Source organism: Nilaparvata lugens, chromosome 12, assembly GCF_014356525.2.
Source record: "Nilaparvata lugens isolate BPH chromosome 12, ASM1435652v1, whole genome shotgun sequence".
NCBI classification, from domain to species: domain Eukaryota; kingdom Metazoa; phylum Arthropoda; class Insecta; order Hemiptera; family Delphacidae; genus Nilaparvata; species Nilaparvata lugens.
The window spans coordinates 27,863,083-28,007,261 of NC_052515.1; the positions used below are offsets into that span (position 1 = coordinate 27,863,083).

The 144,179-nt window shown below is 34.7% G+C and overlaps 2 protein-coding genes across 2 annotated transcripts in view; both read left to right on the plus strand.

Moving 5' to 3' along the window:
• Positions 1-1,564, plus strand: part of LOC111046277 — a 43,470-nt gene extending 41,906 nt beyond the window's left edge. Inside the window, exon 7 of the mRNA XM_039439500.1 lies at positions 1-1,564. This exon is cut by the window's left edge and continues 2,998 nt beyond it. The gene's annotated coding sequence lies outside the window, so the exon portion shown is untranslated.
• A 3,917-nt stretch (positions 1,565-5,481) lies between these two features.
• On the plus strand, positions 5,482-109,339 carry LOC111046285 (transmembrane protein 131). The gene is given in 33 exon segments (XM_039439291.1): positions 5,482-5,615; positions 5,802-5,866; positions 8,880-8,905; positions 13,570-13,674; positions 20,195-20,318; positions 23,063-23,176; positions 30,154-30,276; positions 31,344-31,507; positions 35,873-36,053; positions 37,653-37,761; positions 42,788-43,053; positions 44,649-44,825; positions 47,451-47,657; positions 52,285-52,506; positions 54,117-54,372; positions 59,386-59,531; positions 64,176-64,390; positions 66,942-67,124; positions 70,221-70,360; positions 73,491-73,598; positions 73,601-73,674; positions 75,556-75,902; positions 80,374-80,509; positions 81,468-81,673; positions 83,796-83,974; positions 85,939-86,210; positions 89,639-89,851; positions 91,338-91,491; positions 95,560-95,817; positions 99,970-100,130; positions 102,011-102,191; positions 103,409-103,704; positions 105,311-109,339. Coding segments are annotated over 33 exon segments (5,619 nt in total). The 5' UTR covers positions 5,482-5,509; the 3' UTR covers positions 105,416-109,339.
• The last annotated feature ends 34,840 nt before the right edge of the window (positions 109,340-144,179 follow it).

The window sequence follows — 144,179 nt, forward strand, 5'->3', positions numbered from 1 at the left end:
AATAATAATGTCCACATTTATTGGGTGCACACATTTAAATTGTCCAATTTTATTGGTTGAGCCTCATAATAAATTTGAAATACAGTGTGAAACTTGGAGGAAGGAAAATAACCTTGGGTATGCATGGCTACATTAAATTTGACAAACCATTGCATAGACACGACACAGTATTGTAATTCTTGGAAATTATTTAAAAGTAGTTGAGTATGTCCAACGAATGTATCTTCCATAAATATTTCAGTTTTATCATGCCTTAAACTTGAGAGAAAATATAAATTGGAACTGGAATCTTCCTGGCCATAATCTCTTCTAAAGTCTTTAAAAGTTTCCAAAGTCTCCTAAATCTTAACCACTTCTCTGATCTAAAAGTGCTTTCATTAATACCAGAAAGAAATAGTTACTGAATGGGATATCTTAGCTTTAAAATAAAAAATTGTGGTACTAAAATAATGTAGGTAGATACAGTTTTCCATCTCAGTTTCTGTTTTCAAATCTAGATGTAATTTGGAAGACTGTGAGTAAAGATGTTACTTGATAGAATACATTAAGAAATGAATCTGTGTGACTCCAAATTTTTGTGTTATGTAATGACAAAATGAATCAAACTTATCCAGTACTCTCATCATTGTTTTTAGCTTTTAATAATAAAAAATTATAATGGACAATTGAAGTGATATCATTGTTTCTATGATTATAATGTACCAGAATGTTTTGTATGTTGGTGAAAGTTTTTGTACTATTAGAATATCAATTATAATACTTTTGAAGGAATCAATTTGAAAACTTATAAATGTAACGACATTACAGACTAAATTTCAAGTATATAATATCCAAAACTATCTCTCCACTTCACAAGAATTGAAAAAATGAATTGATTCATGCACTGGCTTCGAATACAAGAGAAATTGTACTAACTACCAACTGGAAAATTCGAGTTTCTCTGTTTCTATCTTTAAACTCTCTTCATTTTCTTGAAAACCCAATCTGATTCTGAGGGCTGAAGAAAGTCATCATATTTGTACGATATTTTAGTGAGAAAACCCGGAAAGTCAGAAATTTCTATAATTACTAGCGTCATTATAAAATGTGTCATTGTTCTTCGAATTTCTATTATGGGGAACATTATACTCTGATATTGAAACAAATAAGTGATAATGTAATGCTTATGATATAAGAAAATACAGCTACTATTTCTTAATTATTTTCGTATATTTGTAAGTTTTAGCACATTTTGAGTGCTTAGTAGTTTTTAATACTAAAAATGATAATTTTCTAATATTATTGCACACGCTCTAATGTTGTATTATTTTATAGTTCTATGAACAGTTGTAGGAAAGATTTGGTAAAATTTTTGTAGTGTCTTAGTATTTTTAATCAAATCTTGTCTAGACTAGAAACACAATTTTAAGAGTATGGATAACATTGCTTATGAATGTAGTAAGAGAATAACATCAATGTATATGGTAACAAGTCATTTTTTGTTGAATTTCTTTTTATGAAATTTGTTACAAATCGAATTTAGATTTTTATAATGTTTATTTCAAATTAAAACTCGATGAAAAAACCCCATGTCTTCATTTTTATAATTACTCAGTACTTTATTGATATTATATTAGTTATTAATTTTATTGTTGATGTTAATTATGGAACGTATGAATATTATAATGGTTTTTGACCCCACAGGAGCAGGCCATAGATAGATGATGTGGCTGTGAAACAGTGAATGATAAGCCATGATAAGACTGTCTTTATCTCTTTATTCATTTATACAATTAGTACAATATCGAAATGATAGGGAGAGGAAAAATAGGGTAACCTTGTGCTATTATTCCTCTCCCAAATTTAGATAACATAACACATAGTCCCAAATAGGTTAAGTCTTGCAGTTCTTCAATTCACAAAATTTTATATAGGAGGTATGATGTATATACCTCATATACATCAACCATATATCTCAGTTTTCTGTGGAGTTATGAATTTGAATTGAATTTATGTATTGCTTCATACAGTGTATGATTGAAAAGTTTTTGAAAATGTTTCACAAAAATGAACAGAAACAGTTTTTCACACAACAAAACTAATATAGAGCTCTATATTATTTTTTCTACTCATAATAAAAAAGTCCAAGGTATCATTGCTGGCATGTCAACAGTCCATGATGATATTATTCTGATAGCACAAAATATCTTAGTCTTAGCATTTGACACATTAAACTGAAGATGTCGTTCATTTGTGGACCATCACTTATATTTAAAATGTCGTTTAGGCAATTCAGAGAGTATTTCCTCAGATATTTTTGTCAGAAACCGCTATATAAATCACAATGTAGAAAGATGTGCTCCAGCGTTTCGTCTACTTCGAAGTCACCACACAGTAGACAAGGCACTTGAGGGCTGATTGTATACTTGACACCTTTCAAGTGGAGAGCGATGGCTTCAGTATGCATGGAAATCCTTATCTGGCTAAACAATCTAACTTTATAATGTGGTAAGTTGGATTTAAGATCTGGAGTGATTTCGTAGGTTGTGAACTGATGGTAGGCCTCACGAAGAGGGGAATTGATTGCCGCAGCCAAATTGTACAATTTCTGACGAAAAGACTTGAATATTTCTGCTGTATGAACCTTTGCCTTTTGCGCATCTTGTTGTGCCCATATGTGACCGTAGCCTAAGTCCTCGAAGAATTCAATTCCTTCATCTGTGAAGCCCAATTGTACTTTTTATTCTCATTTGAATCAGTTGCAATTAGTCTTCTGAAGCACATTTTTGGTGCTCTGTTGTCGCACATATTCAGGATTTTAAGCCACCAGTTGAATGCTGATTTGAAAATATTGAAGACGAGATGATGACGTCCTGTTTCCAGTCTTACAACATAGCCTGGTGTTCTGATTGGCCAATAGAAAGTGGAGCTATAACACTCTAGACAGTTCCAGCAGATTTGGTGCTTATGGTGATTCTATTTTAATCCCTCATTCATTCAGAATCCCAACTGTTTCACTGGATCTGATGCAACTGGTTGTCTTTTCAACTAGCAAACTAGGATACTATTTTCTTCATTTAGTTTCAGCTTGTTAAAATACACCTGTCATAACGTTTCTTCATGAGGTACCTCTAAATTACGTAGCAAAGTTTAAATGAAAAATAATATCAAATGTGGAGAGCATACAGCAACCAAATTGGGCTGAAAAGGATTTTGCAAATGGGAAAGATCTTTGATTTAGCCAAGCACCCTGTAAGGCTCAATTCACACTTACGCGACTCAGGTCGAGAAGAGAATCGGCTCAAGTCGAGAGCATGTATTTCCAAATGGTGACACTCGATTCTAGTCTCTGCAACATACTGTCACCATTTGAAAACACATGCTCTCGACTATAGTGCGGTCCACGTTATAATGACAGTATTTGATCAACTTTGGTTTTGCTATCCTAGTTTATCATTCGACAAAGCCGGTGGTACTATCCCTTTTCTAGGTCCACAACGATGCCAATTATGTTTTTGACAGTGTAGAAATATAATTAATTAATGCAGAGAATCGGTATCGCTATTCTTCTATCTTTATCCACTGTCATTATAACGTGGACCTCACTATAGAGTCGAGTCTCGTCTCGATGTGAGTCGCGTAAGTGTGAGTTGAGCCTAAGAGTTCTCATGTTTCTACCATAATAAAAGCAAACTGAGGAGTCTCAAGAAGAGGTATTCATCAATAATAGGCCACAATGGCCTTTTTGTGAATTATTTTTCATGGATAGCTGTTCTTGATACTCCTCAGGTTGATTTTCTTATGGTAGAGACATGAAAATTCTTAAGGTGCGGTTTCGTTTGTGCGTAAACTTCCGCAGTCGACGACGACAAGCATTGTTGACATTCATATTGTCCAAATTTCAAGTGTGCTAAAACAGCTGTTCGAATAACTTTTCATAATTTGTGTTTATTATTCAAGAATGAAAACATTTCAAAAATAATATCAACTTATTACCATTTGAAAGTATGAACTCAACCTCCCCCATTAAAGTAAGGTTCTTACTCATTTGCAATATTTTTTCTGTCCAGTGTTATAATTTGGTTACCCTATTCACTCCACATTTGATATTATTTTACATTCAAAACTTAGCTTATTTAGAGGTACCTCATGAATAAAGAATACATGTTAACATTATAAAAAAATCCCAACTACTACCACATTTTTCTTCCCCAGCGACTGACTACCAACTCCCACAACTCAGCTACTTCTGCCATGAGGAAAGCTTGTTGATGAAATTAGCTAGGTAGTTGAAGAAACTACAACTTAGCTAGGTACCTATTATCTACCTCTGTGAGTCTGGCAGTACTGGCAGACTCTTCCCTTGCTTGTTCCACAATGACACATGACACCACTGGGAATCAAGGTGGTATAGTGAGGTCCACGCTATAATGGCAGTGAAGAAAGATATTTATAGCATCTGCAAAGAGCACTACCCTCTGTCTGCTTGAGAAGACATTCATAAGCATTAGGAACAACAGGGGACCAAAAACAAAGCCACTGTGGTACACCCTGCTCTACACCTTTCAGTTTTGAGATGGCACCTTTCACTTGGACCACTTATATTTTTATTTTCCAGATAGGGATGTCCCTATGTCCTCATGACCATGCCAACTGAATAGAGCTATAGTTTTTCATGGCTTCCGAACCACTGGGAAATATTTAATAAGCTATGATAGACTTAGTATTCATATTTCAATTATGAATCCTTTTATACAAATGGATACGGTAGGCTATTTATAAGCCTATAGTGAGGTCCACGTTATAATGACAGTGGATAAAGATAGAAGAATAGCGATGCCGATTCTCTGCATTAATTAATCATATTTCTACACTGTCAAAAACATAATTGGCACCGTTGTGGACCTAGAAAAGGATACTACCACCGGCTTTGTCGAATGATAGGCAAGGATAGCAAAACCAAAGTTGATCAAATACTGTAATTATAACGTGGACCTCACTATAGGTACTTTTTTTCTAACCCTTCTTCACTGTATTGAAATTCAGTTACATGAAAATAATCTTGGCAATCCAAAAGTACACAAACTGCTTCTATCTTAAAACAGATTACTGTTTTATAATATTAAATTTATAATCATTCCAGAAGACTATAGGCTATTGATATATAATAATTATATGTCTAAATTGCATTCTCACTTCAGTGGGCCTACCTATACTTTTCTCTCTCTCTCTTTTTTCCACAAATCATTAAAAACTACCTATGTAACGAGCTAAATTATAAGTAATTTCAATCTTCATTGTGATATTAATCTGATATTCCTCTGAAATCAATGTAGGTTTCATTAGATAAAAATTATAGTTTAAGCATTACCACTGGATTAAATCATTCAAGTAAACGCGCCGCAAAATGGCCGGTTCAATATCGATAACTCAACATCGATACTGAAAAGTATCGATGATGCAAAAATCGATAGAGGCAGCTTGCTGCAGATTGCAGAAGAGAAGTCTAGCTACAGATGGGTGAAGGAACATGAAAGTGAAAATGCAATTTTATTCAGTGTCATGTTATCTTTTTGTTTTTACTATTTTAGAAGTTGCTGTGAAATCGCAAATGTCGTCAAATTCAAACAGTCATTGTAAGTAAACTTCAATACTCAATTAGAATTATTGTAAACAGTAGTTTATTTTGAACCAAGGACGACTTGTCCTTCCATGCTGACTAGTTGAGATATGGCGGGATTGTTGTGGATTATTAGTATCGTGCTTGTTTTCATCGTTTCCTGGTAAAATTCGGCTTTTTAATGGTGTTTTTTATTTTTCAGCTTTCATATCAGATAATAGCGATGTGCGATATTTGGTGGATAACATTCCAGTCACAGTGCACAAGGTAAGTGAAACGATTCTGTTGCTCGATAGAAAATAATGCCATGGGCTATTCTATTCCTGTAAAATTTACAATCTGACAAGTATTTCCATTTTTATTTTTATTTATTTTTAATAATTCAGTATCTGTAAACATTATTTTGATTCTAAACAACTCAAAAATTGAATCAATACTTAGCGATCTCCCGCGAAGCGAACAGAAGGGGTCTCGTGATGATCATTTGTCTTTTTAATTTTCAACTCAAAAAAATAATTTACTCTTATTAGAAAACTTTTATCTAATATGCTAATAAAAAGGAATTTTCAATAATTTCCTATAATCTGAAATCAGAGTTGATCAGCTTGTTTTGAAAGTTAGCTTTACGAGTCACCCCATTGTATTATTTTTAAAAAGGTTGTATACTTTTCAAGGGTCATTTCCAAGAGTATATTATTCATGAGAGGATTATAAAACAAAATGTGATCAGTTTATTTATTTTCTTTGTATACTACTTGAAAATTACAAACCAATTGGGAATTTAGGTTAGCTTAGTGGATGATGTTTTTACAATGAATATGAAATGACAAATTCTTAATTCTTTTCTTTATTTCAATACGAGGCTAATAATGATTACCGTACTCATTCTTCTAGAAATAATTTTTCATTTCTTGAACTAGGTATCATGTAAAATAATATTGTTATAAAATATCTGCTAGAAGATTTAATAACTTATGATAGGTCTTGGCAATTTAAAAAGGGTTTTTACATAAATCAAGTTATTATAAAATTATTGACATTTTCGAACATTGTTCTCCAAATAAATTTATCTTCGAATACTTTTACTTGAGCATGCATTCTACAAAATCAAATGTCTGAGGTCAGTTTATTGACTTGAGCCGTTTTCTCTCGTCGCTCAGCCAAGCGTATCATTTGCCAATTTTTATAAATAACGACTTTGCTTTGATTGGCTGAGTAGTAGTAACTACTGTGAAAACAAACTTTCAATTATATTTCATTCCTTATCCAAATTTTGAATTAGTACAGTACTGTTTTTATAGTCATTAAAATAGATTTTTGTGGATGAAAGTTGTAGAAGTGGGCTATAAATAGGTCTCAGTAGTTCTGCAGTAGGCCTACTTTAAAATGAAAACTTTAAATTTCCAAAATAAACTCCTATTCATACATTTTTGCGTTTCTCTCAATTACAATTGAAGTTTTAAAAGGAGTAGAATAGTTTACTCTATTCTTTTTGACTTTTGAATAATTGTTTTAATAATACCTAAAGCATATTTCTGCATACTTATTGAACTTGTTGATTTTTCATTCATTTGTTGGAAGCTATCTTGACAACTGTGGCCTTCAATGCGTTGAATAGTTTGTGTTTTAGCATCAATTTTTAAAAAAGGTGACAATTTTTGACAAGTGTGCAAAGTTTGTTACTTTTACATATTCACTGCTTTGTTTTCATTTAATGCCATGGATTGCTTCTTTCTTTGTTTTGATAATTGCCTGACATAGAATAAATGTAGGCGATTAACTCTGTTTTAATAATTGTTGAATATTTTACAAGTTTATAAAGCCTAGTGTAGTTCTCTATTCCCAGGTTGTTGGAAGTATTCTCGTATTTTTTATTAAACAATATTTCTATCCAACAATACATCAATATTAAGTATAGTGAGGTCCACGTTGTAATGGCTGTGAAGGAAAATAGGATAACAGAGTTGCCTTTTTACTGCTTTCTATAGAGGGTACTGGTATATCTGATGAAAACTATCTATAAACGTTGCGGAGCTAGAAAAGGACAGCACTATCTGCTTTGTCGAATGATAGACAAGGATAGCAGCACTAATGTTAATAAAATAATGCTATTATAACGTGGACCTCACTATATCTTCTTGGACTGCTTCTATTCAAAAAAGCAACAACTAAATTCTTTGTGATTGAGGGAAACATAATCATGTTCTACAAAAATAGCTGTGTAGGGTTTGTTTTGAAAAATAATGCAATAGGCTACTTGATAAATTGAAATTATCTTTATTCTTCTTCTTAGAAAGTACATACAATATACATATACAAAACTTGAAGAAGGTTCCTCACATGGGCAAAGCCTGTGTGAGAGGAAAATAGAACATTTTCATTTGAAATAGATTTTACTCACCAGAGTTTTAGTATAACTTGGCTAAAGCATGCTCAGATTGCATCATCGTAAACATCCACATGAGATGATTTAACTTTTCCTCATGATATATTTGTTATCTGTAAAATTATTTAGGAATGTATTGGAAAAACGACATCAGTAAGTTTTCCACAATCAATAGATCAAATGACAACTGTATGTTTTTTGTCATGTTATACTGTATTTCTCATCGGTAAAATGTTGAAAATAGATTTATCCAGTTTCCCCAATCAAAAGATAAAAAACAATGAACTTTGGTAGAATAATTTTTTCACATAATGTGATCTAATTTGTGTCATACATTTAGACCCAAAGAAAGTCCCATACTTTTAAGATTCCTTATCATTGATAAATTAATTGTATCAATTATCTCCATTGTAACAATGAATTCATTATATGCCAAGTTTTTCTAATCTTCAATTGAAAAAATAAGAGATTATTTTTTAATGATTGATTCCTTAGCCCCCCTGCCTTTCAATGAACTTTCTAGTTTGCTGAGCAGAAAAAGAATACCATTAGTTCTTATGAGAGGGCTCACAATTAGTGTGAACACTCTCATAAGAACTAATGGTATTATTTTTCTATGCCCACTCTATGGTATTATTTTTCTAGGGCTCACAATTAGTGTGAACACTCTCATAAGAACTAATGGTATTATTTTTCTATGCCCACTCTATGGTATTATTTTTCTAGGGCTCACAATTAGTGTGAACACTCTCATAAGAACTAATGGTATTATTTTTCTGTCCAGCCAACCAGTAATCTATTGATAAGCCGGACTCGACGTATCGTTGATTTCTTTGATACAGTATAATATTTATATTTCAGTTCCATGACTAATTTGAATTCTATTTTTTACAGGAGTTTACCAGCAATCCCGGTGTTCGGTGAGTTCCTTTGAATATTTGAATTTGAAAAAAATATATTCAAGCTATTAAAGTAAGTTGAATAGCTTCGTTTTCAACGAGCTATTCAACTTACTTTAAAGTAGTTGAAAATTCAAGTAAAGACATAAGAGCCACATATATATTTAGTGATATATTTTCCACTGTGTTAAGGCGGATTCCCACATATCAGTATCAGACTCCGTATACAGTCAATTGGAAATATTCTTCCCACGATTTGTTATGGGACTCTTCATACACGCGCGGCCGGGCTGAGTGGAAATAAGACTTAATCCCATTAGAACTCATGGGAATGTATTTCCACGGTACCGTACAAGTACACTTATGGGAATCCAAGATTATTTAATAAAAAAATGTTCACTATTCCAGCCCTGTAAATGCATTTTTTCTATCGCATATTATATTATAGTATTTTCAAAACATTTAAATCTATTTGGGAGTGTTTTGTTTGATACCGTTAATTTTAAAACATTGCAAGAAAAATTCGGGTTTTTTGTAAGCCACCTAGTAACCGTTATTACTAAGGTGCGTACGAGCCGCAAACATGAGCAATTCACTTTTAATCAGCTGATGCCAAGCTTTTTATATATGTATCTTACCGTTTCTGTAAAAATACAGATATGATATAGGCCTAGTCAGCTGATTAAAAGTGAATTGCTCATGTTCGCGTCGCGTATATTTGTACGCACCTCTAGGTACTCAAAACATTTCTATTGATAGAATGGCTGGTTTTATTTCGTTAATAACACTTATTTTGTGAAATAAATTGAACTATCTTAATTTTTTCAATCAATTTGAATTGAAAATCCTCTGAGACATCATTGCTAAAATGGGTAGTGTTGAAGCTATTTATAATGAATGGTGAAACTTATCTATACTATACCATAGAGAAACAATAGCGTAAGTAGATATCCCATGGTATAGGGAATTTATGTCGCAAATTTTACTGTTATCTCAAGCCAATTACTGTCGATTATTGTCAATTTTTACTGTTTTGTTTGGGTGAGAGTGTATGAACGGCACAATTTGAGAGACTACCAGCGTCACACAGCTGCATGGGAAAGAACTAAGTGGATTATCGGCTTGAGATAACAGTAAAAGTTGCGACATAAACGCCCTATACCATCGGATATCTACTTATGCTATCGTTTCTCTATGACTATACTTACGGCGGTGGCCACTCGTACCCCAGTCGGTACTTGGCCTCATCAACTAAGCCTCTCCAAAAGTTTCGGTCACCCGCGTCCTCCTCTTTTAGGCCCATCCACCTCATATCTTTCCGGTCCTGGTCCCACCATCTAGTTTTTGGCATTGCAGCTGGTCTCCTTCCTATAGGATTATTCCTCAGTACACTGCTTGTCAGAGCGCTTTCTTATTTCCTCAAAATGTGTCCCGTCCACCGTAACCTCCTGCTTTTAATTATTATTTAACGAAAATCCTAAATAAATGCTGTAAATCACCCCGAAGACTTCTGCTACTGCAGACATTGACAACAGGGTTAACAGCTAGATGGAAATTCGATGAGAACTACTATCCAAAAATTAGTTGCCAGCCCGGGAATCGAACTGGTCAATGACTTAGGGCGAGTTTCGCCAAATTCACGTTAACGCTTCGCTTAGTAATCTACAATTAACACTAACTGATGACTTTAACGAAAGATTAAGAAATTTGATTTCAGCAACGAAAGGACAGATTAGAGTGAATCAGGGTGGCAGTGCGCCGCCATGACACTTGTTTCACATTGTTAGCATCTTGGACCAGTTATAGATTAGACACGCTGGGAAGCCTAGCCTCTGAAGCCAACATCTACTGCCATTTCGCCAAATCGTGACGTCATCATCGGATACAAAACTTTCAGATTGTGTCTATTTTAGAGGGATGTAAATTATTATTCATTAAAATGGTAAACTCCCGCTGGAATAGACACAATCTGCTATGGAAAACAATGTAAACAAACTCTGCAGAAATTTTTTCTTATGCATTTGGAAATTACTGAGCAAATTACTGAGCTATTGCAATTATTCAAATACTAATGAAATAATTATTATTTAACGAAAATCCTAAATAAATGCAGTAAATCACCCCGAAGAATTCTGCTACTGTAGACATTGACAACAGGGTTAACAGCTAGATGGAAATTCGATGAGAACTACTATCCAAAAATTAGTTGCCAGCCCGGGAATCGAACCCGGTACCTCCCAATTGCCAGTCAGGAATGCTTACCCTTACACCAAACTGACAATCTCTGGATAGCAGCGCACTGGATAGCAGGGTAAGCATTCCTGACTGGCAATTGGGAGGTACCGGGTTCGATTCCCGGGCTGGCAACTAATTTTTGGATAGTAGTTCTCATCGAATTTCCATCTAGCTGTTAACCCTGTTGTCAATGTCTACAGTAGCAGAATTCTTCGGGGTGATTTACAGCATTTATTTAGGATTTTCGTTAAATAATAATTATATATTAATTAGCATTTGAATTAATGCATTCTCTATTTAATTCCATCTTTTCTGCTTTTAATGTCACCCACTATGTCTGTCTGCTTCATTGAATAATTGGCGTATTTCATAGTTGTGCTTGATTTTCCAAACTCCGTTATCTAGTGTTGAGCCATTCGAAGAATCTTGTTTTCAGAAACAATGGTATTTTTTCTTCTTTTTTATTCAGTATCCATGTTTCTGAAGTATATAGATGGTCTTATGATGGTTTTGTATAGTCTTAGTTTTGATGTATGTGAGAGGAGTCTTGTACTAAGCAGTTTATTGCATGCGTAAAAGCTTTATTTGCCGATCTTATTCTGTTGGTTACTTCCAGTTCTTCTAAGTTGTTGTGCGTGAATGTCACTCCCAAGTACGTGAAAGTTTCTGTCTTTTTAAAATTATAGTCTCTTACTTTCAGAAATTGTTCATTGTGTCCGTTTATATTTTAAACTCTACTTATCTGTATGATCTTGGTTTTATTTTCATTTATTTTTACTTTCCTTGCCCTATTACCATAGGTAAGGAAAGTATTGCATTCCGAAAAAAATTAAGTCAATTAACCCAATTTCTATATTTCTATACGTTTCAAGGTCCCCTGAGTCCAAAAAAGTGTTTTTTGTGTGTGTGTGTGTGTGTGTGTGTGTGTGTGTGTGTGTGTGTGTGTGTGCACGATATCTCATCTCCCAATGAACGGAATGACTTGAAATTTGGTACTTAAGGTCCTTCCCCTATAAGGATCCGACACAAACAATTTCGAACAAATCCAATTCAAGATGGCGGCTAAAATGGCGAAAATGTTGTCAAAAACAGGGGTTTTCGCGATTTTCTCAAAAACGGCTCCAACGATTTTGATCAAATTTATACCTAGAATAGTCATTGATAAGTTCTATCAACTGCCACAAGTCCCATATCTGTAAAAATTTCAGGAGCTCCGCCCATCAATGCAAAGTGTGATTTTAGATTTCCAATTATCAGGCTTCAGATACAATTTGAACAAAAAATTTTAAGTGGAAAAGTTTACGCATAAAAATCTCTACAATTAATGTTCAGTGACATTTCCACCTAAAATTGAAAATAAGCTCGAAATTCGAGAAAATGTGTTTATTCAATAATGCAAACTGTTGGCAACTGTTCATTCTATTAAATCACTATGAAGAGATAGCAGACTCCGTGTGTCTCCAGCGTTATTGTCCTGTCACCAGCTGGCAGATCTTTGAATAGTAGACGTGAGATGCGCGTGTACACTAGCGTCAGGTGATACATTTTCATAACGGCAAGGAAAGTTGTGTGAGTGCGCCACATCAGATTTTTATTCCTACATATTCAGTTTCTTCAATCAAAATATTTGTCAGGTATACCAAGTCTTCTTCTTTCTCAGCAATTACAACAATGTCGTCTTCAAAAGCCAGGATATTTATATTTACTCCAATCTTAATTCCTTCATTTGTACTTTTGACTCTTTCCAGTGCTTCTTCTATGGCTATGTTAAATAATGTTGGCGACAATCCATCTCCTTGTTGTACTCCAGTATTAACTTCAAAACTGCTTGTGGTTCTTCCATTTACTTTTACTTTTACTATCTATACTATACCTGTTGTAATTGTAATTTATTTATTGATTTGCAAAAGAAAATTAGTTACAAACATCATGAATGAAACAAATTGTATAAATTGTATACATTAATTGAAATGCAGCTGTAACTTACTGATAGTGAGTAGGTTTGTGATTTTGTATTCAAATTTTTCAAGTAAGTGTAATATTTCTGAAGTTTTTTACTCACTGTAATACATTCTGTGATTCATTTAAAGTATTATGTCGACCTTCAAAATTTAAAATCTTTTAATATTATTCCTGGATCAAAAATCAAGTGAAGAAGCAGTGTGTGATATCATAACCTCAAACTTTAGACAACATTTTTATCAAAATTTTTGGAGAGAAATAGAACAGGCTCAGCCTATTTTTCCTCCAATGTCATAATTATATTATGATTGTAGTATTTTGCACAAAAAAAAAAATTAACACATTATACAAAACTGTACTGCAAGTTAAATTTCCTTCTGCACTGCCAACAAAAGAGTAACCTTGAGTTTTGGCAATGATTTACTATGAAGTATATTTTCAAAACTTTGTTCATTTTGTGCCTTATTTCATTTTTGAATTTTTTGCAGGGTACAATCTGCCAAAGAAACAGCCCCGGGCTCCAATACAATAATGTGCGCCAGTAGCAATTCTCGTCTAAAATTCGTACCACCAGCGTTGGATTTCAAGCAGAGGTGAGTCTAATTTCACAATGAATTGACATTATTATCTAGTTGTAGATAAGATGCGGTCAGCTCTGTGGTAACCGTTATCTAGAGTGATTCCTTTTTCCTATGATGATATCCACTTGAAACTGTCAGTATTAAATGAATGGGAAGCATTGATGTTATTTATATGGAATGCTGACAGTTTGAAGAGGATCTCACTGCAGTCATTTGAACTGTGTTATCATTCATAGCTTCCTCACTGTTCTAATAAATGAATAAATACAAATAGTTATTTGTGCAACTAGTGCGCAAAGTGACAGTTTGCTGCACCGAAAGAAACGTTTACGCCCGAGCCGTAGGCGAGGGCGGAATGGTTTCTTGAGTGCAGCAGAGGAACTTTGCGCACGTATTTCACATTAAGTTTTTCCTACAGTTACCATTGAATATGAAAAGTGGGTAATTATGGGTAAAATTGCCTGAAATGCATCAAATGTTTTTCTGTGTAATTTTATTATTGATAAAAGCCTTAATTTATTGTCAAATTGAATAAAAATGTTGTCCTTGGTTATAATATCTAATACTAATAATTAGCGCGTTGTGCTTGGTTGCACCTCTGCTCACTATAGCAGCCCAGTCACTGTTACCAACTTCATTTTGATTTTGCTGCACTGTTGCTCCATATAACCTACTAAGTATTTAGCGTTGCCATGTTGCAAATCTGGAGTGCAGAAAAATTTTTCCCGCACTAGAGCGGAAAAGTGATTCTTTGCGTTCTGTAATCAGTGCAGCAATGGCCACTTTTCAACGTAACTGTAGGAAAAATATATTACAGATCTTCACATAAAAATATCGGGGCACCGAGCTTCGCTCGTTATTTTTATTTATTAATAAACAGAACACAATTCTCTAAAATGATCGGGTTCATATTTCAAAGCTGGCTATACGTCAGCTTATGAATTACGAGGATACGATATTTTGATTTTCCACAGAATCACTCGCTCACTTTTTACTATCCACAGACGAAAGTGTCAGCTGTTTCAGCCAGGGATGAATTATCCTTTTAATTTCGTTCAGCGAGTTTTCCCAAGGATGAGACCTAGTGCAATCGAATTTTTATATCATAAACCTACTATGTTCCAAATTTCGTGAAAATCGTTAGAGCCGTTTTCGAGATCCGTTGAACATGAATAACCAGTTATAAAAATATAAACAGATATACAGAAATTGCTCGCTTAATATAACAGGATATTATTATATTATAATATTAATATATTAACGCTCTTTTTTACGTATGAACACTTCCTTAAAATCCTCTGGTAATCATTTCTGTCCAGTTGAGCACAATTTCATATTTGAAATGAGGCCTTAGACAAATATCGTAAATTTTCTTTTCAACTATAGTGAGGTCCACGTTATAATGGCAGTGGAGAAGGATAGGAGAACAACGTTACCGATCCTCAGTCTTGCCAATGCCTTCTATAGGCGGCAGCTGATACAGGCTTATTGATGTAATATCAACTGTTCATTCTCGTTTAAAATAAGCTGATAAAGGTTTACTGATGTAATATTAACTGTTCATTCTCGTTTTAAATTATCAATTATATTTTATTAAGCAAGAAATAATATATTTCAATAATTTTATAATAAATTTTCATAACTAAGATGAAATATTATGTTAATTAATTATTAATTCTACATTGTTAAAAGACGATCTGACAACAGAGCAAAGCGAGAAAGAGATAGCGCTATCCGCTTTGTTGAATGGTAGACAAGGATAGCAATATCATTGTTAATCAAACACTGCCATTATAACGTGGACTTCACTATAGAGTAGGGGCCTCAAAATACTATCAATCACCTTTTTACTGATTTGATATAAGGTGGGGGGGAAATAATGCAGATATTTGCTAACCTCTATCATCAATTATTGTAAGAATAAATATTGTTGAATAAAAAGAAGTTGTTAGTTGTTATATTATGCAACTATTGATTTATTATAATACAGTAGGTATAGTGAAGTCCATGTTATAATGGCAGTGTTTGATTGGCAATGGTATTGTTATCCTTGTCTACCATTCAACAAAGCGGATATCGCTATCTCTTTCTTGCTTTACTCTGTTGCCAGATCGTCTTTCAACAATGTAGAATTAACAAAATATTAAGTTATGTAAATTCATTATAAAATTATTGAAAAATATAATTTCTTGCTTAATAAAATATGATTGCTTATTATAAACGAGAATGAACAGTTGATATTACATCAATAAGCCTGTATCAGCTGCCGCCTATAGAAGGCATTGGCAAGACTGAGGATCGGTAACGTTGTTCTCCTATCCTTCTCTACTGCCATTATAACGTGGACCTCACTATAGTTAAAAAGAAAATTTACGATATTTGTCTAAGGCCTCATTTCAAATATGAAATTGTGCTCTGCTGGACAAAAATGAATACCAGAGGTTTTTATGGAAGTGTTCATACGTTATCGGTCTACCAATGTGTGAAGACTCCCATAACAACTAATAGCATTATTTTTCTGTCCAGTAGAGTATCTTTCTACAATGTAGAATTAACAAAATATTTCATGTCAATTTTGAAAATTCAGTATGAAATAACTGAAAAATATAATTTCTTGCTTAATAAAATATAATTGATTATTTTAAACGAAAATGAACAGTTAATATTACATCAATAAACCTGTATCTATATAAGGCATTGTCAAGAAAGAGGATCGGCAACGTTGTTCTGCTATCTCTCTTCTCTGTCATTATAACGTGGACCTCTCTATAGTAAGAAAATATACAGTAGTGGACATAGAGATTTATTGTGGTGTGACAAAAGTTTGTGATTTTCAACAATCTCACATTATTCAGAATTGAATGATCAAATTCACTTATTAATTGAATAGTTCGTATAATGAATGATGAAAAAAAGTACAGAGGGAAATTATTTGGTAAAATATGTAAGGAACAATATTGTATTTTTTTGTTCTTATCAACTTTAATAATATTGACCAAAATTTAGCTTCATTCTGTGCGTTGTTGTGACTGTAACGTTTGTTTTTCAAACAACATTGTAATTCTCTTATTGCTAATATTGTTTTTGTAAAATTATATATCGAACTGGACACTACCATGATGTAGTCTGTAGAGTAGCATATTATTTGCTTTGACTGGAATAATACGAACTTATTCACACATTCCATAATTTTCAGAATCCTGCTTTCATGATTTCACTCAATGAAATCACTCAATTTCACTCATTTAATGTTGTTCTCAGCTTTTGAATCCGCAAAAGATCAACAAATACTTGTTACTCGATTCAATCACATTTCATTAGGGAGATAAATTTTCAAATAATAATCTCAAGCTGTATTGCATTGTAAATTCTGTTATGTAAAGTAGACAAGATGCTATGAGGCAGACAGGTAGTATCTCTAGCCTCAGTATTAATTTAATAATAATTTATTCATTTATCGATACAATGATGCACAATAATTATTCATTTGAATAATTTAAGTGTTATCGTACTAATTCAAGGCTAATAACGCAGAACTCAGAACACTTGACACTCTTAAGCTAGTGTATCGTATATTATTGTAAATTGTATTGTTCGACGGAGATGCAAAACCTGCAATTTTCTTCGTAAAATTATTGACCGAGCGAAGTGAGGTCTAAGATTCAAGTCGACGGTTTGGCATTTCTCTTAATGTTTAAAAGTTTGAATTTTTAAATGTTTATATGTTGCGCATTTACGGCGAAACGCGGTAATAGATTTTCATGAAATTTGACAGGTCCTTTTTTAATTGCGCGTCGACGGTCGACGTAGCCTATATACAAGGTTTTTGGAAATTTTGCATTTCAAGGATAATATAAAAGGAAAAAGGAGCCTCCTTCATACGCCAATATTAGAGTAAAAATCAGACTATAGAATTATTCATCATAAATCAGCTGACAAGTGATTACACAGATGTGTGGAGAAGCCAGTCTTTTGCTGTATTTCCATAAGGTCTATAGTTTAAATCAGGTACTTGTGGATGAGAATACTGCGTGAGGTCTACTGTTCACAGAACTACTAGTTTATTCATTCGAGTTATCTGATAATTTGCTGTCTTTGTAGGCATTTATTGGTTCCTTTTATTGAATTATACATACTATACTATTAAACGATCAATTTCTGTTTATATGTTTAGATGTTTGGATGTTTATATGTTTGTATTTCACCGGATCTCGAAAACGGCTCTAACGATTCTCATGAAATTCAGAACGTAGTAGGGTTATAATATAAAAATTCGATTGCACTAGGTCTCATCCCTGGGAAAACTCGCTGAATGACATTAAAAGGATTATTATTCATACTTGGAAAACAGCTGATAATAATTATTTCGTCGTCTGTTGATGATGGAAGTGAGTGAGCGAGTTCTTGTGTGTGGGACTGTGTCGAAATTATGACTCAGCTACTTGCTATCACAGTTTTGTTAAAAATGTAAGTCACTAAATAAATTTGGTGGTTCTGTATTGGGGGATCAAAAACATCATATATTGCTTTTGTTTTCTATTTTTTATCAGACTCCATCGTATTGGATTGAATTGACTTACAGCAAATGAGTATATTCGCTCATTCAGAATAAATTGACTAATAGCATATAAGCATATAAGACAGGTTTCTACCTTTGGGCTTTATTGTTTTGAAGGATATTTATATATTTTTGTTTTGTAAAATTGTATTGACAATAAAGAAGTTTCAAATCATCAAAAAAGTATCCTATACTATTAAACGAGCAACTTCTGTTTATATTTTTGTATTCACCGGAACTCGAAAACGGCTCTAACGATTCTCAGGAAATTCAGAATAAACCTACTATTATAATACAAAGATTCGTTTGCACTAGGTCTCATCCCTGGGAAAACTCGCTGAAGGATATTAAAAGGATTATTATTATTATTCATCCTTGGAAAACAGCTGATAATAATTATTTCGTCGTCTGTTGATGATGGAAGTGAGTGAGCGAGTTCATGTGTGTGGGACTGTGTCAAAATTATGACTCAGCTGTTGAACTTTTGTAATCATTCAATCAGGTACTTAGTGTCGGTTGCAAAAAAGCCGGCTTATTTTCAATCCTGATTAATTCCAGTAGATCCATCTTTTTGAAATGGTCTTCTCTGATTTGGTTCACGTGAAATAATTAGGATTAAAATTTAACCGGCTTTTGTGCAACCGGGCCTTTGTGAGGGAAATTTTTGCATCCCTCTGGGAATTAATCTCAATTTACTGTGATTAGATAGAACATTTCTGTATGAACTATGAATGTTATTGTAATTTCTTCTTTCGTAATTAATTTTTTATGCTTTTTGTACTCTCCAGAGCGAAGCTCGGTCTCCGATATTTTTTATTAAGTATTTATTAATGTATTTTGTGTGATGTTTTTGTTGGCATTTAGGAGTGCCTCACAATGATAAATTTGCTCATTTTGCCGCATTTGTTCTTTGGTGATTTTGTAGGCATGTTTACTTACTCCTTGGCGCCACAGCTCATTCAGAGCCTTGACCTCCTTCAAAAAGCCTCTCCACTCGTCTCTATCGGCAACCTTACGTCTCCATCCCCATAACATACATGAATCTAATCTAATCATACATGAATCTAATCTAATCCCCTGAAACCCATCTTCCTAATTTATGTATGTGTTATAAATTTTGACTTTTCCTATAGTCTGATAAGAGTCTCTAGGAAGCTATTGAAAACAAACAAACAAATATCGTCCTCCACATCCTTTAGCCAACGCTTTCGCGGAGGTCCTCTCAGCCTTCTCCCTCCTGTCGGTCGTGTGTTAATGGGAAGGATATTTTATATCCTTCTAAAAGAATCGACAATTATTTGTTGAAACACCGCCGATTTATGATGTTACATCACATTATGATATTATCGTTATTCTAATTGCATTCTATATTTATTCTCATTGATTAATTATTTATACTTTGTGAAATTCGTTGAATAACTAGCATTATTGTCATTTAATGTAAATTAGTGTATAAGCCAGTAAATATTATAACATACATAAATAAAGAAATCTAATCCTGGGTTGTTTCTGAACACTTTTTTACAACTCTCGAGTCACTCATCCTCTCAACGTGTTCCAACCAACTCAAACTCGCCTCGCTTTTATTTCGTCAATGATGTAGGCATGTATAGTCTTCTGTTATTGAAGTATTTATTTGTGTAAATATAATTAGAAATAAAAATCTCAGTACCTTTTTTTGAATTATTTTCATGTTGTGATTGAATAATTGAAAAAAGGGTACTGAGATTTTCATTTCGATTTATATTACAAGTAACCCTAAACAGAAAAGAGACAATATCTATTTGTGTTATGAATTTATTAATTTTTTGTGTGCTTTTGTAGACATGTAGGAAGGTGAAGCCTCACCATGATTAATTTGCTAATTTTGTCGCATTTGTTTTTTTGGTGTTTTTGTAGGCATGTTTAGGTTCCTTTTATTGAATGATATATTTGTATTATGTATTTATTAATTTATTTTGTGTGTTTTCGCAGGCATTTAGGAATGCCACATCATGAGAGGGTGACCGTGATAAACCTAGATGGCAACAAGACGGTACACATGTCATCAATCTCAGGCAACACCGTACATTTCCACAGCTCATTCTTCGACGACAAGGTAATACATCTGGCAATAATTATTCAATTAAAATTGAAATTATCTTTATTTTTCTTCTTAGAAAGTACAAAAAATATACTAATAGTTCTGTGAACAGTAGACCTCACACAGTATTCTCATCCACAAGTACCTGATTGAAACTATAGACCTTATGGAAATACAGCAATAGACTGGCTTCTCCACACATCTGTGTAATCACTTGTCAGCTGATTTATGATTAATAATTCTATAGTCTGATTTTACTCTAAGATTGGCGTATGAAGGAGGCTCCTTTCTCCTGTTATATTATCCTTGAAATGCAAAATTTCCAAAAACCTTATATATACGTCGACGCGCAATTAAAAAAGGAACATACCTGTCAAATTTCATGAAAATCTATAACCGCGTTTCGCCGTAAATGCGCAACATTTAAACATTAAGAGAAATGCCAAACTGTCGACTTGAATCTTAGACCTCACTTCGCTCGGTCAACAATATACATATACAAAACTTGAAGAATGTTCCTCACATAGGCAAAGCCTGTGTGCGAGGAAACTCCAAAGTTAAATCATCGCAAATACTTCTGCAACTGCAAATATTGACAACAGGACTGAAACAGCTAGATGAAAACTCTATGAGAGCAACTAACCTAAAATTGTTTGTCAGTCCAGGATTTGAACCTGGTACCACCTAATTGCTAGTCAGGTATTCTCACTCTCACACCAAACTGTCTGTCAATCTCTTCAATAGTTGACAGGAACAATAATTTTTTGACACATGTTATTCTTTATTGAAATTTGGGAGAATAGTTTCTGGCCAAGCCTGTTCTATCATAATCGTATTAATATTATATGTTATTGTATTCACAGATAAAATAAAGAATAAAATATTGGATTGTAGCTGAATTGAAAAGGAATATACTGCTCACTTTTTACGATCAAAATATAGTTGAGCCGTCAACTTCTGCAATTGCAAATATTGACAGCAGGATTAACAGCTAGCTAATAACTCTATGAGAGCAACTATTATTTGCCAGCCCGGGAATTGAATCAGGTACCTCCTAATTGCTAGTCAGGTATTCTCACTCTTACACCAAACTGTCAATCTCTGTCAATAGTTGACAAGAACAATAATCTTCTGCTCTACCTTTGCCGCTCCACTATGCTCTGATAGTGTATAAAATAATGCAGTTATCTAAATTTATCAGCTTTCTTCTATCTTATACCCTCTTCTCGTTGCTCCATTCAAATGATATTCTTACACATTTGAATACATGCATTACTTTTCAACATTCTCAGATACCTTCTCTGGTACCTTTACCTCGCTGCTCTACTATGTTTTAGCTCTAAAAAGGGAACAGTGTATTCCTTTTCAATTCAGCTACAATTCATTATTTAATTATTTATTTATTTCATTGGCAATTACAGATCATAATTATAATATGATTGGGAGAAGACAACAGGCATAGCCCAAAACTGTCTTCTCCCAAATTTTTACAAATAAAAGTTTCAAAAAAGAATAAGGTTAAGATTTCACTTTCACTTTAAAAAGTCCAATTTCCACTTCAAAACTAATGACTAAACTAAAAATTTTGAATTTTGATATTTGAAAACTGATTAAAACAAAAATATTTCACTCAAATCTCTATAAATTGGAAATTTCTGAGTAATTTTGCAAAATTTTGAGGCAAAAAGAAAAACAACTTCAATATTAGCAGAGGAGGTATTACAGAGGTATTATTACAGAGGTGGTTCTAAGTGTTTTGTAACATGAAGCGTGTATAGTGATAACAAATTCTTCAAATTGTTCCAATCCAGTATAGCTTTAGTTTTAGCAAATAAAAATACACTACAATGAATACCATGAATCATAAAAATAATAGACAAGCGAGAAATACATAATAAAATTCCAATAACACGTAAACTCTTAAATTGAAAATAACTTGTTATCTATCTGACAAAGCCAGCAAAACCTAGGTTTGTGCGCTGGCATAGGTACATAGTACCATAGAGAAACAATAGCGTAAGTAGATATCCCATGGTATAGGGCGTTTATGTCGCAACTTTTACTGTTATCTCAAGCTGATAGTCCACGTAGTTCTTTCCTGTGAAGCTTTATGACGCTGGTAGTCTCTGATATTGTGCCGTTCATACACTCTTACACGGTCAAAACAGTAAAAATCGACAATAATCGACAGTAATCGGCTTGAAATAACAGTAAAAGTTGCGACATAAACGCCCTATACCATGGGATATCTACTTACGCTATTGTTTCTCTATGATAGTACTAAACTGATAGAGTTTGTAAGGGAAAATGTAAAACACTTTTATGTTCACAAAAATGTTAGATAAATGTTAGAGAGTGAGAGAAGAAGAAGAAGAAAAAAGAGAAGGAAGAGAAAGACGGATGAAAGGCGAAAGAAGAAAGTAAGGAGAAAGAGAAAGAAGAAAGTAAGGAGAAAGAGAAGGAAGAAAGTAAGGAGAAAGAGAAAGAAGAAAGTAAGGAGAAAGAGAAGGAAGAAAGTAAGGAGAAAGAGAAAGAAGAAAGTAAGGAGAAAGAGAAAGAAAAGAAAAATTGAAAAGTATATATAGGTACAGAAGTTCTCAGTTTCTACAAGATATTATTGAATTCACCCTGCAATTTTATCCAATCATCTATTGCTTGCAAAGTTGACTTTGAGATCCTGTTCATGAGGAAATTTTCCGGTATACTGATTAATTTATAATTGATTAATAAATAATCTCTATTAATGTTTATTGTTGCAGATCATTCCTCCATTGGGAAACACATCGTTCAATGTTGTTTTCCTGGGTCGAGAGCATGGCGGGGTGGAACATTTTCTGTTCATTCACACATCCGAGGGAACATTCAAATATGATGTAAGTAGATCATATAACTATTTGAGAACAGCAGAGTTTAATCGATTTAAAAATTATAATAAAAGCCTTTGGCCCGGTCGCACAAAAGCCTGTTAAATTTCAACCGTAATAAAATGAGACGAAAACGAATCAGTTCTTATCAAGGAAGGCTTCTCTGATTGGTTCTCATGGCATTTAATCATGATTAAAATTCAACAGGCTTTTTTGCAACCAGGCCTTCAACGGTCTTTTCAAAACCTTTGTTTTGTTGTAAACCTGGTGCCTTTAGGTTGCACTAACTTAGAATATGCCGTTAGGTTGCCCCAACTGTAATATTTTACTGAATTAATTTTCAATTATTTTTTTCAAGAAATTAAATATGTAAGAAGGATATGTTATGGCGCATCTCAAAAAACAGGATATACTGACTTATTGTCCTAAATTTTGCAGAAGTCGGTAAGGACTAATTTTGCAGTTATATAAATAAGGATTCATCACCAGTACTACGAGTACTATTTCATATATAAAGTATATACTTGGGCAACAAAACATGTTAAAATACTGATATAGAAGGTTTTAAATATTTTGGTAATATGAAAACTAGTAGTAATTATGTTAAAATTAAAAATATCAAAGCACCCTTTTTTCAAAACTTTATTTATTATTCTCGACATGTTTCGTCATATTAATGCCATTTTCAAGTGAGTCACTCTCTTTGGTAGAGAGTTAGTGGGGAGGATATTTTTAATATTCTTTCCGAAGAATGGACATTGATATGTCCAAAGCTCCGCCAATTTATGTAGATGCATAACTATATAATTATTATCTATAGTTATTATATTACAAATTGCTTTTTCATATCATATACAGTTCAATAATTATTTTCTTAGTCTATATTATGTAAATTCATCTATAATTTTGCTGTATTGTAAGCTATTGTATATAAGTGTATAAGCCAGTATATATTGTAATCTACATAAATAAAATACTCAATCAATCTCACTTTTCGCAGAATTTAGTGAGTAATAAAATGAAGTTTAAAAGAAGGGGTACTTTGATTTTTATTTTTTACATAGATATAAATGGTGTATGTGGTTCAAATTCAAGTAGTTGAATGGAATAATTCAAAAAGTTATATTGGAATAGTTATATATTTTCAAATCTTCTAAACTCTGTTTTCCAATGATTCTTTTCACTGCTGAGTAGAAAGAAAATATCATTGTTTTTATGGGAGTGTTCACACATAAGCAGAATTAAAATGTGTGAAAACTCCCATAAGAATTGTATCATTTTAATTTCTAGTAGAGCAGAAATCCATTGAAACGCTCATATAAAAAAATAATAAGTTTATTTCAATATTATTGAAACTTTCGAATTGTTTAGTGTTATTTCCGGCTCTTATCAACCCTTCGAAATTCAAAATTCATCAGTCATATCTCGAATACGTATTCTCTGAATGTTAATCTTTGGTGAAAACAGAAATTTTAAACTTAACCTCACTTTGGACTATTCATGTGCCAAAATCAAGGAATTGAAGAAGTTTTGGGCAATTGCCTGTTTCTCTTTCCAAATATCGTGTTTGTGACTGTTCTCATAAATAAATGAATAAATAAATTACCATAGCCACCTCCATATTAGAGGTGGCTATGACATTATTCATTACAAACTTATTGAATTATTCTATTGCTCAGTAGAACAGATATACATTGATCTCTAGTTATTATTCTTTATAGTCGCAATCTCAATTCAAACGATTTTCCATCAAGATAATATCCATCGTTGCTTGATTCTATCATAATTTGTGTGTTATCTTTCTTGAAACCATGAATAAATTACTAATGACGACTATTATTGAAGTCAGTGCTATTATTTAAGATGTAATTAGAATGAGTAATCGGTTCGAATATAGATGACTTAATGTAATGAGGTTATTCAAGTTTGTTTTTATCCATAAGCACGTACATACTTTATGGGTTTTCTGTGATGATGACGTATGTGTCAGTAATTGCGTATGATATGAGTTTGTTGCTTAAAGTTAGTTGGCAAAAAATAGAACAATGCTTTTCTATTTTATTCTGTTCTATTTGTACACCTTAATAATTTGAAACATAATAATCTGAAACAAATTTAAAACAATCACTAGCCGAGCCGTTTTATAGGGATTGTTCAATACAATACAAAACAAAGGACTAATAAATAAAAAATATCGGGGGATAGAGCTTCGCTCTGGAGTACAAAAGCATAAAAAATTATTACGAAAGAAGAAATTATAATATATTTATAGTTCATACAGAAAGGTTCTATCCAATCACAGTGGATTGAGATCAATTCCCAGAGGAATGCAAAAATTTCTCTCACAAAGGCCCGGTTACACAAAAGCCGGTTAAATTTTAATCCTGATTAATTTCACGTGAACCAAATCAGAGAAGGCCATTCAAAAAGATGGCTTCTCTGATTGGGTGTACTGGAAAAAATAAGGATTAAAATTTAACCGGCTTTTGTGCAACCGGCACTAAGTATCTGATTGAATGATTACAAAAGTTCAACAGCTGAGTCATAATTTTGTCTCAGTTCCACACACATGCACTCGCTCTCTTACTTCCATCAACAGACGACGAAATTTCCAGCTGTTTTTCCAAGGACGTATTTATCCTTTCAATGTCCTTCAGCGAGTTATCCCAGGGTTGAGACCTAGTGCAATCGAATTTTCATATCATAAACCTACTTTGTTCCAAATTTCGTGATAATCTTTAGAGCCGTTTTCGAGATCCGGTCAAAAACATAATATATAAACATATAAACAGAAATTGCTCGCTTAATAGTAATGGATATTGTAAAATGTTCAATGGTTTAGAATTTGAATTGTCACCACCATTTTTATTAACTTTCTGACTGGTTGTAAAGGTGATGTTGTGGTAAATACTTGGACCATGTTTGGAAAAACTAGTTTCTGTTGTTACACCATTGTTAGTCTCTAGTAAACTGAAGGATTGAAAATAGTACAGCAGAATGTAAATATCTATTTTTAGCATTTTGAATCCATTTCCCTCTATCTGCAAGTGAAACTATGTACTTTCCTTGCTACTATTACTTCCCTTGTCCTACTATCTAACGTAGATAGAAAAATATTGTTTTCCAAAAAAACTAAGGTATTAGTATTTGTATTTCTATGTATTTGTATTGTATTATTGTATTGTTTATTTGTGTATTATTTGTATTGTATTTGTATTGTTATTTCTATTGTATTTCTTTGTATTTCTATGATTGGAAAGCCTCATGATATTACCATAAAATTTAAGCCTTCTTTTTCCCAAGTCTGCTATTATATTTGGATATTCTTCAACGTTGAATTTCTTTCACACTATAGTATTATCATTAGATAAAAAAAGCATGTGAAGATATGCCATGGTATAGAGCGTTCATGTTCCAAATTTCACAGTTAACTCAAGCTGATAGTCTTTAGTAGTTCTTTTTCGTGAAGCTATATGACGCTAGTAGTCTCATACTGTAGTACTCTTACGCTAGTACTCTCTCATACTCTCATGCAAGGATATTTTAAATATTCTTTCCGAAGAATGGACATTAATATGTCCAAAGCTTCGCCAATTTATGTAGTTGCATAACAATATTATCTATAGTTATTACAAATTCCTTTTTTCATATCATATACAGTTCAATAATTTATTTTCTCAGTCTATATGATGTAAATTCATCTATAATTTTGCTGTATTGTAAGCTATTTTTGTATATAAGTGTACAAGCCAGTATATACTGTAATATACATAGATAAAGTACTCAATCAATACTGTGCCGTCTTACACTCTTACCCGTCCAAAACAGTAAAAATTGACAGTAATCGGCAGTCGGCTTGAGTTAACAACAAATCGGCTTGAAATTTGGAACATAAACGACCCATACCATGGGATATCTTCTTATGCTCTGTCTTTTCTCTATGGTCTTTATGTATATTATTTGTTAGTAATATAAATCAAAACAGAAGACACACGACATAGATAGATTAAAAACACTTGAAAACTTACATTATAATCAGTAATTTTCAAATTCAAATCCAATTTTATTAAGCCAAAACACTTTACAACTGGTCATGTCAACAGGTATTGAAAAATACATGAAATAAATAAATAGAATAACAGAAGCTTACAAAAATATTGCACGTCACATAAATTTTCGAGGAACTGAGTCCCCTTTCGCGACCGTGCAGAGATTGGACCACTCTCTGCTCTGTCGAGAAAGGGGACACAGTTCCTCAAAAATGTCCGATTATTATGTAAGTTTTCAAGTGTTTTTAATCTATCTATGTCGTGTGTCTCCTGTTTTAATTTATATTATAAAACATTGAAGTGTTTTCTGTTATTTGTTAGTAAAATATGGAAGATATGTCTATGATGTGACCTTTGAATTTGAGGCGTCCTTTTCTTATGTCTGTTCCTTTAATTTATTGGATATTCTTCAACTTTGAATTTTTTCCACTTCATAGTGTTAGGCGTAGTCTACATGTTGGTCCAGTAAGCTGGCCCAGCCTCGTAATGCCTAGTCCACATCTAGGCCAGCGCTGGCAAACCTCCCATCCACACACTGACGCTGGTCGTCATTGGCCCTCATTGGACCAAAATGTGGATGCGGCATTCGGTATATTTGCATGCATTTGTATTTTTTTCTTTTGAATATAAATCTGAGAACCCATTTTACTTTCCTTGCCCTATTACCATAGGTAAGGAAAGTATTGCTTTCCGAAAAAAATTAAGGTAACCTGATTTCAAGTTTTCTATACGTCCAAAAACATGATTTTTGGGTGTTGGTCTGTGTGGTGTATGTCTGTGAACACGATAACTCCATTACCAACTAGTAGTTCTGTGAACAGTAGACCTCACGCAGTATTCTGATCCTCAAGTACCTGATTGAAACTAAAGACCTTATGGAAATACAGCAATAGACTGGCTTCTCCACACATCTGTGTAATCACTTGTCAGCTGATTTATGATGAATAATTCTATAGTCTGATTAATTTTACTCTAATATTGGCGTATGAAGGAGGCTCCCTTTTCCTTTTATATTATCCTTGAAATGCAAAATTTCCAAAAACCTTGTATATACGTCGACGCGCAATTTAAAAAGGAACATACCTGTCAAATTTCATGAAAATATATTACCGCGTTTCGCCGTAAATGCGCAACATATAAACATTTTAACATTGAAACATTTAGAGAAATGCCAAACTGTCGACTTGAATATTAGACCTTACTTCGCTCGGTCAATTAACCGATTGACTTGAAATTTTAAACTTAAGGTCCTTATACCATGAGGATCCGACATCAAGAAATTCAATAAAATTAAATTCAAGATGGCGGAAAAAATGGCAAAAAATGACTGAAAACCCATGTTTTTTACGGTTTTCTCGAAAACTGCTCTAACGATATTCTTCAAATTTATACCTGGATAGCTATTTATAAACCCTATCAACTGACATAAGTCTCATCTCTGGGAAAATTGCAGGAGCTCCATAATATTCTTGAGAAAAATGGATTTTGTTAAATTTCTTTCTATCAAAATTTTCTCGAAATGACTAGACCGATTTTTTCAAATTCATACCCTGTATAGTTATTTATCAGCTCTATCAACTGGCATGAGTCTCCTTCTTGGGTAACTAACAGGAGGTCCACCCCATCCTTGAGAAATGGACTTTGTAACCTCTTCTCGTGCATGAGGCAGGTAGGTAGAGCAGTTTATTCAAAAGTACACTGTCATGTTCGAGATCTTTTACCTGTAGAGCAGCTTTTTTTACTACTTTTTAAAAATCATCAAATTTCACAATTTATATCAAGGAAAATGTACTCTGGAAACAATATAATATACAATAGTTTGATCATATAGTTTTAAATGTGTAGCCGCCAATCGTCATTAATTCCCCTAAATTATCCAAATTCAAATTCATTTATTTGCCATAAAATAATAACGATTGATAAAATAAATATTCTAACTTACAAAATAGCACTACCGGCAAAGAAAACTTGTGCGCCGGCAGTGAGCTCGGACAACTAAGTACAGCAAACATGTCAATAGAAAGAAAAAGAGCTTATTCAAACCACTAGATAAATAAAATTATGGAAACCAGGTTACATCTCAATACTTACAAACGATAAGACAAAGTAACAAAATCACAAGCAAATGACAAACTCAAAAAGACCAATTCAAGGAAGCCATGAATATTTTTTAAAATTATAACACAAGAATGAAACACTACATAATGGATATAGATAATTTAAAATAAACATTTATCCTTATCCAATCCAGTATAAGATTCATTATGGATTTTGTAATTCTATTAATGATGAATTCAGTTGGGACTTTATTTATAAACAAGAAACACTGATATTCAAACTGACGTCTACATACACTTAAGCTTGTAAAGCCAATATCAAATTGTAATGGATTGGAGGGACGCAAATTATATGGATTATTCCTTAAGTTGAATGTATCACTATTCTTATTAATGAATAAATTATGATTCTTTTAACATATGTTTGCCTCACTGTAAGCACCTGGAATTCTTGAAAAAGAAGTCTACTAGGGTACAATCTTGGCCTGCATAATGCAGCTCTGATAAGGTGTTTCTGTAATGTGAATAATTTGTTCATATGGATATGTTCATATTCTCGTTAAAGAATGAGGCTTACAGTTCAATGAGCAAGGAAAGTTGTGTGAGTGTACCACACCAGATTTTAAAATTATTTCAAGACTTGATTATGGCATTATATAGCCGAACATGTCGTGACAACATAATTTAAAAAGGGTTCTCAGATTCATATTTTTATGTATATTTGCATGTATTTATATGTTAATTATTTATTTGTTCACATCTAGGCCAGCGCTGGCAAACCACCCATTCACACACTGACGCTGGTCGTCATTGGGTCAAAATGTGGATGCGGCATTGGTATATTTGCATGTATTTATATGTTGATAATTTGTTTGTTTAGGTGAAAGGATCATCGATAGGGAGCCCATATCGCCTGAGACCTCTGTCTGGAGTGAGACTGCCTCTCAACGCAACCTATTCGCCCGTCATACTAATGCACAATCCTCACGACACGCCCTTACAAGTAAGAAATACTCGTAATTCATTGCATTTTAGTCTAGAAAAATATTGGTTACACTCTGGAAAAGTAGATTAATCTTGTAATATTGAAGTATTTCAACTCATAATTAGAGCAATACATAATCATAACAGTTGAATTTCTTTTTCCAATTAGTGACAAATCTCTCTAAACATCAGACTCAAACATCAACATGTATTTACATTCAATACTATTTTAAATTATTGAATTATCTGTTTGGCTTACATTCACAGGCTTACATCATAATCATATGTTTAATTACATTTTCCACTTAGTGACAAATCTCTCTAAACTTCAAACTCCAGAGGATAATTTTTAATATACTTTCAACTTAATAATTTGATTGTATGGTATGAGATGTTGTGGTATTTCTCCATAATTGAAAGGATAAGACGTTGATGTTGTCAATATATTTATTCAAAAATTAATTCATCTTACAGTACCAGGTTTCATGGTAACACCTACCTCATCTTCAACTGAACTGATGTGTTTGTTATTGTTGAAGGAACAGGAAATTCAACAATACAACCCCAGCACATAACCTAAAATTGAATTTCCTGTTCCTTCAACAATAACAAACAACATTAGTTCAGCTGAAGATGTGGTAGGTGTTACCATGAAACCTGGTTCTGTAAGATGAATTGATTTTTGAATAAATTTATTGACAATATCAACGTCTTATTCTTCCAATTACTTTCAACTTATTTGTAAAATCTCTGTCGAATTTCAAATTATAATTAAATGAACAGTCATACTTGTCATTTTCGTTCCCACAGTTACATATTTGGTGAAGGCTCCTCCTCGCCATTACAAAGTGTATTGTGTGATTGTCAAGCATTGGCAAAAGCATTCAGATTAATGCAGTTTAATAATTGTGATGAACAATATATATTGAAAGAAGTAGTATTGAAAGAAGCCTTATATTGAAAGAAGTTGTAAGTATGATATCCGGATCTTTTTGAAGAGATCACTATCAATCAGTATTGAATTTAAAAAAAAATATCAAAAGTAAGTAAGTAAAGATGTTTGACTCAAATTTTCTTGTTTTGCAGTTGGTTGAGGTGTACAGTAGCGGCGGGGAGTTCCACCTGGAGCTGCCGGGGGGAGAGATGGAGGGAGCCAAACAGCTGTGGGAGATTCCGGCCTTCCTCACCAAACCAGTCATCAGGGTGCACTTTGATGCACTCGCGCACAGGAATCACACCGCCTATATTAGGTCAGTAGGCTCGAACCTTTTATTAGGCTTTTTGCTGCATCAAAACAGTTGTCAAGTCATTTCAAAAGCCCAAGAATCGCCAAGAGAAGTCATCTCAACTGACCTGAAAACTTGAGGCAGCTAGTCTGAGCCCGGAGTCAGATCTGACTCTGGTACCACCATGGTGTTCTACAAGGCTGGCCACTATCGACAGGACATGCATGATGGACGGAGTCCGATCTGACTCTAGTACCACCATGGTGTTCTACAAGGCTGGCCACTAACGACAGGACATGCATGATGGACGGAGTCAGATCTGACTCTAGTACCACCATGCTGTTCTACAAGGCTGGCCACTAACGACAGGACATGCATGATGGACGGAGTCAGATCTGACTCTAGGACCACCATGGTGTTCTACAAGGCTGGTCACTAACGACAGGACATGCATGATGGACGGAGTCCGATCTGACTCTAGTACCACCATGATGCTCTACAAGGCTGGCCACTAACGACAGGACATGCATGATGGACGGAGTCCGATCTGACTCTAGTACCACCATGGTGTTCTACAAGGCTGGCCACTAACGACAGGACATGCATGATGGACGGAGTCCGATCTGACTCTAGTACCACCATGGTGTTCTACAAGGCTGGCCACCAACGACAGGACATGCATGATGGACATATTTGTGTGTGTGTTGTAACGGCTTTAATATTATGTCCCTGTTTTAGGGAACATGTGCAACGGATTTTACTGAAACTTGATGCTCCGGATAGCCATAAGTTAACGGGTTTTTATTTTTATCGAAAATAATAATTTGCAAACCTTTTTAAAAAGAGGGTTTGAGAGGAAATTTGATATTATTCAGGATGATCATGGATGAAAAATAATGTACTAGGAGATGTTTAAATATAATTTGTAACCGGCAGATAATGACAATGATAAATGTGATTGTTTTACTCACCACTGTTAATAATCATTTGCTTACGCGCACGCGTTTCTCTCAGCCCAATCTCACATATTTCGACAAACGTGGTCTTTACGGCACGAGACACGATACGGGACACGACACGGGATGCTAGACACGATACGGGACACGACACGGGATGCTAGACACGATACGGGACACGACACGGGATGCTAGACACGATACGGGACACGACACGGGATGTTAGAAACGATACGGGACACGACACGGGATGCTAGACACGATACGGGACACGACACGGGTTGCTAGACACGATACGGGACACGACACGGGATGCTAGACACGATACGGGACACGACACGGGATGTTAGAAACGATACGGGACACGACACGGGATGTTAGAAACGATACGGGACACGACACGGGATGTTAGAAACGATACGGGACACGACACGGGATGTTAGAAACGATACGGGACACGACACGGGATGCTAGACACGATACGGGACACGACACGGGATGCTAGACACGATACGGGACACGACACGGGATGCTAGACACGATACGGGACACGACACGGGATGCTAGACACGATACGGCAACTTCCGGGACTGCACTGTACTTTTTCGTCACTGCCGATTTGTTTCTCGTACTTTCCTGTTATCATTTGCCAGTAAGGAATGGGGAAGAGGATAGAGGTGCCTAAGTTGTTTTGAACTATTATCTGTTAGAGCTCGGCTAGAGCTGCCTTATCTGTTAGTGGGCAGATAGCAGGGTTGGAATGTTGATTTGTTTTGAAATTTGACTGTCACTGAAACTACTCTTATATTCTACGAAAATGGATCGTTACAGTGTACACACATATTCTCATTGAGGGTGATAGTCTGTACGAGTGTACAGACTGGCAGCAATGGTGCTGAGGCATTAAAAAATTGGTTTTCCTCCACCTACTGGCTAAAGTACTTACTTTACTCCCTGAAACATAATACTAAAGTGTCACTTTTTCGCTCTCGGTATTAAAAAACAGAAAAACTCCCTAGGGAGTAAAAGTGACTCCATTTAAATAACATGGGAAGCATCTCTATTTTAAAAACTTACATTATAATAGGTTAGAAGGTCTAAGCTCAGATGAGAAAGCATAAAGAGGTGTCTGTCATTGAGTCAGCTGAATTCAATACCACAACCAGAAATTTGATCAACTCATGAAATATATGTTTGTATGATATTATATTCTTAATATTAGTAGACGATGAAAATTTATACAATTTTTAAAATATCTTATTCTATTCAAAATACCAGCCAACAAATATTTTTGATCTGCAATTAAAATCTGAACCGCGTGATCTGGAGTCAGCCATTTTTGGTAGACACCCAGCTGATATAATTATTACAACTTTTGCTAGATAGCGCAATCGGCAGTACCAATCAGACGGCCGGTTTTAGATTTTAGGTTATGTTGTTTGGAAACATTGTCACCAATACGTAAGTTATTAAAATGATTTTATTTACAGTTTCTATAAAAAAATGTAGATGGAGGAAAAATGTTGTGTACATCACGAGTGAAAAATACTTTTTCTCCCTCAGGAAGATTGTTGCCCTCGGCTTCGCCTCGGGCTTCAAACTTTTCCCTCAGGGAGAAAAAGTCGTACTTTTCACTCTAGATATACAAATAACTATTGATGCTAATATTCTCAGCATTAGTTCATTTCATTCATTTATTAGTAGACAATAGATGCGATGCAGGTAAAATCAACAGGCATTCTTTGTAGCGTTGCTATACCCTGTGTATGTATTATATTTTAATATCGGGGCACCGAGCTTCGCTCGTTATTTATTTATTGACTTTTCATAAACCGAACACAATTCTTTAAAATGATTGGGGAAGTACTAACAGGCACAGCCCAAAACTGATTTTTCCTGAATATTGATTTATATACACTATAAATAGTCCAGAAAGTAGGTTATGTTCCATACACTTGAATTCAGGCTCAATTTTCTGTTCAAACATTTGAAAACCAAAAAAATATAATTTAGATTATATACAAACCAAATTGAATAACAAAATAACACTCACTAATCACTTGAAATTATCAAATAATGATCTACTTTGAAAATTATGATATATTCTAGTTTAGGAGGATTATCATGTCATGTCAACAAATCAGATTATGTTGATCAAATCGATTAAAAATTGTCTAGCTAGATAAAATTTCTCGCTGATTGATTATGATTACACAGCTGGAAATAATTTTGTCTCTCTCCCACACAGGCACACGCATCTTCTGTTATCGAGAGACGACGAAATTATCATCTGTTTTCCAAGGATGAATTATCCTTTTAATGTCGTTCAGCGAGTTTTCCAAAGAATGAGACCAAGTGCAATCGAATCTTATATCTTATCTTTATATCATAAACCTACTATGTTCCAAATTTCGTGAAAATCGTTAGAGCAGTTTTCGAGATCCGTAAAACATAAATAACCAGATATAAAAATAGCCAGATATAAAAATAACCAGATATATACAGAAATTGCTCGCTTAATATAATAGGATAATATGTTGTATTATTCTATGGAAATAAAATTCAATTCTCATGGCAGATCCCCAGACCTCATAACGAGCTGCTATTTTGGCTCGTTCTTCCACAGTCAAGAGAGGGGGCATTTCTAAACTGAAACAAATGAAAATTGGTGTTAAACACAACCTCAAGGTGTGCTGTATCTATCAAATGTAGCTCTAACCAAATTGGTTCTTGAATAAAGAAATTATAGCTGTATAAAAGTAGGGAGTGACTTATCAGACACCCTGTATTTTTTGAACAAAGTATTATGTTGATACATTGTTCATATGGATAACGGATACTATGTAAACTATTAGTAATCATGAAAACTGCTCTAAATCAAGTTGAGAATATTATTAAATTGTTACGTTTACTCATTGGTACTAATTTTGTTATCATTGTTACTAATTTTGCTTGAAGCCTTTAGCATTTATGAAGACATCTGTATCATGCATGTCCAACACTTAGTGGCTAGTCTTATAAATTCTATTAGATTAAACAAAACTTGGCAAACAGATGATGTGTTCATGTGTTTGTCAAGCTCCGTTCAATCTGATAGATTTCATAAGGACGGAAAAATATCGAACGCCCAAAAATCTATGTGTTTGTATAACTGGCTTAAGGATACCTTGTACTATTTCTATTCCAAATTTAGATAACATTAAAAAAGTCCGCTTCAGCTGACGGCTTAAAAGCCAAGCTTGTGATTTTGTTTGATAATTTATGCTTGTATTCAATTTTTGGCAATAAATCATTATTCTATTCTATTCTTGAAAAAGTCCGAAATAGGGTTTATATTGTAATACCTATTGGGTTTGTATGGTATTTGCTGTTTTCTTTGTTGAATATTTATAAGTGTATGAGTAATAATTAGTGATAATTTGTGTGCTGTTAGGCTGAAGATAAACGCGAGCGAGGAAGTGCTGGTGGTTCCGGTGGATGTGGAGGTGGGGGCAGCGGCGGGGTTGTACAGTGCCAGCGACCTCATTGACTTTGGCATCGGAGGCCTCCAAGATCCGCCCACTCAGCTGCCACTCATGCTCAGCAACTCCGGCAAGAAACCCATTCGCATTCAGGTATGTCAACCAATCAATCCATCAATCATTCTGTTCCGAGTTGAACATATAGCCATGTCTATCGCTCTGTAAAGAAACCCATTCGCATTCAGGTATGTCAACCAATCAATCCATCATTTCATTACCGAAGATGATGTCATAAGCATAGGAACACTTTTTCTCGTGAAAATGAAACATTAAGTAGAAAGACATCATACTCTCCGGTTACACAAAAGTCTGTTAGCTTCTAATCCCGATTAAATGGCAGGCGAATTAATCAGAGAAGCCTTCTTTTCGAAAAACCCCCTTCTGTGATTGATTCACATGGAATTTAATCGGGATTAGAAGTTAACAGACTTCTGTGTAACCGGGCCATTGTGTTCCTATTTAATCATGAAAAATTCTACACGATCTGTAAATAAGGTGTTCATCTTATTACAATTTCAACGTTATTCTCTATTACCGTATTGGCCGTTTTTACACTCACCGATTTCTCCTCGCCGATACATCACACAAAATGTCCTCTGATTGGCCAATTCTCACAATCAGCTGATTCTCAGCCAATCTGAGGATTCGGCGAGGAGAAATCGGTGTGAGTGTAAACGACCATTCAATGTGAGCACTCTAGTGGAAAGGGGCTTTACATTTTTAATGAATATTCGTATGTATTTGTATAATTCTGAAAATGATGCCACAACCACTGTCAAGACAAAGTAGTTGTAAGAAATTTCCATTTCAGTTATCAATGAACCTTTTTCTAATGCGCCTTATTGTTTTACTTACTGAACTTTATCAATTATCATTATTTAACATTTCCTGGAGCATTCAATCAAAGACCACTACTGCTAATTATCAAGGCATTTCAAAATGCCTTACAACTCTTTTGTGATTACAACACCTTTCTTTAAAAATATTCCAATTGTTTGCACCAACCAAGGAAAGTAACAATTTAGAATCAGCTCTGTTTAGGCTAAGAACTGACTTGAGATGGTGGTGCAACCCGGAATTGAAAATTTGTAAAATCTCTGCTTAATTGGGATTAATTTTAAGCAAATAGATAATGTGCCGGTTGCACAAAAACCGGTCAAGTTTTAACCGTGATTAATTCCACGAGAACCAATCAGATAAGGTTTTATTGAAAAGACGGCTTCTCTGATTGGTTCTCAAGAAATTAATCACGGTTAAAATTTAACCGGTTTTTGTGCAACCGGGCCATTGTATTCTACAAGGAAGAACCCAAATTCTGATTCATAAGGTTGATTTACGAACAATTCACTTTTAATCAGCTGATGCCACCTTTTTATATCTGTATCGTATCGTTTCTGTACAAATATAGATGTAATCAGCTGATGAAAAGTGAATTGCTCGTGTTTGCGGCGTGTTAATGTGTACGCACCTTTAGATTAAATTAAGAGAAGTAGGCCTGTTTTTCCGTTTTCGTTTTTCAGTTGTTTTGTCATGGTTGTTAAATAAATGAATACTCGTTGCAATTTTTTATTGTAACTGTGGACCTTGTGCTTGTATAAATAGGAAAAAACTGTTTTGGGCTCAAGTCTGTAGTTTTCTCCTGTATTTGATGTATAAATAAACACTTTCTATAAATTTTATCTATGTTTGCAGAACATAATCAGCACTCCAGTGTCGAAATCGCTGAAAATCGACTTTGAACCGACCAAAGTGCCGCCAGATACGAAAAAGCCCATTCAAGTCGCGAAGCTTACTTATGACTGTGAGTACCATTATCCCGTTCCGCTTTCATTTGCGTCTATCAAATTTAACCGTGGTTGAGTGACGTCATCTGGCCGATCCAATAAACGAATCGATCGACAATGCGTTGGTGTCATTAATCCGCGGATAACCATGGTTAAATTCGATTAGTCTTGGTTATTGTTTACATTTCTAACATAATTTTGAGGAAAATTATCGACAAAAGCCGGGGCCACACTTGTCATGCAGTCTCCCGATCTGATCACAGATGACACACTAACTCCGTAAAGAAAGCCGTAGTGCATGTGTGACGTCAGCATAGGTAGGGCTCCTTCACCAATAAAAACACTAGCTGAAATAGATCAGCTGAAATCAACGAATTTTTATTGGTGTAGGACACTACCTATGCTGACGACACCAGAATGCACTATGGCTTTGTTTACGGAGGTAGTGTATAGGAGCCCTACCTATGCTGACGTCACCAGAATGCACTACGGCTTTGTTGTTTACGGAGGTAGACAACGGCCTAGAATGATGCATGTTACACATGTCCGTCATGTGATCTGTTCTACTATAGTGAGGTCCACGTTATAATGGCAGTGTTTGATTAGCAATGGTATTGCTATCCTTGTCTGAAATTCAACAAAGCGGATATCGCTATCTCTTTCTCGCTTTGCTCTGTTGCCAGATCGTCTTATAACAATATAGACTTAATAATTAACAAAATATTTCATCTTAATTGTGAAAATTCATTATGAAATTATTGAAACATATAATTTCTTGCTTAATAAATTAATATAGGCCTAATTGATTATTTTAAACGAGAATGAACAGTTAATATTACAATATCGGGGACCAAACTTCGCTCTGGAGTACAAAAGCATATAAAATTTATTACGAAAGAAGAAATTATAATATATTTATAGTTCATACAGAAAGGTTCTAATCTAATCACAGTGGATTGAGATTAATTCCCAATGCAAATTAATGCAAAAATTTCTCTCACAAAAGCATGTTAAATTTTATTCCTGATTAATTTCACGTGAATCAAATCAGAGAAGACCATTTCAAAAAGATAGCTTATCTGATTGGTTCTACAGGAATTAATCAGGATTAAAATTTAACCGGCTTTTGTACAACCGGCACTAAGTACCTGATTGAATGATTGAATCCCACACTCATGCACTCGCTCACTCACTGCCATCATCAACAGACGATGAAATTATCAGCTGTTTTTCCAAGGATGAATAAATCCTTTTAATGTCCTTCAGCGAGTTTTCCCAGGGATGAGCCTAGTGCAATCCAATTTTTATATTATAAACCTACTATGTTCTGAATTTCGCGAGAATCGTTAAAGCCGTTTTCGAGATCCGGTGAAATACAAACATCTAAACATATAAACAGAAATTGCTCGTTTAATAGTATAGGATCAATAAACCTGTATCAGCTACCGTCTATAGAAGGCATTGACAAGACAACGACATAAATAGAAGGAACGATATTAAATGCATTGATCGACAACGTTTTTCTCCTATCTTCCTCCACTGCCATTATAACGTGGACCTCACTATACCAACCCTTCATTCTGCAACCCTAGGACTGGATCGCTGAATGAAAGGTGTGGTCCCGGCTGAAAGATGTCTTGAACATTGTATGAATCCGCTTACAACTCTTCACAGCTGTTGGACTGGTATATTCAGGGTTTTAATAATATTTTACCAGTTTCACGTTTGGCCTAATCCTGCCATATGGTCTAAACATTATGGAGCGGCGAAGGTAGAGTCTTAGACCAGTTATAGAATAGACACGCTGGGAAGTCTAGCCTCTGAAGCCAACATCTACTGCCAAATCCACCTATCTTGACGTCACAACCAAGCTAACAACAATGCATTGTTCAACAACAATGTAAGTTAAACACCACAAACACTTACACAAAAACTCAAAATAGTTTTCTATAATTTCTTTACGATGCGTGACGTCATTGCTGTGACGTCAAGATGGGCGGATTTATCAGAGAAGTTAGCTGCGAGTATTGAAAATAATGTAATGTATTAAAATGTAACAAAGCAGATTGGAGCGGTGAAGGTAGGGTAGAAGGTAGAAGGAGAAGACATTTAGATACATGCATTACTTGTCAACACTCTACCTACTCCGCTCCACTGAAGGTTAAGTGTAAGAGAGGGCCGACTGCGCCCTAACTTCGACCTCCTAGGTCAAAAATAAAGGCAGTCATTCTATTCTATTCTCCACTATGTTTTGACCCTTGGAATAATGTTGAAGTGGTGAAGGTAGAGTAGAAGGTAGATGAAAGAGAGGACATTTAGATACATGCATTACTTGTCAACACTCTATCTTCTCTGATACACTCTATCTACTCTGCTCCACTATGTTTTGATCCTTGGGAATTGAAGTGGCGAAGGTAGAGTAGAAGGTAGATGAAAGAGAGGACATTTAGATATATGCATTACTTTTTAACACTGCTTGCTACCTTCTCTGTCACACTCCACATTCGCCGCTCCAATATGTTTTGAGCCTTATACATCCTCTCTCATTTTCTCTTTCACCCTAACTTCCTCTGTTTATTCATCTAGCTTTTCTTTATAAATACTTCTCAATTCCTTTTTATCTTTTAAGCTAAAAAAACACCATATAAAATGAGTATTGAATAAATGTAATATGTTTTGATCCTTAGGCTAGCTTCACACACATTCGGTTCGGTTTGCTTTCTGTTCGTTTTCGGCTAATCCGATAAATGTGAAACGGTAATTCGGTACCGAATAGAAACCGCTTAGAACCTAACGCCCACTTTCTCAATAATAAATTCCATTAGGTTCAAATTCGTTTCTAGCGAGGGGCTACTTTCACACACACTCGGTTCGGTTTGCTTTCTGTTCGTTTTCGGCCAATTCTGATAAGTGTGAAACGGTTATTCGGCTTGAATTCGGTTCCGAATATCAACCGCATAGCACCGAACGCCCCCTCGACATGTATAGGCTTTATCATACTTGTTATAATTAAACAGTAAACAAAAACAAAGTTTTACGCACACGCTCGGGTTTTTGTTTTTATTTTAACCTGATATCGTGATTATCTGTTACAAAATCTTCTATGTCAAACAATTCATTTCAGTTCGTTCACTGAAACATTTTTTTCTTAATGAATTGTTTGCTAAAATATATTAAGATAAATTGAAACGAGAATTTTTATTTTTCCTTGAAAATTACATGATGTCATGAATGCAGAGAAGAGATTATGGAGATTATCATGTGTCAAAACAAGAAACAAATTTTCAATTGAAAAAAATCACTCTGAATGTCCAAAATTAACATAATTAAAAAGAAACTATTCAAAGGGTTAACAATTTTGAATTAACTTGGAAATTTTGTAGTTCAAGAAATCACATCTCACTATTTGAACATCAGCTTTTATATTTCAATACCAGCATGAAGTGTGAAAATCCAAACACAGCTGTGTTTGAGAAGAAAATACCGAATTAGAATCGTACGAATTAAAACCCGATATATATGAAAGTCTCATTCGTTATCGGCAACGAACCGAACCGAATGAAACCGAATGTGTGTGAAGCTAGCCTTACACATCCTCTCTCAATTTTTCTTACATCCTAACTTCCTCTCTTTATACCTATTGTTTTTCTCTACTTATACTTCTTAGTTCCCCTTCACCTACCTATTCTACCAAACAACACCATATAAAATAAGTCTTGAATAAATGACCATTTGAAAATAGATATGTCACATATCACACCAATATTGAACGTTCAAGGAAACAGTTGATCTATATAAGCACTAAAATAATAACTTATTCCGGACTACTTCCTCATAGACTTGAGTAGAAAAACTAAACTAGAAATATAAACCTGGACCTACAGTAACTTTTTTTTCCATATCGTCGTAATAATCTCGAGATTTCTGCTCTAACTACTGTTTGCAAGGCAATTTCTTTTAGATACATTTGTTGAAAGTGGACTCGCTTACAATTTTTGCTCTTTTCTTTTCTCTCTTTTTCCAACCTTTTTCTCCAATAATTCCTTTTCTACTCCTCTCCATCCTTCACTCATTACTTTTCCTCTACCTACTGTCTAAAGTACTTACTTTACTCCCTGAAACATAATACTAAAGTGTCACTTTTTCGCTCTCGGTAGTAAAAAACAGAGAAACTTCCTAGGGAGGAAAAGTGGCTCCATTTAAATAACATGGGAAGCATCTCTATTTCAAAAACTCACATTGTAATAGGTTGGAAGGTCTAAGCTCAGATGAGAAAGCGTAATAGAGGTGTATGTCATTGAGTCAACTGAATTCAATACCACAACAAGAAATTTGATCAACTCATGAAATATATGTTTGTATGATATTATATTCTTAATATTAGACGATAAAAATTTATACATTTTTTCAAATATTTTATTCTATTCAAAATACCAGCCAACAAATATTTTTGATCTGCAATTCAAATCTGAAACGCGTTATCTGGAGTCAGCCATTTTTGGTAGCCGCTCAGCTGATATGATTGTTACAACTTTAGCCGATAGATAGCGCAATCGGCAGTGCCAATCAGCCGACCGGTTTTTAGGTTTTAGATTTTAGGTTATGTTGTTAGGAAACATTGTCACCAATACGTAAGTTATTAAAATGATTTTATTTGCAGTTTCTATAAAAAAATGTAGATGGAGGAAAAATGTTGTGTACATCACGAGCGAAAAATACTTTTTCTCCCTCAGGAAAATTGTTGCCCTCGGCTTTGCCTCGGGCTTCAAACTTTTCCCCACAGGGAGAAAAAGTCGAACTTTTCACTCTAGATATACAAATAACTATTTATACCCTCTACCTACCTATTACATGGGAAACCATAGTTGGCTAGGTATTTTTCCTCCTTTCTTTACAGCACACCCCACCATGAAGCCTGTTTTGTATTTTATTAGAAATTTATTCTTGATTGTGATTTTTTGTATTTTGATTTATTCTATGTATATTGTGTTGAATTGAATAAAATTATTGATTATTGATGTAATGAATGTGTAATTGTTGCAGGGCGCCTAGGGCAGCAGCCGGGCGTGATGTCGGGTCGAGTTGTGGTGAAAGTGAAGGGAGGGGGTAGCGGTCAGAAGCTAGTCATTCCGTACACTGCGACAGTGTTGGCGGGTGGCCTCCAGTTCGACCCACAGGCCACCAGCTTCCGGTCAGACCTGGCAAGTGGGCCTCAGCCGTCGAGGTCCATAGTGCTCACTAACAACTATCAGCGACCGCTCGCCATCACTAATGTCACGCTAAGGCCGGACGCCAACAAACACTTTCAGGTTGGTCAACAGATTTATCAGGCTCAATTTGTTTATTTGCCATGAGAAACTCAGTTACTTTAGTGAGATCCACGTTATAATAATAATGAAATAGTGATATAATGTGAAATATCTGTGCTATTTTTGGTTTCAAAGCATCTAATTCAAAAATCTACATCGTGAACATATTCAATGACTGAAAAAAGACTTAGCCTAACCTATTTCGGATTATGTTCAACCCTATCTAGATTTGGGAGAGGAATAGTACAAGACTACCTTATTTTTTCTCTCCCTATCATTTTCATGATGTACTTATTCTATGAATGAATAAAGAATAATGGCAGAATCTGATTGACATCGGTGATTCTGTCCTTGCCTATCATTCGACAAAGCAAATAGCGCTACCTTTTTCTAGCTCTGCAAGGTTGCCAAATCGGGTTTCAACTATGTAGAAATATGATTAACTAGTAGTTCTGTGAACAGTAGACCTCGCGCTCAGTAAGTTACATTGACCTGTTGTTTTTTTTCTCAAAAATTAATAAGTAATTTATCAATTTAAAAAGTCTAGAAAAAATCCTAAATAAACATAGAGCTTTCTGTCCTATCGTACCGTGATGTGTCGTCCTGGAATGTGAGTGTGAGTGCTGTTATCAGGTCTGGCTGCAACTGTCTACAACGTTGATGGAAAGATACATTTTAAAGATGTTCGATGTTTTTGAACGGATAGTATTATAATCAACTGTCTACTAACGTTGATGGAAAGATACATTTTCAAGATGTTGGATGTTTTTGAACGAGTAGTATTATAGTCCACTAAACAGATGAATAATTCTATAGTCTGATTTTTACTCTAATAATGGCGTATGAAGGAGGCTGCTTTTTCCTTTTATATTATCCTTGAAATGCAAAATTTCCAAAAACCTTGTATATACGTCGACGCGCAATTTAAAAAGGAACATACCTGTCAAATTTCATGAAAATCTATTACCGCGTTTCGCCGTAAATGCGCAACATATAAATGTTTAAACATTCAAACATTTAAACATTAAGAGAAATGCCAAACCGTCGATTTGAATCTTAGACCTCACTTCGCTCGTCAATAATCAATTCTACAAAACAAGAGATTCTTTTATTAGATAGACTAAACATCCATTTCCGAATATTTTTATACAGGATGTTTACCAACTCCCTATCAATAATCTAGGACATTGTTCCTGGGTAAAAGCATACCTAAATGTCATATTTAAATTGTCCGGAAGTCTTCAGTTACTCACACAGCGGCCATTTTGCTTCTTTCACTTATTATTTTTTTCTAAATAATGGTTAAACATACGAAATTGAATCTTTGCACAACCATTTATAACTTCTAGACAAATATACAAATAATTATGATAACTTTTCAAATACATAAAACAAAATGGCGGCCATGTAAAATTTTGTTTCTTAAATAACTCAGAAACCATTGATTTTACAAAAAAATTTACTAGAATAACTTTTTTTAGTAAATTCAATTGCCTATCGATTGGTTTTTTAAGATTGGACCAATATTAACTGAGAAAACTTGTCTTGGTGTTTTCAAAATCGCTCAATTTATTTTAATTTGTTTTTGATTGCAGTTATCGGGCTTCAGACCAGTGATCCTAGCGGCGGGCGAAAAAAGAGAGGTGGTGGTGCTGGGTGTCAGATCACTCTCTCTACCTGACGACTCGGCCATCGACTCGGCGCTACTTGTGCACAGCAACGTGTCCACGCTCACCATTCCGCTTCTATCCTACAACGGACGGCTAAATGTGGTCAGTATGCAATCAGTCAATCAATATCAATCAAGTCAAATCAATCATTCAGAGGCCCGGTTGAAGAAAAGCTGGTTGAAGTTTAATCTTTTTTTTTTGTTATTTCTATTAAAACTAGTCACTAGACTAACCATTAATTTTGTTCTGTTATTTCTTATCCTAAATTAATTTTTATTGCTAAAGTCTTCCAGTGAAGCCTACAGTTCCAATCTATAATTGCACTACTTTAAATTATTTCACTACACTTTTATTCAATATACTTTTTTCACTCCACTAGCACTACACCAACTCGAAGGGCTTTGTTCTCTTCAACCTCCTAGTGAGTTCAGTGTTGTCTAGTAGTTGGATGACTTCGGTGTTGTCGTGTTGATGGAGACGTGACTCATGATGGGCTGCCAATCGTCTTATCTCACAGGTCGACAGGTCACATAGGGGATGTGCAGATCTCGGTGCAAATCGCTGTTCCTAATGTACCAGGGCGCATTCACCATGTTCCGCAGTACTTTGTTTTGGAATGTTTGAATCTGACTGATGTTAGAAGTTCTAGAGCAGCCCAAAAGCTGAATTCCATACGTCCAGACAGGTTTTAGAATTTGTTTGTAAATCAATAACTTGTTGTCCAATGAGAGTTGTGATTGACGGCCCAACAGCCAATAGATTTTACTGTATTTGAGTCCTAGCTCGCTCCTTTTCATCTTGATATGCTCTTTCCATTTCAACTTGGCGTCAAGAGTCATTCCAAGGTATTTTGCTGTGTTGAAGTTTAATCATGACGAGAACCAATCAGAGAAGGCGCTTCGGATTCTCTGATTCGAAGGCTTCTTAATTCTTTATTGATTCATACAACAAGTACATCATCAAAAATGATAGGGAGAGAAAAAATAAGGTAACCTTGTGCTATTCCTCTCCCAAATTTAGATAAGGTTACACATAGTCCGAAATAGGTTAAGTCTTGTAGTTTTTCACTTTACAACATTTTCAGTTCTTCATTATTTACATAAAGTAGATTCTCTGATTGGTTTTCGTGGAATTAATCACGATTATAATTTAACCGGGTTTTGTGAACCAATCCCAAGAGGGACGCGCTCAAGGTCCATTTTCCGCAGACGCTGTCACACAACGGTCTATGCCTTCAATAGTGGGCTACGCATTTTTCTCAAGATATGAGCGTGTAAGCAAAACATTGAAAAATGGTACTTTTGAACCACCCCCACCCCCTTAGCAGAGGGTGTTGTAAGGGTGGGGACTTTTGATATGTTTACCTCCTCACTACCCTAAACAGAACTGCGGGATCAAAAATTGTCTTCCAAACTTTTCCCTCTATACCCTATTTTGATCATTCATTGCCTGGACTTTTAGCATTTGAATAATTGCAAAATCTCAGTAATTTCCATCTGTAGTATTAATAATAATAATAATAATAATAATAATAATACAGAAAGGGTATCTTGAGCATTCATTGTCTGGACTATAGCTTTTTTCTGCATAGTCTATTTGTGTGCTTCATCTAATAAATTAATTTGATTTTGATGAATAAATTATTTTGCTGGCAATTCCAATATTATATATTGGGCCATATGAATAAAGTTGAGCATTTGCTTATACTTTTAAAATATGGAGCATTTGCTTCATTTTGTATGAATAAACGTGAGCAAAACCTTTTGCTCATGCTCATCAAAAAAATAGTTTGAGCATATGCTCAAAAGTAAAAGCTTTTGCTCAAAATTGTATGAATAAACTAGAGCATTTGCTCAACTTTTGAAGCAAATGCTTCAAAAAAGGTGAGTCTAGTCTAGAGCAGCTTATCACCTTTTGCTCATAGTAAAATGGCTCAACTAATTCGTATGAGGAAGAGGAAACTGTACCAGATACGATCACAACCAATAGTTGAGAACTATAAAACTCTTTTTAGATTCAACCATGATACATATCACCATTATCCCTACAAAAGAATAAAAATACAAAAGATAGCTACCTGTTATAAAGATAGCCATCACATAATAGGAAATAGTTATTTAAGAAGATGAAAGTGTAGACGATTATAAGAAGGCTATTGATATTACAAGAATATGCTGAAGATTATTATAGATTATTATTACATTTTTTCTCGCTATTATTTCAAAATTCTAAACTCAACTAACCTAAAACTCTATTCATAAAATTTAATAGAAAACAGACACAGAGCAGACGACGCAAACACAAGTGGTGCACCCTATTTGCATATTTAGCGCTTCCGTGAGCTATAAATACAAACTAAGGCTACAAAAGCGAATCAGCTGATGAAAAATCTCTAAAATACGTGAGCATTTGCTCCAGAGTTCAGGAGCATAAGGTAAGAGTAAAAGGTAAAGCTTATTAATATAAAAATGAGCAAATGCTTTTGCTTCTACCTTTTGCTCATGAGCAAAACCTTATGCTCCATGCTCTTGCTCATGAACATTTGCTCTGGTTTTATTCATATGGGCCATTATATTATCATTTTGTTTCAATGAAAGCTTTTCTAATTTTTTTAATAACTTACCAATGTGTGAAAGTGAATATATTAGTGAACTTAGGCTATATTAATTTGGCAATAAACTTGATTTGATTTCTTGAATTAACATGAATGATGAACTGTTTTTAAAGGTGACGGAATTATCAAACGAAGGTGGTCCTCGTCCACGTATAAACCTGGGCCTGGTGGGCATAGGCGGTCGCAAGGAGGTGACGTTCGGACTCGAGAACCGCAACCCGGTTCCTGTGCTAATCACATCGTGGGGAATCTCCGACAGGCTTCCTTCCGCCGTCCTCGAACTAGTCAATGTGCTGCCGGCTAACAGCTCAACGTCCAAGGTCAGTTTACAATTATTTATTAATGTAGGATATCTTAAGGTACAACCACACTGAAAGCGAAGCGTGGCGTGGCGTTGAGGAGCATCGTGTACAATACCATGTTAAGGCTGTGCAAAGGCTAAAAATGAACTTACTACTGGTGATATTTTTTAAAGTAATTCGATTTGTATATCATCAAGCTATCAAAATGAAAAAGTTTTTCTCAGGAAATAGTATATTTCGCACCTAGAGCAGAAAATGAGATTTTTCCGGCTCGAAATCGGGTTTCAAGTCCGAGGCTGAAGGCCGAGGACTAGAAAAGATTGAGAGCCGAAAAAACATTTTTGCCCGTGGTGCGAACGATATTTTTCGCCACACTACAGGTATTGCTGACAAAATAAATAAAGAATACAAAATAAAGAATACTTGTTATCGTACCTATCTCTTGATTTTAGTGGTAGAAGATTTGCAGTCAGGATTTCAGATTCTTTTAAAATTTCACTTGGAATATCACGGGCGTCGTAATCTTCAAGCATTTTTGAAAATTTGGAATGCGCTAATCAACAATAAATAATTGAATGAAACTGGTTGCAAAGCGAATGCTCAATTAGTTTGATTTGAAACTCGAACTGAAATCATGGCGACTTCAGCTGATGCAGAAAGTGGACACTCGCCCGATCTAGCGGATGACTTATCAACTACGGACTTCCATAACCGGCTGGAAAGAGACCACTTTCTGGCCTAGACCGGAAAAGAAACCCTTTTCTGACGTCAGATGAGAGTCGTCTGCAAACAAGGTCTTTTAGATCTACGTAGGGACTGGAAAACAGCTGCTTTCTGTGCAGTGTGGCGAAAACATTTTTTTCCGATCATTACTTTTTGAGATATGAGCACCTAAAGTTCAAATTTTGGGATATACTAGGCGGAGGTCATTCCGTTTCTTTACAGTCGAGTATGTTTCCTAGTTCCGAATTAGGAACAGCAAAACTGGTACAAAAACCGCCTTTTAGCGCTCCAGTTGGAAGTTTTGTCAACTACAATCAAGAAATTCGTGATACGAAACTTGTAAACAAGGTTATGTTTATAGAATACATGTAGTAATGTCAGGACAAGCAGGTAATGTTTTCTGTTTCTCAATTATTTTTTCCTCCACCTACTGTCTAAAGTACTTACTTTACTCTCTGAAACCTAATACTAAAGTGTCACTTTTTCGCTCTCGGTAGTAAAAAACAGAAAAACTCCCTAGGGAGTAAAAGTGACTCCATTTAAATAACATGGGGAGCATCTCTATTTTGAAACTTACATTGTAATAGGTTAGAAGGTCTAAGCTCAGATGAAAAAGCATAATAGAGGTGTCTGTCATTGAGTCAACTGAATTCAATACCACAACCAGAAATTTGATCAACTCATGAAATATATGTTTGTATGATAATTATTATATTCTTAATATTAGTAGACAATAAAAATTTATACAATTTTTAAAATATTTTATTCTATTCAAAATTCCAGCCAACAAATATTTTTGATCTGCAATTCAAATCTGAACCGCGTGATCTGGAGTCAGCCATTTTTGGTAGCCGCTCAGCTGATATAATTGTTACAACTGTAGCCGATAGATAGCGCAATCGGCAGTGCCAGTCAGCCGACCGGTTTTTAGGTTTTAGATTTTAGATTATGTTGTTAGGAAACATTGTCACCAATACGTAAGTTATAAAAATGATTTTATTTGCAGTTTCTATAAAAAAATGTAGATGGAGGAAAAATGTTGTGTACATCACGAGCGAATAATACTTTTTCTCCTTCAGGAAAATTGTTGCCCTCGGCTTTGCCTCGGGCTTCAAACTTTTTCCCACAGGAAGAAAAAGTCGTACTTTTCCCTCTAGATATACAAATAACTATTCTACTGGTGATATTTTTTAAAGTAATCCGATTTGTATATCATCAAGCTATCAAAATGAAAAAGTTTTTCTCAGGAAAACATTTTTTCCGATCATTACATTTTGAGATATGAGCACCTAAAGTTCAAATTTTTGGGACATACTAGGCGGAGGTCATTCCGTTTCTTTACAGTCGAGTATGTTTCCTAGTTCCGAATTAGGAACAGCAAAACTGGTACAAAAACCGCCTTTTAGCGCTCCAGTTGGAAGTTTTGTCAACTACAATCAAGAAATTCGTGATACGAAACTTGTAAACAAGGTTATGTTTATAGAATACATGTAGTAATGTCAGGACAAGCAGGTAATGTTTTCTGTTTCTCAATTATTTTTTCTAGATTATTATGACAAAAAATAGTGTACATCACTTTGACGTGAATGTCTTTTGTAGTGCCTCGACTTGAAACATCATTCTCGCCTGCAAAAGGCCCCTTCCCGTCCTTGTGACTTGAGATACTATTACATGATAATTTTGTATCATTGAATCAATAAATAATAATAATAGTATGCAGACACCTTTATGGAGCTTCAACATGCAACATATTCTACAATTCAGTAACTTTATATTTGCTTGTGTGTTGCAGTTGATCGCTGCATATCCGTCTAATTGGCTACTGTCGCCGGGTAGCCAAGCGATTTTCCGTATGGAGGTGTTCGCCGAGGAGAGTACGACTGTGGGCGAGATCGTGGGCTTCGTGATGGTGAATACTGAGTTTGAAGCGGTGCAGATCGACACAATACTCAACGTGCAGCCCGGGTCTCTGCAAGTGATGCCGCAGCCCATACTGTTCGATGACTGTTTTCCGTTAGTTGCTCACTGACAATAGTTATCTGTAATAGAATAAACGGAGTAATCCGTGGTCTAGTGGATAGAGTGCTTGCTTAGCAGCCTAGAGATCCCCGGTTCAAACCCGCTCAGTACCAAAAGTTTTTTGAACAGGTAACTCCCATGTCTCCCAGACTCCCTTGTCCCTGTGACAAATAGTCCTTCTTGACGATTCCATACTCTTTTAAGAGTCTCCAGGAAAAAAATTAAAACAAAATCAAATCAAAATCCCGTGTTATCGGATGGGTACGTTAAACTATAGGTCCCAGCTGAAGTATGACAGTCGTAAGGCGGTCCATTAACGGCTTAAATGATATACAGTGTGTTTACGAACTAAACCAATATTCTAGGGCATTGTTCCTGGGTGAAAAACATATCTAAATATCATATTTGAATTGTCCGGAAGTCTTCAGTTACTCACACAGCGGCCATTTTGCTTTCTTCTATTATTTATTTCTAAAAAATGTCAAACATATGAAATTGAAACTTTGCACGGTCATTCATAACAACTACACAAAGCTACAAAAATTGTATAATTTTCAAATTCATAAAACAAAATGGCGCCCATTTAAATTTTGTTCTTAACTCAGAAGACCATATTAAGCGTTTTTACAAGTCGCTTTTTACAAACACTTAGGACCGGTTTCCGAGCTCTGGATTTAGCTAAGTCGACTTTAACAGGGAGTCAGAAAATTGGTTTTTCCAAAACGGGGCGTAGTCGCAGTCATGTCATAGTCACGTTGAATTAAATTTCGAACAACCAGAAATTTGATCAACTCATGAAATATATGTTTGTATGATAATTATTATATTCTTAATATTAGTAGACAATAAAAATTTATACAATTTTTAAAATATTTATTCTATTCAAAATACCAGCCAACAAATATTTTTGATCTGCAATTCAAATCTGAACCGCGTGATCTGGAGTCAGCCATTTTTGGTAGCCGCTCAGCTGATATAATTGTTACAACTGTAGCCGATAGATAGCGCAATCGGCAGTGCCAGTCAGCCGACCGGTTTTTAGGTTTTAGATTTTAGATTATGTTGTTAGGAAAACATTGTCACCAATACGTAAGTTATTAAAATGATTTTATTTGCAGTTTCTATAAAAAAATGTAGATGGAGGAAAAATGTTGTGTACATCACGAGCGAAAAATCTTTTTCTCTTCAGGAAAATTGTTGCCCTCGGCTTTGCCTCGGGCTTCAAAGTTTTTCCCACAGGGAGAAAAAGTCGTACTTTTCCCTCTAGATATACAAATAACTATTCTACTGGTGATATTTTTAAAGTAATCCGATTTGTATATCATCAAGCTATCAAATTGAAAAAGTTTTTCTCAGGAAAACATTTTTTTTCCGATCATTACATTTTGAGATATGAGCACCTAAAGTTCAAATTTTTGGGACATACTAGGCGGAGGTCATTCCGTTTCTTTACAGTCGAGTATGTTTCCTAGTTCCGAATTAGGAACAGCAAAACTGGTACAAAAACCGCCTTTTAGCGCTCCAGTTGGAAGTTTTGTCAACTACAATCAAGAAATTCGTGATACGAAACTTGTAAACAAGGTTATGTTTATAGAATACATGTAGTAATGTCAGGACAAGCAGGTAATGTTTTCTGTTTCTCAATTATTTTTTCTAGATTATTATGACAAAAAATAGAGTAAGTTACTTGGACGTGAATGTCTTTTGTAGTGCCTCGACTTGAAACATCATTCTCGCCTGCAAAAGGCCCCTTCCCGTCCTTGTGACTTGAGATACTATTACATGATAATTTTGTATCATTGAATCAATAAATAATAATAATAGTATGCAGACACCTTTATGGAGCTTCAACATGCAACATATTCTACAATTCAGTAACTTTATATTTGCTTGTGTGTTGCAGTTGATCGCTGCATATCCGTCTAATTGGCTACTGTCGCCGGGTAGCCAAGCGATTTTCCGTATGGAGGTGTTCGCCGAGGAGAGTACGACTGTGGGCGAGATCGTGGGCTTCGTGATGGTGAATACTGAGTTTGAAGCGGTGCAGATCGACACAATACTCAACGTGCAGCCCGGGTCTCTGCAAGTGATGCCGCAGCCCATACTGTTCGATGACTGTTTTCCGGTTAGTTGCTCACTTGACAATAGTTATCTGTAATAGAATAAACGGAGTAATCCGTGGTCTAGTGGATAGAGTGCTTGCTTAGCAGCCTAGAGATCCCCGGTTCAAACCCGCACAGTACCAACATTTTTTGAACAGGTAACTCCCGTGTTATCGGATGGGCACGTTAAACTATAGGCCCCGGCGAAGTATGACAGTCGTAAGGCCCCATTGACGGTTAAAATTATTTTAACTAACATCTGTGCCTAGTGGAAAGTTGTGTGTATTTTTTGGCTTCAAAATTTTCTGAAATAACTTGATTTATTCAAAGTGCGGTAATATTAAGTGCAATATTTGACTACAATTTGGTATTTTAATCATTCTAAATTCAAAATTTCTAGCTCATATATGTTTTTGGACAGAAATTGAACTTTAAATTTATTCAGTAAGAACATAACCTATTTTTTGGACACTTTATTATTTATCAAAATTTGGGAACAGAATAGTTTTTGGCTATGCCTGTTGTTCTATCCCGAACATATGCATATGATTTGTAATTCTATCAACAAATAAATAAATAAAATTATATATAGGGTGTTTACGACGCATCAGTAGACAGTCATAAGCCTTCACACAATCAGATCTGCAAACTTGGTATAAACTTGATGAAATGTTCGAGGAATTGAATTGTTGAATATTATAATTGTATAATTATGTACTATAGTGAGGTCCTCGTTATAATGGCAGTGTTTGTTTAGCAATGGTATTGTTATCCTTGTCTATCATTCAACAAAGTGGATAGCGCTATCTCTTTCTCGCTTTGCTCTGTTGCCAGATCGTCTTTTAACAATGTAGAATTGATAATTAATTAACAAAATATTTCATCTTAATTATGAAATTATTGAAAAATATAATATTTTGCTTAATAAAATATAATTGATTATTTTAAACAAGAATGAACAGTTAGTATTACATCAATAAACCTGTATCATCTACCATCTATAGAAGGCATTGACATGACAGAGGATCGGCAACGTTGATCTCGTATCTTTCTCCACTGCCATTATAACGTGGACCTCACTATAGACACAAGTGAGCGAGCGTAGCGAGATGAAATGAGAACTCGACAAACTGAAAACTTGAAGAACTAAAAACTTTATGGACTAAAAACCTGACAAATTTAAAACTTGACGCAATGAAAGCTTGATGTACTGAATACTTGACAAGCTGGATCCTGCATTCACAAGACAGAGGATTGGCAACGTTGTTCTTAAACAACTGAGATATTTACATACTAGTGTATGTACTCCGGGCTAGAGAACTCGCTCATGAATTATTCTACTGATTTTGAAATTCGCTACTTCTGTCTTTCTCTACTGCCATTATAACGTGGACCTCACTATATTTTATCAAAATTTTTGGAGAGAAATAGTACAGGCTCAGCCTAGTTTTTCCTCCAATGTCATAATTGTATTATGATTATAGTATTTTATACAATAATTAAATAAAATTCAATTTTCTTGTGAATTGTCTAACATAATATTGTTTTTTTTCTATTGTTCAACATTGTATAACATATTGTACGTTTTTTTGCATTGTATTGTGTTTGTGAGAAGTATATTTCATTTTTGTAGGGCAAAGTATGCGTCCAACCACTAACGATCCAATCACGGTTTGGCATGAGCATGCGCGTGGAGAGATTGACAGGGGGCGCAGTTGCAACGTGCATTGACAGAGCGAACATGGCATCAGATGATAGGCTGACTTTTGTGCCCTCTTCTGATGCACGTATCTTGGCGCACTCAGTCAGCAATATTGGCCATCTGCACTGGGACCTTTTGGCTACTGATTTGGCTACCTCCTATCTGGGATTGGCTACTGATTCGTCTGGTAAGTAAAGCTACGTTTACACTATGTAGCTGGAGAGCTATATATATATATATATATATATTAAAACAGGAGACGCCATATAAATAGATTGAAAACACTTAAAATTTTCGGAGACTGAGTCTCCTTTCTCAACCGAGCAGACTGCAGTTAGTTTTGAATCCAACGGTCGTGTGACCACAGAGTACGCACGGAGACTCAATTGTAGCAGCAGAGACCACAGATTACGCGGTGCAGACGGATGGAGAGAAAAAGGGTACAGATTCAGGGGACATTATGGGGTATTTAGGGGGCGGTTATATATATATATATGTTATATATTATAAAATTTGAGCTACATATAGCTCTGCTAGCTGTAGCTCTGCTATAAGTAGATTTAACGCTAATTTTATGTAGCAGAGCTAGATGTACCTCTGCAACGTAGCTCTGCTACATGTCAAGTTTTGTTTATAGCAGAGCTAGATGCTGCTGCTCTATCATTCAACAAAGTGGATAGCGCTATCTCTTTCTCGCTTTGCTCTGTTGCCAGATCGTCTTTTAACAATGTAGAATTGATAATTAATTAACAAAATATTTCATCTTAATTATGCAATTATTGAAAAATATAATATTTTGCTTAATAAAATATAATTGATTATTTTAAACAAGAATGAACAGTTAGTATTACATCAATAAACCTGTATCATCTACCATCTATAGAAGGCATTGACATGACAGAGGATCGGCAACGTTGATCTCGTATCTTTCTCCACTGCCATTATAACGTGGACCTCACTATAGACACAAGTGAGTGAGCGTAGCGAGACGAAATGAGAACTCGACAAACTGAAAACTTGAACTAAAAACTTTATGGACTAAAAACCTGACAAATTTAAAACTTGACGCAATGAAAGCTTGATGTACTGAATACTTGACAAGCTGGATCCTGCATTCACAAGACAGAGGATTGGCAACGTTGTTCTTAAACAACTGAGATATTTACATACTAGTGTATGTACTCCGGGCTAGAGAACTCGCTCATGAATTATTCTACTGATTTTGAAATTCGCTACTTCTGTCTTTCTTTACTGCCATTATAACGTGGACCTCACTATATTTTATCAACATTTTTGGAGAGAAATAGTACAGGCTCAGCCTAGTTTTTCCTCCAATGTCATAATTGTATTATGATTATAGTATTTTATACAATAAATAAATAAAATTCAATTTTCTTGTGAATTGTATAACATAATATTGTTTTTTTTCTATTGTTCAACATTGTATAACATATTGTACGGTTTTTTGCATTGTATTGTGTTTGTGAGAAGTATATTTAATTTTTGTAGGGCAAAGTATGCGTCCAACCACTAACGATCCAATCACGGTTTGGCATGAGTATGCGCGTGGAGAGATTGACAGGGGGCGCAGTTGCAACGTGCATTGACAGAGCGAACATGGCATCAGATGATAGGCTGACTTTTGTGCCCTCTTCTGATGCACGTATCTTGGCGCACTCAGTCAGCAATATTGGCCATCTGCACTGGGACCTTTTGGCTACTGATTTGGCTACCTCCTATCTGGGATTGACTACTGATTCGTCTGGTAAGTAAAGCTACGTTTACACTATGTAGATGGAGAGCTATATATATATATATATATATATTAAAACAGGAGACGCCATATAAATAGATTGAAAACACTTAAAATTTTCGGAGACTGAGTCTCCTTTCTCAACCGAGCAGACTGCAGTTAGTTTTGAATCCAACGGTCGTGTGACCACAGAGTACGCACGGAGACTCAATTGTAGCAGCAGAGACCACAGATTACGCGGTGCAGACGGATGGAGAGAAAAAGGGTACAGATTCAGGGGACATTATGGGGTATTTAGGGGGCGGTTATATATATATATATGTTATATATTATAAAATTTGAGCTACATATAGCTCTGCTAGCTGTAGCTCTGCTATAAGTAGATTTAACACTAATTTTATGTAGCAGAGCTAGATGTACCTCTGCAACGTAGCTCTGCTACATGTCAAGTTTTGTTTATAGCAGAGCTAGATGCTGCTGCTCTGTCCTTGAAAGAAGGCTGCCGCAGCTGTTTACTGCTGTTTGCAGCTGTTTAGTGCCTGCTGGGTTTACACCAGATATACTGTACTCATTTGTTGTCAGAGTGCTAGTAGGTTACTCCCCATTGCGAACATTTCTTTTCCTACAGCTACGTTGAAAAGTGGCCATTGCTGCACTGATTACAGAACGCAAAGAATCACTTTTCCGCTCTAGTGCGGGAAAAATTTTTCTGCACTCCAGATTTGCAACATGGCAACGCAAAATACTTAGTAGGTTATATGGAGCAACAGTGCAGCAAAATCAAAATGAAGTTGGTAACAGTGACTGGGCTGCTATAGTGAGCAGAGGTGCAACGAAGCACAACGAGCAAATTATTACTATTATATATTATAACCAAGGACAACATTTTTATTCAATTTGAGAATAAATTAAGGTTTTTATCAATAATAAAATTACACAGAAAAACATTTGATGCATTTCAGGCAATTTTACCCATAATTACCCACTTTTCATATTCAATGGTAACTGTAGGAAAAACTTAATGTGAAATACGTGCGCAAAGTTCCTCTGCTGCACTCAAGAAACCATTCCGCCCTCGCCTACGTTTCTTCCGGTGCAGCAAACTGTCACTTTGCGCACTAGTGTAAAACTAGCTTAACTTGTTATTTCCATACGCATGAGAATATCATTCACGGCCGAAAATAAATGTATAATCATTGAAATAATAATCTTACTGGTAAGTAGAGGCTCAAGTATGTGTCTGTCTGTGGGTATGTATGTTCGACGATAACTTTCGATTGCTTTCATCATTTAACTCGAAATACAACATTCACAGGCGATGATTTACAGGTTGACACTTCTATGCCCAGTTTCTCAATCGTTCCATAAACCGTTTATCCATTCAATAACTTAATTGCATCGATAAACATGAGAAATGCGTTCCTAGAACGCTCCATAAACTTATTAAATCTATAAATCTCTCGATAAACTATAGTGCCAAAATCCAGCCTATAAATATTTATGGAATGGATAAATGTGTTAAAATTTTCGAAATGGAACGGAATTGATCAAATTTTCGGTTGCAATCGAAAAATTGAGTGTAGATCACCAGTATTTTAAAAATGAAACAAACTCAAAGTTGCACTATATTTTTAGCATTTCTAGCCCTTATCTGGTGTCAGCCATCTTGTTTTGGAGACTTTAGCCAAAAGATGTCATTACCGTAGGAAATAACCTACCTCACTACAAGCAGCATGGAATAAACAATTAAGATTTGGTTGCTTACCATGGTTACCATAACATCAATTCCCGGTTGCACAAAAGCCGGTTAAATTTTAACCGTGATTAATTTCACGAGAACCAATCAGAGAAGGCCTTTTTGATAAGATGGCTTCTCTGATTGGTTCTCGTGGGATTAATCAGTCGTTCTCACAGTCCGTTTTCGTTTTTAAAGCAGACGACTTATTCTTAAAATACTTTACCCACAACAAGATCGTATTCCTACTGGGAACGGGCGCTTTAAATTATTGAAATGTCTGAGAAATAAACGCTGTGTTAATTAAAATAACTGTGTCATAATTTTTAAATAAGCTTCAATATCACACATGTTCGATGTTCACTCGACCACGACATACTGGCTACTGAAATACCAAGAATAGACCTGAGGATGTACAACATCCTCGCCTTTTCAATGACAGTGGTGCCAACATAACAATTACTACAAAATCGTCAGATTAATATGCCGGTCCCTGTATAATAAGCATTCTCACCCCGACACATATTATTATAGTGGGGTATCATAAGTTTAGTATTAGCAACTTTTGTATGTATAATATAATAATTATGTATATGTTGTTTTTTTTCAATAAACTCCTCTGGTTGCAATTCATTGACAATCAAAGAAATTATTATTATTATTGCGCTGGAGTTGAGTGTTTTAATTTGCATTCTAGAGAAAATCAGGCTGTGTGGGAGCTATAGAATGGTTCTATGGCATCAGCTGATGAAAAGCGAAATTCGCGTGTTTGAGGCACACAAGTCTGTACACACCTTTAGATTTCCCATTGACGATTGTCTCAACATTTTAATGTTTTACGACCATTGATTGATTAATATTAAATATCGGGGCACCGAGCTTCGCTCGTCATTTTTGTTTTATTGATAAACAGAACACAATTCTTTAAAATGATCGTGTTTATATTTTACAGCTGGCTATACGTCAGCCTTTGAATTTCGGGGATGAGATATTTTGATTTTTCACAGACGCACTTTTTTATTATCCACAGACGACGAAAGTCTCAGCTGTTTTTTCAAGGATGAATTATCCTTTTAATGTCGTTCAGCGAGTTTTCCCAGGAATGAGACATAGTGCAATCAAATTTTTTTATCATAAACCAACTATGTTCTAAATTTCGTGAAAATCGTTAGAGCCGTTTTCGAGATCAGTTGGACATAAATAACCATAAATAAATATGTAAAAATATATACAGAAACTGCTCCCTTAATATAATCAAATCAAATCATTCTTTATTGTTGTAAAACATAACAATAATGTTAAAAACAAACGTCATATTATAAGTTATACAAAAGTCCAGAATAATACAAAATAAATAAAGACGTCGAATTCCTAATAGCCTAGCTAGTCAAAACAATCTTAAAATATAAGATAACATTCAAGAACATCAGATTTGTCAATAGTGATAACAATCTCAAGCAGGTACCTCATTGAATTATGAAACATTTTTCATTGAATTTCATTGACTCCAATCTATTTCGAAATATTCATCAACAGAATACAATCATTTCTTTATTAATATTTCTTATATCACGCTCTTCAATTTATTCGGAGGCAGCAATTTGAAATTATCTGGTATCTTGATAGTTTATAATGCATCATCAGCCTGTTTTTCTTTTCCGACTATTGTATTGTTTGCTTTATCAAATAAATAAATAATTTTAATTGTTCAGTAGGTGGAATCAGATGGGCGGACACAATGTCTTTGCCTGTGCATACGCGTGAAACGGACATCAGTCTGCTGACAGAGCTGTATGGACGGTACATCAACGCCTCTGCTCGGTCGGTACACTTGGCTCTCAAGCTTGACACCACGGAGGTAAGGCTCAAGGCTGCTTTCATTCCGTTGCTGCCGTTCATTCAACAATTGGGTAACTTTATTCTCATTAGAGAAAGTTAATTTCAAATGATGATTTTGAATTCATCAGCTAGGAGTGCTGATACTCGTGGTGAGATACATGGCTATAGTCTTAGACCAGTTATAGAATAGACACGCTGGGAAGTCTAGCCTCTGAAGCCAACATCTACTGAGAAATTCACCCACCTTGACGTCACAACAGTGACGTCACGCATCGTATTGAAAACTTTCAGATTGTGTCTATTTCAGATTCATGGTGTTTTTAGGTTATTTCTAGCGACGGGCATAAACGATATCTGTTAATTTATGATGTGTTATGTGATATCGGCTTCAAAGTTATAATGTGTTTTGAAAATAATAAGGTACGGTAGCCTACAAAACTAATTTATTGTCATGCTGCAATGAGTTCACTTACATCATAACCAAGGATAATATATAACAGTTACAACTTACAATATTTATGTGTATAAATTTCAACTTACACATGAAAAGATATTTTACTGTTTTTCCTAAAAATTTCAGTGCAATTATATGCTGCGCAGGAGATTACCATTTTCATAAATAATAATTACATAAATAAATGATAATCTCCTATGGAAAACAAGCTATGTTTAACAACAATGCATTGTTTAACAAAAATGTCTATACGATGCGTGACGTCTCTGTTGTGACGTCAAGATGGGTGGAATTGGCAGTAGATGTTGGCTTCATCGACTTTTAGAATGAATATACAATTGGCCGTGTCTATTCTATAACTGGTCTAAGGCTATAGTGAGGTCCACGTTTTAATGACAGTGTAGAATTGACAATACTGTTGCTGTCCTTTTCTATCATACAACAAAACAGATAACGCTATCTCTCTCTAGCTTTGCAATGTTGTCAGTTTGCCAGAATATGTTATGTGAACAATTCATTATATCAGTCGTCATTTTTTTTCTTCATTCTATCGAAATACTTGAGTACACAAGTCGTATAATTGATTTAAAATGTGTTTTTGAAACAATGAAATAATTTTCAGACATTACCGTATGAGAAATACAAATTAAAATACTTAAAATGACATTTTAAAAGTTGATATCTAACCATCCTAGACTTCATCCATGCTTCAGTTAGCCTACCCGTATAGGTTAGACCTACTCGTACCGGTATAAATAATATTGAAAAGTTATTTAAGAATTAATCCATTGAAATTACTCATTTTTGAACAGGATTTCTATTTTTCTATTATTTTTAAAAGAAATTGGAGTAGAATATCTACCAAATAACTCAATTTCTGTTGTTTTGAAATTCAGATTGTTGTGTCACAGCTTTTTAAATTAGCCGCCATTTCAGGTTTGTATAAAAATAAAAATTTGATCTCAGTTATGAAAGCAAATTATGAAAAAATATATTTCCTTAATCAATTTGACATAAAATTAATTATTTTATCAAGGAAATGATAATTATCATTAGATTAAATTTAATGGGATAAATTGAGTAACAGCTGTGTACAGTCAGTGGCAAATTGGAGAGACTTGGCAACGTTTTTCTCCTATCTTTCTTCACTGCAATTATAACGTGGACCTCATTATAGGAGTGCTGATACTCATGGTGAGATGTCATTGGCTATGGAACCCGTCAGACTCACCTTATCAACATGCCAAGATGCCGTTTAGCAAGGACTCAGAGGAGTTATCCTTTCAAAATGTTCAATAAGCTGCCAGGGTGGATCAAAGATAGTGGAAGTGATAGACAATTTGAAATATTTCTTGGTGGAGCATCCCGATTATAGCCTGAGTGAATTTCTTGATAGTGAGATGACATTTTGAAACTTTCTTGTGCCATGATTCATAAACCCTTGACATATTCTATCCAGCAGCGCTGGTCAATGACTTAATGCGAGTTTCACCAAATTCACGTTAACGCTTCGCTTAGTAATCTCCAATTAACACTAACTGATGACTTTAACGAAAGATTAAGAAATTTGATTTCACCAACGAAACGACAGATTAGAGTGGATCAGAGTGGCAGTGCGCTGCCATGACACAGAATAAGTACAGAATGGAAACTTGTAATCAATCGCCTATCTAACCAATGCTTTTTACATGACGCCAATACTAAACACGTCACGTGACCTTGGGAAGTTCCAATCCTGGTCTTCTGATTGGCTCGTGGCAGTGAATGAGATCAATTGATCCGGATCATTAACGTGATCCGAACCTACCATCAATATCATTACAATGCGGCGCTTCCTAACAAGATGGCGGATTTTAGCGTCAGGGTACTAGCCAAGTTTCCCTACTGTATGTATACTGTGGCCATGCCACTTGTTTAACATTGTTAGCATGTTATACCAGTTATAGAATACACACGCTGGGAAGCCTAGCCTCTGAAGCCAACATCTACTGCCATTTCGCCAAATCGTGACGTCATCGGATACAAAACTTTCAGATTATGTCTATTTTAGAGGGATGTAAATTATTATTCATTAAAATGGTAAACTCCCGCTGGAATAGACACAATCTGCTATGGAAAACAATGTAAACAAACTCTGCAGAAAATTTTTCTATTCGATGCTGACGTCACGATTTGGCGATATGACAGCAGATGTTGGCTTCATCGACTTTCAGTATGAATATACAATGGGCCGTGTCTATTCTATAACTGGTCTAAGGTTAGCATGTAAAACCTAACCTAGAAAATCCAACTAGATTCCGAAACCACAAGTATTGTTTACCAAATTGAGTGGAGATTAGCCTAAAAATTTTAGTAATTAATAATAATTATATTGTAGTTTTTTAGTTGTATGATTTATTAAATTTAATTTAGGCTGTTGTGTTTTAATAATTGTTCTATAGATTGTTTTTTTTTTAAATAAGTAAAATTTCAAATTTCACAGGATGTTTTCTAGCCATTCTGTCAATGTTGTGTTGCCTAAAGCTACCAAAAGAAGAAGGGACAAAACATTTACGAACATTGAATGAACGCATCTTGGCAATCTTATTAGACTTTGAAGATGTGATTATATGTCGTTTTTCGAGGAACGATTACACTAGAATAAGATAGTTATATATTATGCAACACCATTAAAAAAATAACTTATATACAATATTTAAGATGCAAAAGAAAGCTGTTCATGTTTTGGAGGGCTTGCGGCCAATTCATGTATGCCCATTTTTAGAAAATACAGGTTTCTCACGGTCCCAGCATTGCACTTACTTGAGACTGTAAATTTTGTCTTCAGAAATTCAGAGAGATTTGAAGGAAATGTAGTTTGCCATGACTATAGCACAAGAGCAAAGAGTTCAGCTGTATATCAGTACCCCGCTCACAGACTGACACTTTTGGAAAAAGGACCATATTATTCGGGACTCAAGCTCTTCAATTGTCTACCTGAAAGAATAAGGCTATGTGGTAGTCATAGGCTTTTCTTGTCTTCAATTACTAATGTACTTGTGGAAGCGTGTCCCTATACAATGGAGGAATGTTGTGGTGCCTTCACACTTTGAGTTGATACAGATGCATACACTTTGCATAGAAAAATGTTCATGACATGTTACATGCCACTTGAGCTCTGCTCAGATTTGTGGCTTCACGTAACAAATGACAATAATAATAATTATCTCAAATCATCCATACCTCCCTGCCAAACCCTATATTTGGCTTTTATTGGCAGAGATTATGTTTCTTTCGGATGTTCTGCCTCGTCTTATTAACCAATGTCACTTGTATATACGGTACACGGAAGTTGAAAAAAGTGATAATTATTTCCAAGTTATTATGCATTTGGAAATTACTGAGATATTGCAATTATTCAAATGCTAATGAAATAATTATTATTAAACGAAAATCCAAATTGAATGCTGTAATTCACCCCGAAGACTTCTGCTACTGCAAATATTGATAACAGGGTAAACAGCTAGATGGAAATTCGATGAGCGCTACTATTCAAAAATTATTTGTCAGTCCGGGAATCGAACCCAGTACCTCCTAATTGCCGGTCAGGAATGCTTACCCTTACACCAAACTGCCAATCTCTGGATAGCAGCGCCCATTTTATACGAAGCCATAGCGGCCAGCCAGTCTACAGATGGAAATTACTGAGATATTGCAATTATTCAAATGCTAATGAATTCAATCATACACTGGCTGGCCGCTATGGATTCGTATAAAATGGGCGCTGCTATCCAGAGATTGGTAGTTTGGTGTAAGGGTAAGCAATCCTGAACGGCAATTAGGAGGTACTGGGTTCGATTCCCGGGCTGACAAATAATTTTTGAATAGTAGCGCTCATCGAATTTCCATCTAGCTGTTTACCCTGTTGTCAATATTTGCAGTAGCAGAAGTCTTCGGGGTGAATTACAGCATTCAATTTGGATTTTCGTTTAATAATAATAATTAATTCATTAGCATTTGAATAATTATTGTAATATCACAGTAATTTCCATCTGTAGACTTATTATGCATTTATAAGTTTTTACTGGAACAAATGAAATTAATTTTTTCTTCATATGATTGATAAAATAACTCTGATTGCACTCTATGATCAAATTTGTTCATATTTTGTTCAAGTTCGTCAATTTGTTTAGGATTTGTTTGATAAGTTGACTTTGTGTGATTTGGTAGGTTCTGGGCCTCCCAGTGGCAGCACGAGTTCGCCTGTCATGGCCGCGACTGGTGAACGCCTCTGTGGTGCAGATACCCCTCACCCAGGTGGGCAACACCACCTATGTGGAGCTGCGCCTGGCAAACCCGGCCACCCAGCATGCCACCATGGTGCAGCTGGTGCTTGAGACCGCCTACCCGATGGTGGCCGGCATTGTCACCAATATGCCCAAGCCGTGAGTAGCCATAACACCTCATTACACAGTTCTATGTAGTCATTTATAATCAACTCAATTAGAAATTATAATCAAATTATAAGCATCACGCTTATTTCAATATTATTAAGTAGCTAGACAGACAAATATTTGACTATAGTGAGGTCCACGTTATAATGGCAGTGGAGAAAGATAGGAGAAAAACGTTGCCGATCCTCTGTCTTGTAAATGCCTTCTATAGACGATAGCTGATACAGGTTTATTAATGTAATATTAACGGTTCATTCTCGTTTAAAATAATCAATTATATTTTATTAAGCAAGAAATTATATATTTCAATAATTGTATAATTAATTTTCATAATTAGGATGAAATATTTTGTTAATTAACTAGTAGTTCTGTGAACAGTAGACCTCACGCAGTATTCTCATCCACAAGTACCTGATTGAAACTATAGACCTTATGGAAATACAGCAATAGACTGGCTTCTCCTCACATCTGTGTAATCACTTGTCAGCTGATCTATGATGAATAATTCTATAGTCTGATTTTTACTCTAATATTGGCGTATGAAGGAGGCTCCTTTTTCCTTCTATATTATCCTTGAAATGCAAAATTTCCAAAAACCTTGTATATAAGTCGACGTGCAATTAAAAAAGGAACATACCTGTCAAATTTCATGAAAATCTATTATCGCGTTACGCCGTAAATGCGCAACATATAAAAATATAAACATTTAAACATTAAGAAAAATGCCATACCGTCGACTTGAATCTTAGACCTCACTTCGCTCGGTCAATTAAGTAGCTAGACAGACAAATATTTGACTATAGTGAGGTCCACGTTACAATGGCAGTGCTTGATTTACAATGGTATTGCTATCCTTGTCTATCATTCAACAAAATGGATGGCGCTATCTCTTTCTCGCTTTGCTCTGTTGCCAGATCGTCTTTCAACAATGTAGAATTAATAATTAATCAACAAAATATTTCATCCTTATTATGAAAATTCATTATGAAATTATTGAAAATATAATTTCTTGCTTAATAAAATATAATTTATTATTTTAAACGAGAATGAACAGTTAATATTACATCAATAAACCTGTATCAGCTACCGTCTGAAGGCATTGGCAAGACGGAGGATCGGAAACATTGTTTTCCTATCTTCCTCCACTGACATTATAACGTAGACCTCACTATAGACCCTAATGGTTTGTCTCTGAATAAAGTTCCGTATCTTGAGACTGATAGTCTTCTAATAGTAATAGTAATAATAGAATGACTTTTATTTGATGACGTGGCGATGTTTGGACAGTAATGTCCACTCCACCACTTAACCACGGCGAAGACGTAATGGTGCGTACAGACTGTCGCTCTGCTCCGCAACCGAACGTCACTCCAGCAGAGCGATTGATGATCGACCGGCGAGCAACAGTGGTTCGACCGGGGAACGCGAGAAGATCTAACATCTTCCGTAACGTTCATGATGGGTGCGTTGGCGGTGCGACTGTGGTTCGATGGTGGTACGAGGGCGGTACGAGGGAGGAGCGTGCTCGGTGCGGGTTGGAAGCGCGAGTATATGTACGCAGCTTAATGGAGTAGTAAATGCTTGTTATTCTGGGTTTTAGTAACAATGAGATGGTTTATCACTGAATTAAGTTTGTAAATAGTAATTATAACACGCAACAAGCAACTAATAACTTATACCCCAACACAAATCATTTATAGTGGCGTGTATATTTATTCATTGAATTATATATGCCTATTGAGAAATTATTCAATGCTTAAACTTCATTGTTTTAATTGTATTAAAGCAGCCTTGGGCAAACCAAGGATCTATCCTAGTAGGGACGTTTTCCAAGAAATGAATGTTCTCACCATAAGACAGCAATATATAAAAAACTTAATCCTTTCTATTAATAAAACTAAACATCTACCAACAATCCGTGCTCTCAATTACAACACTCGTCCATCGATTACAATGAAATTCATGGTCAGATTCTCCAGACTTTCAGTAAATAGAAGACAGTATGAACACAACTGCAATATGCTGATTAATATGATTCCCTTAAACTTATTCACCCATAAAATAAACAAGAAACTTACAAAAGATATTGATGAATGGGTAAAAACTAGAATATTTTTCAAAATAGACTTTTAATCATAAAATTACACACAATAGATTGATTTGGTGAATACCTAAGATAAAATTGTGATTTTGTGAATTTCAACATTTTTTTTTGTGTTTCAGTCAAAAAAAAAAAAATCTTTCAATGATTTGAACTGAACTCATTGCTAGCGATCAGACACGTGTCTCTGCTAGCAATTATTGCCGGTAAAATGAGTACAACCGGGATTTCAGTTACTTATATCTAATTTATTTCATTATTTCTAGAATAGAGTATATTCTGAATTTCTGTATGATGTACCCAATTATTATGTGAATTTGTAATTGTATAAATCTTGTATATATGGCAAATAAATTGAATTGAATTGTATTAAATGTTATAGTATTCAAATTTTCATTGAAATTGTTTTTGATGAATAAACTTTTATTTTATTTGTTTCAGGCTGCGGCCGGATTGCATAGGCGAATGCGTTGATCTGACGACGGCGAAAGAGCTGTTTGTGCTCTCGGACGGCCAACGCAGTCAGGTGGCCTCGTATCTGCTGCCTCCCGCGCACAACATCACCGTCAAGATTGGCTTCTCGCCCACATCCACTCAGCCCAGCTCCTCGCTGCTTCTAGTCAGGTTAGTGGCTGCTAACATATACTAAAACAAGATTAATTCAATATTCGTATGAATGAAGGTAATCTTATAAGATGCGTACAGACTTACGCTCTGTTCCACAATCGAACGTCACTCGAGCAGATCGATAGCTGATCGATCGCAGGTCGATCACGCTACTGGTGGAACATGTCTATTTCTAAATAATTTCTAAATTTCTAAATAATAGGAATCTTCTTTTAAACGCCAGCAAGTCCATTGTAGTTCCTTTTTCAACAAGGCAAAGAATTAATTATTGGTCCCCAAATGTTGAATTAAATGGCGAAACCTTAGAACTAGTGGATGGCACTAAATTTTTAGGCCTTGATATTGATAGCAGCGTATCATGGGATAAACATGTTTCTCAGGTTGTAAAAAAGATATCCCCCGGCTTTTTGCTTTGCGGCAAATGACAGATATCTGCAGTATACAGACAATGAAATCCCTGTACCACTCTTTAATAAATTCTCATCTGGCATACGGACTTGCTATTATGGAGTACAACCAAGAGTAACCTTGATAAGATACTATTACAACAAAAAAGAGCTCTCAGAATAATAATGAAGTTAAAAAGATTAGACTCAGTAAAACTCGTTTTTCCACAGTTTGGAATCTTAACAATCTATGGGCAATATATTTTTGACGTAGTCATGTACTTTAAAAAATACTCGTCAACAGGATCACGAAACGAAACACATGGCTACAACACCAGATTTGGTAGGATCGAGGAGAGGCATAGATTGGATTTCTTTAAGAAAAAAACATTTTTTTTTAAGGGGGGAGAAAATTTTTTAATATACTTCCTAGAGAGTTGAAAGAAATAGACGATATTAATAATTCTTGTTGTAATTGACACTGTTCAGATGTATTTTGTGCATTTTTATGAATAAAGAAATTTTCAATTCAATTCATGTGAGGGTGAGTCATTGCACCCTAACTCGGCAGTGTCTTGCGCTATGGAGCTCTATGACTGCTCAAAGTAATAACAGTGCTGAAGTTGGGGGTTCCTGATATATAAGACCTTTAGTAGAGCTTGGCAATTTTATCTTTTTTATTTATTCATTTATTTATTATTCTCTGATTTTTCTTTTTCTAATTCATTAGAAATTAATATCTGATATTCTAATTCTAGTTTAATTCCATTTAATTTTCAAAAAATTTAAAGTAAAAATATGTATTAAATAGACGTTTAGATAGATAAGGGAACCAGACTGGGGCGGCATAGGTCAGGTATGCCCTGATGATGGCTGTGAATATGAGCAGCCGAAATTTCAGGGGGAGTGAAGGGGTGACAAGGAGGGGGAATAGATGTACAAACAGCACACGACAGTGTTGAATTTTCACTTTAATGTGTTGTTTGAAGGTGAGTGTTCTGTCCAGAGTTACACCTAGGTACTTGACGGTATGGGACCATGGCAGTGCGTGGACATGGATTTTGCGAGTGGGAGGAAGTTTATGTTTTCGGGAAAAGGCGACAGCCACACATTTAGTTGGATTAATCTCTACCTTCCAGGATAAACACCAGGATGTAAGCAGGTTTAATTGCTCTTGAACATTCCTGGCCGCCCTATTCAGATTCATGCTGCTCGAGTGGAATGTGGTGTCATCAGCAAATAGACTTGTTTGAACTGAAGGTCGATCAAGAGCGGAACGCGAACAGAGCGTGTAACAGAGCTCGAGCTTGGCAAGCTCCTAGGGCGAACTAACCAATAGTTGTGCATGTGCGGTTAACGTTTTTGTTGCATCAGTTACGATCACTGTGTTAGCATATAAAATTATCAAAATTAAATAGGTTAATATAAAATTATATAAAAAAAATAATAGCATAGAGAAACGATAGCACAAGTAGATATCCCATGGTATAGGGCGTTTATGTCGCAACTTTACTGTTATCTCAAGCCGATAGTTCACGTAGTTCTTTCCCATGCAGCTATGTGACGCTGGTAGTCTCTCAAATTGTGCCGTTCATACACTCTCACCCCAACAAAACAGTAAAAAATGACAATAATCGACAGTAATAGGCTTGAGATAACAGTAGAAGTTGCGACATAGACGCAACTATACCATGGGATATCTACTTACGCTATTGTTTCTCTATGATAATAGGTACTAGCATATTAGAATTTAGAAGAAAGAAGCCGAACTCCCAACCAAGCCTTTCACCTTTCAAAACATTTATAAAACATCAACGTAAATGCAATAAACATAATATTTATCGTCAATTTATTATATAAACATAATGTATTATTAGGCTACCCAGCAATCCCCTGGGGCCTGTTTCATAAAAACTTAGAAGTCCTGTAATATAGGAACAGCTGATTTTATCGGCTATATTGAGCATGTAATTGGAATGGTGATTCTCCTGTATTACAGGACTTGTAACTTTTATGAAACAGGGGCCTGGGGCCTGTTTCATAAAAATTTAGAAGTCCTGTAATACAGGAACAGCTGATTTTATCGGCTATATTGAGCATGCAATTGAAATGGTGATTCTCCTGTATTACAAGACTTGTAACTTTTATGAAACAGGCCCCTGGTCATAATATTTTATTTAGTTTTGTCACCCGATCAGCTGGATTGAACGTTTCACATTTGTGAGGTTAGGTTATAGCGAAGTCAACAATACAACAAGCGCGCGATCATCCTTCGAACCTCTGGCGATCCCTTGCGTAACATTTTCAAAATCTTAATTAGGTTAGTAAATCTATAATTCAATATATCAAATCTTAGTTTTCATGATTAACTTCTCTGAATCTCTTCCCCGTCTTTTCTCCTATGAATTTCATTTAGGCTCAACTCACACTTACGCGACTCAGGTTGAGAAGAGACTCGACTCTAGTCGAGAGCATGTGTTTTTAAATTATGACGTCGCGGAGACTAGAATCGACTGGTCTGAGTGTCACCATTTGGAAACACATGCTCTCGATTAGAGTCGAGTCTCTTCTCGACCTGAGTCGCTTAAGTGTGAGTTGAGCCTTACAGTTTATTAATCTTTTCCACTGTTGTCAATATACCTTGTACTCCGTTCTCCAGTTGCATTGCCATTGTATTTATGTTGATATTGTATTGTTTGTTTTGCAGAAACAACTTAACAGCGTTGGAGGCGATACACATAAGTGCGCAAGGGGCGTATGCACAGTTCAAGTTTGGAAACCGCAAGCCAGGCTCCAACACGCCGCTACTTTTCGAACTCGCCGAAAAACATCTCAAAGATTGCGAACGTAAGTCAATAAACTTCATTCATTAGTATTATTCATTCAGTATTGCCTTACGACAATATAAGGGCTTGATTGACATTGAAGTGACATGGCACTGACTTTTTACCACTTCCACGCTACCTCCATGGAATAAATATATGGTTCAATGCACACCGGAGTGACGACATGCCAGTTGCATACAAAACCGGGTACTCCGCTTCCTCCCCATCCACAAAAACAACCTGTTGAATAGAATAAAAGAAAAATTTGAATAAAATAGAAGAAATTTTCCTTACAACCTAATCTATCAGTTTTGTACTATGTAGCATAGTACCTATGCCAGCACACAAACCTAGATTTTGCTGGCTTTGTCAGATTGAAAACAAGTTATTTTTAATTTAAGAGTTTATGTGTTATTGGAATCTTATTATGTATTTCTTGTTTGTCTATTATTTTTATGATTCATAGTCTACATTGTATTGTTTTCAATTTGACTAAATAAATTTGATTTTTTGATTCAATAGAAGAAACTATTTCTTGTTGAATAGAATAGAAGAAAGCTTGAATACAGTAAATTAGAATAGTCCAGGAAAGGAATGCTCAAAGAAAAGGTATGGAGGGAAAGGTTAGGAACACAATTTCTGACCTTGTAGGAAGAATAGTTAGGGAGCAATACTTATTGTTAGAAATATTACCAAACTGGAAAAATTATTTTTCATGATTTTGAAAAAATCATGCATTGTAGGGTTAACATGTTAAAATTCCTCATCCCTACCACTTTTACCTACTACCATTTTTCTGCTGACTAGAAACTAGAATAAACTGATTAAGTTTCTGATTTTGTGTCCTGCACAGCAGAAATTCAAGCGGATTCGTTGTCAGTTCAAAGATCTGGCATCACTTCTTAAATGGCGACAAAATTCATTTTTCCTCCACCTACTGTCAAAAGTACTTACTTTACTCCCTGAAACATGATACTAAAGTGTCACTTTTTCGCTCTCGGTACTAAAAAACAGAAAACTCCTAGGGAGTAAAAGTGACTCCATTTAAATAACATGGGAAGCATCTCTATTTTAAAAAAGTACATTTGGAATAGGTCAGAAGGTCTAAGCTCAGATGAGGAAGCATATAGAGTAGTCATTAAACCAACTAAATTCAATACCTCAACCAGACATTTGATCGATATATAAAATTTATGTTTGTATGCTGAAATTATTATTACAAACTTCATATCACTATACTAAAAAAAAATGTATATATATTTTTCTTTTATTCCATGTTATTCAAAATATCAGCCAAGGAATATTACTTATTAACTAATCAAATTTGAAACGGGAACTTCATCATAGCTGTAGTTTTGGCTGTCATTGTTGTTACAACTTTAGCCGACAGATAGTGCTGTCGGAGGAGAACTGTGATTACAAGCCAGCTGTTTCTGTTTACTTTTTAGATTATGTTGTAACACATTGTTTGGTCACATACGTTTTTAAAAATTATTTTATTAGCAGTTTTTATAAAAATGTAGGTGGAGGAAAATGTTGTGTATATCACGAGTGAAAAATGTTTTTTCTCCCTCAGGAAAATTGTTGCCCTCGGCTTCGCCTCGGCTTCAAACTTTTCCCTCAGGGAAAAAACAGCACTTTTCACTCTAGATAAATACAAATAACTATTTCTCTATTCTTATTCTATGCTTGTATGAACTTATTTATCTGACTTCTGATAGAATATTTTAATAAGACTACTTGTACTGTTTAATTATTGTAGTAATCACTAGTACCCTTTATACCTAGTACCCTTCTTCATATAAACACAACTAAATATATAAATCTGAGTACCCTTTTTAAAATTATTTAGTCACGACATGTTCCGGCTATATCAAGTCCATTAAAAAGTAGCCTTAAAGAAAAAAGACAAACACATTTAGTTTCAGCACTCTTGATTTTGACACTTGAAAATGGCTTGATTGATAAAACAGTTGTCTTCTTCTCCTTCTTTGTCCTCTCCCCACTGTGCTTTTACAGCGTTGGGGTAGCCTCGACCCAGTTCTTCCATACCCGTCTGCCCATCGCCATTCTTCTCATCTCCGGAACAGTCTTCCCTCTTCTCCTTCCAATCTCCTCAATTCTGTCCTCATATGAGGGCCTCGGTCGTCCTACAGTTCTCCTTCCTTGCACTCTCACATTCACAAACTGTTACGCTTTTCTGCTGTCATCCATCCGCTGTACATGTCCATACCATTTTTAAGCTGCCTCATTTCAATCATCTCACTTACATCTCTCATGCCAACTTCCTCTCTTATTCTGGTGTTTCGTATTCTATCCCTTATTGTCTTCCCCAATGTTTTTCTATGACATTTCATTTCCACCGTTCTTATTTTATTTTCATGGCATGATCTCATGGGCCAGCTTTCACTCCCGTACAGTAAGATTGGCTCAATTATTGATCTGTATACCTGGTTCTTTATCCTCTTACTGATCTCTTTTTTACCAAATATACAGTCTTTGACGGAATAGTAATCCAGTGAACCTTTCCTTACCCTGTTCAGCACCTCAACATCTATTTTTCCATCCTCAGAGAACTACGCACCCAAATACTCATACTTCGCCCCCCGGTCAAGCACCTCTCCGTCAACCCTAATCTCCACATTCTCTCCTCCAACCTTTGAGACCACCATCACGTTGCTCTTTCTTACATTGAGAACCATTAAAACAGTTGTGTCTACATATAACAGTATAAAGAGTGTGCTATTAATAATACAAACAAAGGTATACAGCTGTGCTGAATAATAAGTTCTATTTTTCCGGCTCTAAATTTTGTAAATTACGTGAAAATGTTTCAATTATCAGTGATTTGAGTGTAATATTTTGGTTTCCTATCCAGTTTCTCAACCTTCAAAATTCAAAATTCTTAGTTTTAGTTGTTTTTGAGTGAAAAAGAACTAAATTTCAGAAAAGTGGAATCATAACCTCATTTCGGACTTTTAAATTATTATCTACATTTGGGAGAGAAATAGTACAAGGAGTATCCTTAGTTTTTCTCTCCCATTCAGTGCTTCTTGTAAAAATTATAATAAATAAATAAAATAAATTATATGTATTTCCCTTTTGTTCTAATAGTCAGATGGATTTAAAAACGAGTTTTGGTTTGTTATTAGGAGAGAGACATCGCAAATCGCCAGCACCGAATTTGACAGTGAAGCGTTCGTTCACAGCACGCAACACGGGGGCCCTTCCGCTGTCCGTTTATGGCTTCTACATCAGTGGTTGCCCTGCGAAGGGTATGGCTTCAAGGTGCTCAACTGTCAGCCCTTTCAGCTGGCGCCTAACTCTACTAGAAAGGTTCGTAGCTAAATAAATAGAAAGCATTTCATTGACAAGAAACAAACAAAACATATACATATCAACAGTTAACAGTGAGTATAAAAACACACCATAAAATATACAATATATGGATAGGATGAATTGGATCACAATATATTTTAGCTGAAGGTGGATAATCTCCACGACCAGAACAGACCGACAGAGCTTACTCACGAACAGACCGACAGGTCCATGTGAGTACAGTTTCAATTATTTTGTGAAATAGTTTTTAAACACAGATATAATCTTCTTCAAATTAGTACATGTACTGATGTTTTTTTATAAGTATTTTTTTTGTGAAACAATAAATCAATTCAATAATATCTACATGTTTGAAACATAGTGGAACGGCGAAGCTGAGTGTATCAGAGGAGGTAGATAAGAGTGTTTCAAATGTTTAATTGGTAAGAGAACGTTTCAGACAATACTTTTTTTGACGAGAAAGCTTTTTGATTGGTTCTCGTAGCTTTCAAATATGATTAAAGTTTAGCAGGCTTCTATGCAACTGGGCCTGTATATTCAACTTGTTTAATAATTAATGTAGATGTATTTTGTTATTCCATTAACTTGATCATAATACTCATCTATTTCCATGACGAACTGCAAGCTAATTTGAACTGTAAATACTGAGAGCTCAGTTGAAGACATAACTGGAAGAGTAATGTTTTTATTCGATTAAGGAGTTTTTCAGTTGCTTTAGTTCCCGTGATTTTTCGTAGACCTTCGAGAGTATTCATTTAGCAATTTGTTTTATAAATGCACAATCTCAATTAAATTGAAATTGAAATTATCTTTATTCTTCTTCTTAGAAAGTACAAACAACATACAATATACATATTCAAAATTCAAAATGTTTTTATTGCCGTTAACAAAGATGTATTGACAAAGTCATCAGGTAAACATGTACATCATACATACATTTCACATAGGTACTCAAAACAGAGAAATACTATCACAGCCAACAGTCCCGCGTACTTAGTATCTTCACAGTTATATACAGTCATATTTTTAATTGGCAATAACAATATTATAATAGAGGTCAAATATTAACATGAAATATTAGCTGCCAACATCTCCTCAATCGAATAAAAAGCCCTATTTTTGAATAGTTTGGAAATTGCGTACCTGAACGATCTAGAGTCTTTATCACGGATACTTTCAGACAGTTTATTAAATAATTTCATACCGATATATACATACATATTTTGTGTTTTGGAAAGCAGTACCCGTCCGGTATTTATTTGTTTACGCTCTCTTGTAAAGTGCTGATGTACATCGTATCTTAGATCGAATTGCCTCAGATTATCTTTGACAAATGTCAGAGCTTGCAGCATAAAATATACAGGGCAGAGTCAATATGCCGTTTCTTTTAAAGATAGGATACATATACAACACTTGAAGAAGGTTCCTCACATGGGCAAAGCCTGTGTGCGAGGAACGAGTTTTCTACAATTCCATATACCCCTTTGAGAGGAGGTCAGTGGCTGCTAAATTATCTATCTACTATTTTTGATGATAATCTAAAATGTGTGTGAACTGCTAACTTTTGCTTTTTATTTTATCATGCATATAGTATATTGTTTTCTTTTTAAAATTGTTCAACAAAATAGTTTATTTTTTTCTTGAATCTTGTTTGTGTGGAATTAATGTATTTATTAATTTATTAGTCTATTTTTATTTATTCTAGTGGATGGAATAAGCTCTACTTTCTTTCTATTGACATGTTTGCTGTACCTGTTGTTCGAACTCACTGCCGGCGCACAAGTTTTCTTTGCCGGTAGTGCCATTTTGTAAGTTAGAATATTTATTTTATCAATCTGTATTATTTTATAGCAAATAAATGAATTTGAATTTGTTTAGGTGGACATAGCGTTCACGCCCGACTTCACGCTAGCCCGCGTGCAACGCCTGCTGACGCTGTGGACGAGCGAAGGCGGGGCCTTGGATGGGGAAGGGGCGGAGGTGGGCGGGGCCAACTACACCCTGGTGGCCACCTTGCCGCCCTACCTGCTGGCGCCGTGCGCGGGGGCACTGGCACGCCCCACCTGGGAGCCGCTGCTCTACTATTCGGCGGTCACGTTCATGATTTTCCTGCTTTGCTGTGTGCTGGCCGCAGCCTACCTCGAGTCGGACCGCACGCTAAAATGTGCGCTGATCGCCATGTCAAGGTCCACCGATCCCAGTGTGCAGCCGGTGCTTGATCTCAGGTCAGTTCAAGTCCAAGTTAGGTTCTGTTAGGACACGATTAACACACGGGCAGTCGCGTGTTGTATTTTGTACAACATCCAATTTCCAAGTGTTATGTACTCTGTTTACTGTCAAAACATATTAATTGATTGTATCATTACTTTTTCCATCTTCTTGAATTATTTTACGCCTATGAACATTTGGATGATTACCATTTCATAACCCAATAAGGTACATCAAGCAAAGCCATCAATTTTGTGTTATTAGTTCGTTTACAGTCCCCGTATACAGTCTTTCCCTATCTTATGCACTGTCGCGACTAAATGACACCTAAAGACTGAACCATTGCTCGGTTGATACTGCAACTCAGTGGTGTGATGGGGGGGGGGAAAGTTTTGGAATACATAGGTGACTCATTCACTGACACCACCAAATTCAATAGTTTTGTGCAGCGAAAAAACTGACACTGTTTAACTTTTTACAACAGCGCGACTGCCGGAAGGTTAATACGAGGATCCTTTTCTTCAACCTCCGATTACATATCATAAGACACTGACATTCAAATCAAATCAAAGTTTATTCATCAAAAACAATCACAATTCAGCAAATTTGAATTGTATAACATTTGATACAATTGAAACAAATTCAAAAAATTCAAATTCATTTTATTAATTCAAAAAAGTTTTATGCATTGAATAATTTCTTAATAGGCTTAGATAATTCAATGAACAAATAAACACTCCACTATGAAAATGATTTGTGTTGGGGTATAAGTTATTAGTTGCTTATTGCGTGTTATAATCAATATTTACAAACTTCATTCACTGATATGGGATTAACGTTTTTTATAATGAAATTAGTAATAATAAATATTAATGTTCTGTTAAGGATAATTATCCTTTTTATCCAATTATTATAATAATTGGAAAGTTAATTTAAAAAAATGAAAAACCAGTAAAGGAAAAGAATGAAGAATAAATAGTTCAAATATTTTCAGTCTAACTAAATTTTCACAATTTTCTACTCCAATATCAACTAACCAGGAAAATAAACTTTTCTTTTGAATTCTTCCCTAATGTTAATTGGTATTGAATTGTAAATTTTTGGTCCCAAATGTATGTAGTTTGTCTTCGGTGTTTGGTAGGGGTTGATGTTTACAGAGCTTAACAGCTTGTCATCCCCGCCAAACGCCCTGTGATCGGTGCGGCCGAAATTAGGGTCTGTTAGGACACGATTAATACGAGGATCATTTTCTTCAACCTCCGATCACATATCATAAGACACATAAGATCAATAACACAAGCGTTAGGGGGTTGATGTTTACAGAGCTTAACAGTTCGTCATCCCCGCCAAACGCACTGTGATCGGTGCAAACAGAACGTCAATTGTTGTCGAATTATAGCACTACCTCCGTAAACAAAGCCGTAGTGCATTCGTGTGACGTCAGCACAGTTAGGGTTTCTACACCAATAAAAATTCGTTAATATCAGCTAGTGTTTTTATTGGTGTAGGAGCCCTACCTGTGCTGACGTCACACGAATGCACTATGGCTTTGTTTACGGAGGTAGTGATTATAGACCCACAAACATTACTCTTGTCATTACTGTCAAGTAGCCTGCACACAGGGACAATAGCAGCTTCCATTAGCTGCCGCGGGAAGACGGAATTAGAAATCTCCGGAACTCAAATGTATAATATACATTGTATTATGTATTATGACATTTCTAATTCCGCGTTCCCGTGGCAGCTATTCATTGCATTCCTACAATATAAATAGTGTAATGGTAAAATTTAAGGATAATTCACAATACTCAATACCACCAGGTTTAGTGGTAAACGCAGTAAATGAAGGCAACAATACTCCTAAATAGAAAGAAAAAGAAAAATCTTAGTACCCTTTTTGAAATATTTAGTGATTAAATATTTCAAAAAGGGCACTAAGATTTTTATTTTTCTTTCTATTTCTATAAAAGTAGCCCTATACAGAAAAGAGATAAACAATACTCCTTCTTTCTTAGAGGTTAGAAGTTCTATTATACTCTGAAAATTGAATTTGAATAGTTTATAATATCTTATAATTGAGAAATTCTTGAAATGAGTATGAGCTAATTGAAATTAAATTTATTTTCAACTCGTTCTAGCTAGTGGAAGCTACTAATCCCTGTGTTCAGCGTGCTTTATTTACTCCAAGCCAAGATTCCATCATCTACGCATTTTAGGTTTTTGTAGGTTGAATTTGGACGGTAGTTTTGAGCTTTTGACCAGCATCTAGGAGTAAAGTTGCAGACATTTTTTTCAAATAGGCTTCTTCAATTTTTCTCTTCCTATTACAAACTGCTAGTTGATGAACCAATTATAAAACAGCTTAAAAAACAAACAGCTTATAAATTATAACACTTATAAAACAGCAATAGTAGTCTAGATTCTAAGTAAATAATAGTTCAGTTGATGATTGATCGAAGTTGAAGTAGACTGTGGTTTCGATTGAAGAATCCAATGTATTTATAATATAATATATAAATTATATAATCCACATTGCGATTATTCTGCTTCTGTGTGCGAGCCCCAGAATTGAAAATATTTCGCAACGAAAACTTCGTTTGGAAACCGCAGTCTAAATTCTTGGAATTCCACAACGAATTCGTACGCATCGGTGTGCGCATACCTTAAATCGGTATAATTCACAAATCTCTATCATATATTATTCAGATGACAAAAATAGAATTGGTACGTACCTTAAAATTGATAATGTTGCAGTTGCTTTGAATGCTCTCCCTTTTGAAATATTCACAACCTCGTTTTTCTGTTTTCTTGCAACCCTTGCAGCCTTCCATATCTTGAGCAGTAAGTAAAGTAGAGTTTGTAAATTAGACTTAACCTATTTCGGACTATGTGAACCTTATCTAAATTTGAGAGAGGAATAGCACAAGGTTACCTCTTTTTTTTTCTCCCTATCATTTTTGATGATGTACTTGTTGTATAAATCAATAAAGAATAATATGGTTCTGTCTCATTTTCAAATATTTTGTTGATATTCTTGGATGTTCAATTTCTATCACCCAAGTTTCTTCGGAGTGGCCGTAGTCGAGTGGATCAGATGCTGGCTTTATGATTCAGAGGCCCGGGTTCAAATCCCGGCCCGGGCAAGATATTTATCTCTGGCCACTCCCGTGTTTCGGATGGACACGTTAAGCTGTCGGTCCCGGCTGCCTGAAAAGCAGTCGTTAGGTCTTGTCAGAGGCCCTGAAATTGATCAGTTGCGACCTGAAAACTCTGACACCAGACCTGAGCCAGCCAGGTCACACGATATTATAATTATTACCCAATTTTCTTGATATTTAGTAGTATAGAAGGATAGAACATAAAATACTTACTTACTAATTGACGCTACAGCTCATTCAAGGCCTTGACCTCCTTCAAGAACCTAAAATATTAATCATAATATGACTCAAAGGCCCGGTTACTATAGAATATTAATTATAGAATTATTAATATAGAATATAGGACTCAATGACCCGGTTTCTAAGACACTTATTAAATATAATGGACCATTAAACCTATAGATCAATGAATGATTTATTAGACTTGATTAACCTTAGTGTCCGGTTTCCCATTAGGGAACTTTGGACTATATATGGCGAGGTGGAACTACCCTTGGGTCTCCCCACCATTCAAAGCCATACGCTAATAATTATAATAATAATTAGATTTGATAGTGGTCTAAATCTCCTACCTGTAGACGCTTCTCTGGCTTTTATAAATCGTGAATCTATCGTTTTGCATAGATGAACCTTTACTAGTAGTTTAGTAATGAAAAATGATTTAAATCCTTGTTTTTTCAATACTAATGCTCTAAAAAATTGATGAAATTTGCCTGATTATGCTTTGATTTATGAGGAACAAATCTGCAACCAGATTTATGGAGTTTTCTTTCGTGCAGGAGATTGAGCATTTGAGGATATAATTATTTGTAGCACTTCAAAATCGAAATAAAATGTATTTCCTTTCTGCTATAATACAAAATAAAGTGAAATAAAATCATACGAACTAAGATTTTACAGAATAATTAGGGAAAAAATGCTAAGGCTTTTTTCGAATTACATAATCAATATAGCATAAATGCAATATCTCAAAGCATAAATAATAATACATGATGAAATGGATTTTAGTTGACTTGTCTTTGTAGTATTGTTTCTAAGGAATACGCATAGTTTTGAAGATGTCCAAACAAAACTATCCTTGTTTCTGATGATTGTATGAATTAACAAGTAATATATAAACAAATGTTTTAACAAATAACAAATGCATGTATGAAAAAATTAATTTAAAGAAATTCAACATTATATTTCTTATACTTTGAAGTGATTTTTTATATTATCATGTTTTTTGTATTATTTTCTGAGGCAATAAGTTGAGAAATTTCAATTTTTAATTTAGTAATTAATTTAATTTAATTTATTTTTACATTTTTAATTGATGACTTTGTTGTAGGTTTGTGGCATGGGGAGGCAACACGGGATCTTTGGCTAGCGGCAAAGATGGCGGAATGACTTCCGGTCTAGCCTCTAACTCATCGTCATCATGGATGCCTAACAATGTTTCATCCGGTGGTTTCAGCGATCAGGAAGTGAGTACATTGAGAAACGATAGCCTAAAGGTGCGTACAGACTTACGCTCTGCTCCGCAAACGAACGTTACACGAGCAGATCGCAAGATGATCGCAGTTCGAGCAAGATCAGAACGCTAACAGAGCGCGAGCTTGGCAAGTTTCTATAGTAAGGCCCACGTTATAATGACAGTGAATAAAGATAGGAGAACAGCGTTGTCGATTCTCTGCCCTAATTAATTATATTCCTGCATTGTCAAAAACAGATTTGGCTTCGTTGTGGAGCTAGAAAAGTATAGTACCACCTGCTTTGTCGAATGATAGACAAGGATAGCAACATCAAAGTTAATCAAATACTGTCATTATAACGTGGACCTCACTATAGGGCGAACTAACCAATAGTAGCGCATGCGCGGTTATTGTTTTTGTTGGATCAGTTACGATCTCTGTGTTAGCATATAACATTATAAAAACATTTCTAATAATAGGTACTAGCATATTAGAATTTAGAAGAAAGAAGCCGAACTCCCAACCAAGCCTTTCACCTTTTAAAACATAACCTTTTTGTAATAAAACATCAACATAAATGCAATAAACACAATATTTATAATCAATTTATTATAAACATAATGTATTATTAGGCTACCCAGCAATCCCCTGGTCAAAATATTTAATTTCGCTTTGTCACCTGATCAGCTGGATTGAAAGTTTCACATTTGTGAGGTTAGGGTGTAGCGAAGTCAACAATAAAGCGAGCGATCATCTTGTGAACATATTGCGAACCTCTAGCGAACCCTTGCGTAACATCTCGCATAACGTTCGTGATCGGAGCGTGTTCGTAGCGCGTATATCTGTACGCACCTTAAGAAGATAGCTCTGAAAACTTCAATGTCAACCATCTCTCGGTGTTTGAAGGTGTTTCCATAGAGAAAAGATATTTTAGAGAACGTAATCTAATTTTCTGTTATTTGTTTTGCAGCCACTGATGAAAAACGACTTGGAAGTATCGACGAAAACGTCTCCACCCGCCTGTTCACAACAAAGCAACAGTGCTAAGAAGAGACAGGATAAAGCGAGCACGAAACGAAATAGTGGTGGAGAATTTGACGAGCATAGCAATAGCAACTCATCTCAGACTGTCACCGATTCACAGCGTCGTGAGTCGTGGGCTAATGTTTTCAACAGGTCAGTCAAAATTATATATTATTCAACAGGTCTTCAATGAATGATCACTGTCAAATTGGTTGTAGGAACATATTGTCTCAATCATTCATTCTAATGTTTTGATTTTTCATTTCTGAATTGTTTTATGACAGAGACAATGTGGGTGATAGATATAGAATTCAAATTTAATAACTCTCCCAACATAAATATCTGAAATTAAAGTAAGAACTAGACTCCATTACAAAAATATCATATCTTAATCATTATGGTGTTTTATCACTGCATTTTTTATTCCTTTTTATCAAAAAAGGAAATTACGCAACAGAATGCTGCACAATTCAAATCAACCGCTGATTCAATCAAGCCTTAAAGTATCCAATGAAAAATGCAGGCGAGCGAAGCAAGCCTGCTGGCCTTATATCTTGATAATTTGGCAGGAGGTCTAGGTTGAACGGATAAGGCGAATAGAGAGGAATAGTCGTTATACAGCAGATGGTTATCGAAAAGCATATATTTATTTATTATTATTTATTTAAAAATTTACATATTTACACATTTTGAGAATTTACATATTTAAAATTTATATATACCGTTATCTCTTCGACAGAGAGAGAGTGAGAGCGGGACAAATAATGGGACTGGCAGCGATGACGTCACTACGTGAACAGTGTACTTGTGTAAGGGAGCCATGTATCACTCCCATTTGACCGATGGGCGCAACTTGTGTATACCCCTCTAAGTGTCTCGGGCCAAGAATCTTCCGGATTATTTTCCTCTCCTTCTTAAAAAGAACATCCAAATCCGTTTAAATATTATAAATATATTATAGTAAACGTATTCAACGTTTAACAATTTTCTGTTAATTGTTTTGCAGCCACTGATGAAAAACGACTTGGAAGTATCGACGAAAACGTCTCCAGCCGCCTGTTCACAACAAAGCAACAGTGCTAAGAAGAGACAGGATAAAGCGAGCACGAAACGAAATAGTGGTGGAGAATTTGACGAGCATAGCAATAGCAACTCACCTCAGACTGTCACCGATTCACAGCGTCGTGAGTCGTGGGCTAATGTTTTCAACAGGTCAGTCAAAATTATATATTATTCAACAGGTCATCAAAGAAGGAAATAACGTAGAAGGTATTGGGAAGAAAATAGAAGCAGCTGATGGAATACTATGATTTCCCACAATTTTAGTAATGGAAACTGTAGCTGATTTAGAAACGTTTTCGGGCCGGATTCTGAGCTCGGGATTTAGGTAAGTTCTAGACTTCAAACAGCTGGAGTCAGAAAATTGGCTTTTCCGAAACTGGGAGTAGTCGAGGTCATAGTCAAAGTCAAATTTAACTTAAATTAAATTTCGAAAAACTAGAAAATTGAACACAAAATAAAATAAAGAGAAAATAGTGCAAAGTTCCAGCTATTTTTAATCATTTAGGAATGTTTTATTTCGTCAAGGAAAAACGTTTCCAATTATAGAAATGAGAAAATAAAGATTGATTTTGCAGCAACTATTTACTGTGACTACGCCCCGTTTTGGAAAGCCAATTTTCTGACTCCAGCTGTGTAAAGTCTAGAACTTACCTAAATCCCGAGCTCGGAAACCGGCCTTAATATTACAGTCTTTTATGACTGCGTACATTCAAAGAGCAATTGGTGATAGCAATACAGAAACTGTAGCAATTCTTGTTTTGAGATTACTTGAGTAAGATTGCTTTCACCTTACTATGACCATCACTTCCAACTCGTTTATGTTTTGAAAGGACAATTCAAATTTGGGTTGCGTTGTTATCACCTGGTTGCCCTCTGTATGTACCTAAACTTTTAGAAGTTTCTCGAATTAATCAATGTTTATTTATTAAAAATGCATTAAATGAAACTAATAATACAACTCGAAAGATTTTACAGTCTAACGACAAAACAAAACTCATTTAACTCAAAAATAAGATACAATGTTGTTTTAAAAATAAGAATTTAATAGAAATGAGAAGTTTTAAAACATGGAAGATTCAGTGGAAAATTCCTGTTAATAATTCAAAGTCTCCTGTTTTTATTTTTGTACGGAAAATTGGAATTAAAATTTGAGCAGTGAAGACTTAATTTTTTTTCTTTTCTTAAATGGTTTCTTTTGTTTCTTCCATGGTAGGTCGCATCACCTAAACCAGAACATGACTTGCTCGTCGTCAAGAGAAACAAAGAGAGAGAGTCCTTCTCTGTCCTCATCCAACAGCTACTCATCCACGTCTTCGTCATCTTCAGCTTCCTCCTCTTCTTCGTCCTTTTCTAGTCCTTCCAACACGTCCAAATCGAATTCGGGAGGAGGAGGTAGGTGGTCAATATCAAGCAATCTCTATTGTCCGTAATTTGAAGCAATTTTTGTAAATGTTTGAACTTTTTAACATCAAAAATAACTTTATTTCAAAGTGTAAAGTGTAAATTTAAAGTATTGTGCTCACTATAACCTTATTATCCGGTTTCCCATTTGGGAACTTTGGACTATATACGGCGAGGTGGAACTACCCTTGGGTCTCCCCAACATTGAAAGCCATATGCTAGTAATAATAATGAAGCAAAATAACTAATTTACTTCCTAAATACACTGATTATTGAGTGTTATATCCAACTCCAGTCCATTGTCATTGTAGTAAATTCGAAATTCTAGTTTTTGTATAAATTTATGGATATAAAACTGGACTTGAATTCTTGTGATCAACTTTATTCAGTGACTACACATGTAACCCGTGCTCAGTAACTGTCTGTTGATAAATAAATGAAAGCGTATTTGGTGAAAATTGTTGCTACTTACTTACTGTAACCGCCCTTGAATCTTATTGACTTATTAATTGGTTGTTAAAATCAGTTGATGTCATATAATACAGTTTATATATTTTTTAATCCCTCTAGCTATATTAGCTATTTGAGAAATTAAAATTGTAATAATATCACAAATAGAAACGTACGTTTGTACTGTATTATCATTAATCCCCTCATCATCACCTAGGCTTAAAATACTTGTAGAAAGTTGCCTTTGTAAATAAATAAATGAACTATTTAATACTGCACTAGATGGACACTGCCTGTTATATACAATCTGTTTTTCTTGGCATTGAATAAATTGTCAATTATCAATTGGAATTTTGAGAGAACTGTAAAGAATTGGTATATAAAACTATGTACACCATGCTTCTTTCATAAAATGAGGTTTCACTTTGAAATATCATCATTCCTTATTATCAAATCAAATAGTTTTTTATTCACAAAAACATAATACAAATTTATAAAATTCATTTAAACATTTAACAGTGAATACTCTCCACAAAGACTTGAGTCTGTGAGAGGAGAGTGAGTTCTTTCAAGTTGATAGAGATTATGTTCTCATGTTTTGTACATATTAAAATTAAAACTATTATAATTGAATGTATTAACATTCTTCAACAAATCAAAGAATATAAATTGTACACAAAAAATTCATAGTAGCTTAATGGGTATAGTACTCATTAGAAATTTCGAATTCACTATGAGTTCAAGTTTTGAATGTATAGGTGGATTGAATCAGTTGCTCTGCAGCATCCCTGCCAATTTCTAATAACCATCTACTCGAATGTTGCTTGTAGGTGTTAATACTGTAATTTTCCGACTGTTTTAAATGATAGGGAACGTTTATATACAATATATGACAAATGTATTATATGCTAACAGTCTCAAGTGAATCTCATAATATCAAATTTTTGCAACTCAAAGCCCGTTAGTTTCTCTAAACAAAGAATTCATTGATGAGTCACGAGGGTTTTTTTTGTAAAAGTTGCATTGTTCACAAATGTTTATGAAAAGAAGCGTATCTTTGCGTGACACGTGCTAAGTTGAGTATAGAATGAATCAAAATTATCAAGTACTCTTTTGACAAGAAAAAAGTGCATATTTTCTCTCAACGGTAAAAAACATAACTTATTTTTTGGACATGTCAAAATTTGATAATTGATAATTTGAATAAGTTCCCTTTGCAAGCTATGCCAATTCTATTTATTCAATCGAAATGTATTATTCATAAAGATTTTGATTTGATTTGATTTGATTTGATAGTATCAAAATTTAGGAATAGAATGGTTGTGGGCCAAGCCTGTTGTTCTTTCCCAATCATATGCATATGATCTGTAATTATATCCACAAGTAAATAAATAAGTCAAGTATTTTTGGAGCTTGTTTTGAGATTAATAAAGCTATTAATGGTTATTGTAGTGAATTTAAAATTAAATAAAAAAATACTAAATTGTTGGATATTTTTGATGTAGGTTCGAATCATCAGCATCAACACACGACACCTCAGCCAAGCAACCGTTGTCCGCTGATACCGATTCTGCGCGCATCCGATCTCAACAATCGCAAGTCAGCGAAATCAGCGCAGGTGACGTCATCATCGAAGGGTGCACAGTCGCAGCAGCAGCAACAGCGCAATCGCAACGCGGTCAAAGTGCAGCGGGAGAACAGTGCGGCAACGTCGCAGTCCATTGAGGATGAGAGTTCGTCGACTACTACTGAGAGCAGTCATGATGATGGCGAAAAGGTAATAAATTTAGTCAAATATCAACTTATTGTTCTGAAATGGAATATTTTTTATACTTCTTGAGACTAAATGCAAACGCACACATCAATAGTCCAGTCAAGGAGAAAGGTTATAGAGGGAAAAGTTGGGAAGACAATTTTTGACCCCGCAGTTCTGTTTAGAGTAGTAAAGAGGTAAATATATCAAAAGTCCCCACCCCTACCCGCTGTGCTAAGGGGGTGGGGTTGGTTTAAAGGTATCGTTTCTTGGTTTCTCGCATAAAACTAAAAAACTATGTATTCTAAGAACTTAACTGTCATATAACAAATTGAAGCTCACATAATTTCTTACAATATTTATTTTATTTCGAGATATATCGATTTTTCGATATTTTTCAAGTAGGCGTACTTCCAGTCATTAAATCGTCAATATCTCAAGAACCATTGGTCTTAAGTGAATTTTAAGGACATCGTTGAAAAGAGGACAAAATGTCACATTGATTTGAGGTATAAAACATGCCAAAGTCGATTATTGAGTAGTATTTTTTAGCGGTCAAAGTTGAAAAAGAGTGATTTTTGAAGTTTTTTTGAAAACTTCAGACACATTTTTCTCGATTTTTTTTCCAGGGTACGAAATAATTTTTATAGCGCAAAAACTTCCGTTTTTGATTATCTTTCGAATGAGACCAAATACAGGTGTCTAGCTCAAATCCTCGAATCAGAATTTCAGTTTAAATTCGATTTTTTAATTAAAATATAAGTCTTGTTTTTGAACTTAAAAAAACGTTTTGAGTAAAAAAAAAGACTTATACTAATAAACTAAAAAAAAACTCAAACAAACTACACTCGAAATAATACTCTAACTAAAATATAAACTTGGAAGCAGAAAACAACAAAACTGAAATAGTGAATTGGAAAACTCAAACACTCAGGAACACAAACAAACGAACTGGGAAAACTTGACTCTTTATACAATGACTGCGAGAATTGTCTCTATTGTTGGGTGAGCATTAGAAAAACTTTTTATTCTATCAGAGCAGCTGATTAATGAAAAGATTGATTTTTTCTTCTCACTCAATTGAATCTCTTCTTGAAAATTTTCATTTTTTAACACTCTAGTTTTGAAATTTTCCTGGAAAATTTATACTCATTCGATAGTTCATAAAATGGCAAAGTTTTTTCATTATTGGAAAAATATTGTTACCGTGAAAAAAAATCAAGAAAAAACTGTTTGAAAAGTTTAGATTTTAACTCGACTTTGAACTTTTTTCAACTTGTATCTCAATAACAATTGCAGATACGAACTTCTAACCAGTTTCATTGAATTTCTCAGCCAAATTTCCTATAGAGAAAAGTATTTTTACGCCCTCAATCACTCGACACAAAGCTATCAAATTGTAGACTATTCACACTCAATCAAGATAAGTCTCGTTTTTAATTAAAAAATCGAATTTAAACTGAAATTCTGATTCGAGGATTTGAGCTAGACACCTGTATTTGGTCTCATTCGAAAGATAATCAAAAAAGGAAGTTTTTGCGCTATAAAAATTATTTCGTACCCTGGAAAAAAAATCGAGAAAAATCACTCTTTTTCAACTTTGACCGCTATAAAATACTACTGAATAATCTACTTTGGCATGTATTATACCTTAAATCAATGTGACATTTTGTCCTCTTTTCAACGATGTCCTTAAAATTCACTTAAGACCAATGGTTCTTGAGATATTGAAGATTTAATGACTGGAAGTACGCCTACTTGAAAAATATCGAAAAATCGATATATCTCGAAAACGAAGGTCGATAGGAGAAAATTTCACTGAACATTTTTTGTTTCAAATTGCATGTAGAATCTATGGCAGTCGGGGTTTACACCCTTATCTGGGACATCCTGTATATTGTACACAAACATGTACTCTACATTGACATGTAGATACTCAAAGTGACTGGAGTACAGTTCCATCAAAATGGGTGGTGATTCAGTTTTCTGAACGAAACTATGACAACGTTGCTTCCCTTTCAATAAATGGTGACAGTTTGACGATAATGTCACTATAGAATTATAGAATAATCACTATGTTTGATTTTGAAGCATCTAAATTTAAAAATCTTCTTTGTGAAAATAAATTGAGGACTGAAAATTTTGTGAAGTGAGCAACGACAAACCTTGAACTATTTTGGACTCTGTGTAACCTTATCTAAATTTGGGAGAGGAATAGCACAAGGTTACCTTTTTTTTTCTTTCCCTATCATTTTGATGATGTACTTATTGTATGAATCAATAAAGAATAATAATAATGAAGAATATCTGTTCTGTTTATTCCAATCTCAAACAATGTTTATGTTTTTACTTTTAAAACTTCCACTAGTTTGACGATTTAGTATTTATGACTGATTTATCTTCTCCCCGCACACGTCGTCTATTCTTATAAGATATAAACACCGTGATTCAAAAAGAATACCACAACTTTGAAAATCTGTATTCAATCAAGGAAACATAATAGAAACTTGGGTTATAAATCAAAATGAAGAGTATTAAAATAAGTTTTACCCCACTGGAAAGCAAGTTCCAAAATGTTCAATGTAACCCCCTCCAGACACTCTAATGATATCAATACGATACTCGAACTCGTTCCACACCCTCAGTAGCATATTGGGCGTTACAGTTTGTATAGCTGCTGTTATTTCTTGTTTGATGTTAGCTGGTTGAGGCGGTCGATACACCTTATCTTTAACGTACCCCCATAGGGGTGAGGTCAGGGCTTGTTGGAGGCCAGTGATGAAGTGCTCTGTCTCGAGCTGCTTGGCGGCCGATCCGTTGCCTCGGATAGTTTTCATTCAAATAGGCACGGACAGGTGGTGCTCCACCCTGCTGGAATATGAATTCACGTGCTTCTTCTTTTAGTTGAGGGAACAGCCAAGTCTCCAACATCTCTAGATAGGTTAGTCCATTGACAGTTGCTACTGAGGTTGCTAGTCCGATATGTTGATGAGGGTGTGGAACGAGTTCGAGTATCGTATTGATATCACTCGAGTGTCTGGAGGGGGTTAAATTGAAAATTTGTGAACTTGTTTTCTTGTGGGGAAAACTTATTTTAATACTCTTCATTTTGATTTGTAACCCAAGTTTCTATTATGTTTCTTTGATTAAATACATATTTTCAAAGTTGTGGTATTCTTTTTGAATCACGGTGTATATAATATTTGTCTGTTTGTTTTTAAAAGCTTCCCAGAGTACTATTGCATCAAAGTACTTTTGTTCTTTGTTTTTATTGAATAGAAACCATTTTAAGTTGATTATGATTATGAGTAAGATTGTTCAAGTCTCATTTGAAATGTGACTGATCACTTATCGGAAAAACTTCTTGGACTTGTGCTAAGTCACATCTAATTGAAGTTTTTTACTTCATATATTTAATTAATTTATTAATAAACAAAACTTATTTTGTTCAGGACTTGTGTAAGAGACGAGATGACGACGAACGTGTTCCACCCATTCTGTTGCAGCACACAGAGAAGTCGCGTCGTGCGACCGCCAATCAGAAGAGCGAACCAATCGAAGAGGAAATCCACGCGAAGAAAGCCAACCGATCTGCGCGCAAGACTACCAACAAGACTACTGTTAGTGTCACCGAGAAAGTGGCTAAGACTACCGAAAACGCTTTGGTAAGATTATCTCTGTTGTTTTTGCTTGATCGCAACTCATCAATGAAATATCCTTAAGGCGGTTTCCGAGCTCGGGATTTAGCTAAGTTCTAGACTTTAAACAGCTGGAGTCAGAAAATTGGCTTTCCAAAATGGGGCGTAGTCGCAGTCATGGTCAAAGTCACGTTTAAATTAAATTTCGAAAAACTTGAAAATTGAACACAGAATAAAATAAAGAGAAAATAGTTTAAAGTTTCAGCTATTTTGAATTATTTAGGAATGCTTCATTTCGTCAAGGAAAAACTTTTCAAATTATAGGAATAAGAAAATAAAGATTACTTTCCTGCAACTATTTACTGTGACTACGTCCCGTTATGGAAAGCCAATTTTCTGACTCCAGCTGTTTAGGCCCGCCGCAAAGTAGACCCACGCTAATCCACGAAAAGCAACTCACGCCGTGGGATGTTTTGTAAACCATTGCTAGGCTTCTCCAGACATCTGTGTAATGATAATAATTCATGCAATAAACATCCACTTGTCAGCTGATTGATTATGAATAATTCTATAGCATTGGTTTACAAAACATCCCACGGCGTGGGTTGCTTTTCGTGGATTAGCGGCGGGCCTTAAAGTCTAGAACTTACCTAAATCCCGAGCTCGAAAACCGGCCCTTAATGCACTAACACAGAGAGTTAATAGACAAGACTATTACCAATAATGTAATTGTTTTGTTAGGCTGGCTACCAACGGTAGGACATGCATACACACATGCACAGTAGACTCACATTGTTATAATGTGAACAGCTGTAATCACAGTGAAACGCTTCGAGTTTAATTTGTTAAGGTTAGATTTTTGTTTCTCCTTTTTTCTCGTTGCTCTATTTGAGGTAAGATTATTTTTCAATAATATTATAATTTGTAATTTTCTAGTGGTTTATTTATTGGTCTACAATAAGATGCAGTTTGTGTTTGAGTGCGGATTGAAGTTGTGACTCATTTTCGCTTTTAATTGCTGGGCTCAGAAATACCAGTTCACAATGCCTCAATTTATACTGAATCACGTTCGTGATTATTCAGTTCAGTCTTAATACAGAGATGTAAGATAGTTATTGTGAATCGGTCTTGTTGCTTCAAGATCCACTCTGACAGGCGCATGTTTGTTTACATTGTCTCTCGGCTCCAAAACAAACTATAGGGAACAAATACACTTCACAATAGTCATATACTTGATTGCATATTCCTCAAGAATATCATGATAAATATGGTAACTTGAAAGATATAAAATTGTAGCATTTTTGTTCTATTTAAGGCTGGGCTTCACACTGTTGATTTCTTCGTCGGCCGATAGTTCCCAAAAAGATGGAACATGTGCTTTTTAAATGTGTCTTCAGACGGTAAACTGTGATAGAAAAATCTTGCCAGAAAATAGAACCTGTCCTATTTCTAGAGGAGAGCGATAGTAAGTGAGTATGAAATAATAATCATTTTTGATATGTGTTTTGTGTAGGTGAATGGGAAGCAGAACACCAAGGTTGCCGCCGCCGCCGTGGCAACAGGAGCAGCAACTGTGGCCAAATCTCAGAACGGAAACAGAGGAAAAGAAAAGCCTGCCGTGTCAAAGCGTCGTACCACCGAGAAAGTCCCATTGGCTCCCACTAAGAGTGAGTCATTTTCCTGCATTTTCCTTCTGGTTTTCACATTTCTATTTGATTGTTACCCTTTCAGTGGAGAGGATATTCTCAAATATCCTTTACCAAGAATGGACTGATCTGATATTAATAAAAACAAGACAAATTCAAACTTATCTTTATAGTTTTCACTTTTCTATGCGATCTTTAACCTCTCAGTCAATTTCAGTAAAGTGGATATTCTTGAATATCCTTTACCAAGAATGGACTGATCTGTTTTTAATAGAAACAAGACAAATTCAAAATTATCTTTATAGTTTTTACTTCTCTATGCGATCTTTAACCTCTCAGTCACTTTCAGTGGAGTGGATTTTCTCAAAAATATCCTTTATCATGAATGGTATGATCCGATTTTAATAGAAACAAGACTTATTCAAACTGTCCATTGAGAAAAAAAACATAATTTAATAGTTCCATAATGCAATAAGAAAATATTATTTTATCAAATCAAATCACTTTTATTGTCAGAAACACTTTCACATGTTAAAACAATCGTCAAACAAACATTAACACCAATCAATATGTCTAAAGTCATAAAACACTTTTAATTATAGGTAAGTATTGAAGGCGTGCTACTTAACAAATATTGTATTAAGGCTATGCAAAGAATTCCTCAACTGAATAGAGGCATTTTTGTAGAAGAATAGCTTTGATAGATCTTTTAAATTCTTCGATTTCTAGATGCCTAGTCTCTAGAGGAAGTTTATTGTACAGTTTTATAGAAGTAAATTGCCAGTTTCTCTGAGTGCCAGTATAACGGTGTGAATCTACTCTCACGTCCTCCCTGTGTCTAGTACAATAATTATGTATATCACTATTTATAACATATTTGCCCACATTCTTCCTCATGTAAATCAAACACACATACACATATAGTGATGGAAGAGTCAACACACCTAATCCTTGAAAGAGAGGTTTACAACTTGCAAGCGGTGGTGCATGGCAAATAATTCTAAGAGCTTTTTTTGTAATTTAAAAGTGTAACAGCCGTAGAGCAATTTCCCCATAGCTGGACACCATAAGCTAAGTGACTATATATGTGCGCATAATAGACACTCATTAAGACATCATGCTCGACAATATTGCTTAGTCTACGCAGAAGAAATATCCCTTTACTGAGCTTACCAGATGTATAATCTATGTGACATTTCCAGTTCAAGTTTGTGTCTAGCATAAGACCTAAGAATTTCAGAGAACCCAAGCAAGTAAACCTCGTATTGAAACTAAATTGGAGGTCACTGGTTTTTAACGAGTTGAGACTCAGATTATTGGAAGCACATCAGTCTTCAATAGTCAATGTGCTTCTCTCAAGCACTGCATTAATATGCTGTTCATCAGTACCACTGACTTTCAAGTCCAGATCATCGGCAAAAAGGAAAGAACAACTGTTTTTGCAGAAACTACTTATTGTGTTTGGCAAGTCATTGATGTATATTATGAACAACAGCGGCCCAAGTATGGAACCTTGCGGTACACCATACCTGACCACTTTGCCACTTGAGAACTCACCATTCCTAAACCCAATTGCATTCTGTCACCAAGGTAGGAACGAATAAGATCTACTGCCGCTTTTCAATGCCATAAAAAGAGAGTTTATTACATAGAATTCATGCTCAACTGAATCAAAAGCTTTAGTTAAATCAAAAGCTCTTAGATTAACTTTACTTTGTTGCTCCAAGTTCTTGATAACTCCCTCTACAAGTTCAAAACATTATCACTTGTACTTAAATTTTTCCTAAAGCCATACTGGTCTTTGACAATATCTTATTGTTTTCGAAATAAGCGACTAGTTGCTCATGAAGAGAATTTCAAAAACTTTAGACAATATCTCCACTATGCAAATGGGTCTATAATTTCTATTTTCGTCCTGTCACCTTTTTTATGAACTGGTATCATTTTTACTTTCTTAAGCTCATCTGGGAATATTCCTAACTCTATGCACATATTGAAAATGTGTGTTAGAACTTTCGCTATATTTGGAGCAGCAATCTTTAAAATAACAGAGTTCAGACCATTTATATCCAAACATTTGCTGTTACTTAATTTTTTTATGGTTTCAAGTACCTGCTTGACCTTGAAGCGCCTGAAACTAAACTTAGATTCGGGTTTAGACATCTGTTGAACGTAATAGTTGAAATCAAATCTACTCTTAGGAATGTCTTTACTTTGTCTATCTTATCTATGAAAAAATTGTTAATATCGTTAACTGGTAGCTCACAAGATTTTTTGGATGAAGAACTATTCCTGCAAAGGTGCCTATTCACAACTTCCCAAGCAGCCTTACTCTTATTCTTACTGTCCTTAATAACTTTACTATTAAACTCACGCTTAGCTGAGTTATCGTGAGTTAAATTGATAAAACTGACTGGCGTTAGACCCTCAAATTAATGAATTCTATAATCAAACTAATGAAAAGTTTGAAAATAAGATATTGCAATTTTTCAAATGGTAATAAAATCACTTTTTGTGTAGTTGAGAAGTTGATATTGTTGTAGTTATTCATATTGAATGAAAAAGACTAAGAAATTGTCAAAAACCACAGAAATCAGAATGGTAATAAAATGGTATGGATCTTACTCTGTATTGTAATGCAATGTTTTGCCAAAAGTTAGTGTGGCATGAGTAGCCCGCATACAAACTGTTAGTCCGTTTCAGACCATCAGAAACTTTAAGGCCGTTTCAGACCTCCGTAACATATTCGGGTGATCTAGCACTTATCCCAGTGTATTAATACGCAAGCTATGAACAGTTCACACCAAAAGATATTCTTTCATTATTTTTGTATTAGATCCCATTTAATTGTTGAACTAAAGTTCTCTTCTTATTACGCTACGCTAAGCTGAAGTACATCTTCGAAAGACGTAGCCGTCTTATCTCCCAACATTTAAAGCTACACTACGCTGATATAGCTTTCAATGTTACAAAAGCGCATGCGCTGCCCGAGTTACGGAGTGACGGTTACGTCGGAAACAGTAGGATTGATTATTATGTAACGCCAATGATGCTGTTTGAAATGTACATATTCACGTATTCACTTAAATAGATAAAATACAAATACATACAATACAAATAAATGTTATTTCCATTAATATACAAATAAACAATCTAATCAATAAAATGTACATAATATCAAAAATACAAAATATGAAATTTACTACAATATAATGAATTGCATTTTTTCGGAAATTAAACTACTCAACTATGGGAAACGCATGTTCTAGAGCAGGTGTAGTAGTAATACAATTAAATTTAGAGTTCAATTCAATTTATTTCACCAAAACACACAAAACTTTACAAAGATGTGACAATCAGAAAAAAACAATAATCATTATTCTAAATATCTATATCATCTATCTGTAAAATACGGCTGGAGGTGAAGAACTACTGGCATAAGTGAAACACTTGTTCGCCAGTAGGAGTAGAGGGGGGTGCAAATACATTGGGTAAGTGAGCTCACATATTGTTCGAAATTATGTTTTCTATATTATGTCTTCCAGTTGTTGTGATCCAGTTTTTAACGGCGCATTTAAATTTTCTTGAGTTTTCTATTATCTTGATGTGTACAGGAAGTAAATTGTGGAGTTTTGGTGCTAGGTGGTTGAAGTGTCGTTGGTATTTTGCCTTCCTAGCCACGTTCGTGATAAGTAGGCTTCTATTCCTTGTGTTATGACAGTGGTTTCTATTTTGAAAGCTTTCTGGGTTCTTGTGCAGTCTGCAAATAATTTCTAGGGAATAGAGTTGTCTTGCATCCATCACAACAAACTCATTGTAGAGCTGGTCTGATGGATAACGAGGTGGCTTCTGCTTAATTATTTTAGTTAATAGTTTTTGCACTTTTAAAAGGGGGTCGAGGTGAACACCCCCTGAGATTCGTATTTCAAAAGACGTTGCTCAAGCTACGTATTACCGTCTAAAACCGCCTGCTATTGCGTTACCAAGATATTAAATGTCAATTTACGTATACAATTTTTGACCCCTCTGTATATTTTATCCTATTTCGTTTAATAATTTTATTCTATATTAATGTGTATTTTGGTTTAGGCGCTCCGGAACCAGGCTCTGGCAGTGGACTGGGAGGCGTGATTCGTGCTTCGTTCAGCGATGTGGTGGCGCGCACAACTGTGGCCGACTCTTACTCTAGCATAGTGGCACCGCGCAACCAAACTGCCACCACGGCAACTGCCACCTCAGCAGCGGCGGCGCCACACTTTGTCACAGTCCCATCGGCACCCTCTGCTGTCTCGGCCTCTATGCCCTCTGTCACCGATGCTAGCAACCAAGGGGCACAGTCTGCGCTAGGTATGTATCTTCCTAAATCTGAGGTGTACATATTTTTATGTAGTTTTTGAGCTGCACTAGGTCTGCATCTATGTGTCTTGTATTTCCCAAATTCTGTTAACTATAGTATGCAGTTGTTGACTCCATGAACCCATAACTAGAGTCTTCAAGACGTGGTTTAAAAAAGGTTTAATGATTGAATTACAGCTGAAAGGGACACATCCAAGGGAAATACTACTGTATGTGTTCAATTCATGCAGTACAAATTATCCTATACTTTTAAACGAGCAATTCCTGTTTATATGTTTAGATGATTATATGTTTGTATTTCACCGGATCTCGAAAACGGCTCTAACGATTCTCACGAAATTCAGAACATAGTAGGTTTATAATATAAAAATTCGATTTCACTAGGTCTCATCCATAGGAAAACTCGCTGAAGGACATTAAAAGGATAATTATTATTCATCCTTGGAAAAACAGCTGATAATAATTTATTATTTCGTCGTCTGTTGATGATGGAAGTGAGTGAGTGAGTGAGTGAGTTCATGTGTGTGGGACTGTGTCAAAATTTATTATGATTCTTATTGAATGGAAAAGACTAAGAAATTGTCAAAAAACCACTGATTTATTGATAATTAGAAAGGCCGGTTTCGGTTATTACACCATTGTCAATCTCTGATAAACTAAAACTAAATACAAGAGCAGCAGAATTTATACTAGTAGGCGAGTACTGCTATTGGTCGAGGGCATGAACGCCTGCCATTGGTCTAGCTAGACAGTCTCCTCCCCCTCAACGGTGTGACAAAATGGCGGCTTAAGCAACAGAATCGCCATGATAATAAAATTTACTTTTTAGTACAAAATAAGAACCAAGAAAACAAATGTGAAAGATAATAAAACAAATATGTAAATGGAAAAAACTATTGACTAATGTATGCTTACATGTTTATGATAAAACTAAATTCGTAGTGTTGTACTGGTTGAAATGAATCTGGTCATTTAAACTATACTGGGGATTTTCCTTAATTACTCTTGTTATTTCTAAAGCCTCTAGAATATTCAAAGATCTGCCTTTGTTATTAACATGCAGAAACTCAACATTCTCCTTAACTGTGAACTTGTGATTATTTGTTATCAAATGTTCTGCAAAGTTAGATTCCCCATTTTGTTTATTCCAATCTCTGATGTGTTCTTTAATTCTACTTTTGAAACTTCTACCAGTCTGACCCACGTAACAAGCATTACAATCATCACATTTAAGTTTGTACACCCCGCTTTTATCCCAAATATCAATTTTGTCTTTACTCCAGCTAAATAGACTATTTAAAATCGGTTTGGTCTTGAAAGCAACATGAAATCCATTCCTCTTCAATTCCCTACCTATCTTATCAGATACAAGGCCTAAATATGGGATTGTTATCCAAGTCTTCTCCTCACAGTTTGAGCCTACAAAGCTAGAATTGATTGAAATTTGTCTATTAATCTTACTCAATAATCTGTCCACCATACTTTCTTCATACCCATTTGTGACAGCTATCTGTTTAATTTTAGTGATCTCAATATCAAAATCATGATTGCTCATAGGTATTGTTAGTGCTCTATAGACCATACTATTGAAAGCAGCAAGTTTGTGAGAAATAGGATGACAAGAATGAAGAGGAATGATAACATCAGTATGGGTTGGTTTTCTGAAAATAGAAAACTTGTGAAAACCAGTGCTATGATCTATTCTTAAATCTAGGAAATTCAATACACAATCCTGTTCTACCTCTATAGTGAATTTTATACTCTGATGTAATCCATTCAGATAGGAAAGAAAATTGTCTAGTTGTCTGTTACTTCCTTTCCATAAGCAAATAATATCATCAACATATCGAAACCAGTAAACAATTTTATCTTTGAAATTACTATTTTCAATGATTCTACTTCCTAATTTATCCATAAATAATTCAGCTAGGAGTGGTGAGAGAGGTGGCCCCATTGCCAACCCCCATTGGTCTTATAGGAAGATTAGTTTTGTGTTATTTAGGTTGACCGAAAAGTCTAGGTGGATATGGATTCATAACTGTTAGATACTTAGTTTCTTTCTTGTTAAATAATTATTATGATTCAGCTGTTGAACTCTTGTAATCATTCAATCAGGTACTTAGTGCCGGTTGCAAAAAAGCCGGGTTATTTTCAATCGTGATTAATTCCAGTAGATCCATCTTTTTGAAATGGTCTTCTCTGATTTGGTTCACGTAGAATTAATCAGGATTAAAATTTAATCGGCTTTTGTGCAGCAGGGCCTTTGTGAGGGAAATTTTTGCATTCCTCTGGGAATTAATCTCAATCCACTGTGATTAGATAGAACATTTCTGTATGAACTATGAATGTTGTTATAATTTCTTCTTTCATAATAGATTTTTTATGCTTTTGTACTCCAGAGCGAAGCTCGGTCCCCCGATATTTAGCTGTTCTAAGCGTTGTAGCCTACGAGATTCTTAGGCCCATATTCCGTTTAAACGGAGATCAGCTCTTGGTTCAAACCCGGTATGAAACACGCTATAATGAATGCGACCATGTCTTCATGTAATCATTGATGGTGCACATGGATCTTAGAACTTGAAAGTTTCATACCAGTGCATCAACCTACCAAAACCCTCTTTATAAAATGCTGTCTCCATGAGTTCAAATGGGCTATGACGTTATTTTGGAGCTCCTCGTCTGTTTGGGAGCTCTGCCTCGAAGTTATGTCTTGAGTTTGGGGAAAATATTTAAATTACTAGTGGCAAAGTCAGGTTTTTATGGTGGGTGTTCGAAATTAGCCCATGTGATTCATTGGAGAAGCCGTTTGGTAGCACCATCACTTTGAGGCGGAGACGTCATGGATCACAACGATTCCGGAATTCATTTCAACTGAAGTCTTTGATTCTCCGACGCCATTCACGCACAATATCATCACTTATAAAGTTTCTTGCGTAAACTTGAATAATAATTATTCGTTAGATTTATGCTTGAACTTATCGTTTTGCAATATTATTCTTTCATTATTATTGAATATTTCTCATACAAGATGTTTATTTGCCATAGAATAAAACAAGTTTACAATAGGCATCGTCAGTTTAACAATATTTTCATTTTTAAAATAATTGAGTCAATTTGTCACATTAACAAAATCATTACAATTTAGATACTCATCTGTTGAGTAAAATCCTCTAACCTCAAGCCATCCAGCAATAGTTCCTTTAAAAATGTTCAGCGGCAACAATCTAATGGACAAAGGCAGATTGTTATACAGTTTACATTGTAGATAACTGTGGCTTTTCAGTGTTTTGCTTAGTCTAACACTCGGTGTTACCAAGTCATATCTATGTCTTGTATTAAATGTATTAACAGTATCATTGGAAGTGAACTGATTTAAATTTTCCTTGACATAAATCTAGTTTTGAAAAATAAAGATACATGCCAAAGTCATTATTTTTAAATTTGTGAAATAAGTTCTACAGGATACATAGTTTTTTATATTACTAATTGTTCTGATAGCTCGTTTTTTGCCAAATGAAAGCTTTTTTGCAGCACTGTAATTACCCCACAGACGTGCACCATAACATAAATGAACATGTAAAAGGCCAAAATATGTAGTGACTAATACCTCATTATTCACACAGTTTCTTAATTTTCTCAAGATACAAATTACTCTTGAAAGCTTTTTACAGAGATTAACAAAATGTGTGTCCCAACATAACTTACTGTCTAAATATATTCCTAAAAGCTTAACAGGTTTCAAACGTGAAGCATCTATATCAACTACAGGTTTATGTGTGAACATTATCTTTTCAGTTTTACTTTCATTTACAACCAGAGAGTTGGCCTTATACAAGGCTTTAGATTGTTCAAGTGAATGTGCCAAACAAGAATCCACTGAGAGTTGATTACTCTCCGAGCAGAGGAGAGTCCTTTCATCAGCATACAACACAGACAAATTAGACACATTAAAGTTGAAATCATTCACAAATATTAAGAATAGGAAAGGTCCTAAAACAGAACCCTGTGGTACTCCAGCCACAACTCTCCCGTACTCAGAGGTCAAACCATTAACACTAATTAATTGTAACCTATCTGACAAATAACTTTGTAATAATAATTGTAATAACATACTTTTGCATTGTAATGTATGCTTGTTTTCAGGTCCGATTGGCCCGAAGAAACTGCGCGATTCAGTGTGGAAGTCCCCCAGCGAAAGTCCACTCTCCGCTCCCCCCGTTTCCACAGTCAGCTCCAGTCTGTTCACCGACTCTTTCTGCGACAACAACAATGCTGCCAACTCTATCTGCTCTCCTCCTCATCAGGTCAGTGTGTGGGCCGTATAAAATGAGTCAGAACTGTAGTGAGATTCACTACTAACTGTCAGTGTAGCTTTAACGGGGTTTCATCCAATAAGCTCAGAAAAAAGCTGAAGAAGTATATAATTGGTTCTTAGTATAACAATAGTAATTATACAATTTCTAAGTTACAAGTTCTTAGTATATAATTGGTTATAGTTTGTATAAAATCAGGTCAGTGTACAAAATAAGTAGAGTCTATAGCTATATTCATTTCAAATTGCCGGCGTTGCTCCTAAGGGATGCTATCCAATGAGTTCTGATGGAGAAAAAAAAATTCTGATGAATGATAAAGACCCAGTAAAGCTTAGACAGAAAACAGCACTAGCTGTTAATAAAGCTGAGTATTGGTTTAATGTTAATAGGTTGATCGTAAATAGAAACAAAACAGAGTCCTTACTGTTCAGCTTAGAGAGAACAAGAATGTCAATTTTTAGTCATACAATTGAATTCTAAGCTGAGCTGGGAAACTCATACAATAGAACTCTGTAAACGATTATCCAGAGTGACATATTTACTTGGCAAATTGAAATATTCTACTAGCTTAGATTTGGTCATCAATGCCTATCATGCATTTTTCCATGTGCATTTGTTGTATGGGATTCTGAGCTAAGGTAATGCTCCTGTTGCTAAAGATGTGAAAAAGATTACCATTGGTGATTAAGGGAGTGTTCACACAGTGACAGAATGATGTTCGGCAGACAAAGTGAATTATTTGAAACAGACTAACTAAATGTTTCTGACGCTTCCGAGTTTCATGAACTCGTTCTCAGCAGTCTTAATTGTTTTAGATTTTATCATATTAAGCTGGTATGAACACTGATTTATTTAGATTGGTAGATGATATTGATTAATCATTGATTGTTATGCGCGATTGGGCTTGGTCAAGGTCTATAGATACAGGTCATGACACCAATCTAAATTTTGGAGCCAGACTCAATATGTCATCATGTTATTATATCAAAATATACTTTAATATAATTCTAGACTGTATTCGTTATACTAATAAAACGTTAGCTGTTTATCAGCTCAAGCTAACAGCAAGTGAACAAACTTTTCATCAAGCAAAAAAATGGACGCGTGTCTTGACCTCTTTCAATAGACCTTGAATTTGATGTGTCTGTCAAAAATGGCTGGAATTTTAGTGCATAACTGTTAAAATATGACCAAAAAGATATACCAGATGAGAGTTTTTTCCAAAAACCTTTTTCCAAAAATCATTTGTTTTCCTTGGTCCCAAACTTTTCAACAATGTGCCTGATTCAATTAAAAGAACTAATAATATTTTTTCATTTAAAAAACATATTTTCAAATTGCTTATTAGTATTCCAGCAGAACTTATTGAAAGTTTATTCATTTTAACTAATTAATTAAGTTGTAAAATAATATCACTTGTACACATGTCATTTCTATTCTTCAATTGCATGAATGGTGAGTGAATCTGCGAGTGAATGTAGTAGCATTAACTAATTTTTTTTCACAAGAGACTCCTACTTGCAAACAATTTTTTTATAATTCAGCAAGTGGTATTTTTGTTTTGACTAATAAATTATAGTGATTTTGTATTATAGTAACAAAATTCATTTTGTTTTGTTAAATCCTAGTTAGATACGTTTATTAATCTACAAAATGTTATATAATGTAAAGTGTCATTTATGATGTCAAAATAGAAAAGTGATTTGAGTTGTCATGTCATGTTGATGTTAACGAGAGTTGTCATCCTTATGGTTGAATCGGAAGCTTTCCAGACTGCTCTCGTGATGTCTATTTGTAGACAGTCAATTCTATTTGGTTATATTTAATTCTTCAAGACTATTTAATACTAATATGGATTTTTTTTGGAACAGGTTCTGCATAACTTTGACACATCGGTTTGGGCGACGGACAACGCATCAGTGAACAGTGCAAGTGGCAATAGCAGTGGTACCAACCCAACCAGTCTCGTTCTCAAAGTGCTGCAGGATGCCGAACAGCGTCAACAACAGCAACAACTCCAGCACCAACAACAACTGCCTCTATCCTTCAAAGGTACGCCGGTTTTTATCAGATTAAAAAATGAATTTCACCATAATTCTAGTCCGAATATCTGTAAAATCTCCATTAAGGTAGAATGAAAGATGTTGTCAGTTCCACATAATTTATTTGAGCCCAATGAAAGTTTCAATACACTTGAGGCATCATCAGTGGTCGGTTTTGGTTAAATTACAGTGTTTTTACGTTTTTTTTTTTTTTTGTTTTTAGTAGGCTTAGTTTACTCTTTTTAGTTATATCATCAGTGGTATTTTTTGACTATAGACAACATTACTTTCATTTCACCGTAATATGGATTCCACAGCATCTTTGTTCATAATGTAAATCTTAATTAATTTGTCAATTTTAGTCAATTTCCTACGTTATTAAAGATCAAGATTTATTGACAGATGAGTGAATACTAGTCAGCTGAAGGTAGTATCAGGTTGGCATGAAAACGTTATTGGAGTACCTTTATCCTTATCTTAAACATGTAACCTACTATATTCTACAATCCATATAGGAACTTTTGACAATTCCTGTACTCTAAAAAAGATTCTCTGGGAAGCTTTTAGAAACAAAACAAACAAACAATCTACTCTATTCAATGATTTTGTCTGATATGAGTCTCTTTCTATGGGTACAATTGATTCTATTATGTTGATTCTTTATTGACCGAGCGAAGTGAGGTCTAAGATTCAAGTCGAAGGTTTGGCATTTCTCTTAATGTTTAAATGTTTATATGTTGCGCATTTACGGCGAAACGCGGTAATAGATTTTCATGAAATTTAACAGGTATGTTCCTTTTTTAATTGCGCGTCGACGTATATACAAGGTTTTTGGAAATTTTGCATTTCAAGGATAATATAAAGGAAGAAGGAGCCTCTTTCATACGCCAATATTAGAGTAAAAATCAGACTATAGAATTATTCATCATAAATCATCTGACAAGTGATTACACAGATGTGTGGAGAAGCCAGTCTATTGCTGTATTTCCTTAAAGTCTATAGTTTCAATCAGGTACTTGTGGATGAGAATACTGCGTGAGGTCTACTGTTCACACAACTACAAGTTATTTTGTTCAGTATTTAATACATGACTACATGTTATTCATAATACAATAAAACATTCATGAATCGTTTTTCAAATATATAATAGGTTAGAATTGTTATTTATTCGCATTTGTGTTTGATATAGAGGGAAATTGATTAATTTTGTTTTTGTTTGCGGTTCAGAAACGTGGGGCGGCGTGAACTCACTGTGGGAGCCACTCTACACGCCGGCGGCAACCGATCCTTCGCCGCCCCTGAGCGCTGGCCCTGTGCGTCCCACTGCTGCAGCCTCCATGTGGGGCAGCGACGTGTGGGCACCTGGCCCCCCTGGCCGCCTGTCGCCGCAGCCCCCGGTCCTGGCGCCCCCACACACGCCTTGGGCGCCGCCTGGTCTGGCACCGCCTTCGCAGCAGCCGCCTCCGCTGCAGCAGAACGCGGCCGTCGCTAACCAGTCGCTGGTGCGCGGTGGTGACATCGATGTAAGTAATAAATAACAATAACAGATTTATTCTATTCAGTTATCTATTTGACAGGCTTAAGCTGAGTTTACATCGGAGTTAGGCTAATCTCACACTGGCTCGACTAAAATTGTACGACTCCAGTCCAGAGTACGAAGCTCCAGAGAGCTTCCTGCCCTTCAGACTCGTCTGAAAAACGCCTCTTGTGGCTTGGCCCATATTGTAAATCGTATTCCAACCGGATATTTTGATAGAACAGTTGACAACTGAAGGGTTGAGCATGTATTGTTTGACACGTTCATGTTGTAATACCAAGATGAAAGGACAAATTGATTGATTGATTATTGAATTATTTCTGTACTAGAAAGATGAATTAAGAAATTGATTTATTCGATTAATCGAGTTATTGCCTTACTAAGGGTACAAACACACTGAAAGCGGAGCGTAGGGTGGCGTGGTCAGAGCGTTCATGATACACACAGGAAGCATCTGAGCGTCAAGCGTCAAGGGCCTAGAAAATGGCGTTGTCCAAGTTTGCACGGACATTACTTTGTGAGAATCATCACTTAAAGTATTGAAGTTTAGCTAAACCTGCTAGGAAAGAGTGGGTTAATGAAATCAACTTAGATCGTCGACTATTTGGTGAATATCACCATCTGTTTAAAGTCTTAAGAAAGCATGAGTACCGTTTTTTTGAGTACATGCGAATGTCAACTTCAACCTTTGATTATATTTTGACGAGAGTGAAGCCTGATTTGGAAAAAGAAGTCACTAATTGGAGGAATCCAATATCTGCTGAAGAAAGACTTGTAATAACATTGAAAAATGTTAAAGAAGTCCAAAAAAGTCAAAAGCTGAAAAAGAAGTCACTAATCGGAGGAAACCAATATCTCCTGAAGAAAGACTTGTAATAACATTAAGGTCATATTTCATAGAAATATTAATGAAATGGATTAGAATAGCCTTACTTTTGATTTCAAAGTGCAATAGATGAATTTTCTCTTTTGAATAATCAAATAATACACATTACAAGGGAATTTGGACAACAAATTTAGTAGAACAAGTGTATTATTATGTAGAAGAGTAGACCACTAGTATTTACATTAGTAGGGCAAACGCACTTTGACGCTCCGTTTGTAGACGCTCCAAAAAACAAACCAGCTTGTTCCAAAGTTGGACGTCACACCACAGTATACATACAGTATGGAAACTTGGCTAGTACCCTGACGCAAAAATCCGCCATCTTGTTAGGAAGCGCCGCATTGTAATAGTATTGATGGTAGGTTCGGATCACTCTAATGATCCGGATCAATTGATCTCGTTCACTGCCACGAGCCAATCAGAAGACCAGGATTGGATCTTCCCAAGGTCACGTGACGTGTCTAGTATTTGCGTCATGTAAAAATCATTGGTTAGATAGGCGTTTGATTACAAGTTTCCATTCCGTACCTATTCTGTGGCCACGCTCCGCTCCGCGAGTAGACGCTTCCAGTGTGTTGCAGCTCATTACTTAACATGATATTGTTCACAACGCCACGCCACGCTCCGCTTTCAGTGTGGTTCTACCCTAAGAAGATGAATAAATTAAGGAATGAAGAAATTGATTAATGTGGAATTGTTATTTCAGCAGGGCCTGGACTACCATCCATTCCGTTCGCTGAGCAACATATGGTCTCCATCGACCACCCCCCACCATCACTCCACCATTTGGCAGCCACCAACCTCCAACTAACTCACCCGCCCCCAACAGTAGACTCCCTCCCCCCAACAAACAGCTGATTGGTTCGTTTATCGTGGAGCAAATAGAAATTATACATCAATCCATTTTGACAACTGAATTTAATCTGTGTATCAAGATTGGAACCAGGCCTGAATTTAATTTCCGCATCAAACTTGGAACTGGTTTTATTTCATCTTTTTATAAAATAACCTCTGTCGTAGTCATAACAATAGTTTTGTTTCGAAAAAATGTACAAAAATACAATGAAACCTGGTTGTTGAATTACAGTTTTAATGAAATAACAGGTCTAATAACAGATCTATTGAATTATAGTTTTAATGAAATAACAGGTCTATCAGTCGTGTGACTGTAGCATATTTGGAAATCTTGTTTCAAAATGACCAGGAATGGTACAAGGTTCATTTATGGTTACATGTGTAACCCTAGTTACACATGTGTGGTTAATGATAGTTTATACAACAGTTAATAATGAGGGACTTTAAAGTACGAATGCTTTAAAGCATGTAGTGTTGAGACACAAGCGAGCGAGCGCGTGTCTAAAACATCTCACGAATGCTTCAAATACCATACCAAATTATAATACTGTTGTATAAATAACTTTTAGTTGCACCTATAAAAATATTGTATCTGGAATTTTTGTTTCAAAATGTCCAAGACTTGAAAAGAACATAATTTATTCATAACCACAAGGTTCATAAAATAACTTCCCAGCAGACTTTTAACGGTAATTAGAATTTTAGGTTTACAAGACTTAAATAGAGCCAGTTTCATTCTGTGACATCAAATTTTATGAAATAATTTTCTGTGTCAAATGATTATGTGAATGCTTCCAATCGATTTCACTAGGATTATTCGTTCATTATTTGACTTCAGGTAATTCCATTGACTATATAATAAACTTTGACTTTATTTAGACGTTACTATTAATGGTTCTATGTTGACTGCTCAAAAATAGTAGTCCAAACATGTATCATTTTCGAGGATTTGACTGAGTCATTGACTGTAACAATAAGTTGACTTATTTCGACGTTATTTCAGATTTTAATCTTATTCACTCACTGGAATAAACACTCCATATCGTAGTTTTTCATTGACATTATTTATGGCTGACTTTGTATTTTTACTTGGCATTGAGTTTGGTTGGGAATCTACTTGGGAAGGGGTTTTGGGAAAGTTACAAAAATCTTGATCTGGATAAGGAATGAAATGATGAAATACAATTGTTTGATGAAAGACAGAAAGGAATGATGAACAATTATTTTGCAATGGTTGGTAATTCGATTGAAAGTACTTAATTGTGGTCAGTTTTATTTGGTTCTTTTTTTACGGAGTGACATTTTTGAAATTTTCTAGTGTCATTTGAACGATTCTTCAATTCCAAAACCAAGACTTATTTTGTGAATATAACTATTAAGAAAGGAGAAGAAGTCTTCATACTAACGAAGAGGAATCATGGAATAGATTGATTATTATTCATGGTGGTATAAAATATCTTTAGTTATTCTGTCAAATACGACTTAGGCCCACTTGAGTTGTTTTTTATTTGATTTTTGATAAGTGAGTAAAATGCTCTTTGAATAAATTCCACTGAGGATTTGAGTAAGAAATCTATTTTCAATATGTTTAGTTATTATGGAAGAGTTAATCTTGGAGAATAGTATGGTCTGAAAGGAGGTTCATTTCGAAGATTCGAGAAAATATTGTTAGTCCTTTGAGTATATTTTTAGTTTGTTAGGGAATAAACTTGGAGAATCGTATGGTGTGGAAGGATGTTTCATTTTAAAGATTCGAGAAAATATAGTTAGTCCTTTGAGTATATTTTTAGTTTGCTATGGAGTAATCTTGAAGAATCGTATGGTCTGAAAGGAGGTTTAAATTTTTAAGATTCTTGGAAACATATTGTTAGTCCTTTGAGTTTTTCTCACGTATAAGGTCCAAAGGCTTGTTTTTTATGATTTTCCATGTAGATAGTTTAAGAAAAGAGAACCGTATGTTGAATAATATTTACTCAACATGTTCCTTACAAGATTCATTAATATGTTTCTCTTTAGTGAAGTGGAACCAATACTAGTTGTGGGGAATAAGTAGCTTCCCTTCTTCGAGTCAATTAGTTGTTTAGTTTTTTTTATTTTGTAAGTCCAATTTGTGTTCGAAGTTTATCTTATTTTATTAATTTTCATCTAGTGTCATTGACAACGAATTCTGGAATGCAGCGTCCATGCATTAGTTAGGTACAGTTAGAGATAGGAAATCATCAAGAAAGTTTGGTCTTAACTAATAATTTTCAGAACTATCACATTTTTAAACGATTGGGGAAATATTTTCGTGTTACTTCTCCAAAAATCGTTGCAATATTCAACTATTAAATCAGAAATATCTCATCTCATTCTCAAACGATTGGGGAAATATTTTCGTGTTACTTCTCCAAAAATCGTTGCAATATTCAACTATTAAATCAGAAATATCTCATCTCATTCTCAAACGATTGGGGAAAAATTTTCGTGTTACTTCTCCAAAAATATTAGAAATATTCAACTATTAAATCGTAATACACATTGTTCAAGTAACTATTATGAGATTCTCTACAAACTGTCAGTGTTGATTGAATGGAAAGCTTAGGCGTTCTTTATGAGGAATGATGACAGTTTAAAGTGAATCTCATCCAACATAGGATCCATATATTAAACAATCTTCTATCCAGAAAAAAACAATAAACATTTTTAGGTAAACATTTTCACAAAATATCATGTAATAGCGTGATTTCGATTGGAAGCAGATCTAGGGTTACAGCAAATGTTTTTCTCATATAATAAAGTATAATATAAGTTATGTTGATAAATAACTTCATGTTACTCTCCTATTTTAATGTGTATTAATTTCAATATTTTTTGAAGCGTTTTCATCAGGTTTGTGTTGAATTTAAATCATTAATTGAGAGATAATTTTATTATTTATACTATAATTTTTTTACTTCCAAATGTAATCAACAGAATTGAAGGAATTGACTTTTCAATCATTCTGGTTTTAAGATCAATATTACTTGTGAATATTATTAAAAGAGTGGCAATTTTTATAGTAACATCTCCTTGTAAAACAGGAGACAATTCAAACGTATTTTTAAAGATTTTCGAATAAGTTTTAATAATCTACAATTGTCCTTGTTCAACTCATGAAGTTATTATTATCAACATCATATCATAACTGCTATTATATTATTTTAATTTTAATATTATTCTCATAGAATTCACAATACTCGGGATTTGAACTTGAAAATGTTATTCCTTCAAGTGTTTACAGGAAGAAAGCGAAAGAAAAAGGTAAATGTTCACCATTTGATTAAGTTTTCCAGTAATTTTTCTTGTAAAATTTTATTTTAAATGCATTTCTACGTTCGAATCGTCAAGTAATGATCAGTTATCCAATCCTGTTGAATATTGTTGTATAATATTTGATTTTATATAATATTATGATGGAAAAGTGTTACATTTATAATTTGAAAACAAATCATATTTGCTCCATGATGCTTTTGATCGGATGATTTTCTCTGTGTTAGTTGTTAGAACAGTACATTTTAATCTTCCATATCAGGCTACTATCTTCACACTGATCGATTAAACCGATTAGTACTTTACTAGAAGCTCAGGTTTTATTTTCTTTTCAATTTTTCTCAACAGAAGAAGCGTTTAATTTAATTGGCTGTTGCTCTTTACATGTTTGTAGTGATTGATGATTGTCAGGGTAGAGTTGACGATTGATTCTATTCAAGAGGAGCGCCAATTGAGTGTTGCTCTCTCTCTCTCTAACTGTATCTGTTTCTCTCTTAATCTATGTAGCGCAAGAGGAATACTGGCAGATATTCTGCCAATTAATGATGGCACAACATTACCAAAGAATAAATTTTGTGTGAAACAAAAACATGTTTCTTATTTTTGTGTGTTCCACCCTACACCCTGATATATAATAAGGAATACAAGGGTTTCGGATGAACACGTTAAATTGTCGGTTATGGCTGCTTAGAAAAACAGTTGTTAGGTCATGTCAGAGGTCTGAAACTGATCAGGTGCGACCTGAAAACTCTGACACCAGACCTGAGACAGCTAGGCCACTCGATATTATTGTTATAAGGAATATTATAAAGTATTTGCTTTATAGACACAACTGATCTAAACAGTTAAAGCTGCGTTTACACCGGAGTTAATAACACGAGTTATAAACAAAAAGTTATTAACTTGACTGAATCGTCAAAAATTTCTCTCAACTAAAGTTAATAACACGTGTTTTTAACAGAAAATTCCGTGTTATTAACAAAAATATGTTTATGAATTTTGATATTAACATCAGTTATAACAATAATGTTGAAAACTTTTGTCATCAACTCCAGTGTAAACGCAGCTTAAAGCTGGATTCCCCCAATTCAGTATCAGTGTATTTGTTCGGTTATAGTGAAGATATATATTATTCCAATGAGCCATTAAGTCCCATCAGAACTCATGAGAATATTTTCACTGTACTGGACACATACATTGATACTGATATGTGATAATTCTACTTAAAACTTAGTAGCAGAACTGATTGAGCTAGAAGAAAAACTATTTATGATCAAATCTATGCGACTTTAGACTATTATTATGATTTGGACAGTGTAGTATAAATTGGAAATGGGACAGTTTTGGGCATGAGCCTGTTGTGCCTTTCCTCATGTCAAGTACCTATTTGTACACAATGTGATAAATGTGATTATACATACAGCCTGTGACTGTGTAATAGGGTCCTGTTTAAACATAAATTATTATATCGAGCTATAGATTTGTTTTCTTTGATTATGTAGGTACTACCGTACCGCATGCTATAGGATTGATTTCTATGATTATATGTACTACCGTACCGCATTTGAATTAATTTTACAGCACTTATGATATCTGAAATGATTAGTTTGCAAATAATTGAAAAGCCTTCATCCTTTAAACAGAGGTTACTGGTCTATTAGCATTATAAATCATACGGTAAGTTACTGTTGTTCAGCAATTATTAATTGGGGTAACATCTTTTTTTTAATACGTCATGAAATTGATTTGTAAAAATAAAGTTTCTGGATCCTATAAAATTAATAATGCAGTCAGCCGAGTTACTAACTTATGACTAATAACTTAGTTACTAACTATTTCCTGTTTTTCTAAAAACAGAAAATTAACTTAAATTTTACTTGTTATTATACCGATTATGGTACATTTCATATTACTCCAAGATGATAATTCTTTCAATATTCATTTGCATTAATGTATTACAAATATTTGTCCGAGTAGGTCAAACGTGTATAATAATATTGGAATTTTTAGCCTGTCATGGCGACCGTCTTTATGAACCGATTTTCTTGAAAATGTTCGTTTTTCAGTTAGTTTGTATTTCAAATTTATTCTACAGCCCCTTTACCCTTCTTGGATAATTTTAACAATATTATAGATTTTAATTTTCACACAGAATAAACAGGCCTATTGCAACACATAATTCATACTTGATTATATCCAAAAATCAAATATCAAAAATTCTCAGGGTTTTAGATTTTATTTCTTGGCCATCTTGAAACGTTCCAAGTCCGTGCTTTTGTTCAGGTGACTGGTTGGACGTGCTTGGGAGAATCGAGGTCTGTGATTGGTTGTTTGGTTTGTTTCGAGCTTTGTGATTGGGCCACAGCTTGAAGCCAAATATTCAATGCAGATAGCGTTCCGTACCTTGCACGGCTAGTCGGCTACCTGCTCATAGTCAGAGGATGCAGCTCGGTCGTGATGGGTGCTTACACTTCCGTGTTCCACTAATTTAATTGATTAATATAAAATCTCAGTTAAGTATCGTGTTTGTGCGCAATAATAAAACTATTTCAATGTATTTAATGGTGGTGTAATTGACTTACCGGCTGCGTGATTTATTTGTGAAAAATTTGAAGTGAAAGTTTGCGAGTGATGACGAAGCAGGAAATAACAGGTAGGACTTTGTTTCTCACTCAATCAACACATTTCATGCTATTTGCTGTTTTTACTGTCGCTGTATTTCACTCATTCATTTATTTCTAAGAAATCTGGCAAATGGTTATGCAACTTCAGAAACTTTCGAGTTGTATAGAGAAAGGCGTATTGTCCTAGTGATTTGCAGTTCATCTAAAATTTATTAAAATGCAATAATTACAGAAAACTTATTTTTCTAAGGTGAACTAGCTGCAAATTACTAGACAATTCTGGATAAATCTCTTTGGAAATCTGAAATCACACTCCAATTGCATATCACCTATAGCTCTAGAAGGTACTTTAATTTTATAAGATGTAACACATTATTGTAAATCTTCTTTTCTAATAATTCTAGGAACCGTTTCATAAATCATAGAATAATTACTAGGGTTTATATTTTCATTAGAAACAGGTTGTGCGTTGAGGGAAATTAATTTTGTGATGATGAAATTATTGTAAATTTATTTGGAAAATCATCAAATATAGTCAGACATCTTGAAATTTGGTAGGGGTGACGTAGTTGATGGAAGGTGATAGAAGGTCATAGAATGTTTTTGACAAATGCTGCTCTCTGATTGGTTCTAGCCTTTGTCTAAAGCCTTGTACACACGTCCGTACAGATTCGCGCGAACAATCGTATGTACATATGCCTCAACATTCACTGTACGTCCTTGTGGACGCGATCCACGTATGCCTCGGCATTCAAAAAGCTATCTGATTTGCAGACGACACGAAGACATGGTAGATGTAGATTTTCCACAACATGACTACAATGGCGTCATTCCATCATTGAAGATAGTTATCACAAATTGCAGCAGTATCATTTTATTTCAATGACTTATATAATAAAATCAAAAATAAAACTTGACAAACGATGTTGGTGGGTTGAACGATTGTAGGTTGAAGTAAGGAAATAAATTGCTACATGACATAAGATTGACAATTCAAACTTTATTAGGTTGTCAAAACATCATTTTGTTAATATACTGAATCTAATTCAACTAGTTATCTAAACAATAATGATATCACCATGAGGGAAGCAATAACTCCACAAGAACGATTGGCTCTAACTTTGAGATTCTTGGCATTAGGGGATTCATTTTTTGGTTCCCAATATCTATTCTGAATCTCAAAAAAAGAAAATTTCTATAATAATTCCAGAAGTTTTGATGACCTAATCAAAGCACTTAACACTGTCTCAAAAAATTGACAGTCTTCTTTGAGGAAATTAGCAATAAATTGAATCAAATACTGAATTGCTGCCCATTTTGAACTAACTCTGCTCATACACATGACAAAACAAGATTCTCCAAAAGATTAGCTTCAAGATTTACCTTTAAGGGAATAGGCTACACTAGTTCAAAGTTTGAATAAATCTCTCTATAGATAGCCTAGCTATCTAAAACGAATAATATCATATTGAAGATTACAATTTTAATTAACAACTCTGATTGATAACATGAAACAAACACAAGATGATTTGATAGCCACAGTAAAATAATATTTGAGCTATACTTTCTTGTAGGAACCCTGTAGAGAAGCTTTTTTCACTTAAATTATGCAGTTCTAAATTTGTTAATCATGATACAAATTATTATAGACTACTCCATGCATGTTTCTATTTAAATATTTGACAATCCACATATCCTACAAAATTACAAAAATCCTACAATTTACAATTAGTTATTGGATCACAATTTGATTTGTCATTCATTGGAATTAGGTTATGACGCCTTCAATGTTTACGTTTTGCCTCACCCGTATGGCAAAATCGCGTCCACACGTACATTCAATGCTCGCCCGAGGCGCCTTTGAGCACGCCAAAATACCGACAGGGTTCCGGTTCGCCCACATGCCTCAGCGAACAGTGTCCACACGTGCGAATGCAAGCCCATACACGTATGCTCACCCGAGGCAAACGTACGTGTGTACACCGTTTAACTGAGCAGCAACTTGGACAGGTTGGCACTCTATTTAAACAGCTGCTTGTCAATGCTAGTTGGTTCCTTGTTCGTTCGTGTTTTAGTTTGAAGGTGTGAGAAGTTTGCTTTATAGGGATTTAAAACATCTAAATTATTATGATTATCTATCCATAGATTATAAGTTGATGAAAGACATTTTTCAATCAAAAAAAGTTTAAAAGTAAATTCTGGTGATAGTGACTGTTCATTGATTGCACTTGGAAAATTTCTGATGGCCTATCAGATTTCTGGTCAGTGATATTTTAATCTATTTAATTTGTATGTCAATTAATTAAAGCCCTTTATTTATTTGATTTATTTCGTACATTGTTTTATCCTGCTTACTATCATTTTGGTTACTCTACCGTTTAGATTCTATGAAACTTTGTAATGTTGAATCTTCTGTACCTTGTTTACCGGTTTCATAGTAGGGCTACTTTATAAGTTATCTGCCGGTTTTAAAGTAAATCAGAACCATTCAAGAACGTCGAATGAATATTATAGAATTTATTCTTATGGCTTTTATCCTTTTGAATGTTCTGTCTTGCCAAATTGCCTATCAACACTCAAGTTTATAGGTTATGTAGCCTATTGGGTTCTACATGTTTTCTCACTAAATACTTGAACTTTGACCTGAGTTTTTATTTTATAAAGTTTAAAATCAAGAAAACTTTACAATTTTACATTAAACATTTTTCCATGGCAACCAAACATACCAACAATTGCATCCTTCATGTGATTCAATATTATTTTTAATTATTATAGAATGATATTACTAAATCGTAAAGGAATAAATCAAGTTTATTATCACCGTATCTGCAAATAGCATTTATCTTGTTAGTTTACAATGATGTTGTTATTTACCTTAAGCTGTTGATTAAAAGTTGATTAAAAAGGAAGATGGGTCATAGGCTACTGGTTTTTGTATATTGACATTATTGTTATTGTTAAGGTGCAAGTCCTAGCCGCCGTGACTAGAGAATACAACCTATACTATAAATTCATTAGATTCGATGATTCATTAGATATAAATCGTATCCAATGATTCATTATTGACTCCAATGAATTCATTCAGGTTATGTGCTCTAGCAGCGGCGGTTCTAACCACGCGTCTCAAGTCATCGCTAAATAATCGCACCTTTAAGCCCTTATTTCAATCATATTATGCTTAAGTAATGTTTAAAAATGTTAGTAGGCTATAGAGTTTTTCAACAAGTTTTAATATTTCTTTAGTTTATGGAGAACTTTGCAATTTTAGTCCACTGTTTACAAGTAGGCTATTATTCATTGTGTAAGGCTAGTTTCACACACATTCGGTTCGTTTCGTTTTCAGCAATTCCGATTATAGTTTGTGTAAAACAAGTTGAGACTTGGCCCTCCATCCGAAGAAATTACAGGGTTGCTAAATCGTGTAAAATTGCAACTTCCTCAAATTTCCAATTCAACGTCAGAATTGGATGTATAATATCATCCCCGATATCCCAGTAGTGATGTAAAAGTTTTAGGGTTGAAAGATTAAAAGGAAATTTAACTTTTATGATAAAATTGGAAACATCGCGAAGATTTTTTTTCTTTTGAATGTCACTTCTCTCAGGATCATGTAGCGTTGTAATGAGTAATAATTTTATATTAAATGAACAGGGAGACTGTCTCCTTTCTATTGGTGTCTGGATCATTTTTATCCGACCCATAGTTATTTTTCAATTAATAATTGTGTTCGTCAATATCGAGCCATCTCAAGCAGAAAACTTGAAATTTTTGACATCATAGAAACTATTTTGTTTCAAAAGATAAGTAGGTGGTGAAAGCGAGAAAGTTTCTCAGAAATGATTGAAATTAATTTTCCTCTGAAAAATTCAGCAACTGCAAGCCAGATTATCATAAAAATGACAACTTCGCCTTGAATAATTCAAGCGGTGTTTCATTACAGCCTTTCAAGAGGCAATCAGCTGCTTGCGTTTGAAATAATTCAGTCAAATAATCTTGTAAATTGCCAGCCTTTAGCATACAATTTGGTTCACAATGCATACCATGCAGCCACTCTTCTAACTTTAAAATTCCTTTGAGACCAAAATACGATCTTCCGACTACTTTTGACAATTGAAAAAACAATTTCAATTATTTCTGAGAAACTTTCTCGCTTTCACCACCTACTTATCTTTTGAAACAAAAAAGTTTCTATGATGTCAAAAAGTTTTCTGCTTGAAATGGCTCGATATTGACGAACATAATTATTAATTAAAAAATATCTATGGGTCGGATGAAAATAATGATCCAGACACCAATAAAAAGGAGACAGTCTCCCTGTTCATTTAATATAAAATTATTACTCATTACGACGCTACATGATCCTGAGAGAAGTGATATTCAAAAGAAAAACAAATCTTCGCGATGTTTCCAATTTTATCATAAAAGTTAAATTTCCTTTTAATCCTTCAACCCTGAACCTTTTTTATCACTACTAGGATATCGGGGATGATATTATACATCCAATTCTGACGTTGAATTGGAAATTTGAGAAAGTTGCAATTTTACACGATTTGGCAACCCTGTAATTTCTTCGGATGGAGGGCCAAGTCTCAACTTGTTTTACACAAACTATAGTGTGAAACGGTAATTCGGTTTGAATTCGGTACCGAATAGAAACCGCAAAGAACCGAACGCCCACTTGACTTAATAAATTTTATCAGGTTCAAATTCGTTTCTAGCAAAGGGCTACTTTCACACACATTCGGTTTGGTTAGTTTCGTTTTCGACAAATTCCGATAAGTGTAAAACGGTTTGAATTCCGTTCCGCATAGCAACCAAACGCCCCCTCGACACGACTATAGTGAGGTCCACGTTATAATGACAGTATTTGATCAACTTTGGTTTTGCTATCCTTGTCTATCATTTGACAAAGCCGGTGGTAATATCCTTTTCTAGGTCCACAACGATGACAATTATGTTTTTGACAGTGTAGAAATATAATTAATCAATGCAGAAAATCGACATCGCTATTCTTCTATCTTCATCCACTGCCATTATTAGGTGGACCACACTATAGGTTTTATCATAATTCGATTTCGTTGCTAGGAAACCGGAATAAAAAAAAATCTTTTACAAACGCTCGCTTTTTTGTTTTTAATTTAAACTAGCCGTCAGGCTCGCTTCGCTCGCCATATCCGTCTAGCCAGGGGGCTCCGCCCCCTGGACCCCCTACTGGATCGTCCACGAATGAGATCAGCAGGCTCGCTTCGATCGCCTGCATTTTTATCATATGTTAGGACAATCCAGTCCGGGAACCAGACTAAACGTCTGGCTAAACGGATATGGCGAGCGAAGCGAGCCTGATGGCTAGTAATATAATATTCCCAGGATTGAAGTAGCAGTGCCCAATCAATTTTTCCGCGATAAATGCATTTAAATCTTCAACTTGGTGCCAACCTAACAAAGTCAACTCAACTTAATGCCAACCTGACAAAATTATTAATTTAGTTGCCAGTTAACAACTGTTTCGAAGAGGTACTCTATCTAGATTATAGTTCTACAGTAACATATGATATGGAAATTTCAATTATAATTGAGGGATTGGGAGAAGAAGAATATACATGCTAAAAGACGAACTTTAAACCTTTAAAAACAACCCTTAGAGCCAAAAGATTTCTAAGTGCGCCTCTAAAGGGCCAACTGAACATAACTACCAAATTTGAACGTTTTTGGTCCGGTAGATTTTTAGTTCTGCGAGTGAGTGAGTGAGTGAGTGAGTGAGTCAGTCAGTCAGTCAGTCAATCAGTGAGTGAGTGCCATTTCGCTTTTATATATATATATATAGATAGTCCAGCCACTATATACATTGGCGCATGCAATTTATATTGTAGTTCTGATTTTTTAATATATCAAATGGGTACATAAGAAAAGTCCAGAACCAATTTCTTCGTGCAAAATTTCCTTGTGCTCGATACAGGGTGGCCCAAAAACCTCGTATTTTCGGCTCATTTTCCAGTTTTAAGCTATTTCTGCCAAATCTCGTTATCGGACAGAAGAAATTGCTCTCACCTTTTTTCTAGATTATGAAATTCTGAATAAAATGAAATCATAAAAATAACATTAATTTTAAAAAATATCAACACTTTTAAAAATGCACTAAAAAGAAGAAAATAACTTTTTTGATCACACTTGGTTAAAAAAATTTTTACTTTATATCCCTGAAAAAATTTCAAATTAGAAGTCAAACGATAAAAAGTGTGGCTCAAACTTGATTAAGCTTCAATATCGGGGTACCGAGCTTCGCTAAGTTTGAGCCACACTTTTTATCGTTTGACTTTTAATTAGAAATTTTTTCAGGGATATAAAGTGAAAAGTTTTTCAACCAAGTGTGATCAAAAAAGTTATTTTCTTCTTTTTAGTGCATTTTTAAAAGTGTTGATATTTTTTTAATGTTATTTTTATATTTTTAGTTTTCACTTAATTATTCACTATCTAAAAATGTGAACAAAATCTCCTAGAAGCAAGTTCTAGACCACACAGAGACTTTGGGAATTTCCTAATCGCTGAACTATTTAAAATGGAAGTCGAAGATTGTTAGATTCATTTAAATTTTACACTTGTTCACGTAGAGTATAGTTTATCTTCTCATTCATGCTTATGGCTTTTTCGACAGAGATCCTGTAAGGATGAGAGTGTAGTGTTACACTCTAAATTCACGTAGAAATCCAATGAATGGAAACGAGCTAACTCAAGACTCAACAGTTAGGAAATGGAAAATTCAGTTATAAAATCAATGATAAATGCTATATTATATTATCCCACTCCCCTGTAAGTGATTAATATAATTATTAATATGTATATCAAAAATTGATACTGCTCTCAACACTAATTCAAACAAAATACATCCAACACAATATTATTGCAAAAATAAATTCAGCACTAGCCTACTTGTGCTGCTACAGCTGTATTATAGAATCATATGAATGATAGGGAAAAATTATTATTAAAATTGTTTGCGAAAAAAGAGGAAATGAGGGGAATCGAACCCATACTATCAGCGTGCTAAGCAGGCTCTCTACCTCCTTGACCACACCGCTGTATGAAGTTTTGATGGGATTTTTTTTTATTTACAAGGGTCTAAACAGCAAAATTATGAACAACTCACACTCTCTCCTGTTTTCGTCCTTAAATCCTTGAATCCTTCAATCAAAATATCACTTAAATTGTAGTGTCAGATGGTATCAGCTAGTGAAAACCAGAAGGCTCTATGTGGCCTATGAGCCGAGATATAATCGAAAAACCATGACACGTTAAGAAGTTTGTCAAAGCAACTAGAATAAAAGTTTTAAATAGTCCAGTCACTATATACATTGGTTCATGCAATTTATATTGTAGTTATGATTTTTTAATATATTAAATGGGTACATAAGAAAAGTCCAGAACTAATTTCTTCATGCAAAATTTCCTTGTGCTAGATACAGGGTGGCCCAAAAACCTCGTATTTTCGGCTCATTTTCCAGTTTTCAGCTATTTCTGCCAAATCTCGTTATCGGACAGAAAAAATCGCTCTCACCTTTTTTCTAGATTATGAAATTCTGAATATAATGAAATCATTTGGAACTCTCTATCTTCAATAAGTACTGAGTTATGATTTTTCAAGAATGAGTGAAATTTGAGAAAAAATCAATTTGATGACTTTAGTTTTTGATCAACAATATCTTCCGATTGTTACCATTCAGATGTATAATTCAAAATCCCTCTGGGCGTATTTTTGTGCTCTACAATCTGAGATCATGTTCTGATCTGAGCGCTCTATCTCATATAGATTTCCAAGTACACCTGACAACAATTCTCCTTGTATTGTGAAAAACACCTAATTTTCAGCTTCAACCATCATCACCAACTACATAGTCTTCACATTGATATTTCGCACAATGACATAAGTTCATAAGATCATGTTCTATGAGAATCACCCGTTAGATGCACTTCGTTTCATTATTTCCTAGTCGAGAGGCGCGCTTAAGGACACCTCAAGGATCAAAATTTCAAACACTTATAACTTTTGACACAATGCTCAGATTTCATCGTAGTCCTACTACACTTCATTCTTCTCGGTTAGTCTTTTGAAATACTTCTGATAAAATCTCCAAATCTAGTGAGGATGTGAAAATTGTACTCCTCTGACCACTTCAATGAATAATACTTTCAATTCCAATACCATTCGAAAGTTACAGAAGTAACTGTGACTGTGACTGTTGATCAAGAGTTTCTAAAACGAGTCTTATACATCATAGAAACTCTTCGTTGATTCCAAATTGTAGATAAATTCATTCTCTACAAGCTCAGTTGTCTAAAATCCATCTTGAATCACTTTTCCCTATCATAGTACTGCCAAAACCGTTGATATGATAAAATATCTACAATTTCCGGATTTTTTTCAACAATCGAATACCACTCTACAAAAATAGTTTTCCATAAATCGTTTACATCTGGTGGAAGAGGCAATTATATTGTACATTTCAAGATCAAGTAATGATTTTTATAATAAGGGGTTACCGAGATACATAGCTTTGAATTTAGAAATTGGCCATTTTTTGTATATTGGAATATGGGCTTTAGTACACTCAACAATAAATTTTCCATTTTTCGACCGAATTTGACTTATGATGCATGATTTTGGACCGCCTTGACGAGCCGAGAAGAATGAAGTGTAGTACGATGAAATCTGAGAATTGTGTCAGAAGTTATAAGTGTTTGAAATTCTGATCCTGGAGGTGTCCTTAAGCGTGCCTATCCACTAGGAAATACTGAAATGAAGTGCATCTAACGGGTGATTCTCATAGAACATAGTCTTATGAACTTATGTCATTGTGCGAAATATCAATGTGAAGACTATGTAGTTGGTGATGATGGTTGAAGCTGAAAATTAGGTGATTTTCACAATACAAGGAGCATTGTTGTCAGGTGTACCTGGAAATCTATATGAGATAGAGCGCTTTACCTGATCTCAGATTGTAGAGCACAAAAATACGCCCAGAGGGATTTTGAATTATACATCTGAATGGTGACAATCGAAAGATATTGTTCATCAAAAACTAAAATTCATCAAAATTTCTTTTTTCTTAAAATTTCACTCATTTTTGAAAAATCATAACTCAGTATTCTTTGGAGATAGAGAGTTCCGAATGATCTCATGTTATTCAGAATTCCATAATCTAGAAAAAAAGGTAGGAGTAATTTTCTCGGTCCGATTACGAGATTTGGCAGAAATAGCTGAAAACTGGAAAATGAGCCGAAAATACGAGGTTTTTGGGCCACTCTGTATCTAGCACAAGGAAATTTTGCATGAAGAAATTGGTTCTGGACTTCTCTTATGTACCCACATAATATATTAAAAAATCAGTTTCTACAATATAAATTGCAAGCACACCCCCTTTTTACTTTCCTTGTCCTATTACCATAGGTAAGGAAAGTATTGCTATCCGAAAAAAATTAAGGTACCCCAATTTCTAAATTTCTATACGTTTCAAGGTCCCCTGAGTCCAAAAAATGGTTTTGGGTATTGGTCTGTATGTGTGTGTGTGTGTGTGTGTGTGTGTGTGTGTGTGGTGTGTATGTACACGATATCTCATCTCCCAATTAACGGAATGACTTGAAATTTGGAACTTAAGGTCCTTACATTACAAGGATCCGACACGAACAATTTCGATCAAATGCGATTCAAGATGGCGGCTAAAATGTTGTCAAAAACAGGGGTTTTCGCGATTTTCTCGAAAACGGCTCCAACGATTTTGATTAGAGTTATACCTAGAATAGTCATCGATAAGCTCTATCAACTGCCACAAGTCCCATAGTAGTATTATTTCATTGTGGTCCTTCATGGTTACTTGAAAGTTTCATTATATTCAATTACTAGAATCATTTACGTTAATTGAAAATAATGGAAAATACCCACTTCTAAAAAAAAATAATAATTCCACAGTCCGTGCAAACCTTAGTGGCTAATGATATTACAATATAACAAGAGGTCTCCAAGCAAGAGGAGAGCCGTTTCTATGCTGATTCTATCAAAAAGGGCTAAACTGTTTTTCGCTCATTCTTTCACACAATCAGCTCACAGGCTCTCTGGATTTTGTGAAACTTGGCAACAAGGTACTCCATAAGAGTAAGGCCCGCCGCAAAGTAGACCCACGCTAATCCTCGTAAAGCAACCCACGCCGTGGGATGTTTTGTAAACCTTTACTAGGCTTCTCCAGACATCTGTGTAATACATGCAATGAATAATCCACTTGTCAGCTGATTGATTATAAATTATTCTATAGCAATGGCTTACAAAACATCCCACGGCGTGGGTTGCTTTTCGTTGAATAGCGGGGGTCTACTTTGCGGCGGGCTGCAATCTAAGGTTTGCACAGACTATAGAACTAGGCCTCTTAGTGACCCCCTGGGTTGGAAAACTCGCTCATGAAGTTTTAAAACCAGCAACTAATTTTGCAGAGTTGATGAAAATTATGGAAACAGCTGAATATTTATTTCACAAGAATAATTTGACAGTAGGTTTCATTGGGATCTATTTCTATTTAGGTTTCTATCTGAAATGAAAAATTACTCTACAAAAATTATCTGTCGCTTCAACAATTTTGTCCCTCATATCAATCCAAATTCATTTTTTTCAATGAGAAGGTGGTCATGATTTCGATACAGAGTTCCAAGAGAAAATGAATGGCGAAAACCGCACATTGATATCTCAACCCGTTTCAGTTTGTTGATTGTAAAGTTGTAGATTATGTTTTATATTAACCAGCTGAGATTATAGTCAGCGCATGTCTGTGTGATAGCTTTCAAATAGCCTCAGCTGATGTTATGAATGAACGAATGGAAAACTGTTGTAAATGCATGCAATGAAATTCTTCAGCTGACTAATTGATAAATCACAACAAATATGTTTTTACTATGCACTTTCAATATTATTTTTATATCCTGAAAAAGGACAGAGTGAATCAATTTCGTTGTCCAACGAACTAGACCTGTAAAAAGGTTCGAAGAATAAGTGTTCAAAATGTGAAGCTGATTGATCAATTCTTTCTTGAGTCATTGTAGAACATACTAACAAACGGACACGACTTAGGCCTTCAGTAAGTCAAAAGTGAGGACTCGCTAACGCTCGTTCAAAACTGCTAGATGAATTACTAAATAAAGACATCACTTTACCAATTTTTTTTTTGCTGACGGTGATGCCTACATGAGCTCTAGGCTTGTGCATGGGTAATGAGGCGGATGTAAACGAGAGATTAATGGACCTACAGTTTTTGAGTTGAAGCTAGTTTATTCATGACATTTGCTTATTTTATTATATAGCGCACGGGATTTTCTTGGATGGGTGACCGTTATTGCTCGCTATCAGTTGCTTGCCACCATGACATTCCTGTTGTACATTTGGAAATAGATAAGAAATTGCATTTGTTCAAATGCTAATTAAGGAATAATATTATTAAACGAAAATTCCAATTAAATTCTGTAAAAATCACCCCGAAGACTTCTGCTACTGCAAATATTGACAACAGGGTTAAGAGCTAGATGGAAATTCGATGAACGCTACTATCAAAATTTTTTTGCCAGCCCGGGAATCGAACCCGGTACCTCCTAATTGCACCAAATTGGTGTAAGGGTAAGCATTCCTAACTAGCAGTTAGGAGGTACCGGGTTCATTTCCCGGCTGACAAAAAATTTTTGAATAGTGTCTCATCGAATTCAATTTGGTTGTTAACCCTGTTGTCAATATTTGCAGTAGCAGAAGTCTTCGGGGTGATTTACAGCATTTAATTGGGATTTTCGTTTAATAATTATTATCCATTAATTAGCATTTAACAAATGCAACTTACAATTTATTTCCATAATATTTTCTTGCCGAATAAAATGTAATTGATTATTTAAAACAAGTCTTCGGAGTGATTTACAGCATTTAATTGGAATTTTCGTTTAATAATAGTTATTCTTGTTGTGTTTGTCAAAATCAATAATTTATTGTTATTTAAAAATTATTATAAATGCCTTAAAATAATGCATTGTTTGTTTTTTTGCAGTGGACAAAACGGACTTCGCGGCCACAGAACAACATGAGTCACTTCTCTCCTGCTTCTGCTACAACGTCATTTTCTTCTGCTGCTACTGCTTTGCTACAGCTGATTCTGCTTCTTCTACAGCTGATTCTGCTCCTGCTGCTTCAAACTGCTGTTTCTTCTTTGCTGACAAATCAACACTTTTGGACCTTGTAGCTGATTGCTGATCATTGGAGTATTACGGTGTTACATTATGTGAGTTAGTTTAGAATATGATGCTTTATCTTCTTCTCTTCTTCTTGCTGACTAACAAATCTTTCATTTTACATTGATATAAGGTGATTGTTGATATTGATATTGCTAGCTTCATTACTAGATTTTAATATTAAACTTTTCATATGACATTTTAAAAATTGGAGGATTCGGGGCAAGAATTTTTTTCAAGATTCAACATTCAAACATAGAAATAGTAATGAGATGAACATAGAAATAGTAATACGAACTTGATGGTTTATGCAGAGCTTGAGGTACGTTTAGACGTGTATACAATTTTTGAAATTTGTATGAGATTCAAATATGATGAAACAAAAATTGGAAACGCATACATCTCAGATACATTACACCTCATACAAAATAATTGAATAAGAAGATTCATCATACTTTTGTGATTGTGACAAGTATCTCATAAAAATGTATTGTATTTGTATGCAAGTCTTGACGTACCTTGAAATATATAATTGGAAAACTTGAGACGCCCATGGATTCTAAGGTAGGTGCATCGTGGAACACATGATTGAGCAGAGCCTTGAAACATCGGCGTGTCTACAATTATGAACCAGATATATTTACTGACAATGTAGAAATAATTATACAGAAGAATATATACTGAGAATATACTAAGAATATATATTCTTCTGTATAATTCTTTCTACATACTTTCTATACTCGAATGTACAAGTTTGCAAAATAATTGATAAAATTATCTAGTGACACTCCAAATGACCAGAAATTGTTATGTACTGTGAAATTCGATTGATCCATTCAAAAAATTCACTTTAAGTGCCCAGGCCTTAGACCAGTTATAGACTAGACACGGCCCATTGTATATTCATACTGAAAGTCGATGAAGCCAACATATAACTGCCAAATCTGCCCACCTTGACGTCACAAAAGTTTGTTGTGTTTAACTTACATTGTTGTTAGCTTGGTTGTGACGTCAAGGTGGGCGGATTTGGCTGTTAGATGTTGGCTTCAGAGGCTAGGCTTCCCAGCGTGTCTATTCTATTAATGGTCTAAGGTCCAGGCTTTCACAAGTTTCAAATAATGAATTTCTAAAAATGCCTTCTTTCAATTTCAGTTTTAAACATTTCAAATGTTAATATCAGAATTGACATTTGATTATAGAGTTTTAGAAAAAAAAATGTTTGGTGATGAAGTGTAATGTTTTAATGGTCGCCAAAATAGACATTTCATAGAAAATTTTTGTTGTGATTTGAGTTGCTATAGTGTCATTTGAATAGTTTTGTAACCTGTGAATTACCTGGGTACAGTAATTTTGGATTGGGCTTTAATGCCTAAATAGTAGCGATTCAAAATATCAGTGAAGTGGTAGAAAACTACTCTCAGGCCACAATAATGTGTTTCAAATTAATTCTAACACAGTAAAATTGCTACAATTCATCTCTTTTCTGTATAGGGCTACTTGTAATGAAAATAGAAAAAATAATTCAAAAAGGGTACTGAGATTTTTATTTTTCTTTCTATTTTTGCTACAATTTATATTTTCAGAATACTGAATTTTGTAGCATTTTTACTGTACACTCCTTTCTCCTTTATCCTAGAAGCTGTTGGTGGGAGAGAACAATGAATAAAATATTTTTGGCTCTGTTGTGGAATTATTTTTCCTTCATTATGAATATGTTTGAAACACATTACTGTTTTTCTAATACGATAAAATATGGAGTGTATTCGAATATGATAAAAAATGGAGTGATCATTTTTATTGTCTATAGTCAAAATAATAGTATTTAAGAGTGCATTGTAGCAATTGGTTATATTGAATTATGTCTCATAAGATCAATGTATTATTCTGGAATGTACAGCGCCATTATTTATGATCATTGAAAAGAGAATAAATTTCTTCAAAACATTTGTTACATTTTTAATTCTAAAACTAGTTTTACAATTAAAACAAAAATAAACAATTCAAAGTTTACATGACATTTTTACAGTTTTTTTTAGTTTTTTACAGAAATTTTCAGGATTTTTGGAAGGAATAATTTAAATTTGAAGAAACTCATGCCTTCCTAAATTGAATATTCTATTCTATAAGATTTTTTTTCAAGATCAGATGAGCCTGTGTAAGTCATTTTTTTTTATTTTCGAGTCAAGTCCAGATATGGATTCTAGAACTATTAATCTACTACTAGAAGAGTGGTGTAAGTGTAAGTGGTTTAAGGAACTGTCCAGAAAGAGAGAGAGAGTCATATTCATTATAGTGTTCAGAGTGGTGCATGTAATTAACACACCTACAAAAATGTTAATTGATTATTTTCTTGGACAAATCAATAGTCATTAGTGAGAACAATAAATGCTTGTGGCCCTGAAAACATTAAATTCATCACCTTTTCACTTGGGAATTGAGTGAATAGCTTCTACTAAAACCTTTAATTAATTTTTCTGAAGAAGGTTGATATGACTTACACCACTCTGATTTTCACAGGCTCAGATGTAAACTGTAGACGTTCCAAAAGGAATGCATGGTTTGACTGTTCTTACATTAGTCTATTGAGACATCAATTCAATTCGACTGCATTAAAATTCAAGGCCATTAATTGCTACCCCGCACTCTTAAATGTAACAATTTTTTGAATTTGTGAAACGGTCTATGCAGGTTTGACCCTGGACATGATAGCAGGGCCTCTCAGACAACAGTAATGTGTTCAAGATTGATTCTCATACAGTAAAAGTGTTACAATTTTCATTTAGTGAATATTGTAAAATTTTTACTGTAAATCCTTTTATCCTTGAAGATGGTTGGTGGGAGAGAACAAATAAAGAAATTATTTCTGGTTCTGGTTGTTTTTCAGTCATTTTCCTTCATTATGAATCTGTTTTGAAGACATTACTGTTGATTTGATTAAGAAGAATGATAAATGGAATATGATATGATTTTTTATGAATCTGTTTGAATCGTATTACTGTTGATTTGAAAATGATAGATGGAAAAAGATGTGATCTTATTTTGTCTGATTTTTAAATAATAAAAGAAATTCAACATTAGTAACTAATGTTTTAAATAAGTAACTACTTAGTTTCCACACTCACTATTTTAAGCTATAAAATTTAGGCTATATTTTATTACTAGCCGTCAGGCTCGCTTCGCTCGCCATATCCGTCTAGCCAGGGGGCTCCGCCCCCTGGACCCCCGACTGGGTCGTCCAAGAATGAGATCAGCAGGCTCGCTTCGCTCGCCTGCATTTTTCATTTGAGCATTTTTATCATATGTTAGGACAATCCAGTCGGGGGTCCAGACTAAACGTCTGGCTAAACGGATATGGCCAGCGAAGCGAGCCTGACGGCTAGTAATATAATATTCCCAGGATTGAAGTAGCAGTGCCCAATCAATATTTCTGCGATAAATGCATTTAAATCTTCAACTGGATGCCAACCTAACAAAGTCAACTCAACTTAATGCCAACCTGACAAAATTATTAATTTAGTTGCCAGTTAACAACTGTTTCGAAGAGGTACTCTATCTAGATTATAGTTCTATAGTAACATATGATATGGAAATTTCAATTTCCATAAATTAAGAGATTGGGAGAAGAAGAATATACATGCTAAAAGATAAACTTTAAACCCTTGAAAACAGCCCTTAGAGTTAAAATATTGCCAAAAGATTTCTTAGTGCGCCTCTAAAGGGCCAACTGAACATACCTACCAAATTTGAACGTTTTTGGTCCGGTAGATTTTTAGTTCTGCGAGTGAGTGAGTGAGTGAGTGAGTGAGTGAGTGAGTGAGTGAGTGAGTCAGTCAGTCAGTGAGTGAGTGCCATTTCGCTTTTATATATATAGATTTTAGGATATGAAATTTAATGTGCTATAGAGCAAAATATTTTCACTGTATAATAAGTATTTCAAATATCCAATGAAAGCTATTATAAATAAAACTAAGGATTTCTGCTACTGAAAAACTCCTGAAAGAATCCTTAGTTCTATTTCTGAAGTTTCATTGGATATTTCCAAAAACTTTTCTAAATTCCTAGTTTATAAATATTTTGGACAAAAATCGTGAAGTGTAAACATAACCTATTTTTGGACAATTTCTATCCAAATTTGGGAAAGGAACAGTTTTGGGCTTCAAGCATGTTGTTCCTTCCCCAATCATTCATAGTTGAGAATTATATTGTATCTATCAATGTAGAAATAAATAAAATAAATATTTGAAATAATTATTAGGCCTATACAGTGATAATATTCCAGCAGTTGGTCAACTGCAATATTTCTAATAAATCTTCCATTTTTGATACAATAATATTCGGTATAATTCTGATTATATGCTAATTTTCTCATAGGTAATAGGACAATTTTTACATAATGAGCAGTAGATTTACTCTTTGCAACAGATGCAGACTATTTGTTTAAGTGGATTCCACAGCACAAATTATTTTATCAATCAAATAAGTTGAGTGTAATTGATGATTTAAATTCTTGAAAAGCATTGTTGGGTTGAGACCTCAAAAAACAAAATACAAAATTCAAAATACCTCCTTTGAATCCTCCAATTTTAGATATGTGTTGAACTATATTATCCATACTTAAATAATACATTAAGAAGTTTATAAATAAACTGTTTAGAATCACCTTATATCATGTAAGACTGTAATTTTGATCTATCTTTTTACTGTCTAGCTTTTCTCTAAAATATGCCTATTCTGTTCACATTGTTTCTCACTTACTCTATTATTCTTCTTTCTTCTTTCTTTCTCTGGTATTCTTCTTTCTTTCTCTAGTATTCTTCTTTCTAGTTTATCTTCTTTCTCTAGTATTATTTTTTTCCAGTCTTAACTACTTCTCTATCTTCTTTCCATTTTCTCCAACATTCTCTACATTTCTTACCTTTCTTCAGTATTCTTCATTGATTTTAGTATCTCTTCTATCACTTACCTTCCTCTCACAATCTCTCTCTCTTACTTTATCTTGAAGTGTTCTTTCTATCTTTATCTAGTATTCTTCTTTCTTAAGTTTCTTTTGTTTACTATTATTGTTTACTTTAGATTACTTTTGTATTCTATTTCAAAAGCTTTTTCTCATTCTTTATTTGGTTTTACCTCTAATAGATTTCTTTCTCTAGTATGGAATTCTCCTTTCTTTCTCTAGTCTAGACTAGTTACTCTTCTTTCTCTAGTCTAGAACTCTTCTTTCTCTAGTCTAGAATCTTCTTTCTCTTTGTTCTAGGATTCTTCTTTCTCTTTTTTCTAGAATTATTCTTTTTCTTTCTCTGGTATTCTTCTTTCTCTAGTATTCTTCTTTATCTTTCAATAGAATTATTCTTCTTTCTGTTGAAGATTCTCTTCTCTCTAGTATTCTTCTTTATTTTTCAGTATTCTTCTTTCTCTTTTTTCTCGTATTCTTCTTTCTCAATTATTCTTCTTTCTCTAGTATTCTTCTTCCTCTTTCTCTTCTTTCTAGTATTCTTCTTTCCCTAGTATTCTTCTTTCTCTTTCTCTAGTATTCTTTTTCTCTTTCTCTTCTTTCTAGTATTGTTATTTCTCTTCTTTCTAGTATTGTTCTTTCTCTAGTATTCTTTCTCTTTCACTAGTATTCTTCTTTCTCTTTCACTAGTATTCTTCTTTCTTTATTATTCTTCTTTCTCTTTCTCTTTCACTAGTATTCTTCTTTCTTTTTTTCAGTACCTATTCTTCTTTCGCTTCCACTAGTATATCATGCTTCTTTCTCTTCTCTCTAGTATTCTTCTTCCTCTTCATTCAAGTATTATTCTTCTTCTTTCTTCTTTCTCTGTATTCTTCTTTCTCTTTCTCTAGTATTCTTTCTCAATCACTAGTATTCTTCTTTCTAGTATTCTTCTTCTCTAGTATTCTTCTTTTTCTAGTATTCTTCTTTCCCTAGTATTCTTCTTTCTCTTTCTCTAGTATTCTTTTTCTCTTTCTCTTCTTTCTAGTATTGTTATTTCTCTTCTTTCTAGTATTGTTCTTTCTCTAGTATTCTTTCTCTTTCACTAGTATTCTTCTTTCTCTTTCACTAGTATTCTTCTTTCTTTATTATTCTTCTTTCTCTTTCTCTTTCACTAGTATTCTTCTTTCTTTTTTTCAGTACCTATTCTTCTTTCGCTTCCACTAGTATATCATGCTTCTTTCTCTTCTCTCTAGTATTCTTCTTCCTCTTCATTCAAGTATTATTCTTCCTTTCTTTCTTCTTTCTCTAGTATTCTTCTTTCTCTTTCTCTAGTATTCTTTCTCAATCACTAGTATTCTTCTTTCTAATATTCTTCTTTCTAGTATTCTTCTTTTTCTTGTATTCTTCTTTCTCTTGTATTCTTCTTTCTCTTTCACTAGTATTCTTCTTTCTCTTTCACTAGTATTATTCTTCTCTTGTATTCTTTTTCTCTTGTATTCTTTTTTCTCTTTTATTATTCTATCTCTTGTATTCTTCTTTCTCTTTCTCTTCATTCTCGTATTCTTCTTTCTCTTTCTCATCTTTCTAGTATTCTCTAGTATTCTTCTTTCTCTTCTTTCTAGAATTTTCTTTCTCTTTCTCTAGTATTCATTCTCTTTCACAAGTATTCTTCTTTCTCTTGTATTCTTCTTTTTCTCTTCTTTCTCTTTCGTCATCTCTATTATTCTTCTTTCTCTTCCTCATCTTTCTAGTATTCTTCTTCCTCTTTCTCTTCTTTATGGAATTCTTCTCAGTCTTGTATTCTTCTTTCTCTAGTATTCTTCTTTCTAATATTCTTCTTCCTCTTCTTTCTAATATTGTTCTTTCTCTTGTATTCTTCTTTCTCTAGTCTAGTATTCTTGTATTCTTCTTTCTCTAGTCTAGTAGTCTCCATTCTTTTTTTCTAGTATTCTTCTTTCCTCTTCCTCTAGTCCAGTATTCTTCTTTGTCTAGTGTTATTCTTTCTTCTTTCTCTAGTATTCTTCTTTCTTCTTTCTCTAGTCTAGTATTCTTCTTTCTCTAGTCTTGTATTCTTGTTTCTCTAGTATTCTTTTTTCTCTAGTATTCATCTTTCTCTAGTCTAGTATTCTTCTCTCTCTAGATTCTTCTTTCTCTAGTCTAGTATTCATCTTTCTCTAGTATTCTTCTTATTCTTTCTCTAGTCTAGTATTCTTCTCTCTCTAGTCTAGTATTCTTCTTTCTCTAGTATTCTTCTTATTCTTTCTCTAGTCTAGTATTCTTCTCTCTCTAGATTCTTCTTTCTCTAGTCTAGTATTTCTTTCTGTAGTATTCTTCTTATTCTTTCTCTAGTCTAGTCTTCTTCTATCTCTAGATTCTTCTTTCTCTAGTCTAGTATTCTTCTTTCTCTAGTATTCTTTTTTCTCTAGTATTCTTCTTTCTCTAGTCTTGTATTCTTCTTTCTCTAGTATTCATCATTCTCTAGTCTAGTATTCTTCTCTCTCTAGATTCTTCTTTCTGTAGTATTCTTCTTATTCTTTCTCTAGTATTCAACTTTCTCTAGTCTAGTATTCTTCTATCTCTAGATTCTTCTTTCTCTAGTATTCTTCTTAATCTTCCTCTATTATTCTTCTTTCTCTTCTCTAGTCTAGTATTCTTTTTTCTCTAGTATACGTCTTTCTCTAGTCTAGTATTCTTCTATCTCTAGATTCTCCTTTCTCTAGTCTAGTATTTCTTTCTGTAGTATTCTTCTTATTCTTTCTCTAGTCTAGTCTTCTTCTATCTCTAGATTCTTCTTTCTCTAGTCTTGTATTCTTCTTTCTCTAGTATTCATCATTCTCTAGTCAACTTTCTCTAGTCTAGTATTCTTCTATCTCTAGATTCTTCTTTCTCTAGTCTTGTATTCTTCTTTCTCTAGTATTCTTTTTTCTCTAGCATCTTTCTCTAGTATTCTTCTTAATCTTTCTCTAGTATTCTTCTTTCTCTTCTCTAGTCTAGTATTCTTTTTTCTCTAGTCTAGTATTCTTCTATCTCTAGATTCTTCATTCTCTAGTCTAGTATACTTCTATCTCTAGATTCTTCTTTCTCTAGTCTTGTATTCTTTTTTCTCTAGTCTAGTATTCTTCTATCTCTAGATACTTCTTTCTCTAGTATTCTTCTTTCTCTAGTATAGAATTTTCCTTTCTTTCTCTAGTCTAGTCTAGTCTAGTTCTCTAGTATTCTTCTTTCTCTGGTATTCTTCTTTCTCTAGTCTAGTATTCTTCTCTCATCTTTCTCTAGTCTAGTATTCTTCTTTCTTCTTTCTCTAGTCTAGTATTCTCCTTTCTCTAGCCTAGTATTCTTCTTTCTCTAGTCTAGTATTCTTCTTTCTCTAGTCTAGTATTCTTCTTTCTCTAGTCTAGTATTTCTTTCTTCTTTCTCTAGCCTAGTATCTTCTTTCTCTAGTCTAGTATTCTTCTTTCTCTAGTCTAGTATTCTTCTTCTCTAGTATTCTTCTTCTTCTTTCTCTATCTAGTATTCTTCTTTCTCTAGTCTAGCTTCTCTCTCTCTACATTCTTCTTATTCTTTCTCTAGTCTAGTATTCTTCTTTCTTCTTTCTCTAGTCTAGTATTCTTCTTTCTTCTTTCTCTAGTCTAGTATTCTTCTTTCTCTAGTCTAGTATTCTCCTTTCTCTAGTCTAGTATTCTCCTTTCTCTAGCCTAGTATTCTTCTTTCTTCTTTCTCTAGTCTAGTATTCTTCTTTCTCTAGTCTAGTATTCTTCTTTCTCTAGTCTAGTATTCTTCTTTCTCTAGTCTAGTATTCTCTTTCTCTAGCCTAGTATTCTTTTTCTTCTTTCTCTAGTCTAGTATTCTTTTTCTCAGTCTAGTATTCTTTCTCTAGTCTGTATTCTTCTTTCTCTAGTCTAGTATTTCTTTCTTCTTTCTCTAGTCTAGTATTCTTCTTTCTTCTTTCTCTACTTCTTTCTTCTTTCTCTAGTCTAGTATTCTTCTTTCTCTAGTCTAGTATTCTTCTTTCTCTAGTCTAGTATTCTTCTTTCTTCTTTCTCTAGTCTAGTATTCTTCTTTCTCTAGTCTAGTATCTTCTTTCTCTAGTTAGTATTCTTCTTTCTTCTTCTCTAGTTAGTATTCTTCTTTCTCTAGTCTAGTATTCTTCTTTCTCTAGTCTAGCTTCTCTCTCTCTACATTCTTCTTATTCTTTCTCTAGTCTAGTATTCTTCTTTCTTCTTTCTCTAGTCTAGTATTCTTCTTTCTTCTTTCTCTAGTCTAGTATTCTTCTTTCTCTAGTCTAGTATTCTTCTTTCTCTAGTCTAGCTTCTCTCTCTCTCTACATTCTTCTTATTCTTTCTCTAGTCTAGTATTCTTCTTTCTTCTTTCTCTAGTCTAGTATTCTTCTTTCTTCTTTCTCTAGTCTAGTATTCTTCTTCTTCTTTCTCTAGTCTAGTATTCTTCTTTCTCTAGTCTAGTATTCTTCTTTCTCTAGTCTAGTATTCTTCTTTCTCTAGTCTAGTATTCTTCTTTCTTCTTTCTCTAGTCTAGTCTTCTTTCTTCTTTCTCTAGTCTAGTATTCTTCTTTCTCTAGTCTTTCTCTCTCTACATTCTTCTTATTCTTTCTCTAGTCTAGTATAGGTTCTCTAGTCTAGTATTCTTCTTTCTTCTTTCTCTAGTCTTTCTCTCTCTACATTCTTCTTATTCTTTCTCTAGTCTAGTATAGGTTCTCTAGTCTAGTATTCTTCTTTCTCTAGTCTAGTATTCTTCTTTCTCTAGTCTTTCTCTCTCTACATTCTTCTTATTCTTTCTCTAGTCTAGTATAGGTTCTCTAGTCTAGTATTCTTCTTTCTCTAGTCTTTCTCTCTCTACATTCTTCTATTCTTTCTCTAGTCTAGTATAGGTTCTCTAGTCTAGTATTCTTCTTTCTCTAGTCTAGTATTCTTCTTCTCTAGTCTAGTCTTCTTTCTTCTTTCTCTACTTCTTTCTTCTTCTCTAGTCTAGTATAGTTATTCTAGGCAAGAATAACACAGGTATTTTTATAATATGTGTATTTTATTTTTAATATGTGTAATTTGATCAATAAAGAATTTACACATACATATTGATTTTTCATACCAACCATAGCACCATAGCACCAAGCAAAAGCAAATTCCCAATTTTTTTTTTTTTTTTTTTTTTTTTTTTTTATTTTCCCATCTTGTTTTAGATTCAGGTTTACAGTGAAACGTTCACTGTTGGATAGGCCCACAAAAAAACCGGGCACTAACCTCAACGTCCAATACTGGCACCTGGCTCCATGTGGTCCTGGCCCCCCCCAATGTAGTGAGTGGTCCCACCCACGCCAAAGGGCGCATTGAGCCTTCACTGGACCACTCAGAGCCAAGTGACAGTTTTCCCTCCCCAGAAGGGAGAGGGACAAATCCCCCACAGGGGGCTTTCCCCCCCCCCGAAAGGGAGAGGGAGAGTTCCCCTGAGGGGGCAAAAAAGAGTGGTTCCCCTTCTCAAGGGACAACTCTCATTTCTACGAATAGAAGAGGGTGGTACCCCTCCAGAAGAGGAATAAATCAACGGTATTGGTAAGTGCATGTCTAGACCATAAGAGTGGGACAATATAATATAAAGCTAAGAGTGCTACCACACTAGTGCTGTTGCATCTGTCACAATGTTAATGCTAATTGTAGGAACAATTGAAAAGTGCACAAGAAGCCTGCTAAGATGTAAGATAAAATACTCTATGATAATACAATATGAAACTCTAACCTAGAATTGAACTGTTCATTAACCAAAGCGTTGTCCAACACTGTTAATGAACAGTTCAATTCTAGATTGGATTAATAGGTTAAAGAAAAAAATATGAAAGAAAAGTTAATTAGAACTGAAAATGATTTCATGTAGATGACAGGACGGGGAGAATAATTAGATGTTGGGCAGGGTGGAGAGGCAAGTGAAGGTAATAAGGTTACTTAGAATTGCTAGGTATGGTGGGCGGGGTGAGAGAAGTGAAATTAGTAAAAAATGGTGAGACAAACAATAATACAATGAGAGACAGAATGATAGATGATGGAGACAAAACCCTATAATATTAACTGAATTAATATCAAAAATAAGTTCTTAGTTAATATTGGTGAACTTGGAATTAGGGAAAGAAACTAATCTACAGATTGAATTAAATTATAGATTGCATTTGTTCAAATGTTAGTTAATGTATAATTATTATTTAACGAAAATCCCAATTAAATGCTGATTTAAAGCAAGTAGGATTTTCGTTAAATAATAATTATAAAGAAACTAATGATTGATTTCAGGTGATTACTACAATGGGAGTAAAATTAATGACAGTGTGGTAGGGTGAAAGGAATGTGTAAATTATGGATTGAAATTTAGATTTAGTATGATTTTGAAATAAATTTTTGAGCAGAATACACAAACGTTTCATAAAATGCGTGGGTAAAATAGGAAGAATGATGATGGGAGGTAAGTGGACCTAGATCTTCAAGTGGGATTATTATATTATTAAGTGGGATTATAATTATTATTAAGTGGGATTATAATTATTGAGATTAAAATATATTATTATTAGTAGAGACGGCTCTTCAAATAGTCAAAGATTCAGGTTAAACTGAAGATTGGAAACTTAATTTTGATAATTCAGATTTAGGGGTTTACAATTTGAGAGTAATGAATTTATAAAAGCTGCGTTTACACCAAAGTAATTAACAAAATGCTAATAACTTAATCTTTATAGATTCTATTAGATTTAACATAACTTATTATACCACATATGTTCATCATGTTAAATCTAATAGAATCTATAAGGATTAAGTTATTAACATTTTGCTAATAACTTTCGTGTAAACGCAGCTAGAGAGAGGGAAAGATTAGTTTATACGGTCAGAGGATGGTCAGAAATATTAAAACAATTGAGGATTTGAATGGATTGGATGATGATGATGATGATGATGATGATGATGCCCACATGAGCTCTAGGCTTGTTAGTGGGTAATAGAATGAATAATGATGAGAGATGAGTGGACCTACAGGTCAAGAAAGTGAGTTTTGAACCATCGGGAAGCCAAGAAGTAAGTTGGAAATAAAGTGAATTGAAGTTGGAAGTATGAATGGATGGTGCAATGAGAAGGAAGGGAGTACATACAAGTTACACTTTACAATGTATAAACTTATTACAATAGAAATAATTGAAAATAGTTCACTAACAATATTTTGAGAGATGCAACAACACACAACAAAGACAAACACAATAAACAAATAAATAATGACGACGATTTCCTCCTGAAAAAAATCAAACAGTTTGGCAGCACCCCAGAAATTTACAATCTAATTTAAATTTATTAAAATAATAGGTAAGTAAGATGGGGATAGTTTCCAAGAAATGAAAAGAAACATCTGAAGAAAAATCCCAAACTAAATATAAAAAACTTAAATAAAATCTGGGACACTTTTGAAGATATTAAAAGAAACAAACAATTCATCCCTTATCGACATATACTTCGATATTGAATTTGAACTGAAGGTTCGGCTCCAAAGCAACAGAAAATAAGAAACTGAATAAATTAAGAGCAGGGGTAAGTTCAAAGGAAACAACTAAAGAAAAACTCTGAAAGCTGAGAAAAAACTTACGGGGTGATGGTCTAGACATGCAATTACCAATTCCACACAAGTCGCCCAGGACCGATCTAACAGTTCAACAAGACATTAATATCACTTTATATTTTAGGATTTATATAGATTAAGATATGAAATTCAAATTAATAATCCTCCCCATTTTAGTGAATTAATGATATTATTAATTCACTGAAATAGGAGAAAATTATTCTCCGTCCGTCCAGCTGCCTCCGCGATGCCTGAAAATACCCCACTAGGACACCCACCCCAAAACATGCACAATATCAACAACTTCACAAACAAAATATAAATCAATTCAACGTCTTTTGAAAATTAAAGTAAATTCGAGTCCTTTCACTATCACTTCACATCAATAATTCACTGTTATGCACTTTTCAATGTCAATGTTTGTAGTTTCCAGTTTCCACATAACTCACGATACCTGAAAATACCCCAAATAGGACACCCACCTCATAGACATTTATTATTTACAGCAAAACATGCACAATATCAACAACATCACAAACAAAATATAAATCAATTCAACGTCTTTTGAGAATGAAAGTAAATTTGAGTCTTTTCGCTATCACTTCACGTCAATAATTCACTGTTATGTACTTTTCAATGTCAATGTTTGTAGTTTTCACTTTATAAACTCTTACACTAGAGTCTCACTATTTTGTAAAAATGTATCTTCTTTGCTGCGTCGTGTTCTATCTTCCTTCTCCCCATTGTCCCGTTTGAGCAGGCCATCCTTTGGCGTTGTCTGTCTCTCTCTCTTCTCCATGTCCTCCTATAAAAATACAAACTACCATTAAAATCATAACAAAAGCCCTAGCCACATAAATAAATCACAAACAAGGGACGTTTATCAACCAGCAGAAAAGCCTTAGCATAAGGGCCAAGCCATATGAGGCGTTTTAGAGACAAGTGGGCAGGGCAGGATGCTCTCCGAATGGCTGATCATCTGATTCCTAACGCCAACCCAATCGGAGAGCTTCCTTCAATGCCGAATCGTCTAAAAATGATTAAATGATCAAATGAATTTATTTCCTCCTCAAATTACAAAAGTAGAAATTAAATAGTATCTTGGAAATTATACTGATCACGTATCCAGTTGTGTGGTCAGATAATCAAAGTATAATAATTAACAAGGAGAAAATTATTAAATGCCACATGTAGCTTGGCCTTAAGTCCCCAACTATACTGGCGACAGAAAATGCGCTGAAATTATTTTGCACGTCTTCAAAAAATGCATGGCCTCTTACGGAGAGCGTCTATTTCGCTTTTATAGTAGACTATAGTTTTAGTTATTAGACATGCCACTAACAGTAGGACAAGCATATTTATCAGGCACACACACACACACACACACGCGTTCATCATGAATATTTTGTCATCAGCAAGAGGCTTTTAACATAAAATAAACAATAAATAAACCACTGGAAAATTACAAATTACAATAATAGAAAAATAATTTAACCTCAAAAGAGCAGTGAAGAAAGAATAAACAAAACAACATCGGAGATACAAAAACCTAACCTCAAAATAATTTTCTGGAAGCCTTTTGCTGACGACACAATAATGTATGACAACATGTTTATCATGCATTTCCTACAGTTAGTGACCAGCCTAAGAGACAATGCATCCGACTAATCAGCTAAAAATAATCAGCTCGTCTTAGACGCCCGCATAGATTCAATAATAAATATTCACTATTGAGATGAAAATATCGTTGTAGTTTATTATATTTCTACATAGCCTACAAAAAATTTGGCAACGGTACGGTGCTAGAAAAAGACAGTGCTACCTGCTTCATCTAATGACAGACAAGGATAGAGCACCAATATTAATGGGATGCTATAAGGTGAATGTGACTATAGCTGCAATATGCACCACTCCACTCTGCAGAGCATCTGTGTCAATATAGTAACAATCACTTGCAACTGTCGGCATTGGTTCAATGGAAAGCATTCATGTTATTTGCAGACAATTGCAAGTGAATCAACAGCTGACAGATAATGTTAATGGTCTTTGGGATTGTTTAATCATAAAAATGAGACACCAATTTCGGTTGTTGCTATACCACAAATACTCTTCAAACAATACATTTGCTGGATATTGAAAATATGAAACGAAATTAGCATTAGAGTGAAGTGGTGCTAATAAACCATTCTGTTCTCAACATTCATTCACTGAATCTACCGCAATATCACTTTAATATCAAATTCATTATTATTTCAAAGTTTGAGCCATACTACTTGAGCTGGATTCGCACAAATCAGTATCAGTGAACGACGTGACCAGCACAGTCAACATATAAATGCCATGAATTGTGATGAGACTATTGCCACCCAGCCCAGCGGAGCCAGCATGAATAGTCCCATTACAATTTATGAGAATAATATTCTTACTGTACTGCACTCATTCACTGATACTGATATTTGGAAACACTGTTTTTATGCTCACTGTTATGCCAGCACCACACTCTCGCCAAGTCACTTGCCAAGCGGTAGCATGGTAGTCATCCACACTCTCACCAAGTCACTTGCCAAGCGGTGGCATGGTAGTCATCCAAACTCTCGCCAAGTCACTTGCCAAGCGGTGGCATGGTAGTCATCCACACTCGCCAAGTCACTTGCCAAGTGGTGGCATGGTAGTCATCCACACTCTCGCCAAGCAGCTTGCCAAATGGCTCGCTGTATACATATATATACGGGCGGAGTGAAGGCGAGCGGTGGTATAGAAGCCATCCAGTCTCGCGCTCGTCGACATTTGTACGCACTTGGCAAGAGTGTGGAAGCGACATCACAGTCGGAGTTCAATAACCATCAAGTAGAATTAGTACAAGTATAGTAACGTCCACATTATAATAGCAGTGAGTAAAGATAAGTGAACAGCGTTGCCTTCTATAGTGAGGTCCACGTTATAATGGCAGTGGAGAAAGATAGGAGAACAACGTTGCCGATCCTCTGTCTTGTCAATGCATTCTATAGACGGTAGCTGCTACAGGTTTATTGATGTAATATTAACTGTGCATTTTTGTTTAAAATAATCTATTATATTTATTGACCGAGTGAAGTGAGGTCTAAGATTCAAGTCGACGGTTTGGCATTTCTCTCAATGTTTTAAATGTTTATATATTTATATGTTGCGCATTTACGGCGAAACGCGGTAATAGATTTTTATGAAATTTTGACAGGTATGTTCCTTTTTTAATTGCGCGTCGACGTATATACAAGGTTTTTGGAAATTTTGCATTTCAAGGATAATATAAAAGGAAAAAGGAGCCTCCTTCATACGTCAATATTAGATTAAAAATCAAACTATAGAATTATTCATCATAAATCAGCTGTCGAGTTGACAATAAATTGCATGCCATGACGCATGCAATTCAATATCTCAATGTAACTTAGTAAAAAATTAGCAGCTGTGTAGACTATTGCATGCCTCATTGAATGCAATTTTTATGCACTATTAAATAGGATGCAGAGAACTTATAACAGCTCGCCTAGATGTCTTCTGGTTTTCTCGCGCTAAATTCCGGAAAGCGTTATATGATAATTAAATCTTGTGTAAGCATGATCTGATCAAATAAATAGTTAGGTCATCAGTGTGAATGTGCTTATGGTTTGGGACGTCGTTATAACTGCGCGAGGTCTACTGTTCACAGAACTACTAGTTAAGCGAGAAATTATATTTTTCAATAATTTCATAATATTATAATTTAAATGAAATATTTTGTTGATTAATTATCAATTCTACATTGTTAAATGACGATCTGGCAACAGAGTAAAGCGACAAAGAGATAGCGTTATCCGCATTATTGAATGATAGACAAGGATAGCAATACCATTGCGAATCAAACACTGCCATTATAAAAAACCTCACTATAGGCCTATAGAGGATATCTGATACCGGTATATCTGATTTAATATTCAATATTCATTATTGTTTTAAATAATCAATATTACATTCTATACGGCAAGAAAATATATGGAAATAAATTAGAAGTTGCATTTGTTAATTGCTAATTAATGGATAATTATTATTAAATGAAAATCCCAATTAAATGCGGTAAATCTAGTAATAAGTAAATACTGTAGTAAGACTTTTGCTACTGCAAATATTGACAACAGGGTAAACAGCTAGATGAAAATTCGATGAGCGCTTCTATACAAAAATTATCATCAGCCCGGGAATCGAACCCAGTACCTCCTAATTGCCGGTCAGGAATGCTTACCCTGAGGCCGGGCCCTTAGACGCATGCAACGCAGCCCACGCATTCGCAAGGCACGCAGCACACGTATTTTTTACCAGCGTATACTGAAGCACAACCCATACACGCACATCCCAAGATACACAATAGCAAGTATTTATCAACTCTTTAAAATTTTAAAATTATTTGCTGGTTTCAAAACTTCAATGCAACAGTTCATGAGCGAGTTTTCCAACCCAGGGGGTCACTAGTAGGCCTAGTTCTATAGTCTGTGCAAACCTTAGATTGCAGCATTAGGCCCGCCGCAAAGTAGACCCACGCTAATCCAGGAAAAGCAACCCACGCCATGGGATGTTTTGTAAACCAGTGCTATAGAATTATTCATAATCTATCAGCTGACAAGTGGATTATTCATTGCATGTATTATCATCATTAAACAGATGTCTGGAGGAGCTTAGCAATGGTTTACAAAACATCCCACGGCGTGGGTTGCTTTTCCTGGATTACCGTGGGTCTACTTTGCGGCGGGCCTAAGTCTGATATGAGAAATGAAGAATTGATTTCAGTATATATGTGTTTCTAAAAACTGGGAAATAATTATTTCTAGATGAAATAAATAACAATCCAATTTTCCGTTTACTATAGCAGAAGTCTTCAGGGTGATTTACATAATTTAATTGGGATTTTCGTTTCATAATAAGAAAATATATTTTGCGATTGGATATTTTATCAATCATACGGTACTCTTACATTGAAAAAAAAACGCAACCTTGCAGAGGTTCAACAGGATAGCTTTGTCGAATGATAGACAAGGATAGCAACACCAATGTTAATAAAATACTTCCATTATAACGTGGATCTCACTATAGAACAAGAACACCACAAAATGATTCAGTATCATCTCAACTTGATACACAACACCATGATTTGATACATTCGCTATCTGCTTTGTCGAATAATAGACAAGGATAGCAACACAAATGTTCAAAATACAGCAATTATAATGTGGACCTCACCATAGCAAGTAGGATAAATAGCGGGTCTAAGGCCTGCATTACATTAGGGCACCAGTGTACACCAAGTGCCCGAGTGTAAAGCATGGCTGGGACACCAGTCGGAATCTAGAACCTGGTGACAGGACACCAAACGATCAGGTGTTTGGTAACCCACTGGTGTCCTGATGTAATATAGGTCTACAGGATTGTTGTACATTGGGACACCAGTGGGTCGCTAGAGAGCAACCATTGCAAAGCACGCTGGTACACCAGCGAGACACCAGGATTGGTGGCCGGGCTGGTGACTCTATAGTGAGGTCCACGTTATAATGACATTAGAGAAAGATGGGCGAACAGTGTTGCCGATTCTCTGCCTTGCCGCTGCCTTCTATAGAGGATAACTGATACGGTATATATGATGTAATATTAACTGTTCATTCTTGTTAAAAATAAATTATATTTTATTTATCACGAAAATATATTATTCAATCTATATAAATAAAAATCGAGCCTCAAATTTTGACATTCAATAACTTTTTTATGTGTTCACCGAATTTGATGATTTTTTTTAGCTGTGTTCGTTATGTTCAGGACCAGGTTTATGGCCTATCAAATTTACAATCCGACTTAAAGACTCTGTCCTACGGTACTTCAAAGTTTACATGTGGTCCTTATGGGAGAAGATTTGTGAGCTGGCCACACACAGAAATAAAAATCAGCTGCTATAATCATTGCGTCATACAACAGCCGTCGGTAGATAGTAGACACAAGAGTGTGTGCTGCTCCATAACCACCCATGTATTTTATTCTAAACGCCCCGACTCAAAACAAAATGACTATTCTGTATGTAACCATCTAGCAGTGCGGCCTCAGGTTAAAGACTTACATGCTCTAAAGTCATTGCTCTGTTCCAAATAATTCTGCTGTCTTCAGTAGTTAGAATTAATTGATTTTTAGTAAATTATTTATTTTGCAGTTGGAAAATTATCTATATAATTAAAATGCCGCATCGCGACTCCTAAGGTGAGCATCCAGCTAAAGTTTGTTATGAGATGCATTAAACTATTTGGTGGTACGGAATTCGCCGGGCCAGCTAGTGATCAAATAAAAAAATATCATAATTGAGATAGAATATTTTGTTAATAAATTATATTTCTACCTTGTTAAAAACGATCTGGCAACGTTGCGGAGCTAGTAAAGGATAGCGCAATCTGCTTTGTCGAATGATATACAAGGATAGCAACACCAATGTTGATCAAACCCTGTCATTATAACGTGAACCTCACTATAGTAGAATTGCTAATAATATTGTCGACACTGACCTGATAATGCAGCGGCCGGTCCATCTCATCTCTCACTCTAGCAACAGCAACCAAATGACAATCCTCCTCCATGCAACCGCTCAGAACTCACTTCGCTCGCTGTGCTGTTCTCCTCTCCTCTCACTCTGCTCACTGCAAACAAAAATCAGACACGTTATGATCCAGTTAGGTAATTAACATCAATTAAATTCAAGATGAAAACAAACAATCATAGCCTATCATAAAAGTCAACCACGCATCGTAATCAATCTTCGTATCTTTATAAGTACTGTATTCAAGTTTTGGTTTGGAATTTTTTTAAGCTTCGTTATTGTAATTTATATTCAATGAATGAATACAAAATATAGTAGCATTGAAGTAGCTTGACAATGTTTTGTATATCATTGAATAAATCAATTAAGTATCATAATTTCCTAAATTCAAACCAGTGTATTTTAAGTGTCTGATTTAGTTCGATTCCTCCCTGCAGACGGACAAATCATCCACGCCGGGAGTATATTCTTTATATTTATTATTATTATACTATTATTTTGTAATATGTATTTTTGATGAATACCACATATTATTATTATCATTTTTCATCCACTGACCTCCTATAAAAGGGGTATTTGGACTTGTCAATGTCGTAAGTCAATAAAATACATAAATGATAAGTCAATTTTTTTTCTCTCCAAACCTTATCTCGACGCTCGTAGTTTAGAACATAAATAGGCACATGAAAAGTCAATACATTTTTTTTTCTATTCTCTCCAAACCCCATTTCGACACTCGTAGTACTCTCTGAATTCTTCATTTGAGTACGCGCATATGGACAGCAGCTCCTTCTTTAATTGATCTCTGAATTTTGTACCAGTCATTTCTTTTATATGAGCTGGCAAATTATACAACCGAATACCAGAACTCCTAACACCTCGCTCATACATGGTTGTCTGGTGTGTGTCGTCTCTTAGGTTGTTCCTATATCTTGTTGGGTATTGATGGAATGTTCCGCCTGTATTAAATTCATGTAGATTTTTCTTAATGAAGCAGATTGTTTCGAAAATATATAGGCTTGGGAATGGGAGAATTTGAAGTTTTTTGAAAAGGGGGCGACAACTTGTTCGAATTGATTCTCCCATCATCACTCTCAATGCCCACTTCTGCATTCTGAACACCTCAACTACGCAACTTGAATTTCCCCAAAAAATAATGCCGTAGGTCAGGTGTGAGTGGAACAGTGCGAAATAAACACTTCTAAGAGCCCTGGAGTCCAATATAGCTTTCAAATTTATCAGTAAGAAAATTGCTGAGTTCAGTTTGTTTTTGAGGTATTCTTGGTAAGGTCTCCAAGAAAGGTCAAAGTCAATCACCACTCCAAGAACTTTTATATCATTCACGGATTCTATTTTATAGTCTCTGATACTTAAATTATTTTCTCTGGTAGTTCGGAATGGAATTTCTTTAGTTTTGTTGGTATTTAACAACAGCATGTTAGCAGATAACAAT